This window comes from Uloborus diversus, chromosome 5, assembly GCF_026930045.1.
Source record: "Uloborus diversus isolate 005 chromosome 5, Udiv.v.3.1, whole genome shotgun sequence".
NCBI classification, from domain to species: Eukaryota; Metazoa; Arthropoda; class Arachnida; order Araneae; family Uloboridae; genus Uloborus; species Uloborus diversus.
In genome coordinates, this window is record NC_072735.1 from 96,105,525 (window position 1) to 96,234,128 (window position 128,604).

The 128,604-nt window shown below is 32.2% G+C and overlaps 2 protein-coding genes across 2 annotated transcripts in view; one reads left to right on the forward strand and one right to left on the reverse strand.

Annotated features, from left to right (window-relative positions):
* Positions 1-41,982: 41,982 nt before the first annotated feature.
* On the reverse strand, positions 41,983-106,328 carry LOC129222867 (splicing factor 3A subunit 1-like). The gene is made up of 21 exons (XM_054857426.1): positions 106,158-106,328; positions 104,492-104,530; positions 104,267-104,395; positions 104,136-104,170; positions 89,435-89,553; positions 85,316-85,475; positions 83,598-83,660; positions 66,427-66,517; positions 66,267-66,338; positions 66,110-66,186; positions 65,701-65,781; positions 65,464-65,617; positions 63,383-63,481; positions 61,749-61,829; positions 61,568-61,659; positions 57,959-58,101; positions 54,478-54,872; positions 53,512-53,738; positions 45,273-45,374; positions 44,108-44,179; positions 41,983-42,328 (listed from the first exon to the last, which is right to left on the reverse strand). Exons 1-21 carry the CDS (start codon positions 106,276-106,278, stop codon positions 42,227-42,229), a joined length of 2,454 nt encoding a protein of 817 aa, XP_054713401.1. The 5' UTR covers positions 106,279-106,328; the 3' UTR covers positions 41,983-42,226.
* Positions 106,329-116,733: 10,405 nt separating this feature from the next.
* Positions 116,734-128,604, forward strand: part of LOC129222841 (U4/U6 small nuclear ribonucleoprotein Prp3-like) — a 149,089-nt gene continuing 137,218 nt past the window's right edge. The window contains exon 1 of the mRNA XM_054857392.1: positions 116,734-116,828. The gene's annotated coding sequence lies outside the window, so the exon portion shown is untranslated. The remainder of the gene's footprint in view (positions 116,829-128,604) is intronic.

A 128,604-nucleotide genomic window follows, 5' to 3' on the forward strand; every position in this document is an offset into this window, starting at 1 on the left:
CGTTGGAGGTTAGAGAGAGATCATTAGTCTCTTAACTGGTAATTTGACGGACGTAACTGCAAACTTTGTTTACATTTCACGCATTTTACTTGCCGGGTTTGTTCGAGTGGCGGATTTGAATTGTATGAATATGTAATTTTGAATATGTAATTTTGTGGAGTGGCTACTTTTGCGATATGTCATTTTTTTTTGAAAAGCTCGCAAAGCGGATCCAATTTGCGTCTGAATTGTTCCTTGTTATTAAAAAGGTATAGAGATGCAAAATTTCAAAAAATTTTAAAACCAAGGAAAAAAAAGTTTTTTCCTGGTAAAAATGATTTTTTACGAATTAAAATGAAGTTTAATAGATATCTTTTCATACAAACTTGATAATTCATAAATATTTGAAAATATACGGTGTGTAAATTTTTTTCCTTACTATGCACAAAACTTTTACTATTTAAAGAGCCCTTCTGTTTTCTATTAGATTTAATTTGCCAAATATAATCCAAATCAGTGAAATCATCATTAAGTAGTTAATTTTGTGTAGGGTATCATTCTAATAATTATCAAATCAATTTTAAACAGGATGTTGTTGTTTTTTTCTTTTATGAAATATTTGTTATATGCATTTTCATACTCGTGTACACTGTAAAGCTTGTCTATAACTATACTGTTGGGACTTAAAATTAATTGTTATAGACAAGTTATTGTCTCTAACAATTTTAAAACACATCTGTTAAAAAATAGTGTATATAAAAAATGTATGATGAAAGTTAAACAAGGATTGTACTCATTACTGCAAACACACTGCGGGCAAATTATGGAAACAGATTAACTGAAACAGAGCAAACTAGGTTACACCAAAAACATATAGGGCAAGGGAGGGGAATTTTTTTGAACTAAACTGGTCTGATTACTCATTTAAGTGTGCAAATAGTGCAGATCTAATAATCAGTAAATAATGTAGATTTAAAGCACTAAGTACAGTACCAGACTAACTGGGATCAAAGGCAAGCCGGATAATCAAAAATCCAGATAATCAGGGTTGAATGAATAATAAGAAGATCCTTAATTAAGCAGACTTACCGTACTTTATAAGGAAAACCATATTTTGCAGCTAAATTACATAGAATTGTATAAAAGACATTATAAAAGATATATCAAAAACAAAAAAAAAGTCAGTGAAATTTTGTAGCAGATTGCGGAAAATCCCCCAAAAAGTAAACATTTTAAATCCCCTGATTACAGGAAAATCCTCAAAACAAAAACAAGAATTTTACCTATTCATATTCAAGAACAAAAATGGCAACAAATGTTTCATCTCAATGATTTTCTTCACGCTATACATTTTAATAAAAGCATTGTTGCAGAAAGTTGAGATGAAGCACTGAATAATAATTTCTTTGGAGAAAAGCCTTCGAAAATAGGGATTTTATGTCTAAATCTAAGTGTCATAATTAATAGTTTTTAATTGCTATCTCCGCTAATTATATGAGTTACAGTACATAAAAACACCCCTCCATCAGGGGTCTGGCCAGAGGATATTTGGGTCCGTTAACGGACCCTTCACAAAAATCCGATCAACCAAAACGGACCTTTCACAAAATCCCGATCAAACAAAACGGACCTTTCACAAAATCCCGATCAAACAAAATGGACCCTTCACAAAGTTCTGATAAACAAGATCGGATCTGTCAAATTGTTTATTGAAAGAGCAAATCTGAAAGCAAAATAACGCATATTTCTATGTATAAACCGATAATTTTTGGAACCTTTTTTTAAGTCAAATTAAAGGGATCAGCTTATACAAAATCGGCTAATTTTGAAAAAAAAAAAAAAAAAACGGCACTCTTGGGATGCTCCTGCAAGCGATAAATAATTGCTACTGCCAAATAAATATAATGGTTGTTTGTTTTATCACAGCTAATTAGCAGCGGTGTTTTTGTAAACTTTTCTGAAAAGGCATTGGTAAGCACTTTTCTCCACTCATGATTTAATAAACAATAATAATATATATATGCGAAATGAACTTAGAACTGCAAAGGGATAGTAAGGGAGAGGAAAAAATATGATCGCTTCAGATAGTGTTACCAACTTCAAAATTATCACCAGTTAGCGTCTGGCGTTGAACCTTTATAATGACTTGATTAGAAAATATTCTCATCATTTTGCCAGCTTGTTAATATTTGCGTTTTTATGGTGCGGTGCGGTGCGATGTTTAATTTTTATTTTGGGAGAAAATTATATGGACTTTGATTTTTCGATGCTAATAAGGATGATTAACTTTAAATAAACTCTTTTAATTACCGTTTTTTTTCCTTTAGATATCTACATTTTGAAAAATGCAATCTTTTAACATCCGATATGAGAATCATATTTTGTTCTTTTTTCAAGCTAACTTCGCTTTATTAGGATTCAAATAAATGAAAAGTCTCTTTATTTCTGTTAGAGCTCTCATTTCAAGTTTTTAAAGCAAAATTCCATTTTCTGTTATGAGTCAAAAATTAAAATGCTAAATAGATGGTTCATTTTATTTTATTTTTTGGGTCAACTGTGTCCACAGATATTAATGATATGTTTATCATAGGACTCTAAAATGCAATTTTAAAATAATTTTCTCAAAAATATTTCTTTTACAAGCCGTTTTTATACTTTTGATGCCTTCACTTTGAGAATTGCGATCTCTTTGCATCCGCTATGGGAATCCGATTTTTCGAATTTTTAATGATTATTACGCTTTGTTAAGAGGTAAACAATTGAAATATCTTTTTATTTTTGTTAAAATCACGGAATTTATAAGTTTTGAACGAAATTCTGTGATTTTTAAGAGTGTCTTGGGTCAAAAAGTTGAATGCTGAACCCTATTCTGAATTTTATTTTATTTATTTATATTTTTGTTACAATTATTTTAAGTACTGTACAGAAATATATCTAGTATAATTTAACATAATGTAGAATGGTAGATAAATATTGATACTTGAAAGAGCGATGCCCCCCCCCCCCCTCACCGCCAAATATCAGAAAAAAAATCCAGAATGATTTTCTCGACGTAGAAGAGGAAAACACTCAACTTTAAGTTTAAGTTTAATTAATGCAGTTTGTGCCACCTCTAAATTCTAAAATTTCGTTTTAATAAAAATAATTTTTTTTTTGCGAAATTTTTTGATTTTTTTCAAAATTAATTCATTTTTCACAAAATTAATTCATTTTTCACAAACTCAATTCATTTTTCACAAAATTAATTCATTTTTCACAAAATTAATTCATTTTTCACAAAATTATTTGATTTTTCACAAAAAACGGACCCTGTGAAAAATCCTGGACAGACCCCTGTCCATATCAAGTGCATCACAATATATATTGAATTTTATTTATGTACTAGTGGTACCCGCACGGCTTTGCCCATAGTAGAAAATTTAAAGGTCATTTGGTTCGTCTGTATATTTACAAATATTGGATGATGATTTTCTCGCCAATTTGCTTTTTTCATTTGCTTGCCCATGCTATGGTTCCACGCTATGATAATTTCGTCATTTACTCATCCACGTTGTGATAATTTGCTCGGTAAAATTTTCTTAAAATTGGAATAGAAAAAGAATAAAATTAAATTTACGAAAAATCGCTTCGAGGTGCACACCCCCATGCTACAAACTAATAATGTACCAAATTTTCATGAAAATTAGTCGAATGGTCTAGGCGCTATGCTCGCCACAGAGATCCTGACAGAAATCCAGACAGAGATTTTCAGGTTTATTATTAGTAAAGATTATTATTTTTAAATTTGATCCAAGTAGTTTGAATTTTATGTAATACATGAAAGTATAATAATAATTTAATAATAGGTTATTTAGTCACATTTTGCAGTTTTAAGCTTTTGTAACTAATGTAAAACAAAAATTAGAAACATATACAAAATAGGCAAGAGCTTTTTTTTTTTTTTTAATTTTTACTATTGGAGTAAGGAGCATTGTTATGCTATTAAAGATTTTAACAAATGATAATCTTGATATACTTGAACAATCACATTCAATTGATTAATTCCATATTACATATTACCTTTGTAAAGTATATTTGTGGCAGAAGAGATGCAAGTGGACTTTTTTAATTTCGAGAAAAACACATCTGAAATTCAGATCCCAATTTGGCTTTCATTGAATTTTTTTTTTTTAATCATGCTTTATATCAGAATCTACTAGTACTATCCCTAGTACCAGTGCAAAGACGAGGTTCTCCTGCCATTTGTACAGGTCTTGAAATTAAAAAAATTTCTCACTTACATCTCTTTGCTTTTCACTGCCTCATTTATACTTTATGTATATACAAGTAGAACTTAAAAAATGATCTGTTTGTTAAAAAGAATTTAGAAAATATATAATCAATTTGAAACTCAACCATCAAATTTGAACACCAGTGTTTTGAGGTTTTGGTTAACTATAGTAGTCTTTGAAAACATTCAAAATGTTAATAAACCTAGTTTTTTTCATGCTTCATTTTATCCGCATATTTTAAATCTAATATTATGATGTTCTTCCAACAAGTGAAGAGAAAAAGTGCTCTGACAAGGAGATGGAAAGTGCTTCACAACTTTTCTTTCCCTGGTACTCCTGCTCCTATGTAAGCTTGCTTGTTGAGTAGACCATTTGCAATCCCCAATCCCCTTTCTGCTGACTGTCAGCCTTTTATATTTAATGAATGAAAAAGGTTTAGTCTTGAAAATATTTTTAAAATAGGTTTGTAATGCATTTTTAAGACATTGCATTGCTTTTATAGAGGTGAAATGAATAATTAAAGCTTTTAGTCTTTAAAAAATTCAGATTTAAATCCAATGAATCCAATTTATTTATTAAAATTATTCTTAAGAATCAAAATTATTACAAATTCAAATTATTCATAAACATTTCAGTAATTCAAAACTTCAAATTTTAAGTCACTCGATATTGAGATTTACTGAATTTTTACATGACTTTCTAACAATTTCAATAGTTTTCTCGAAACCTTCACATGTCCATTAGCTATAGCGACTTGCAATAATGTATTCCCTTGACTATTACGAGTGCTTGTTATAGCTAAAAGGTTATCCTGATTTACTACCCGTAGCTTGTTTATAATTTCAACATTACCTTTCTCTGCATCTTCAAACAAGTCTTCAACTAACTTCAGGAGGTTAACAATTTCCTGATCTCTGGAAAGATCAATAGGTGTTCTGCCTTCCTTATTCTCAATGTTATAGATTGCACCATATTTTAATAAAGACTGAACAATTTTTGAGTATCCATTTATAGATGCAACATGTATGGCTGTATTACCCCCGGAAGTAGTTTTAGCATTAACAAAGTAATTTAATTTGCTACGACTGATATGTTGTAACAAAACCTTCACAATTTCTATATAACCTTTGGAAGCAGCAGTGTGTAATGGTGTATTGCCTTTATTGGTAACTTGAGTAATATCAGCTCCGTTTTTCAGCAATATGTTTACCATACTCAAGTGTCCATTGTTGGCAGCATAATGTAATGAAGTTCTGCCATCATTATCTTTGACATTGACATCAAGTCCACTTTTTAATAGATGCTCAACAGTTTGTATATCACCTTCACTCGCAGCAATATTTATATTTTTCTGATTATACAGGATATTCTTCAATTCTTCTCTACCCTCAATCTTGAACATAAAATTGAGCATTTCTGTCTTTTTTATAATATCCAAAACACTTTGATGACTTGGTCCAAAAACAGCTTTTATCTGATCAAAACATTCTCTATATGCTTTAAGTGCACTAATCCATTTGCCTTGAGCAAAAAATACATTTGCTGTGTTATATTCAGTACTCAACGTATCAGGATGATTTGACCCCAATGCAGATTTCTGGAGATTAAAAACTTCTTGAAAAGTTTTCAAAGATTCATGATATTTCTTTTGACTGAAAAGTACTCCCCCAATGTTATGTAATGTTCTCAAGGTATCTGCATGATTAATACCTAAAATCTTCTTCTTCTTTTCAAAAACTTCTTTATAGATTTTCAGTGCCTCTTCATATTCACCCTTACTAGACAGTACCATTGCTATGTTATTTTGAGCACGTACAGTGACTGGATCATTTGCACCTAACACTTCTTTTTTTCTCTCAAAAAATGTTCTATTGATACTTAACGCTTCTTCATAATTTCCTTGCTTATCTAATACCAATGCCATGTGAAACTGGGTTTCTAAAGTATCTGAATGATTTAGCCCTAATATTTCACTCTGCTTCTGGTAAACTTCTTGAAAAATATTTAAAGCTTCTTCATCATTTCCCTGTCTGTGCCGTATTAAAGCAATTGTACTTCTTGTATCTAAAGTATTCTTATCATTAAATCCCAGTATTTCTTTCTGTTTCAGAAAAATTTCTTCAGATAAATTTAAAGCTTCTTGGTAAACTCCTTGTGCATACAATGTTCTAGCTATGTATGTCTGAATGTCTAAAGTTCCAGGATTATCTTCTCCTAAAATTTCTTTTCGTCTTTCAAATGCACTTTTAAAAATATTTAAAGCCTTTTGGTAATTTCCTTGATTTAAGAGTACTATAGCTGCAATAATCTGTTCAGATATGCCACTTTGAAATATATGTTTCAACTGCTCAACTTTTGAAAATTTGCTATGTATTGCAACAACTACTAATGTTTTGCTCTCCCTATTACGAGCATTCATCACTGCTTTGATTGTATCTACATCCTTTATCTGATTTAAGTCATTAATAACTTGAGTATTACCTTCTTTAACTTTTTTAAATGACACTTTAATTAGCTTAAATAAATTAGTTATATCTCTATCCACAGCAAGGTCTGATGGTATTTTACCACTGTCAGAAGCAGCATTATATATTGCACCATGAGAGAGGAGAGCTTTTACAGTTTTTAAACGTGAGAACTTAACAGCATAATGAGTAGGAGTAAATCCCTTGCAACCAACAGTGTTAGGATTGGCTTTATTCTGTAATAAAGTCTTGACAATTTTATCATAGCCTTTCCGTGCAGCATAATGTAACGCTGTTTCACCATCCATGTTTTTTGCATTGACAAATGCTCCAGCTCTAATTTCATTTTTAACCTCTGAAGTACTATTACATTTTACAGATTCAAATAATTTTTCAGTTGATGCTAATAAAATGATAACATCTTTATTGTAAGTCATTTCTATTGGTCTTCTATTAAATAGGTCAACAGCATTATAAAAAGCACCGTTTTTTAACAAAACTTCAATAATATCCTTGTAACTAAAGAAAACGGCAAAATGTATAGGGCTTAAACCACTAGTATTTTTGGCATTAACATTGGCACCTCGTGCTATCAAGTATTTCACAACTTCTAAACAACCCTTTATTGCAGCATAATGCAGTAATGTCTGATTATCATTACCAAGTTCATTAACACTTAAACCTTTATTAAGGAAAAAATCTACAGTCTCTATATAACCTTCTCTGGCAGCAATATGTATAGGTTTTGAGCCAGAGGCATTTTTAGCATTAACATTAGAACCTTCATCTACTAGATATTTTACCATTTCTAAGCTACTTCCCTGTGAAGCAATGTGCAATACTGTCCAACCTCCATTGCCTTGAGCATTCATATCTACTTTTTCATGTTGCTGTAACATTTTAACTATTTGCAAATGACCATATGAAACTGCTAATTCAAAAGGTGTTCTGTTCTCATTGTCTTTTTTGATTTTTGCTCCATATTTTAACAGAATGTCAACAACACTTTTATGGCCAGATCCTGCAGCTCTATGAAGTGGCGCACATTCAATGTTTACAGCATTAACATCAGCTCCGTTCATCAGCAAAAGTTTAACAATTTCTACATGACCTTCTGCTGCTGCAAGATGTAATGGTGTTGTTTTTTCAATATCTACAGCATCAACATGAGCTCCTTCAGTTATTAAGGCATTAACTATTTCTTTGTGACCTCTTGAAGCAGCAAAATGCAATAAAGTTAAGTTTTTATCAAATTTCATATTAATGCAAGCTTTGTTTTTCAACAAAATTTCTACAATATCTTTAAAACCTGCAATAACTGCTAGTTCTATAGGTTTGTTACCAATTGCATTAACATCAGCTCCATTTGAAACAAGAATTTCAACAATTTCTTTCATGTTACATTTAATAGCGCAGAGCAATGGTGTTAGATTGCTACTGTTGACGTTTACATCAGCTCCATTGGCAACCAGAATCTCAACAATTTCTTTATAGCCTGCTTCAGCAGCTACATGTAATGGTGTACTATCTGCAATACCTTTTGCATCAACTTCAGCTTCGTTCTCCAGTAAAAGAGAAACGGCATCTTTGTGGCCTTCTACAACAGCTGCATGTAGTGGTGTAAGACCATTATTAGCTTTAGTATTTACATCAGCTTTATTTTTTATTAGGGAAACAATAGCATCTCCATGGCCCTTTAGAGCAGCTAATTGTAATGGTGTCATGCCATCACTGTTTCTAGCATTGACTTCAGCTTTATTTTTTATCAGGAGATCAATGACATCTTTACTACCATTCTGGGCAGCTGCATGTAGTGCTGTTCTACCATTTATGTCTTTCGCATTAACTTCAACTTTATTTCTAACAAGTAAATCAATGATATTTTTGTGTCCTTTCAGAGCTGCAATATGTAAAGGTGTAAGATCATTAAAAGCTCTGGAATTAATATCTGCCCCATTTTTTATTAGAAGTTCAGCAATGTCTTGATGACCTCTTTCTGCTGCAATGAATAATGGTGTAGAATTAATTTTATCTTTTGCATGAATGTTAACACCATGTTCAAGGAGAAGAATAGATATTCCCAGGTTACCACTCTTTGCTGCAACATGCAATGGAGTCATACCTGTAACAGTGCAAACTCCAGCATTGGCCTTATTTTCCAGTAAAATTTTAACAATTTCCTCTTGTCCATATTTTGCTGCATAGTGTAAAGGTGTATTATTGCAGGTTTTGTCAACAGCATCGACATTAGCTCCATGTTTCAATAAAACTTTAGTTATCTTTTCATGACCACTTTCCACTGCATAATGTAATGAGGTACAACCATTTATGACAGTAGCACTAACATTAGCCCCTTTCAGAATTAAAGCATCTACTATTTCCAAGTGGCCATTAAATGCTGCAGCATGTAATGCTGTCCAATCTCTGTCATTTCTAGCATTGACATCTGCCTCATTTTGAAGTAAGAAATTAACTAACTCGAGGTTACCTCTTTCTGCAGCTTCATGTAATGGAGTAAAGCCACCTGTAGCCTCGTTAATACTGACACTTGCATCTTTTTGCAGAAGAATCTTAGCAACATTAAGATGATGATTTATAATTGCATAATATACAGGCGAAAGACCCCTTAAATCATGAGCAATAGTATTTGCTCCATTTTGCAATAAAACTTCAACAGTATCGATGTGACCGTTTTTCGCGGCTATGTGTAGTGGTGTTTTGCAATAATTATCTAAATCATCGACATGTAAACCCACTTTTTGCACAAAAAATGTCACAATATTTTTTCTTCCATATGCAGCAGCAACATGCAATGGGCTTTGACCCGTAATGTCCTTAACATTTGCATCTAAATTTTGTTCAAGAACAAATTTTATAGTTTCAAGACTAGATCCTTTAGCAGCAAAATGTAATGCTGTTGATAAGTTTATACTACGAGCATTGATGTCTGCTCCATTTTTGAGATAAAATTTCAAAAGTTTAAGGTTTCCTTCTTCCAATGCCATAAACATTTTTCCTTGATTAATAATAGTAATAAGGCCTTGATCATATTTATCTTTCAACTTGGAAGGATCATTTCTTACCAGCTTGCCAACTTTTTTCTTACTTTTCATTATATTTATTGAAGCAAGTTTTTTAGCATTTAAGATAACTGCTATTGAGGAATTGGATAACAATAAATCAACCAAAGTATTATCATGTGCTAAGTGATTACGCAAACATTTTCCAGTTAGTAAAGGAGTGTTATCGTCTAGAAAAAGTAGATTGTTTTCTAGAAACTTTTTTGAGCTATCCAAAATTGACATTATATCTAGAACTAGCATTTCTACTACTGCTTGTAATTTCTTATTACTTTTATAGGAAGTGAGTTTTTCAATACATTTATCACTTAATGCATTATTCCTTAAAATACCTTTCAGTTCAGATATCTTCAGTGACAGCTGGTTGTCATATTTGTTTCCTGTTGTATTGCAAGCATTCCTTTGTTTATGTATAGGAATGAAAGAACCTTTTTCATTTAACTTTTCCCTTAATTCCTCAATCCATTTGATTTCATCTGTTCCAAATTCAACAGTTACAAAAATCTTTAAAATTATTTTTTTTACTTTGTCAAAATTGTCTACATCTTGTGTTCTTAATTTAACACTATCAGAAATTTTCTTTAATAGAGCAGAAATTTCTTTAAGACTGTGAGATTCTGTTTTATGAATGTTTTCCAATGCTTTATTAGCGTGGAATTTCAGTCCTGTAACATAATTGTGATCAATAACGGTATCATTAAAGCCAAAACATAAACTCTTTAATAATGCAAATCCTGTCATATAATCGGTGCTAATATTTTCTGATTGATTTTTTATGCTATTAATTATATTATTCATCTCATTAAATAACTTTTGCTCACAAATTGTCTTTTCAGTTATAGCATTATTTAGTTCCGCAATGAGCTTTTCAAGATTTTCATGTTCCATTGTTACAAAATTTGTTGGGATTACTCTGTCTAATTCAGTATTACTAAGTGCTTCAGTCACTTCTTTTATCCCTTCTAAATTCTCACTATTAACAATTTTTTTAAATAACACTTTAATTGTTTTAATTTTGTTCTCATAAAGAATATTAGTAATCACATCACCAACTTTCTTAGTGTCATTTTGAACACCAATAAAAAAATTAACATCTGTATTTTCTTCAATCTCTGTTCTCTTAGAGAGTGAATTAGCGTGTGATAGAGAATTACGTAAATCTGAAACAACTTCTCTTGTATTCTTTGGCAATGACAGTAGAAGAAGCTCACTTGTAGTGCTAGATAATTTAGGAGACTCTAGAGTGTTTTTTAAATATTCACCAATAACTTGCAAAACTCTTGTAATAATTATCTGTCCTTCTTTTCCTTTGGGATTAGCTGATGACGCCAACTTTATGTAATCATTTATTTTTTCTAAGGAATAAATATCTCTAATTTGTTGATAATCATTATACAATTCTTCAAACGGAGGGTAATTGCTAATGATTTTTGAAACAACTGCCTTACGTTTTAGTTTTGGAAGATCATTAAGTTTACCAATGTCCAAACCTTCTAAAGTGTCCTTTTCATTTTCAAGCTCCTTTGAAAAATTTCCTAAGTGCTTTAATATCTTGTCTTTATTTAAAGTAATCTGGTAAAATAGATTTATTTCTTGCAGCTTTGTGAAAGAAAAAATAAAACTAACTAAGCAAAACTCCATTTCTTCCCAAGGCAGTCTAATGTAGGTGGATTTACACTGCCTCTTTAATATATGAATATTTTGTGCAATAAACTTTGCAATGAATAAAAACTTTTCATCTACTTTTTCTGTGTTAGAGTATTCTACTTTTAACACGTTGATTTTTTGAAGTACTATATCAATTCGTTCTCTGATGTAATTAAAATAATCCTTCCCAATCTGATCTTGTCTAGAATCATCAGAAAAAAACCGGAGGTTAATTAGCTTATTTTCAACAGATATTTCCATCTCTTCTGACAGTGGTACATTCTTTAGTTTTAATTCCTCGTAAGCACGTGAGAGGATTTCATCTAGTTCCCTGAAATTAAAATCAAAATAACCGCCAGGCCATTTATTCATGAGTATATCCAGAAGCTCAACATTGCCAGAACGTATAGCATAGTAGAATGCATTATGGCATGCTTCATCCTCATTATCTGGCAATGCTGTAGTTCCTTTGATGTCAACTGATAAGTTACTGAGAATTTTATTATTGCTGTCAAGTATATACTCTAAACATTTTAGCCTATTATGTTTACTAGCTAAGATAACTAAGTTAGTACTATTAACAGGATTGTTAGTATTATCATAATAGTCTCTTAAAGTTCCTTGATCTTCTGTATCACTAATGTAATTAATAAATTTGTTTAGTTTTTTTAAATAATCAATATTACCTTTTGATACAGCTTCGTGAAGTTCAGCTAAAATCAGAACATAAAGTTCCTTAGATCTTTCTTTTCTGCAATAGTGTTTTTTATATTCTGTAATAAACTCTTCAGGTGTGTAAGAGCGTGATAGAAAGAGTTTATCTTCTTGATAAGAATTGGTTTTATTTTCAGATACAGGCATAATCCTTCTCTGACACAGCAATATTAGAATGGCAAAATTAATTTAATTGCATAAATTAAATGATCAGTTTTCATGGATAAAATATTCTGGTAAACATTTATGTAATGTTCTAGGATTGCATTATGAGTACTCACAATGTTCCGTTTCAGGCACGAAAAACAGGAAGGTTTTAATACTGTTTTGAAACACCAATAAAATAATTCGGTAAATAATTCAACAGAAACTGCACTGATGATCACCCAACGTTCACCAAAACATTCAACTAAGAGAACCGCGTACTAATGGCGCTTAGTTTCGATTTCGAATTGGTGCGAGAACTAGTCGGAGGAAAGATGAGTTGATTCACTACTGATTCAGTTCGCAAAAAGGAAAACTACAGAAACAATAAGAGATCTCAAGAAAAGGTACGGTATTTTTGAGTAAAAAACTAGGTAGAGAAAGAAGATAAAAAGCTAATTAATCAGCAGCCAAAAAAGAATTCATTTAAAGTTGGAATTTTGTTTCAAATGTTAACTTCAACTGCTACTAACGGTAGTTGGCAAAACCAAACCAAAACTTGTCGCTTTTTTTTGCAAGGCCGTGGACTCTAGTACGGTGATGGTATAACACATTTACTTTAGTGATGTTCCGGATATCCGTATCCGCGGATATCCGAGGGAAAATAAAGATTTGTATCCGTATCCGTTACTTTTTTTACGGATCTCAAACGGATCATTTCTATTCATCATTAATATATCATTTCAGAAGCCAATCTGTACTCCCCCCCCCCCTTTGTTGCAAAAAGGAAGGGGAAATAAGTTTTAACAGTATATCAGTGTGTCTTTTGGTGGCATCGTAGCTCCTAAACAGATGAACCGATTTTGGTAGTTCATTTTTCGTTCAAAAGTTTACTTGATCTAAAGTGTTCTTAGCTTGGCCTCGCTTTTGTAGAACTTTAATTACCGGAGATATTAATCAAAACCGATCTAACGTTTTCACAATTATGGTAGTAAAAATTTACTCGTACATTAAAAATGTTGGCCTAATTGAGAGAACGAAGTTTTCTGCTTCTGATATTTATTTGAAACTTCCAACTTATTATTCATTAGGAGCTATAACCTTGTTAAGTAAATTTTAAATGCAATTCTAAGTCTTTATACGCGTGATTGGTAGCGATTTCATAGTCGGAAGATAAGGAGAAAAAGCTCAATGATTTAAAATTTTTACTTGCTGTCAGTTCATATTTGTTAACAAATGCTGAACCGCGAAATTCATCTTAATATGAGCTCGGTTCTCTGGCACATGTTTTGTTTTTTTAATTTTTAATTTAATATTAGTTTTTGTTATTGATTAGTGGTTTCTGTTATTCTTCATTTTTGTTTTTCACGGCATCCTTCAAAAAAAGTGAGACTAAATTCTCTATTTACTGTTTGTAAAGGTGTTCCCGACTCTGTATTTCGTCGGTCGGAGAAGTTCGGTGGAATGGGTCAGCGCTGCGTTTATGCTGAAATAAAATGGGAAAAATTATTTCTAGCCTGTCCAGTAGCAGCTTTACACTCTTGCTCCTGTATCCTACATCTACCGAGTAAGCTGGAAATAATTTTTCACATTCCATCCAAGCATTAATGCAGCGCTGACCCATTCCTTCCAACTCTCCCTCAATTTTAACGGAATTTTTTTTAAAGAGTAAATCATATTCTTGAATATATTTTTGCCGCAGTTGACATTTTTTGAAGAAACTGCCGTTATTCTGACGGGAATACCTTCCGTAACAAATTTTACATTTGGATAATTGAATTGGGTTAAAAAAAAAATTGAGATCCGTATCCGTATCCGCGGATCTTGACACTAATGATCCGTATCCGCGGATCTACTTTTTTAACGATCCGGCACATCACTAGTATATACAGTGGCTCCCAAAAGTCTTCGTACACCTACGACTTTCAACGAAATAGGCCCCAATCCATTGGTTAGAATTAATATTTCGGAATAGGTATTTAAGTATAAGATCTATGATCAACTTTTAACAAAACTACATGAAAAGTTTTTAAAAAATATTAAAACTTGATTTTTTAAAAATCAAAAACCAAAAAGTACCGGTAATTTTATCTCACAAAAGTCTTCGTACACTTTATAAAATGTCTATATATTATTAAATAATCTAACTTTTGATTAAGTTATTAATTAGTAGAATATCATACGGTATTCATAGCACCTTTTAAACGTCTGGGAATAGATTTCATTCTTTTTCTTTATTTTTTATTTATTTTTATTTTTTTTTGCGTAATTTCTGAGTAAGTGTTCAACCGCACTTCGAGTCTCACTGTTTCTACCTCTGTTTTCGTTTTAAAGCCCAATTTTCGTAATCTAGCTTCCAGATATCTCTAAACACGTTACATTAAGTTAAATCTGGAGATTGAGAGGGTACTTACTAAACTTAAGGAAACTTTTCGAAGCACTAGACGCAAACGTTGAAAACCGTGTGCTTCTTATCGTTATCTTGATAAAAAACAAAGTTGTTTCCAATAACCAAATTTGTGGCTAAGAGTTCAAAATTGGTTTTTAAAATATTTAAAGGAACAGCATGATTCATTATTTCATCAAAAAATTACAAACTACCAATTCCTGATGCTGATATGCACCCTCACTCTAGAACACCTCCACCGTCCTGATAAACTGATCCAAATAAGTTCTTAAGATTAAGTTCCTAATTGTTTCTTCCACTTACAGTTATACAACAATTTAACCAAAAATGTTAAATTAATGTTTATCTGTAAGTAAGACATGATTCTAAAACAATTTTAGCTTAATTATCATTGGTTTTGCGACGAAAAGCGTAAGCTTTCTGTTTTAAGCACGACCAAGAAAATTTCTGCGGGAAGAGGTCCCATTTATTCCAGCTAATCGGAGAACTTGACAAACAATTTTAGATGAAAATTAAATGTAAAATGTTTCATTTAACTCTTCAGAAACTTTTACAGCACTCAAATGTGTATTTTTCATAATTTTTTTTAACTTTAAATCTCCGATCACGTTTCGTCAACTTTGCCGGTTGACCTTTTCTTACCTTGTTTTCGGTCCGTTTCCTTTCTTTAAATTATTTTATCAAGCACTTTACTATACAAACAAATAAATTAACTAATTTAGAGACATTTTAAACCAATTTACCACTACTATGGGGAAAAAATTCAAATTTTGAATGGTGTTTGCTGTTTTTTACGAATACCAGCCTTTTTACAGTAATAAGCACAATATTAAGGAATAAATAAACAAAAAATTAAAGCCAAATGACTTATAAGGGTCAACACAATGCAAAAATATTAATAAAATGACATATGATAATTTTAATCATGAATTTCTTCGAAAATATTTGAGTGTACGATGACTTTTGTGGCGTGTTTTTTCTCTGTTTCTTCGTTTTCTGACCCATTTCGAAAAAACGATCCGTCAATATTTTGAAAAAACCAATGGGTTGTATTTAGAATGACATAGGAATGATCTGAAAAAATATTGGACTTCATATTCGAATTCGGTTTTGAGTTATTTTGGTTTTACTAAAAAATTTCAAAGTGTACGAACACTTTTGGGAGCCATTGTATGCGTCTATTTGTGGCATTGTAGCTCCTAAACAGATAAATCGATTTTGATAGGTCTTCTCTTTTCGTTCAAAAGATGACTTGAAAGAAAGTGTGCTTAGATTAGCCTCGTTTTTGTAGAACTTTAATTATCGGAGTGCCGGAGATATTAATTAAAAGCCGCTTTAAACGTTTTTCACAATTATGGTAGTAAAAACTTACCCGTACGTTAAAAATATTGGAGCTAATTGAGAGAAAGAAGTTTTCTGCGTCATAGGCGGATTTAGGACTAAGTTCCTGGGGGGCAGGATCTTTTTTGAGCAACATTTTTAATTGTCCCCCCCTCCCATGTTTTTGTCTGTTTTCCTGTGATGAATAAGGCCATTCTTTACCTTTTCTTTTGTGTGTCGTTTTCATTAATGTGTGTTTTCATGCTGTCCTTTTTGAATTGACCTTAAGAGGGGTGACTGGTATAAAGAGTGATGCAGGGCTCCCTTTTAAGTTGGATATAGAATATCTCCAATTTTAGGGGGTCCGGGGATCCTCCCCCGGAGGATATTTTGTAAAATGGACATAAAACTCTGCATTTTGAAGCCTTATAAGGGTTAATTGGATAGACGAAAATCCCAGGAAAATACAGACAATTTTTTTTAAAAAAAGTTTTATGATTTAAATGTGCTTTGTGATGTAAGTTAATACTTTAAAAGAAATGGTGTACAGATTTAGAAAATTAGTAACATGAGAGTAACATACTACTTATTTGAACAATTCCTAGTTTATACACTTGATAAGAAATAAAATTGAAGCACACTTTGCTCAGGAGTTTCAAAGACTTGTCTAATTATTTTCAAGGTTTGGTTGGTTAGATCGGGTGTTGTGGCACAAGAGCCCTAGTAGGTTATACTACGGCAATTCTTTTCAAGGATTTTAGAACATTTATTAATTTAAGGCATTTCATTTGCACTTTCCAGTCTCTGAAATTGAGTACTAGGTTATACAGTTGTACAGTATTGTTCAAACTTAGTAAAAAAAAAAACAGCTATTTTAAGTTTAAAAGAAAAAATAAACTACAGAATTCTCATTACAATAATCTTTTTTGAAATTATAAGCAGTGCAGGAAACGAAAAGGAATGGAGGTAGTGTATCATTTTTTTTTCTGGGCTAAACAGATTAACAATATGCAGTAGAAGTAAGATAAAAGCAATCAATACAAAAGAACTTCCAAAATACTGCATTTGGGATTAAATAAATAGCAAGATATGAAACATGTGAGTCAGAAAAATTTATTTCAAGCAATATGTTGCAAACATAAGAACCATGATTTTTACTTTTTTGGTGCAGGATGTAGCAAGGAGCTGAATTTGACATATTTTGGCATTCCTCCCCCTACCATTTGTTGGAAATTTTAAAATTTAAGGTTTGCAGCCACACGTTTCCAAATATTCAAGGCTTTCAAGCTCTTGAAAATGAAATTAGTTTTTTCAAGAACTTTCCATTTTTTAAGGAGCGAATGATGCATTTTTTTGCGAGTTACGGGCCCACTTCAAAGTAGTGGCCCTAAGCTACAACTTTACTTACTAACTCCCCCTACCATTTATTGGAAATTTTAAAATTTAAGCTTTGTAGCCACACGTTTCCAAATATTCAAGGCTTTCAAGCTCTTGAAAATGAAATTAGTTTTTTCAAGAACTTTCCATTTTTTAAGGAGCGAATGATGCATTTTTTTTTTTTTTTTTGCGAGTTACGGGCCCACTTCAAAGTAGTGGCCCTAAGCTATAACTTGTTTATCTTATAGGCAAATCCTTCCCTGTATGTAATTTACTCTTACCTGCAGATTTTTGTAATTTTTACGAGAATTCATCAGTTTTTACGGTTAAAGGATTTTTACAATTTTACCAATCTGAACGTGTGAATTCAGAAGGTTCTTCAAAATCTTTCGTCTGTAACAACACAAAATATTTAGTTTTTGAAATCACGCAAATTGAAAATAAACATTCTGAAAAGAAAGAAAACAAATTATAACAAGATCATTCTGTTAGCGCAAATGGGTTAGGAGGGTTTTCTTTGTTTTAGGTTCTAATTTGTAAAAATAATCGTCATCTATTATAAGTGTTGCAGCTGAATGCATAGCTCGTTTAGCCTATATTTCCATTTATATACTTGCCCAAATGGTTTTCAGTCAAATAGTGAATTTAGACATATTTTCAGCACCCCAGTGACAGCTGTACTATTTGTTTTTAATGTTCTTTTTTTATTTTTATTTCTCCCATCAGAAAAGGACATTCGCTAATCTCTTCATTTTCATTGAAGTATTCAAAAAAAAAAAATTTTTTTTTTTGGTCTTAAGATTTTGGAAGATGTAACTCTCTAACTCTGGCGCCGTCATGCATCGCACGATCTCGCACATAGGGACGGCGCTGCCCAGCCCATAATGGGGTGTTAAAAGGAAATGAATTATGGGAAGTCTAAAGATAGCTTTATTTCCTTTCCAATATTTTCTATTGCAAGCAGAAAAATCCTTCATTTCTTAATTGACAAAAATTAATACAAAGTTTGGGATTTATTTGAAAGTTTTTTATAAATGGAATCAATCAAAGTTGGCGGATAGTCTCTATCAATTGCACACAGCTTTAAGATAATTAAGTTCCACTTTGAGAAGTTCCGACGAAGAACAAATATTAATTGCGCGATAAACAAAAGAATTGAAAGCAGAATATTTTTGATTTGTAGGATGAGACGATAGTCTATGAGGAGGTAAAGAAACAGCAAAAGGTTTGCGATAAACAGTAGTTTCAAAACCAATTTCAGTACGAGAAACAAGTACATCAAGAAATGAAATGCAATTATTCCGTTCTTTCTCACAAGAAAACTGAATATGAGGATCAATGGAGTTTAAAATAGATAAAACCTCATCACTCTCAAACTGATTCTGGTTCATTAGAACAAAACAATCATCAACATACCGAACATAAAATTGAAACTGCAGTTTTTGGAACAACTTAACCTCAAAATAATGCATGTAAATATCACTAAGAATGGGGCTAAGTGGGTTTCCCATAGCCAGACCATCTAACATAATATAAAATTTCCCATTAAAAACAAAAGAACATTGAGGATTTAATTTTCCTTACCCGTACTTGTCTTAAGCAATGTTCTTTTGTTTTTAATGGGAAATTTTATATTATGTTAGATGGTCTGGCTATGGGAAACCCATTTAGCCCCATTCTTAGTGATATTTACATGCATTATTTTGAGGTTAAGTTGTTCCAAAAACTGCAGTTTCAATTTTATGTTCGGTATGTTGATGATTGTTTTGTTCTAATGAACCAGAATCAGTTTGAGAGTGATGAGGTTTTATCTATTTTAAACTCCATTGATCCTCATATTCAGTTTTCTTGTGAGAAAGAACGGAATAATTGCATTTAATTTCTTGATGTACTTGTTTCTCGTACTGAAATTGGTTTTGAAACTACTGTTTATCGCAAACCTTTTGCTGTTTCTTTACCTCCTCATAGACTATCGTCTCATCCTCCAAATCAAAAATATTCTGCTTTCAATTCTTTTGTTTATCGCGCAATTAATATTTGTTCTTCGTCGAAACTTCTCAAAGTGGAACTTAATTATCTTAAAGCTGTGGCAATTGATAGAGACTATCCGCCAACTTTGATTGATTCCATTTATAAAAAACTTTCAAATAAATCCCAAACTAATGTTCTTAACCAAACCTTCATCAGAAAGAATTTGGTTGTTTTGCCATTCTTTCCATCTGTAAGCTATCAGGTTGCTAAGATTCTAAAACGTTTCCAATTCCAGGTGGTGTTCTCTCCTATTAATAAACTTTCATTCTCTTCTCTTAAAGATCCTATTCACCCTCTTAATTGTTGTGGAATTTATAGAATTAATTGTAGTTGTAAACTTGCCTATATTGGACAGACTCGGCGTGCTTTAAAAATTCGCTTGAAAGAGCATCAAAATTATGTGAAAAAACAACAATTAAATAAGTCTAGTATTGCTCAACACTGTTGGGATTCGAATCCCTCTTTTGATTTTAACTCTTATCAGATTATCCAAAAATGCCCCAATTCATCAGATCTTGACTTTTGGGAATCCTTTCATATTTTGAGGAATAGTTCTAACTTAGTTAACGATCTTAGTGCAGTTCCATATTTTTCTAACATTTGGCTCCCATATCTTTAATACTGTCCTTTCCCCATTCCCCCCCCCCTTTTTTCCCCATTCATTTTTATTGATCTTCCTTTGTTTATTTTTACCTTTTTGTCTTGATTGACACTCCCGCCCCCCCCCCCCAATTTTCTTCTATTTATCTTTATTTTTCCTTTTTTCGAATATATTTTGTTTCTGTTTATTTTATTTCATGGTTTTCCATTCAGCTTTTCCTTTCTTGCGGTTCACGGTTACTGACAATTTCTTTTCTTTTTGTTTAAGCATCGGCTTAATCTTTGTCCAATTGAAATCTTTCTGGGTTCGCACCTAAGAGAAAGCTCTTAGCCTTTGCTTGCATTCCTATTGGTTCCTGATCGGTCTATAACTTTGTCATTGGTGTTTGGCTAATCCGCTGTTTTTATCTTTTAAGCTGCATGCTTATCTGCTCTTGGCTTTTGTCGGATGTCTTTTCATCCATAAGCTCATTATTTTTTGCATTGAAAAAGGCGTTCCCTGCAACGCCGAAACACGTGTCTGCTGTAATTTACAAATTTGTGCTTCTTCTAACGTTGTTTTGTCTTACTTTAATGTGCAGATTAGCTTATTTTTCGTTTAATTTCAATAATTAACGAAGGAATTAGTTTGGAAACCATGACAACATTGAACTTACTCGGACTTCGCGGAAAACTGCATCTCGCGTTTCAAATTTCAATCCTTTTGCATCTTGTAAATATTTTGATGTTTTTGACAGTAGGAAGTTATTTTGACATATGCTACTTTAGCTTAGCTTATTTTTCGTTTAATTTCAATAATTAACAAAGGAATTAGTTTGGAAACCATGACAACATTGAACTTACTCGGACTTCGCGGAAAACTGCATCTCGCGTTTCAAATTTCAATCCTTTTGCATCTTGTAAATATTTTGATGTTTTTGACATGAGAAAGTTATTTTGACATGTACTACTTTAAATTAGCTTATTTTTCGTTTAATTTTAATAATTAACGAAGGAATTAGTTTGGAAACCATGACAACATTGAACTTACTCGGACTTCGCGGGGCTTCTCGCGTTTCAAATTTCAATCCTTTTGCATCTTGTAAATATTTTGATGTTTTTGACAGGAGAAAGTTATTTTGACATGTACTACTTTAGATTAGCTTATTTTTCGTTTGATTTCAATAATTAACGAAGTAATTACTTTGGAAACCATGGCAACATTGAACTTACTCGGAAAATAACTTTTAGTGTTTGAAATTTCAATCTTTTTGCATCATGAAAATATTAAAATATTTTTCATAATCGAATGTTTTTCTCCCAAATGATACCTTAGATTAGCATGTTTTATGTTTAATTTAGTAGAAAATAAATACATTTATTTTATGGGAAACATGCCAAAATCGAACTTGGTTCGTGAAAATTTGCTTATCTGAGCTTTCAATTGTTTTGCATCTAATAAATATTTTTATATTTTTGTCAGTTTGAAGTTTTGACATATTACATTAGATTAACTCGTTTAAATTTTTATTTAAGTAACTATAAAATTAATATTTCTTTTTTTGTTTTTAATTCAAATTTCTAGTTTTGCAAATTTAGTTTTAGTTATTATTAGCTTATTTTTGGCTATTACTGTTTTCTTTATGGTGGGGGATATTAAATGCAAACAATTGAGTGCATAACATTTTAACTTAGGATTTGTATTTGAAACAAAGTTGAATTATAAAATTTTAAAAAGTTGATTTATAAAATTTTATAAAGATGAATTTATGTACATCATTTCATTGTCATGCTAAGAGGGGAATTTGTCCCCCCCCCATAAAAGTTCAAAGCACTCATGGCCGTGAAATCATGGAAGTTTTTTTTTTATCTAAGCTTTATGATTCTTGAAAATATACTTTGAATATTGCAAAACTAAGCCTCATGTTATCTGCTTCTCTTTGTGATTAAGCATTTCAGATATTTTTAGGAAAACTTTCAATACAGTAGATCTTTTATCAAAATGTCTCTTGTAGATAAAGCAGTTTGTTTTTCCATACATTTTCTATTACTTTCTGTTATTTATATGTTAGCATTAAATGAAATCTGCATGCAATATTTATGGTGCAAATTTAGGGTAGTGCCTTGAAAAATATTTTTTTACTCTTGAAAAGTGCTTAAATTTTTTTCTCCCTAAAAGGTATGAACCCTGTGATAAGAGATTAAATTTAAAATTCAAGTATAAAATAATTTTAATATAAACTCAGTTGTAACTTTGTTGAAAATCACAACAATATTTTTTAGGTTTCAGTATGAGTCATGGGGAAGTGCCAATTTCTCAGCAAATGGTTAGATGAAACTGATGAAGATGGGAACAAAATTAGAGACTGGGGAGAACAGCAAAAGAATAACGTTTTTTGTTTGGTGTATGACAGATTAATATTGGTTGAAAAGGGATACAATGCAATTAAGAAGCATTATAAGACAGAAAAACATAAAAATAATTTTAAACTAAATAAAGATGAAGCGCAGCTTCATCTATCCTTCAGTGAGACTACCAGCATCCCTGGTTCAAGTCAAAATGTATCATTATGCCTATTTAGTTCTAAAGAGGCTGCCTTAAGTGCTGAACTAAATGCCCCCCCCCCCCTCCCATCCAAATATTTGTAAATAATATTATTCAATGGATAAAAAAGATCAGTTTCACAGGTGATAAAGGAATTGTATCATTATTACAGTTAACGAATTATCTTCATGAATTTAGCCAGCTGGCAAATAATTTGCCTTTTGGTGCTTCCCAGGGTTTAATTATGAGTGGTCCTCCCAAGGTCCTCTTTTTGATCCTAACTGGTCCTCTTTAGTCCCCTTTTTGATTGAAAACGGTCCTCTTTTACCCTTTTTTGAAGATAAAATTTGTTGGGAGCCCTGACAGTGGCCAAATTGAAACAAAATTAAAAAAAAAAAATCGCCGAATTTGTCGCCAAGTTGGAGACAAAACATGGCAACCAAAAGACTGGCGATACATCGAATATCGCGAAGTATCCGACAACTTATAACACCACTTGAGTTTACATCGAAATTAACAATGATCGCCCCCCCCCCCAAAAAAAGAGGCAAAAGACCCCTTTAGAAACACCCGAATTCAACCAAAAGGGGAGGTGCACAACTAGACCCCACTAGGAGTCTACGTACCAAATTTCTAGGACATACTGTTCTTGACTTATGCCACATATGTACGTACATACAGTCGTCACGAGAAAACTCGTTGTAATTAATCCGGGAATCGTCAAAATGGATATTTCGCGTGTCTATACGTTCTTAGGCACTTATCCACGTGTGGTCGAGTCGAAAGGGAAAAAAAAAAAAAAAAAAAAAAAACTCAACATTCATTCGGGGGTGAGCAAAATGGGAATTAAGGTCGATTTTTGAGCGAAAATTTTTTTGCGAATGCAATACTTCCTTTTTACTTTCTTCTATATCTAATATATAGAAGAAAGTATTGGATTCGTGCAAATTTTCGAATTTCGAAGGATTCGAACGTTTTGAGGTGTGCTGAGTCCATTTCGACCATTTTTGGAAAATGTCTGTGTGTGTCCGTGTGTGTGTCACGTCTGTGTGTGACCAGTTTTTTGTGGCCGCTCTATACAGCAAAAACTACCGCATGAAATCGAACGAAAATTGGTACACATATGTGCCCCTATGTAAACTTGTGCCCATTGGTTTTCGGCGCGAATTCCTCGAAGGGGGGTGGAGCAATGGGACGTTTCTGGAGTTATGCGTGACTGCTATTACCCAAGAAGTAACTGGCGGACTCAAACAAAATTTGGTCCATATGTTGCTCTTAACAGGAGTAGGTGGTGATTCAATTTGGGTGTCAATAGCTCAAACGGGGGGTGAGTTATAGAACGTTTTTTGTCGTCAATTGTGACTGCTGTATCTCAAGAAATAACGAACAGAATCAAACAAGTAGCCCTTAGAGGGATAAGAGCTGATTTAATTTTGGTGTCAAGAGCTAAAAAGGGGAATGACACAATCGAACGTTCTTTTTTTCCATTGTGAGTTCCGCATCTCCAGAAGGAATGCAACGTTTTGGATGAAATTTGGAATAAATGTGAATCCATATGTAAACAGGCGTTGGTTCAAGTTTGGCGCCAATCGCTCCAAGAGATGGTGATTTTTTTTTTTTTGTTTTTGTTTTGTGAAAAATAGCTTTATTAATGCAACAATAGGAAAGATAAATTGCAATAAACTGTCGTCTGCGTATATCTCGTGATTTTAATTGTATGGAAACATAGATTAATAATAAGAGTAGACCGAGCTATGGCAACCCTTTTGCTGCTCATAAACCAAACCATGTGACTGGTGGATATCCTAGCAACAGCGTGTGTTAATCGTAGCAGACGATCAATGCCAGCGCGAAATAAAATAAATAGAATTTATGGAACACGGAAGAATGATCTTTTATGGAGTCCGATTTGTAAATTTGTTATTCTAAGTCGTAAATATTTTGTTAATATAGTGAGTTTTTCGTTTAGATAGTATTGTGCATTTTCTTTAGTCAATTTCAATAACTCTCTAAGCAATAACAGATGCAAGCGACCAAGAAGAATCAGCAAACGGTAAGATTTTTACCTACAGTTTCAATTTAAGATACCGATTAGTACATTTTTGCGTTAACGCAAAACGTTTACGCCATTTCGTTCACGCCAACGCTGACAGCTCCAAATGAAATAAAAGTTACCGAAAACTGTTCAAAAACTATTACTAATGTCAAAATAATGCATAACTAAAAGAAAAACAGTTCAATCTCTGCACCTGGAAGTTTTTTTTAATGAAAACACATTGTCGTAAAATACATGTCGAGTGCCAAACTGTAGATAATGCTGCCATCTAGCAACCATGCTGCCAAAGTCTTCGCCAAGCCCTTCTACTAGTCACATGATACATCTATGAACCAATTTTCTTCATCAGCAAGAATGAGAAAGCTCGGTCTACTCTTATTATTAGTCTATGTATGGAAATGATCGGAAACATTATCTCACAATGATTTAAAATTTTTAACTGTTGCCACCTTATGTTTGTTAACAAATAAAATATTTGTTATTAATTCAAGCGAGTCTTTTAAAATTAACTTTCAATTTTCGCTCTTTGCTTTGATTTTGCGATAATTCAGACATTGGGATGGTCGTCAAGTTTTTGCATGTGTAATTTTGTTTTTGTTGGGCATATTGCTTCCTCGTCAAGCATGGAGAGGGTTCAGAATTATAAGAAAGATTTAGAAGAAAGTTTCGTGATGACCACAACATACTAGTTTGTAAAAGGAAGTAAAAAAGCTTGTAGCACAAAAAGTAAATAACTTATTTAATAAAAATGAAAAATATTTACGTTACGTTAAATTGCACAAATTGCAGGTTACAGCAAATGTTTCGACATTACAAGCAGGGGCGCCGACTTTGGGGGTGCCGCAGTAATATGCTAATTTTGTGTGTTAAAGCGTTGTTGATTACCATTTAATTTTGAGATTTTTTTGGAATAGATCTACTGATAAATCTAATAATTCTTTTGGCTTTGTTACTAGCAATGCTGCACTGTTGACTAAACTGGAAATACTAATTCATTAAGTCAAACAATATCCAAGAACATTTTTTACCTGACTAATGACCGATGAATAGAGTACATTCCTAACCCAAAGTAAAACTTACTGTCCTATTCCTAAAGCAGCTAATTTGCTCAGACGAGCAACAAACGGTACCTTATCAAAAGTTTTTGAATTCTAATCATCAGATTACCGCAATTACAGGGGTCGAGGTTGGTATTAAAAATAATTAGGACACTTCTGATTAAATATTAAGACAACAAATGTCAAGAGCTTTATGAAACAAACATTATTTTGAACATTTGCTTTGTTTTTGTTAACTTTGTTACGAACTGCATGCCCCCCCCCCTCCCTTTTTATGAAAGGAATATTGTCAGAGATTTTTAAGTTTTTCTTATCACGGATGTGCCAGCTGCTTCAAAAGACCGCCAAATGGACTTTTCTGTGCCAAAAGTACAATTTTGCGTTGAATGTTGCAGTTCCTTCGATATATTTGGCAGTTTTTGAAAACTATAATTAAGTCATTCAGAGATTGTTTTTACGGTTTTTTGATTTGGTCCCAAATTTTTGCGCATTTCTAAATCCGATTGCATCTGCTTTTTAAAAACTCGATCGTTTTAATTTTTTAAGTGATTATGTTCCTTTGACTTGAAACATTTTGTGTTGATCATTATTTTCAACCTTTCTTATCTTTTGTTTTCAGAATATAAGTACTTGTAAGTTCGTCTTCTTGTCGCGCCCACTCGAAAATATCAATCCATTTGCATCCAAATTGATGTAAACAAAAGCCATCTGTAAATATTAATATTGCTCACCAGTTTTTAATCTTGGGTTTCTTTCTGTTTTAGGACAGAATATTGATCTTCAATTTTGGTTGGCGCACTTAAGATAGCAAAAAATTGGGAACTCTAATGCTCTGGTAATGAATATGCAAACATTTCAAGTTTCTTAGATTCAGGCACTTTCTCCATATTCTTAGTCTGTCTTAAAATTTATATTTATATTTCTTTTCTCACATTTTTAATATTTTTTTCATGTATATTTTCAAATTCCTTTTCTCATGACATCATTTCTCAAAACCATTTTCTTTTTTTCGTAAGTTCATTATTAATTTTGTGATTAAATATCAAACAACTACGGTATTACTCCGCATTATCTGGCATGCCGGAAAAAAGCGAGGTTGACCAACCATCATGCTGGGAAATTCAAATTTTCCGGCATGTCGGATAATTCGAGGTTTATTTTGCAACAAAACAAAAGTAAATTTCCCATTCAATTCGACCTGTCAGAAAGCTAACCACTGTAAGGGGGAAAAAAAAATATGTCCCAAAAGTAACCTTCTTTCAAAAAAAAAGTGTATTGCATATAATATGTGCTTGTTATTTATGGTAAGTCATTATTAATGGATTTAATTATATGTCAATAAAGTAATCAATTCAGAAGCAATCATCATTGCTGCGATTTTTTCATAATTTTTTTAAAGAAATTGTTTTAGGCTCCTTTTAGAGAGGTAAGTTCAATTTTTATTTAATTCTTTAGCACTGGTTTAGGGCAGTAGCTTACTGCTTGAATGTTTACTTAGTTTTAATTTAATTTTCATAAAATTATTTGTTATCTTACTACTATTATATATGCGAAAGTTTGTCTGTATGGATGTATGGATGTTTGTTACTCTTTCACGCAAAAACTACTGAACGGATTTTGATGAAACTTTACAATAATATAGCTTATGCATCAGAATAACACATAGGGTAGTTTTCGTCCCTTTATGGGGGGCAAAACCCCCCTTAGGGGAGCAATAAAATACAATTTTCGTATAAATTCTCTAATATAGGGATGGAAAAATACTTGCACATATTTACATTATATGTCCACCGAAAGCTCTGATTTTTCTGCTGAAGATGGCACTTATTCGAAATTTCTAAGTAGAATAAAAAACGAGTTATGAGCTTTTAAGTTCCATGTTCGAAGGCTTTCCTAAACTCAATACAGTATTTAGTGTATCATCTCAACTCCCTGTCGATAGCGACTATTGTTGAACTGTTGACTACATAGACTAATAATAAGAGTAGACCGAGCTTTTTCATTCTTGTTGATGAAGAAAGTTGATTCATAGATGTATCACGTGACTAGTGGAAGGGCTTGGCGAAGACTTTGGCAGCATGGTTGCTAGATGGCAGCATTATCTATAGTTTGACACTCGACATGTATTTTAAGACAATGTGTTTTCATTAAAAAAAAATTTCCAAGTGCAGAGATTGAACTATTTTTTTTAGTTATGCATTATTTTGACACTAGTAATAGTTTTTGGTCACAGTTTTCAGTAACTTTTGTTTCATTCGGAACTACTACGTCAGCGTTGGCGTAAACGTAATGGCGTAAACGTTTTGCGTTAACGCAAAAATGTACTAATCGGTATCTTGAATTGAAATTGTGGGTAAAAATCTTACCGTTTGCCGATTCTTTTTGGGCGCTTGAATATTTAATTGCTTAGAGAGTTATTGAAATTGACTAAAGAAAATGCACAATACTATCTAAACGAAAAACTCACTATATTAACAAAATATTTACAACTTTGAATAACAAATTTACAAATCGGACTCCATAAAAGATCATTCTTCCGTGTTCCATCAATTTTATTTATTTTATTTCGATCGTCTGCTACGATCAACGCCCGCTGTTGCTAGGATATCCACCAGTCACATGGTTTGGTTTATGAGCAGCAAAAGGGTTGCCATAGCTCGGTCTATTCTTATTATTAGTCTATGGTTGACTATCTTTGCTTTTCGTGACTGTTCAAGGCTTTTCTCAAGTCAAATCTTGAAGTAAGATTTTTGCACAAGATTGGCAAGATTTTTTCAATGTCGCTGTTTTTGAAGCCGAAGACTACGTCATAATGTTTCTCAGTTTTCACCATGTAAACAAAATATCGCCAATCAAAGAATCTTTAAAAAACTTTTTTTACTGTGTTAAATAATACAGCAACTAAATTAGGCAAATCCATAAACAGTACAAAAACTTCCATTAATTTTTCCTTTTTGCACAATTTCAAACAATCGCCAAATTTTGCTACTTATTTTGGAAACATTTCGAATGAAACTCTTTAGCGCCATTTTATGGTGACCAAAAGTATCTCAGCACCTGGCGATAATATCTTTGTAACGAAAATTAATATATCATTTTTACAAAGTAAGGAAAGAAGGAGGGAGCATCATCGAAGATATCCCAAAACGATTCCCGCAAATTCGGTAAAATCGCACCAAGAGCCCACAATGATTGAAATTTCCCAAAATAACTAAAGCAAGTATAAGGGGATAACGAGCAACGTCAATAGCAATACAGAGAAGGTTTTAGACTCCATGTTAAAAAAAAAGTATCAACAGATTAATCTTTTTAAACCTGAGAAGAATAATTTCATGTTTTGGAAATTTGTATATGCTTAAATATAGTGCTTTCGTTTCTAAATCAATACTATTTTGTTCTTTATACTTATTGCTATTTTACTTTTATGGGTAAGGAAGAAACTCTACTTTTAATCATGTCAAAAAAATGTGTTTTAAATTCTTTCACTTAAACCAGAAAAAAAAAAAGCAAGTAACAATTTTTCTCATAATTATTACTGACCCAGGCAACGCCGGGTATTTTTGCTAGTTAAACAATATTTTTCTTGTTAACATACCAAATGACATTAAACTGTTTATTAATACTAATAAGATATGCACAGAACTCCATTAATTTTTTTTCCTAACCTTGATTTTTCCGGCATGCCGGAAAGGACCAGGCAAGTGTTATTGAAAATCTGGTGAACCCCGAATTTTGCGGCATGCCGGATAATCTATATATATAAAAATGGAGTTTGGTAAATTTGTTCCCTAAGATCTCAGAAACTACCCGGCAGATTTGGCTGAAACTTTCACCGTTTGTTCTTTTTGGTACTGGGGAGGTTTGTAGACCAGTTCGAAAAAAATCCGATTGGTAGTTCCTTTTTTATTCTAATTTGTCCAAATTTTCGTATAAATGCCCCAATATGACGGTGAAAAAATACGTGCACATATTAAAATTATGCGTCCATCGAAAGCGCTTATTTTTCTGCTGAAGATGGCATCTGTTAGAAAGTTCTAAGCTGTATGAAAAACGAGTTATGACCTTTTTTTGTTCCATGTTCGAAGGCTTTCCTCAACCCAATTCATTATTTAGTGTATCATCTCAACTCCCAGTTCATAGTTAGAATTGTTGAATTGTTTTTGTGTTTCGTCTGACTGTTTGAGGCTTTTCTCAAGTCAAATCTTAAAGTAACGTTTTTTCCCCAAGATTGGCTAGTGCCGTATAATACGGTAAACGTATTATTGTTGCCTTTGTTTGATCTTCAGATTTGTTAATCAAGTAGTTCAGTATATAAACATATATGCCACAATAGTAAGAAGAAGAATAACAGTAATAAGGTCAATTATAAGTAAATAACTTATACATACCAAAAAAAAAGATTAATTAATAGCTCTTTAAACTCACTTATAACTTGTTGAAGTAAAGTTTTTAAATTTTACCATTCCTTTTTGCTTTAAAAAAAAAAAAAAAAACTTTTTGAATATGTTTTTGAGTTACATGTAATTGCATATCTTTTGTCGTTTACATGTATATATGAACATAAAAGCAAACAAATTTTAAAAATAGCACTAATATTATGAAAGCACTATAACTTAAATGTGCACTAAAGCAGTGATGTATAAGTCACAGATGTTTCGTGTGTGAAATATATCAGGATTCGAAAATTATATTATCCAAGAGAGCATTTTCCCGCTGCTGATTGCTCCAATGAGCGTTTTCTCCCTTATAAGATCTCAATTTGTTAATTATGCTTAGTGTTACTGATGTTCTGGGCTCTCTGTCGAATGTCTTTGCACTTTTCTTACGGCTTTGCCTTCTCATGATGGTTTGTTTATTTACATGGGCCTAACCCGTGCTATGACGATTATTAAGTATTGGACTGTACAGTTTAATATTATAAAATCTATCTATGAATTTCCTATCTGAGACCAGGTAAAAGAGGTATCCTCTCTACTCCTAATGCGCGCCATCCGAATGAAGAATGAAGTCCGGGGCATGTAAAAATTCCGCGATCAGTAATGAATCTATTACCCTTACATGAACTTTTTTGTACTATTTAAACTTTTTTTTATGTTTTATATTGAAATAATTCTCGATTCAAATACAAAAACTTTTAACTTAGTTTTTTGTCTGATTAATGCTATATGAATGACTAATTCAAATATTTTTGTTATAATACAATAAAAAAACTGAGCATGTAAAAATTTTATTCAGGTATGTATTTTTTAGACAAACACATCAAATTTTAAAGATTTTTCCAGCCCTGAAATATACATAGTTGCTCCAAATTTGCGATTTTACTGCTCCAAATTTGCAATTTTACTGCTCCAAATTCGCCATTTTACTACTCCAAGCACACCATTTTCCTGCTCCCAAGATTGCTCCAAAAACGAGTTTTGGTCGGTACATCCGTTATCATAAAATACAGTGAAACTTCAATAAGTCGAACTTCGATGAGCCAAAGTGAATCTTTATTCCCGTCCAACTGAATGGAAAATTAATGTTAATTATTTTCGTTAACCAAATTTTATTTCATGACCCTTGTTATATTTTCTTTGCTAACATAATTTTATAAGACAAATTCTGTTTTCCCCCTCAAATAGTATGAAAAAAAGAAAAGCATCTGGACGAAGTGAACCTAATAAATAAATGACATAAATTTAGAAATTGAGTGAAACTTTTTTACAAGAAAATGAACATTCAATCAGAGATTTTATGGATTTTGTTGTAGTTGACGAAATTTAGGTCACAGATACCCAACTGATGAACATATTTTATCATGCATAGGTAAAAATAATGAAAACGTTTCTGGTGTTGAAGAAAAGGGAGAATTTGAGCAACAGGTAAAATTACCTTCTATTAGAAGAGCAGAGGTATTGGACAATTTCATATATTCGCGTCCGAATGTTCCCAACTCCTTGCTTACCGTTTTTTAAAAGATAAAATATCTTTTTATATATACTAGGGTTCTTTGCACCCTACTTGCTGGTGATTCCCCCCCCCCCCCCCCCCGAAGATTGCTTCGCAAACTATTTGATTCGCAAAGATTTAAATCATCAGTTAAAAAGAATCAGATTAAAAATGCGTTACGAGTTCCTTTATTTAGGAACAAAAAACACCCCTTTCCCGGGTTTTAAACTAACTTGTTCTAACTTGCAGAGCTATAAATAAGAAGGGGCTCCTGAGCATTGCAAAACTAAACGACAGTTTTGTGCTTTTGAAAAGTCTCTTTCAAATTCGTGGTCTCTAGTAATATATTTTGTTCTTTAGCTAAGGGCTTGAATTGAGTTGAGCCTAGGATTTTCCGTTGAAATAGAAACCCTTATATATGAATTACACCGCCAGCTTAGTCATTTCATCCAAGGACTGCAGTTTTGTGCTTATTAGCATTCATCAGCACGGAATATAAAGTGCCTGAGCTGTTTTAATCCATAGAGAAAGTTAGAACAAGCTTTATTTGATGCAAAAAAAAAAAAAAAAACTTGCGAACGACATAGAATGTTAAGGGGTGTGGGAAATCTTTCATCCCTTTAATACGTAATTCATCTGAAATTTTAGCTTAAAAAATCAATTATAAAAAAACTAATTCGAAATTTAAAATAAAAACCCCTAGGGCTCAAAGTAATTTTGCTCCATATTTCAAGGCTGTTGTGCTATGGAATCTCCTGGCCCGCCAAAGACTTCTTTTCAATTTCTTTGAAGCTACTTTTTTTCAATATATAGAGATAAGTAAAAACTCATATTTCAGCATGAAAACTTAATTTGTTTTCCATCCCTACAAACTTTTGAATTCATATAATAATTTTATTACTTGTTCATAAAGTCAAGTACATATTTAAAACTACTTGATACATTATTATACTAATTTTATCTCATATTATAAATTTGATGAGTTTCAGTGGTAGTGTTTTATTTTATTCTATATTATTTGTTTTCTATGAGCCGAATTTTTAATAAGTTGAATTTTTTTTTCGCTTTCCCTGCAATTTCGACTTATCAATGTTTCATTGTACAGGCACATTGCAAAATTTCCCTTTCCCCCTTTTCAAGGTTTAAGTGAACAATTTTCTCTTCTCAAATAAAAATGTCATACATGAACACTTGGATGTAGATTAAGAATAACAATCACCAGTTTTGAACTCCATTTGCTGTGTCTTCCATCTCCTGTGCAATTCAAACTTGATGAAACATCATCATAGGCGCAGAAATCTTCCTAGGGGTAGAAATCTATTTCTGTTCTTAAGAGAAAAAAAAATTCCCTTACAGGGTTCGTACGCTCCTTCAAAACTCCTTCATTTAGGAAATTTTTTTGAAGGGCCCTTCAAATTCCTTCATTTTGGTTTGAACTCCTTCAAAACTCCTTGTGTTTTAGTTCAAGACTCCACACCCTTGACAGTAACTTAAAACACTTCGATCGACAACTTAACTTCATCACAAGGGTGAAGGCATAGAGAAAGCAGTTGAAGAGCAATTTAAAGACATTGAACTCTCCAAATCTCAGAGAGAATCAAGAAAATATTTCCAACTCATTAATAATATCAGGAAAGATTTCAATGCGAAAGTGTTCACCTGCAAAAAAAAAAAAAAAAAAGAACGGCGAACTTGCCTGTGGAATACCAGAGGTACTTGAGCGCTGGAGAGAACACTTTAAAGACCTCCTTGATGGCAGTGACAACCTAAGACTATACAATCATTGCACCCATGAATCTGTGAATGCAACTGCTGATGAGACCAACCTTCCCAGTATTTCTGAGATTGAACTGGCGATCAAAAGATTGAACAATAACCGTTCAGCTGGTCCAGCGGAATTAAAGCAGAGCTTTTGAAGTTCAGCTAGGTGCTATCCATGAAATCATTTGTAGAGCATGGAAATTGGAAGTATTGCCCAATGATTGGAACAATGGATCTATTTGCCCTATTTTAAAAAAGGGGGACAAATTTGAATGTGCCAACTATAGAGGAATCACTCTACTTAATACTGCTTTTAAAATTTTCTCCAATGTGCTTTACACTAGGCTGCTACCACACGTGGAGAAAGTTATTGGAACATATCAATGTGGTTTCCAAAGAGGAAAATCCACTACCAATCAAATTCATGCCCTAAGACAAATCATTGAGAAAACAAAAGAATTTAATATCAGTACATCCCACCTTTTTATCGATTACAAGGCTGCATATGACAGCATTAGAAGAGACAGGCTCTTCGCTGCCATGGAAGAGCTCGGGATCTCATTAAAGCTTGTTAACCTTACGAGAGCAACCCTTAGAAGAGTCAAATGCCATGTGAAGATGCAGAATGAATACTCTGAGCCCTTCTACACCGACAGGGGCTTGAGGCAAGGGGATTCTCTTGCATGTATCCTTTTCAACCTTGCCCTTGAGAAAGTCATTAGATCTTCTGGTATCAACACTCGAGGCACTATTTTTCAAAGATCAGTACAGATTCTTGCATATGCCGATGACATCGACATAATTGAAAGATCCAAAAGAGCTTTCACAGATGCTTTCATCGCTATTGAGGCTGCTTCTAAAGAAATGGGCCTTAGCATTAATGCTGACAAAACCAAATATATGGAAATAAACCATAAATCATTTGATTCTACCCCATTCCTTGTTAATGGCTACTCATTTGAATCCGTTGAGGAGTTTAAATATCTTGGAAGTGTCATCACTAGAAACAATGATATTAGCGTTGAAATCAATTGCCGCCTAACTATGGCAAACAAATGCTACTTTGGTTTGAAAAGCCAATTAAAAAGTAAACTTCTTCGCCAAAGTACAAAAATAAACATATACAAGACCCTGTTAAGACCAGTCCTAACTTATGGAAGTGAATGTTGGGCTTTAACTAAAGCAGAAGAGAGATTGATGGTTTTTGAAAGGAAAATTTTAAGAAGAATTTTTGGTGCTGCCCAGGAAAATAACAGATGGCGCACTCTCTATATTTTTGAGATATATAAAAAATTCTATAAACAGCCAGATATTATCCACTTTATTAAAGCCAATCGCATCAGATGGCTGGGGCACCTTTTTAGACTAGGTAGTAGGGACCAAACCCATAAAGTCACCTTCACAATTCCAGATGGTGCGCGCAAGAGGGGACGTCCACCAACCAGATGGCTCGATTGTGCCGAAAAAGACTTAAAAATTGTTGGCCTCAGTGGATGGAGGAAATCTGTTTCTGACAGGGCGGGATGAAGGAAACTGATTGAGACGGTCTTGGCCTGCCCTAGGCTATAGTGCCGAAGAAGAAGAAGAAGATTAAGAATAACAATCACCAGTTTTGAACCCCATTTGCTGTGTCTTCCATCTCCTGTGCAATTCAAACTTGATGAAACATCATCATAGGCGCAGAAATCTTCCTAGGGGCAGAAATCATGGGTGCAAGGGTTTGGTAATGTGTTCAAGACGGAAAATATTTTCAGCCCCCCACCTCAAGCATGCGTGCTTAAGGAAAAATTTATGTGTGTAAATGTCGTAGATTTTAACAATGCCAGTTTTGGAATCTGATTTCAGTTTTAAGCTTTTGACTTTTCTAACAACACGAACTTAGTTTAGATTGTAATATTTAAGCGTTTTGATATTGTAATTCCAAAAACCTAAAAGCTGCCAATAACGGGGACTCTTGGGGGGTTTTCTCCAGAATTTTTTTCAAATTGAAGTCCAAAAAACGCAATAGTAGGCCATTTCGATAAAGTTCAGGGAAAGGAGGGGTTCAGGGACTCTCTAACATCACTTTTTTTCAAACTGATTGCCTCAAAATCACAATATTAGGCTACCTTCAAAAATATTAGAGAGGGGGGGGGGGCGCTCTGGACTCTCCTCGAAATTGAAGTTTAAAAACGAAATTGTACTCCATCTTTCATAACGTTTATACGCTTTTTGAATGCATTATCGAAGGGATGGAGTTCAGGAACTCTCCTTCGGCAATATTTCGAAATTGAAGTTCCAAAAACGAAATTTTAGACGATGTTGGATAGGGCTAAAAGTGTTCGGGCTCCCCGCCGTTAGTGTTTTGCCAATCGCAAACATTTTTATTGCAGCAATAAAATCGCTTGGGACATAAGATTTTTCACTTTTGCAACATAAATCAATAGTGCCAATTTAACCAGAAAAGAAGGAAAGGTGGGGAAGGGTATGGGCGACTAATGATAATAAACTGGCACCATTCCCCCATAGTCTTCATTTGGAAATAAATTATTTCGTAAGATAGCAGGTGGTGAAATTAGCCATAAAAAAACCCCACTTCAGTGAAGTAGATACATTTTTTAAACGAGATATACTTTCCAATCTTCATTAATTTAAAAAAAATCAATAGGGGGACTGAATCCTCACCCCAGGGAGGGCCGCCGACTCACATCCCTCTTAAATCACTCAAATATAGCCTAAAGTGGCATTTTAAATATTTCAGCTTCGAAAAATTTTCGGAAGAGAACTCTCGAACCCCTTCTTCTGAATTTACCACAAATATCCTAAATTTGAGTTTTAAGAGGCTTCAGTTTCTAATACTTTTTTTTCTCTAGGAACAGTACACACCTTACATATATGCATGACTTATGACCGCCTAAAAGTTTTAATATTTTAATTTCGGAAACTTTTTGAAAGAAGCTTCCAACTCCCTTCCCCCTTAAGTTATTTAAAGATATCCCAAAACAGAGCTCTTAAAATTTCAGAAACAGAAAATATTTCGGACTGGGCGGCGGAATACCCCCCCCCCCTCTCTTTGTGTTTATTAAAGCAGTATAAGTTTGTGTTTAAAATTTATTTTTCTATTGAAAGAGCAACTCCCCTCCCTACATTAAAGACAACCCGAAGTTTTAATACTTCAATTTCGAAAATGTTCCGAGAAAGACCCCTGAATTCCCTAATTCCTAACTCACTCAAAAATAGCCAAATTAACAGTTTAATACTTCAGCATGGAGAAATTTTCAGGGAAGAACCCCCCCCCCCCCGGAACTTCTTCCCCTAAGTTCACTAAATTTGACTTAAATTTGCGATTTCCCCTATTCATCACCGAAGTTTAAAAAATTTAAATTCTAAAACTTATTGAGAGAAGGCCTTCGAATTCCTTCCTTAGTCCCCAAAGATAACCTAAAACTGAGTTCTGAATACTTCAGCTTCGAATTTTTTTCGGGGAAGGGAATCCCCGAATCCCAAGACGGTCTAAAGTTGCGCTTTTAAGACTCCAGCTTCGGAATTTCACCTAAACAGAGCCCCCTCCCCCTTGACATTGCCAAAGACAGCCTTAAAGTTTTAAGACTTCAATTACAAACACTTTTCGGGAGAGGGTCCCAAATTCCCTTTCTCCTATGAAACAAGTATAGCCTCAAACAGTTTTTAATACATCAGCTACAAAACATTTTCCGTTTAGAACACCAAAACCATCTCAGCAATTCACCAAAGATTGCCTAAATTAGTGTTTTTAAGACTCCAATTGCCGATTTTTTTTTTAAAACCTCCCCACACCATTAAAGACAGCCTCAACATTTTTGACTTTTAAATTTTTAAGAGTTTGCAGTGGGAAAATCCCGAACCACTCCTAGTTTCAAAAACGACTTTCAATTCAGTTTTTCGATATTTTATTCTGGATCCCTTGAGTAGCCACCCCTAATTTGCGGACTCACTCTCTTTGCAAGAGCAGAGTTTTTTCGCAAATTCGTGTTGCCGTTATTTTTCTCGTTTCCTTTTCTTTCTCTCGCCCCCCCCTCCCCTCATATTTCCATTCTAGCGAGTGTTAGATTGGAAGACATTAGAATTTAGCGATTCTTCAAGTCCAAGAATATTTTACCAGAAACATGTTGAAAATGCAGGAACAGTTGCCCATCGGTGTTTCAAAACAAGCTCAAAAATTTCCCCCGAGTCTTTCCAATATTCCCATTTTCACTAAAATCTTTAAAGTCCCTGATAGTTCCCGTTTTGCCTGGTGTGTGGACGCGCTATGTTGTGGCGTAAACATTTCACCCGTCAGCAATCACTCGTAATCGAGGGTTTAGATTCAACTCTAAGACATTTTTTGAAAAAAAAAAACAAAAAACGAAAGGATGATCGAAAATGGAAAGAGAAAAGGCTAAATTTTCAAATAGAGACGATTAATTAGATAAATCAGGGAGAATAATGAGCAACTTTGCGGTCTGCAATGCAGTGAGTTGGAAATAATGGAGCGAGTTTAAAAGTCACTCCTTCCAAAAGCACGTTGCAAACAAAACAAGCCCATGGTTGAAAATCAAGAGTGTCGATGTAAATTCGTAGTTATGGAACGGTTCAGTAATTAAAGCATATTTTTTAAACACTCAATTTTTCTTTTTTAAGTAAAAACTGAAGGAAAGTCATCGAATTTCTTTCCGTCCCGACCTCCGTCTCGGAAATTTTCTCCAGGACGGAAATCCGTCCTGAGACGGAAGGTCTTGCACCCATAGTAGAAATCTATTTCTATTCTTAAGAGAAAAAAAAATCCCTTACAGGGTTCGTACGCTCCTTCAAAGCTCCTCCAATACTCCTTCATTTAGGAAATTTTTTTGAAGGGCCCTTCAAACTCCTTCAAAACTCCTTCTGTTTTAGTTCAAGATTCCATACCCTTGACAGTAACTTAAAACACTTCGATCGACAACTTAACTTCATCACAAGGGTGAAGGTATAAGGGCTACTTTAATGTAGTAATTCCGTGTATTTATTTATTGATTTATTTTTATTATAAATATGTGATTTACAAATTGATCGTTGAAGTTATAAAAGTTGAAGGCGAAAATATCATTAGATGACTAAGACATTTCATAAATAAAGTAAACCATCCTTAAATGGTGCTTGGCTCTGCTTTTCTTTTCACCACGCTCTCAGCTGCAAGAGTCAGTTTGTCTAATTATTATTTCAATATTTAAAAATACATGAGCAGAAGTACTATATTAAGTGAATGTGTTAAAAAAACAATTGTTTAGCAAATCGCAGTTATGATATTGTAAAATGGGTCATCCACATGTGATGTCATGCCTTGAGAGGAAGATGGGTTCATGAAATTGTGACAAGGAATAGAGAGATGGTGACAAAAAGTAGCATCACGCAGTTATTGTAACAATACGAGCTGCGTCGCCCGTTTGCACGATCTACCTCGAAAATAAAGTTATATCAAGTGACGCATGTTCACCAATCAGGCTTGAAAAAAAAAAAAAAAAAAAACGTAAAATTTTGCGGCAGATTGCGGGAAAATAATCAAAAAGATTTTAAATCCCTCGATTAAAGGAAAAGCTTCAAAATGAAAACTAGAATTTTTTTTATTCATATTCGAGAAAAAAAATGGCAACAGATCTTTCTTCTCAATGATTTTCTTCACGCTACAAATTTATAATAAATGCATTGTTGTGGAAAGTTGAGTTGAAGCACTAAATAATAATTTAACTGGAGAAAAGCCTTCGAAAATTAAGAATTTTATGTAGAAATCTAGGCATCATAATTAATAGTTTTTAATTAATATCTCCTAATTATTATCGTGGGATTATGTTAAATAGCCAAACATAAAGTCGGGGAAATTATAAATCTATCGATAGTGGTTCGATGGTCAGTTTACTTTCGTTCAGGAGAAGTAACTTGGACATAGATGATTACATAGATACATATGTTCAGTTTTTAATTATATAAGATGTTTATAAAAAATATTACATGGAACAAGAGCAGAAGTAAGATGAAGTGTGACACTTTGTGACAAGAAGGAAGAGGGTGAAATATTTGAAAAAAAAAAAGTGCAACATCATTTGATGACAGCCCTTTAGTACTCCTTCAAAATCTCATTTTCTCCTTCGAAACTCCTCCAGAACTGCTTCATTTTATTTCTGAATTTGAGTACGAACCCTGCCTTAAAATCTTACACATGCTTACTTTATTTAGACCGCTTTCCGATAAAAACTAATAATGTAAAAATAAAGCTAAGAAACAAATGATACAAAAATAAATAAAACAAGTTCATTTAATAAATATTTGGAAAAAAAAAAAAATGTTGCCGATCTCATCCCCCAAATAATTTTGGGCAATACATTTTACAATTTGAATTGCGAAATTTGTCACTGAATAGATATTTTCAAAAATATCTTTATTCTTTTTAAACTTATGTACACACACTTTACTACTTTTGCTTTTCAAATTATTTTCCTTCCCCATTTTTCTTTTTTTTTTGTTTTGGATAGTATATGTAGCAACAGCTCTCATATGCCAATACTTTTCTCCACGTCATTCATTTTGCTACAGTGTCATGAAATTACAATCCTGTTGTCATAAAGAATCTTGTATGAAGTTGTCATTAATAATAATAAAGTGGCTTATTTGAAGATTCAGTAAACTGCATATGATGCATTTAGATGCTGGTTAAAAATTCATGGATTTAACTCTTATAGGTGCAGTTTCTTGGCAGACAAATTAATTTTACCACTTATAACTGCACAAGGACAATATCTGTACAATTTCAGTTAAACTTTCTCTTTCTGCAAAAAATGAGGTGTAAAATAACAAAAATTTTAGGATATTGAAAACAAAGTTAAAATTTTACTAATTTTAGGACACTTCAAAAAAATGTAGGTATTTTAGGATAATAAGGACAACTCCTATCCCTGCAATTGGACACAACTCCCAATTAACTGAATAAGAAAATTAATACACATAACTGAAATACATACACATAACTATGCCTTTTGGTGTTCCTAGTCGTAAAAACATACATAAAGTTAAAATTCAAACAAAATAATTACATTAGCACACTTTTTTTATAAAGTCAAATATTTTTTTTGTTTTATTTGTGGCTATGGGAAAAAGTAGTCACTTTTCTCTCTTTTTGCCAGCTGTTATGCTAGAGTTTTTTCTTAAATGAAAATGTTGTTTTGAGGGATGTAGCCAGATAAGTGGAAACCTACAAAGCTGAAACATTAATACATGGCACCAGAACTCAAGATAATGGGAGGTTCTAGGCCGAAGTTTTTTGGAGCCCACTGTGGCCAAACCTTACAATTTTAGCCATTTGCTTCAGCAATTTTAGCGCCCCTAAAAAGCAGATGCACTATGCCTCTGCCTAGTTATACGAGGCTTTGTCCGTAAAATAAGTTCCACGGGCTGCCACTGGCGCTAGGATCGTTTCTATGCGCGGCCAGGCAACAGAGGCAGGTTGTTTGGTTCCCCCACTCCAATCCCTCACCAAGCCAGCGTCGCTGCGACGTTTAGTCTTGGCTCAGCAGCCGTCAGCGATGGAGCTTCCTCTTGTGCCTCCCGCCAGCTGCGAGTTGCGGTCTGTTATTCATTTCCTGTCCGCTAAGAAGAAACTGGCGAAGGTAATTCACGAAGAACTTTGTCAAGTGTATGGAGAAGAGTGTATGAGCTCCGGGATGGTGCTCAGATGGGTCAGGGACTTTAAAAATGGCCGAACAGAAGTCCACGACGAAGCCCGTGCGGGGTGGCCATCGGTTTCAGACGCCAAACAATTGCCAAAGTCAACGCGGCAATGCTTGAAGATCGACAGATTACAGTTCAGGAGCTGTGCGAAAAGATTCCGGAGGTCAGTAAAACCACAATTGACAAGATTTTGACTGAACATTTAGGCTATTCAAAGGTCTGCGCAAGATGGGTACCAAAAATGCTCACTGCATGGGAAATGGTGTCTCACCCACCCTACAGCCCAGACTTAGCACCAAGTGACTTCCATTTCTTCCCCGAGTTGAAGAAAGACCTTGGTGGAACCGAATTCCAGACAGATGAAGAGGTACAAAACGCGGTTGTTAGTTTTCTACATGGACAGGCGGCAGAGTTCTATGACTCTGGTTTGAAGAAGTGGGTGCCTCGAATGCAGAAGTGCATAGAACGCAACGGCGATTATGCAGAAAAATAAAAGAAAGACTGAACTTTCCAAAAATGTACTTTTCTTTGCAATTAAACCAGTTTTTTGATGTGAAAAAAATTCGTGGAACTTATTTTACGGATACGCCTCGTACTATTCAGTAATCAATCTTCACATTGAACTTCAATAATCATTGGGGGAAAAATCGTATGCAATAACTGGATGTATTTCTGTGATTGTGGACATTCAGGATTGGGGACATCAGGAGTTGATTTCTTTAGTGGAGACCAAACATAAAAACTGGTCAAGACTTCTAGAAGCTTAACATCAAAAATAGAAAAAGAATTAAATTTATTTTAGAAAGTGAAGTTAATTTCATTGCCTATTTCAGAAACAGAATGCCATTTTTTGCCTTAAATGAGCTATTAAAGAATGACACACAATGGAAACTTATGTATCAGTTATTTTTATTTTGTTTGCAAAGTACAATTAAATGCAAAATATAAATTTAATATATTTAAAATCAACAAGCATTTCCTTTAGTAAAGAAACCAAACGAAAAAAGTCTAAATTTCAGTAATTCATAGCAAAATTGTTTTGAATTATTTATATTATGAAAGAATACTGAAAGACAAAATAGCAAAAGCAATCATTGTAGATTAAAAAAAAAAAAAAAAAAAAAAAAAAAAAAAAACTGTATGCAGCAGTTTTTATTATTTCACTATCTTTATTTTTTACGGCCACCTCTCTCTTTCACTTGCAAAGACACAATCGAGTTTGGTGATATGTTGTAATATGCTAAGGAATTTGAGTCCTTAATGAACATGCCCTGAAATAAAAGAAAATTGTATACCTTTTAGTTACTTTCATAAAGTAAGTAAATATTACACAAATAAACATTACATATTTAAGAAAAATTATTAGAAAATCACGACAACATGTATAGTAACCACAGAGTAACTAGCAAAATGGTTAAAGTTTAAAATTATTTAATTAGCTCCTTCGCACAAAGGGGAAACATCAAGACTGATTACATAAAATTTCTGTAATTTGTAAAATCTGTAAATGTAAAACATATGTTTTCTATGATAACTTCGCAGAGAAAACACAGCTTGCTAAGCAATCTTAATAAAACACTAAACAGATTTTTTTGTGGGAAATTTTAACTAAATTAAACAATTACATATCACTTCAGATTATAAATTAGAAACAATAAAATGGTAAAATTTTCTGGAACAGGAGGTCTAAAACAAAGACATAAAAATCAGATTACAAATAAAAATTTTATTTCAACACAAACTGCTTATTTCGGACAATCGGTATTATTTGGTGTATGAGATAATGTTTGTGTTATCTGTATTGGCAACAGCGAATGTGTTAATATGATTCAGTGAAGAACTGTATGGTTATTGTATTGGTCATGTGTAATCTCCCCCCCCCCCCCCAACGTATAACATGCCTCAAATTGAAACAGAAGGCTTTTTTAAAAAATCAAATAACAAAGATGCTTCCGTTTGGCAGTTGATTCAGTTTTTTTATTTAATTGGTGTCTTAGGCGTTTTTTAAGTTCTGTATGGATTTGTAGCAGGTGATGTGGTCTTGGAGAATAATATGCATTGTCAAAGGTTTACTTGGTTTGGTAATATTAAAAGTGCTAATTAATATTGCTTTTTTATGAGCAAATAATGCAATTTAGGCTTTTTATACTTTTAAAACCCATTCTGTTATTGCCAATTTAGGCTTAACTCCTAGTTTAGTCAGAAATCGGATATTTCAAATCTTCCTTGTGTTTAAATCTTAAGACATAATTCAAGGTTGAAATTGAAAAACAATTTTTTTATTTATGCAAGAAATCACTACGGTTTGACAGTCTATTCGTTTATATTCTGCATTAAAGCTAGAATTAATTACTCAGGCCTTCCGCAAATGTGTACTGTGCAAGATGGCAATCTCAAGAATTGATAAAAATCTTGAGACAGCAATGTATTTAAATATTTATTCAAATTTCTAGACTGAATACTTAAAAACTGCTTTAAAGTGCATCACTCGAGATTTCAAACTACTTATATACCAAATTTCAAGTCTGTAAGTGCTATAGATTTGTCTGAATATAGTACAGACAGATAGATACACAGGCAAATATTTTGGGATTACATTACAAGGAGCACTTTTTTTTAAATGTTACTCATACAATATGTTTCTGAAGAAGGAAAATGTTATCTTCTTAAATGGTCATATTTTAGATAGCATTTTGCTAGTATTTCATATAAATTATACTGTTATAAAATTGGATAAACTTTTTTTTTCCCATTACATTTTTACAGTAAATTTGAGGAATTAATTTTGCTCTATGAAAAGTAAAAACAGCAAAGTAGCAGTTTGGTACAATGTTTAAATAAAGATTCAGATTAAAATGATTTTTGAAAAACACAGGCTTTTCATCAACTCCCCCCCCCCCCCCCAAAAAAAAAACCTGGGTATTTGATCAAAAACTCAGGTAGGCTGGGCTTTTTCAAAAAAAAAAAATATTCTGGGTTTTCTCAAACCCTGGCATAAGTACATAAATACATGCACAAAAGCAAACAAAAATGTAAACAAATGAACATACCTCAAGTTGTAGTTTTTGTTTCCCAGGTGGCATAGCGAGAGATTCGTGAATTTTTGCTTTAATCACAGAAACCTATGTAGATGACAAATTATGAATTAATGAATGCACAAACCATGAATAAATGAAATTAGAAATCCATTTTTGAGTTAACTTGTACATCCTTGTCTAACACTTAAATGCACACACTGTTATATTCATATTAGCTAACTGTGAAAACTTTAACGTAGCACTACACTTCTACAACAGCAATCAAGTGATTTAACATATTTGAAAGCTTGGAAAGATAAATTACTCCAAACTAACAATTATAAAATTTTAAACTGTAGTAGCAGAACATGAAAATGTTAAAATACATTTTAAGTAGAAAGTGTTGCAGTCAAGAAAAGGTCATAGCCTTCAACAAAAAATACTATAATTTGACTTTAAAAAATATAAATAGTCTTATAAAGAACCATTGATGAGGTACTTAATCTTAAATACTGCATTCTAGTTAACTAGTTTATGTGAAATAAAGAGCAGTTGTGGGTAAATATATATTTGATGAACTTCACTTAATATTTAAATAATTCTTCTTTAATTACTTAGCATTGATATCCAGGAAAAGAAGAAAATAGTAAAAGTAGTAGAAGAAATTAGTAAAGAATGTTGGTATAGGTAACTGCTAAACAATAAATGGAAGCAAATAGACTTTTAAGTTAGGCCACACAGAAATTTATTTTTATATCTAAAACTTGTGCACTTAATTAAAAGTTACTTGTAACGAAATTTTTGAAACAATTTTTTGTGTCTCAAGAATAAATTTCTACTTGATTGCTCATCATTAGGATAGATACTAATACAGTATCTTATCTTTCGATTATTGGCACCACTAGTACTGAATAAAAAGTATCGATATTTACTCATAACAATGGAATAGTATCAGAATGTCCCTAGTGCCAAGGTGGGAAATTTTACACTTGTTTTAAAAAATAATACAGGTTTAATAAAGTAAATACTATATAAACTTATGGTATTCAAAATTATTCCTAGCAGTATTGGACAAACATAATATAGGTCTTTGCAAATTATGGAATATTTTTCATTTCCTTAGTGTAACAATTATTTCTCTTCCACAAACATGTTTCTTGTGAAAGAGAAAACTGAGCACAAAATGGTAAAAACTCACAGCATCAGTCAATGGCAAAGTGAATGCTAAAACTTGGCCATTCAGCTTCCACTCTGGTTTTTCAGCAATAGATGGTACTTGTACTCTGAAAGTAACTGGCGTCTACAGGTAGAGAGGAAAAAATGTATAAGGAATTAAAGATATAAAAGACACATGTTAAGATTACAATAGAAAGTAATAAAAATATATATAGTAAACCCTCTTAACCTGGACTCCATTAAATGAGACTTTGCTTAATTTGGACTACCACTTAGATGCAAGGGGAAGAGGGAGAGGTACATGTGAACATGATATGTTTTACTAAGATAACTTCAAGCAAAAAATCTTGAAAAATTCTCAAGTCATTGCAGAACCAGTGTACTTCTTGGTCAAACTTTTAGAGCAAATAAGACATTTTACATTTGTGTGGTAGAAACTTCTTTGTTTGAGCAGGTGTTGTACCCAGGGGCATATACAAACTACCATTTTAGGGGGAGGGATCATGCAAAAAAGGATCCCCCCCCCAAGTAAACCTGGGGTTTTCGTGCGAAAAATTTCTGAAACTGCATGGGTGTCAATAAAAAACACCTAATCGGCTAGGAATGCGGCACCTAATATGGCATAAACATTACTAATTAATTTTATAAACAATTAAAAGAAACAGTATTTCAATTATTTAATTTTTACAATAAATAAATTGAAATAACTTCTGGAATCATTTATACATTTTATTCATAAAGTGTTCGAACACGATGCAAACAGATAATATGGTCGAGATATTAAGGGGGGGGGGGCAAGACCCCCCCTGTATCCGCCACTTGGTTGTATGTAATTTTATTGCTGTCTTTTATTCATTAAAACATATTTTAAACTAACTGTTTAGCTAAACTTAATTCTTGCAAACTACAGGCTGAGGACTGCTGATGGCCTTTGAAAAAAGTGAGAAAGGTGATAAATTTGAAAACAAAGGTGACTAAAAGGTGATAAAAAAGTAACTAAAAGGTGACCAAAAGCAATTTGTTATGAACTCAAAAAACAGAAAAGAAATATCCCTTTTTACTGACTTTTACCAAAATAGCCTATATGCTTTTTGTAAAGATTTCTTCAGTTTCACTTTCAATAGATGTTTTAATTTTTTCCATTTTCTTAGTCATCCGACTTTTGTCGGATGTCTTTTCATTCATAAGCTCATTATCTTTTTGCATTGAAAAAGGCGTTCCCTGTAACGCCGAAAGACGTGTCTGCTGTAATTGGCAAATTTGTGCTTTTTTTAACGTTGTTTTCTTTACTTTACTGTTCAGCACAAAGGTATTTACTTATTACAATATTTTATTGTTCGTTGCAGTTCTTTTTTGTCTTTGCCATTGGTAGTTTCATCAAAGCTCAAAGTATAATAGGATAAACATGCTTCTTTTAACATACATTCCCGAAAATAAGGAGCAAGTCCATCTGTAGAAGGGATAGAAAGACTGGTTCTGCTCATGGGGTGCAATTGCAAGCGATTAAAAAAATTCCCTGATTTCCGGTAGCATAGCTATTTTTCTTAAACAAGGTGGGAGGGGGCATATTTAAGGCTATTTTTTTAATTAGTTTACTGTTAAAGCTATATTCAGATACTTTTCAAAGATTTATTTAAAAAAAAAATCCTAAGACGCGCTTCAAGAAAGGTGAGAAAGGTGACAAAAGTTGCAAAAGGTGACTAAAAGTAACCAAATTTTCAAAAGGTGACTAAAAGTAACCAAATTTTCAAAAGGTGACTAAAGGTGAGAAAGGTGACTGACTCCTCGGCCTGAAACTATTATATGAACACAAAAGTAAATTTATGATAGTATTTTTTTTTTTTAATTTAAGACTTCTTTCTTTTTTGCAAGCTTGTTAAAAGGTAGATAACGGGGTACTTGTGAACACAACATCCAAGAGCACATTGATAATATTTTTCGAAAAGTAAAGGCATGAAAAAAATGGTTCACCCCCAATGAGTCCTTTTCCCCCAACATGCCGTATAAACAAAAAATGAGTTAACGCAATAATGAAATTTTGTAGAGCTGTGATATTCCCAAATTTGCAACACTTACATGCAGAGCTCAGTATGATTTGTGATAAAAACAGATTATTTGTGAACACTGAAGTGTTCAGGTAAAGGGCAATAACTGCAAATTTTTCATTTTTTTTGCATTTTTGTCATCTATTGTATGTTAGCTTTATTGTAGAAGCTTGCTTACTTGGTTTCTGCTGAAAAAAGGTGTGAAAAAATCGTTTAATTCCAAAATTTCCCTACAGTTAATATTGAATCCGACATACATTTCTTCAAACATCTCGAAAACTCATTTCTGCAGATACTGCCGTTTACCTGCACACGGCAGAACAATCCCAACTGATTTGTTCCCATGCGAAAATTGAGATGAGGCTCATTAAATCTCCGATATTTCTCTAAATTTTAAAGATATGCAACTGGAATTCCTTTTGTAAGTAACCAAATTCATTTGGTTTCAAAATGAGAAGTTTATCTTTCATCAATGCACAGTGAAAAATTAATTGCTTTTAATGTTCATAATTGGTCTCTTATTCCTTGAGAAATTTATAAAAATGTCAATTTTTGCAAGTTTATTGAAATTAATGAGAATAGTGTAGATGATTTGGGTATAAATAACACACAAGTAGAAGTTGGTCAACTTAATATTTTAACATGTTATATCTTACTACTATTATATATGCGAAAGTTTGTCTGTATGGATGTATGGATGTTTGTTACTCTTTCACGCAAAAACTATTGAATGGATTTTGATGAAACTTTACAATAATATAGCTTATGCATCAGAATAACACATAGGGTAGTTTTCGTCCCATTATAGGAGGCAAAACCCCCTTAGGGGGGCAATAAAACACAATTTTCGTATGAATTCTCTAATATGGGGATGAAAAAATACTTGCACATATTAACATTATATGTCCATCGAAAGCTTTGATTTTTCTGCTGAAGATGGCACCTGTTCGAAATTTCTAAGTAGAATAAAAAACGAGTTATGAGCTTTTTAGTTCCATGTTCGAAGGCTTTCCTTAACTCAATACAATATTTAGTGTATCATCTCAACTCCCTGTCGATAACGACTATTGTTGTATTGTTGACTATCTTTGCTTTTCGTGACTGTTCAAGGCTTTTCTCAAGTCAAATCTTGAAGTAAGATTTTTGAACAAGATTGGCAAATAATACATGGATTTGGCTGATTTTTTTCCATTTTAATGCAACTTTGAGGCAATTAATGGTTTTTTTTATTTATTTGTATTGACTGGGTATTTAATTGATCAGCTGGAATCTAGTCAAACTTTTTTTTGTGGAATCATTTCAATAGCTAAGGCATTTGGCATTTTTTTTCAACTGTTGCTGTTTTTGAAGCTAAAGACTATGCAATACTGTTTCTCGGTTTTCACCATGTAACCAAATATCGCCATTTCTTTAATATTTCTATCTTTAAATTTGTTAACACGTAAAATAATTCGCCAACTAATTCGCAAATTCATAAACAGCGCAAAAACTTCCATTACTTTGTCTTTGCACACAATTTCAAACAATTGCCAAATTTTTACTGTTTATTGGAAACATTTCGGGTAGCATCATTGTTGACCCTATTTTTGGACGATTTCTACGGTAAGAAGTTACACATTATAGAATAATTTAGATTGCTGGTGTAGCGCTGGATATTATGTATTTGATGGAGATCGGGATTACAAGGGAACTGTTTCACTTTATTTAAGAATAGTTGACCTCACTCGAATTGGATTTTTTGGGAATTACCTAAACTGACTTCTTTACAACTCCTGAACGTTTTCGTGATTTATTTTTTGTGATTTTTGGGTTTCTTCTCAGTTTTGCCAATATTTCATTTACTCCCTTTCCAGCTAATTTTCAGTTTTAATCATACCTTTTGATACCTTTAAGGGAGCAGGCAATTTGAAACGTCGACGAAATTAGAGACAAACAATGTTTTGGTAACTATTTGACCTCTGCCTGTAATGACCAATAACTTGAATCAATTGAAAAAAAAACTACATCAACGTGAGCGAAGTCGCGGGCAAAAGCTAGTTGATCTATAAATTTTATCTTTTCATGCTAAAAACAAAAGAACATTAGTTAGTTACAAATATTGGATATTATTTCTTACTATTATTTGTTATCATTAAAGTCATTACAAAAGTTGTTTTCATAACGCGAACCAACGTATCTGCTAAAATACGGAGGGTAGAAAATTAAGCTGTTGGTTTAATTTCTTGATGAGATCCGTAGAAAAGTGAACCAACATGCCCTGACTTCTCCCTCATATTTCCAGTCCATTAAGGAGCCGGTAGCAGAAACTGCAAGACGTGCACCGCAGATTTTTCAGTGGCCTGCAGATAATTTTATGTCGCCATTATTTGGTCATTCACAAAATCAAAGTTGATAAAATGCTCAAGTGCCAAAGTTTTAAGAAACAAAGCAGAATTTTATCTTTCATTTAACTGCAAACTAATGAAAATAACTCACAGCACAAATCGTTTTTTTTATTTATTTTTTAAACTAATTTTCTTGGGAAATGAAAAATTTAAAATTTTACTTTATCCTCAGTGCTTTGGACGCAAAAGCGCTAAAAACTTTTCAACTAAAAGGTAGTTTCATGAGGATCTTTAATTTTAAATTTTTTGCAACAAATTCAGAAATTCATATCTTAATTTTCAGCATAGCCGCCATGTTTGGTCATTCCCGAGATGTTAGTACGCAAGACTATTTAGCCTACGTTTTAATGAATGAATTGGATGCTTATTGTAGGGTTGCCATTGGCGACTAAAAAGGCGAATTTTGCGACTATTTCTTACCTTAGGCGACTATGGCGACTTTTTTGGCAAAAAACAGGCCAAAAACGACTATTTTTAAAAAAACGGCGTCTTTTTGCAATAAAAAGCGACTATTTTTTCATATTTCATGAAATTTATTGAAAAAGAATTTGGAAGAACGATTTTGAGCCAACCAGTTGCATTCTAACACACTATGGAGATTGCATCATACAGTTTTCAGCCAATAGCGTTTTGCCGCGGCGAACGCGTCGATCTACTGAGGTAGAATTCAAATGCAAAAAGGGGGGGGGGTAGAAAGTCTGAGCTAAAAGAATCTTCTTTTGAACTTTCCCTTTATTCACTGTTATTTTGTTCCAGTTAAACTATTTTTAGATTGTTTTCTGTTAGTCCAAGGATTGCAGTTGTTTCTTGTGTGTTTACCAAGGATCAAGGATTGTAAAGTGTTAAAAGATATTATTTACTTTACATTATAACAGGGATAGATCGCCGGTTTTTGTCTTGGTTTTTAAAGACTTTTTTCCCGATTTTTCTCGGAAATTTTAAAATTTTCAAATCAATCAAATTTTTAAGTTAAACTATCATTTTTTTTCTTTTTTAAGGATAAAATTACTTTAATATGCCTCCCACCATCCTACCCGAAAAAAAATCGTAAGTTCTGCGAAACCAAAACTAAAAACATGATGCACATTGTGATTTTTTTCCCCTAAAGCTCAATTTTCGTTTTCTGTAATAAAATTGCATTATTAATAATGATCTCCAGTGCTTTGACTTAAGTTATCCTAATTTGTACGGCAAAAAACTAAAGCCGTTCTTGTTTGTTAACATTCTAGTGTTGAACACGTGCTTCGCCGAAAATTGCATGCCGTGATCGAAATTGAAATCTTTTAGCATCCGGTTAGAGTTTGAACTATTTTAAAAGATCTTAGATATTTTAAATTTTGCAATCTTAGGGCAATTTATTTTGGTTTTTATTTCAATAATTTCTTAATTTTTTTTAAATCTTTGCTCTTAAGTTGTTATTAGTTACGTATTTTCCTAAAAATACGAAAATTAAAACTAGCAAACTTCCTTACTTTTATGTCCAAAATAAATATTTTCAAAGCTACTTGAACTTAATTTTCCTGTTTTTTGAAGTTCAAATAGAAATGAAAATATAGAGAACAAACACTCAAGCGTCGAACACGTGCTTCGCCGAAAATTGCATGCCGTGTTCGAAATTTAAATCTTTTAGCATCCGGTTAGTGTTTGAACTATTTTAAAAGGTCTTAGATATTTTAAATTATGCAATCTTAGGGCAATTTATTTTGGTTTTTATTTCAATAATTTCTTAATTTTTTTAAAACTTTGTTCTTAAGTTGTTATTAGTTACGTATTTTCGTACAAAAACGAAATTTTAAGCTAGCAAACTTGTTTATCTTCAAATTTATTCCCAAAATAAATATTTTCAAAGCTACTCTAATTTAATTTTCTTGTTTTTTCAAGTTCACATAGAAATGAACGTAACTAAAAATTGAACTCTAGGAGAAATTCATATGAAAATGAAAATTTGACTCCGTTTAGCTGGAAACTGCTTCAAGTGATCACTAATAGCATTAAAATATAAAATGTAAAAAAAATGAAATGAAAATTGATTTAACAATTAACAACAGTCATAAATTTACTTGAATGTTCATGTATTGGTTTGCAATAATTAAGTTTAGCTTATTAGGTAATTTAAAATGTGTTTTCACATGTAGAAGTCTGATAACATCACGTCAGCATCTGCCAAAACAAAAAAAACTGTCACTACAGGAACATAAACTGGGTCCTTGCCCTAAAAGTTAGGCTAAGAAGTAGAACTGGCCCTGCCATTATTTAAGAATTTTTTAAGATGTTTTGCTTGACGTTGTCATGGTGCCATGTTCACATGTGCCCCCCTCCCCTATACTATAGTTTGTTGTTTACTTTGCTTATTTCAAAAGCCATTTTACCTATTACATTAATTACTTTCCCTATATAGCTATTGCTTAATTATTACATTTAAATAGTAGTATGAAAAAACTGTCTCATTTTAGTTCACAGTTCTTAATTTTAAAAAAAGACTAGACTTTGAAGTACACAAATCAACGATCAGCATTGAAAAAAAAAAAAAAATCAACATAAATTAAGTTTTGATTTTTTTCTTTTTTTGCATTTACTATAAATAGCTATGTTTTAAGATTTTCTGTTGTGTGATTTTGTTACACTAAGTATTTTTTGAATTTGTAAATAGTTAAAAGATATTGGAAAAAGCAACTAAATGGGTGAAAAAAGCAACTTAATCATGGTGCTCAGGAGACTATTTAGGCGACTTTTTTTTACAATTTAGGCTACTAAAGCAACTATTTTGAAGCAAAATTTGGATGGCAACCCTATTATTGCAATGCAAACTGTTGAAAATAATGCAAAATATACCATTTTTTCCAGATTATTCTTAATTATTGTCATTAAAAATGTAAAATTTTATCTTTAGATTATCTTATCTTCATTGCTTTAGAGGCTAATGTTCTAAAAACTGACTATTTCAGCTTTTTTTTTTTTTTTTAAGGATTTTGAATTTATTACTACTATTACTAAAAATATTTATAATCATGAATTTTATGAGCAGAAGCCATGTTTGATCATTCGCAAGATGGAAATAGAGGAGACTTGCCTAAGTTTCCAAAAATAGAATTGGATCTTTACCTCAACACTAATTATTGAAGATAACATAAAATGCACAATAAATCATATTTTTTTAACATTTATTTTCATGAAAACTAAATTATTATCTGCATAATTGTATTTGATCCTCATTGCTTTGAAGGCTTTGCTATAAACTAAAACATTCATCTAAAATGCAATTTCCTGCCAACTTCTCATTTACTAATTTATTTATTTATTCATTTTCTGAAAATTTTTTTTTTCAAAAACCTATTTTAACTTAAATTTTTCATGCTTGAATAAATGTATTGAATAATTATTTGAATTATCTGATTGTGAATTGAATAATCAGAGTTCTATTTATTTTTATGAAAGTAGTGAAAACTGCCCCCCCCCCCCCCCCCCCCCCCCCCCCCCCCCCCCCCGCCCTTTATACTTCAAAACTCAGAGACAGTGGTGGCCACTAAGTTTTTTTGGGCCACACCTGCTGAAAAATTTTTGAGTCTTGACCTTTGCATGGGACTAGTGTATTTTATGAAAACTTAAAAATAAAACAAATAATAAATGCTGCAGATTATTTTCAACTGCCCAAAATAGTGTCGCAGACTGGTTAGAAAGTTTATGCAACTGGGACTAAGGATTGTTTTTGTTTAAAATTGCAATTTTATTCAATTTGATCACAAATTTATATACATTTTATACAGTAAAAGCTTGAATAAAAAAAGGATATTAAATGCTGAATAGCATTAAATAAAATCCACAAGTTATTTACCTTATTTTTCTTAAGGAATTCTTCTTCTGGTATTAAGCTATCTTCAGTCTTCTGTTTCTTCGGGGCAGGTTCATCTTCAGAGGCAGCATTTACAGAAGTTTTACCGGGAGCAATCATTGGTGGTCTATCAGGCAATATTTGAGGAGGTGGAGCTACTGGATGCATTGGAGGCACAAATGCAGCACCAGGAGGTCCTATAACAGGTGGCATTGGTGGCCTTGGCATTGCTATCCATTAAAAAATGAAACATATACAGCACAAAAAAGATTTTACAAATATAGTTATAAATCTGCTATATTTGAAGAAAGAATAGAAGCAGTTTTTACTTTGAAAAGCAGTAGAAAAACTGAAGATTTTACAATTAAAAACAGTAGATTTAACATTGAGGAAGAGATTTTTGTCTTTCCAAGACAATAAGCACATATAACAGAATAAAAAAAAAAATAAAAAACTTTATCAATTGAAAATAAGTGAGTTAGGCTCTATATACACAAGCAGCTGATGAAGTACGGTAACTTTTGTTAATCTTCCACTTTTAATGCATTGCGAACAAAACAAAAATGGATATGTTTATATATTATATAAAAGACGCTTAAGACTTTCGTAAAGATTTTTTTTTTTTTAAAGAAAAACAAATTTTCAAACACTGAAAAGAATTTTCCACAGCTATTTTTGCAGGAGTTCTGGGAAGAGAATGCAAAAGATTATACTTTGTACCTGGCAGCTAGCATTTTTCTGATAAAATTTTTAAGAGCAAACATTTTTTTTTATGAATTCTAAATACTAGTCTTAAATTTACATCAAAATGACGAGACACATCATGAAATACAGCATTTAAAAAACTTAATTTTTACACCAAAATTTAATTTAAAAAAAACCCTGCTTTATTGTATAATTTTACTTCCATACCTAGTAAGCATAAATTAAACTCATGAATTTAATGGGGGGAAAAGCAGAAAGTCTTACCCAAAAGATGAGAAGGAGGTGGTCCAGGGGGAGGTAAAGGGGCTATAATCAGTCCCTGTGGAGGTGGCATCATTGGCCGTGGTGGCAATATAGTAGAAACAGGTGGAATAGGTATTGGAGGCAATGGTGGTAATGGTGGGCGTTGAGGCATTACAGAAGTTGTTGTAGAAGGGGTAGAAGTTGGTGTCATTGGTGATGGTTGTGATTTAGACAAAGTTGTTGGTGTTGTCAAATTTGATGTAGCAGTTGCAGTTGTAGTAGCAGCTGTAGTTGCTGCAGTAACATTAGAAGCAGGAACAGTTATTAATTTCATAGGAGCTGCAGAAGAAATAGCAGATGTTACTGCTGCATCCTGTGGTTTAGAAGGCCCTATTCTTTCTTTTTCTTCATCTGGACTGCAAAAAAGTAGAAAAATTTTCAAGCATTTAAAAACTGCTTTCAAAAAGGTACAATAAAATTTATTCAACATGAATAACAATTTAATGATATTCTCAGGAAAAATACATGGCTAAGTTTAGCAATGTGTTACTAATTCCTCACTGTGTCAAAATTATTTCATGATCGACCATACTGTCACTCAGTTTTTAAAATGCAGATTCTTAGAAAAAATACTAATATATTTCTGGAGAAACATTGATGTTTTTAATTCAATTCTCTTAATAATTGCCTAAATTTAATGTTTCAATTCTTGACTGTCTATGGAAAGTGCAAATCACTTTGTAATTAATTCAATCAGTTAAATAACTTAAATGCTTATTTTGCAGGGTGCAAAGAAACAGACCATAAAAAGCCCTTTTTATCTAGTGCTGTAATATCATTGCAATGTCTGATGGAGAATAATTGAATGTATAATGAGTTTTAAAGACAACAAAGAACAAACAGCAAAAAGATTATGCCATTTGAATACAACAAGTATTTTACATCATTTGAAAGGTACAGGTATTGAATCAACTATAAACAAGGCTCAATATTTAGTGCCTAATATCATTCCTAAATATTCAGTTTATTAAAGGAAACTTTAAAATAAGTGCTTCTTAAATTGCATTCTATCGAGACTCAAGTTTTGCAAAACTTACACTTTTTTGAAAATTCAAATTACACTTTGTATCTAGTTACTAGTTACTTAAAAAATTAATAGTAATTAGATACTAGTAATTAGTTAGTCAAAAACCAATAGAAAAAAGTTTGTAAATAAATATTTTTTGAATGAATAGGAGAGAAAATAATAAAACAAATTGTAAATTGAAAACTCATTCATAGTCAAGGTAAGGCCTTTGAATATGTCAGTAGAAGAATACAAACACTTTAAAGAAAGGACATTTCATTCATTCTTACAACAGAAATTTAAATTAATGTTGTTATTGGAATGTTGGTACAGTATTTGCCACAAAAGGTGCTTGACCATTTGCAATGTGTATTAAAAGAGGTTCTCAATTTTTGTGTAAAATAACTAATAAATACTGTATTAGATGAATAAAACCGGGCATGATATTTAAATTTTTGTCCATAAAGCTTAATACAGTCAGACCGCGATTTAACAGAATTCATTGGGATCAAAACTTTTTTACGTTAAATTGAGGTTATTTGTAATATCGGGGTCTTTTACTTTATTCAGAATTATACTAGTGTCCACACACTAGTTAATTTGAAATTTTGTTGTACTGAATAACAGATTTTGACAATTTTTTTGATACTCGATTCGAAATAGTTTTCTTTCCACTTTATGAAGAGAAGGTTTCATTTACAACTCGCTGCATGACATATGTTTTTACAGTTTCCATATTGCTTTCTGGCACAGAATGGTTATTCATTGGTTGCCCACTCGCCAGTCAAACATTGCTGCTTCGAAGAAAAGTCTTTTTCTTTGCTTTGCACAAGATGAATACATCATTTGGAAAACAATCCAATATTTTCAAACTCAAATTAACAAAAGAATTTTTTTGCCTGTTGAAATAATTATTTTCAAAAATTAAAATAATTATTAATTTAAAATAATTAACAAATTATAATTTGGTAAATAGGGGTTTTTGCCTTGATTTTAGTAGGATAAAAAGAATAAATCGCGAAATTAGTTAAATCGAAGTTTGGTAAAACGGGGTCCGACTGTATTAATTATATCTATGACAATAAAATAAGAAGGAGAAGGTGGTGTACCTTAGATTTATTTCTTTTTATTATTAAACTTTATATTTAGACAATAAAATGTTAAAACAATTTTCCCTAAAAACAATATGTCTTTCACATCTAATTTTTTTTTGTTTTTCGGAATTTTAATTGAAGTATTTCAATACATAATTATTGAAAGTTGAAAACAGTATCAAGCTACATCACCGGGGTTGAACCTTGTTCTCAGTGGTAGTGTATACTGGACCAGTTTTGAAAAATCCTAAATCATGCAGACATTGGTTTCTTTTTAAATCCTACTTCGCAATGTGAATTGAACATGATATTTAAAATATAGAAGAAAAAAAAAATATTGAAAATCTATATAACTATAAACTAAACTTACTAATGCAAGGATGTTAGGCATTTCCTCGCTTCGGAGCAACAGCAAGATAGCTTAGTGTTATTTCTGGGATTAGATATCTTACTGTTGCTTGCAGGCGACAATTTATTTTTTTTAAATATCAAAGTTATAAAATAAAATATACCATATTATGGACACCATGCTAAACTAATGAAAGTGAAAAATCGTGTTTTTCAAATTTGATGTTTGCTGTAGTACTCAAAATGGGTTACTAGTTATAACTACTTCAAATGATAATTTTTTTACTCTTAAAATTGTTTATAAAAATTAAAACATTGAAAATAACAATATGCGTCGGGTGAAAAATAAATTATATTCAGTGTTTTGGCTCTCCTGAAAAGTGCCAATATTTATTCTTTAGTTTAGAATGGTACAGACAATATTTTGCAAAAAAAATAAATAAATAAATAAAAACCTTGCATTGATTTCTTAATTCAGCATGCAGACATACAAAGACAATTTGAATCATTTAAAATAGTTGATAAATTACAAAATTGTCCTTGATATTTTGAAAAGAAAAATAATTTGGAATAAAAATGGGATCTCCAACATTTTCTTTCGTCTTGTAAGTAAAGCAGCTGCATTATATTCTTAAGGACCTTGACTATCCACAAACTAGAATATATGACTGCATTTATTGGCACATAATAAGTGACACAAGAAAAAGAAGACAACAAATACAGAAAAAGCTTTTTAAAATTCAATGACTTGAGAAAAAAACTGAAGCTAAAAATTTGAATATTAATTTGAACAGTGTAGTGCCTAAAAGACCATGCTCTTTTTCATTTCATCTAACTAAAATCAAGGAGATAGTAAGAATTTTGCAAAGAGGAAGGGGTAACAGAATTTTGATGGTTATTATAAGATTTCTAATCAAAAGTATAAGAATTTCAATATAACTTTTGTACAATACATTATTATTGTTACAACTTATTACCAACAGAAAATACTCACAGTAAACCTTTAATTTTGTGAATTTGTTGAATCTGTTCTTCAATTGTGATGTTTGCTCTTGCAGCACGAGTTGCTGCTTCCATGCTAGCAGTATGACCATCCCAAGTTACTTTTTCAGGACGTTTTTTTTCTTCTTCACCAATCTACAATAAACCCATAAAACATTACCAACATTTAACCACCAAAACATTTGTATTATTATGATATTAAATGCCCACTTTTATAATCAATCATGTCAATATAGAAAATTTCTTGAAGAACAATATAGTAGGACAATACATCACAATGATTTAATACTTTCAAGAAATTTTCACAGAATATTGAAACAAATTAGTGAAAATAACAAAAATAGAACTTCAAAATGTAGTTAATATTAAGGGTTACATTCGTCAACTTAGAAAATTTGTTAAAAGTATACAACCAAAAATTCTGATCAGTTGCAAAGGATACATTTAAATTGTGTTTTGTTCTCAAAAATTCAGATTTGCTGTTTTGATAGTCTCATTCTTAAGCAAACGAAAGTGACTCTTTTATAAAACTTAATTATGTATTTGTAATAAACCAATGAAAATATGAGGTATGGTATCTAACCTCTGCAATACTTGATAAGGTGCAAAAGGTAATTTTAGAACAATCAAGTAATATAGCCACACAACAGCAGACCAATCTTTCATCCAAAAAATGCTGAACACTTGCCAAGTTAGTTCAAAACTAGAGCCTACATTATATGCAACAGCAGATACTATATTAGACTTCTTGTGACATTACGTGCATATAAATGCAAAAAATCAAAAAAATTAAAATAAATTACAGAGTCTTTCACTTTTTCAGACTTTTGTTTAAAAAACTTTAAAGAAAGATTGCAATTAAATATTTTGTTCAACCTTGGCAACAAGGATTTTTTGAGTTGCAAATCAATAACGCCTTTTTTGTAAAGTTATTTAAATTTTCATGTATCAGTAACGCATAAAGCAGTAAAGTATGTATACATATAAAAAAAAGTTGATTTTGGATCATGGATACAATTTGAATACAGATGAAAATGTTATTTGTGAAGAAAGAAAAAGTTAAGACAGAATTCAATAACATTTTAGGGAAAAGCAAACCCTAGGGTAGCAAGGGTAAGACCATGTGTTTTCCGACTGGTATTTCAAGGCAAGGAGCCCAGTTAAATACTACCTAATAACATATATAAGTTGAAAATATATTTTCAGCTTTAGAAATAATGTTAAATGACAAATGGCAATCTAACCGGAGAGAGCCTTGAAGGGATTTATTTCAATGAAAGTAACTAACATCCACACTAGTGTAAATAATTTCTTTAATACATATTTATTACTTTATCAGCATATTGCAAAAATAGAAAGGTCAAGTTTTTTTCTACGCACATATGAGACAGTGAGAAGCAAAGGATGCAAGTGGAAATTTTCTAGTTTTGAGTAAAATGTGTTAAAAGATGACATCCTAGATAGGTTTTCATTGAATTTTTTTTCTAAATCATGCTGTATAGCAGCAACTACCATGGCTACTAGTACCATCTCTTCCCCCAAGACAGAGGAGAGGTTCACCTACCATGTGTACTGGTTATCTCCAAATTTTTAATTTTGCCACTTACATCCCTTTGTTTCCCACTGCCTCATATGACACTTGTTTATGTAACTAATGTCACTAACTTTATATAATTAAAAGCACAACAAGTGTATTATGTTTCAATCTTTAGAGGAAAATTTTATTAATGACTTTGATACATAAACAAGAGTATATTGATTCATCAAAAATATTAATTTTGGGAAAGCAATATATCATGGCTCTAAAATTCTAATACCACCAAGCCCCTACTGTCAATATTCAGTGATGTAAAAAAATCTTAACACCGATTTTTAAAGTTTTCGTTTCAAAATAAAAAAGTAAATATAAAATGCAAAAATAAATAAATAAAATAATAAGAGGGGGGGGGGGGTAGTAATAAGACTTCTTTGTGCAGCAAAAACAAAATGTAAAAGTTTTATGCATGTTTTATACATATTGGGTTGTTCGGAAAGTAATTTCGTTTTTTCCCGTCAGAGGACTTAATTACGTTATTTCGAAACCAACCTCACACTTAAGCCGCATAACCATTATATGTCTTGAGAGCTGATATTGCAAGGCTTGTGTGTGAAAAAGTTCTATTAATTCTACGCAGTAGTTTTTGGTTGGTGCCCTTTTAAATATGGAGAGCAATAAGCAGCATTTTCGTCATATTTTACTTTTTTACTTCAGAAAAGGTAAAAATGCTGTCCAAGCGAGAAAAAAATTGACGGATGTGTATGGAGAAGGCGTGTTAACAGTACGCCAGTGCCAGAACTGGTTTGCAAAATTTCGATCCGGCAATTTTGATGTCGAAGATGCACCACGGTCTGGAAGGCCGGTCGAAGATGACAAAGATGCGATAAAGGCATTAGTTGATGCAAATCGGCGAATAACCACACGAGAGATCGGTGAGAGATTAAATTTGTCGAATTCGACTGTTTATGGCCATTTGAAAGGCATGGGCTTAACCTCGAAGCTCGATGTGTGGGTGCCCCATGTCCTTACGGAGCCTCACACAAGTTTGGTCACTCGCCAAAAACTTTTACAGCTTGAATGGGACGTACTGCAACATCCACCATGTTCTCCAGATCTGGCGCCTTCCGACTACTATTTGTTCCGGTCCCTGCAAAATTTTTTGGATGGCAAAACCTTTACCTCAAATGAAGATGTCAAAAACCACCTGAACCAGTTTTTTGCCAGCAAGGACCAAAACTTTTATGAGAGGGGAATTATGTTACTGCCAGAAAGATGGCAAAAGGTGTTGGACCAGAATGGCCAATATATAATTTAATAAAATATTTATTCATTATACGAAAACTGTCTTTCATGTTCCCCAAAAAAAACGAAATGACTTTCCGAACAACCCAATACAACAAAATACGTTTCACAAACATACGTTTAACATAAAAAATTGGGAAACACAGAAATATATAGCAGTGCAGACTTGCACTTTGCATTTTACTTCAAATCCGTTAGCACAAAATTCTTTTAACACATAAAAATATTTCACTCTCCTTAGTTTTGCGCTAAAATGTTTTGAGTGTAAATACATAAACCTAGGTAACTACAGGTAACCTAAGTATGTTGTTTTTTCCTTCAAATGAATTTTTTAAAAATGCAATTCTGAAGGTTTCATAAAAAAACCTTGAGAAAAATCACAAACATTTTCATTTCAAGTTAAAAAAAAAAAAAGTAAACATTGTATAATTATTTTAAAAGTTTAGGAAAGTTTACTAGTCATATTATTTTAAATTTCTAAATGCATTAAACTTGCTTTTTATGAGCTGAATTATAAAATCTGTACATATTTTTTGCAATACACAATGCCATTAAAACCCTTAATTTAGGAAACTTTAAATGAAATGTTATAACGAATCACTTAAAAATAGTAATGAAACTATATATGAAATTTTAAGTATTCAAGTAAACATTGATTAGTTATTAAACAATTATATTACTTAAGAGCATTTTAATATTATCTTGCTTACTGATCAAAAAGATTAAAATTAAAATCAACCTTAAAATAAACAAATGTAATACCTTTTTACCAATAGCTGTTTCCTCAACACCAGAACCAAAAATATCAGTACGTCTTTCAGCAAATTGTTTCAAACTACTTTCAATGGAAGTTCCTGTTAAATAATAACAAGAATAATAAAAACTTAATGAAAAAGTTAGAGGAGGATAAATTAAGTATTGAATATTAATATATTAACATTACCATGAGCAAAAACTTCTTCTTGTGTTATTTTTTCTTGTACAGCTCTATCTCTCTGTTCAACCCATCGAGGATCCAATAATCCTAAAGTAGAAAAAGACATCTAAAATCAAAGCAGCAATTGGAATTATACTTTAATATTTTTTTCAAATATTTAATTTATTTTTGGAAACTATAAGTTCTTATTTTCCTAAATAATTAAGAAAAAGAGAGAAAGCAACATTTACACCATTCTGTGGGAATGAAAGACATACAACTCAAGTTTTGACACCTAACTTCTATTATTACAAATTTAATCATTTCTGAAAAACAATAATTTCAATTTTTAAACACATTGAACAAATTTATTACAATGTTGCATTTTTGATGAAATTGATAGTAAAATTAGTAGTAATAGTAAACAGAGTTCACATTGTTCTTTAAAGCACAGTGGAATGACCTCTTCCTTTTACTATTCACCATTGTTTAAATTTATTCCAGGCATTTTTTTTTATAAATCAATTTATCAATTGTGCTGAAATTTTAAGTCAAACTATAATAACCACAAAACCCAAACCAGAATATTTCAGTCTTTCCTTCTCTTAAAAGATTCAGAGCATCAACTTTTCCTTTTTTTTAAAATAGAAAATTTTAAGTATTATTTGACATGAAGGCCTCCCTCTAATGAAATTAATTCTATATGTTTGTAATTTGACTTAAAGATACCATATTCATTGCTTGAAGTACATTTATATTTATTCTCCCATGGTTATTTCCAGTTGTGAAGTCTTCAACTTCATGTTGAATTTTATATTTCTGCAGCTCACTTTGATTTTTATAATTCCAATGTCTAAAATTTGCGTGTACCAGTAGAAGAAAAGATCATCCCTTCCAATTTTTGCAAAAAGCCAGTCTTGAGGATTGGCAGGACATTCATCCATAAGTTTCCATTTTTGTATACACTTATTGACTGACTCTATTTTACTATTCAATTCAGTGACAATGTCAGCTGTCATGTGTGCTTTTATCAGAAATGTGTCAACACTTAAAACAAATTTTAGCTTTTACCATCTTCTTATGATCAGTGGTGCATTGGTTTCACTTCCACTCAAATTGGTACATGTAAAACAGGGAGCTGATCTTCAGAATTCTCTGCACCATAGAAATTATCAGTTTTAAATAGGAGTTTTTGAAGGAATAGGATAATGAAAGCCTGTTTTACCTATCTGTCACCCCAGATGCTTAGATGGTATCTGTCAAGTTGCCAAACAAACTCGATAGATGTCATCCAAATGATGTTTGAGCACATTTAAAAGTTATTTATAGTAAAATATTCTAGGGGGGAAATGTTACAAATGGTGGTAATTCAAATAGAGATTTGATATTTTTTTTACGTTACTTGACAATCTAACCAAGATTACATAATGCAGATATTTTCCCTCTTATGCAGTTAAAATATTAAAATTTAATAACAAATTAAAAAAAATAATGAAAAGCACTAAGATAGAATTTATCATTTAATAAGAAAAGAGACAGTTCTTAAAATTCTGCAGCTAAGTGTTTTAAGTCACAATTATATTTATATCCATCAATATCAACAGCAATCTTTTAAGTTCAAAAGGTAGAAAGAAAGAAAAAATATATAAATCTTTTCATACCAATTCTCATATGTTCCTGCATTTTGTCTGCTGGGATTTTTTCACCGGTTATTGGAGAGATCAAGAAGTGTTCCGTAACAGGCGTAGCTGGCTTTAGAACTGAAAGGAAATAAATAATTAACTAAGCAAATAAATAAATCCTTTATGTTATAGTAATATACTAAATATATAAGTATACATTATACATAGTATTACTCCTTTTTTTGTAAGATAACATACAGTAAAACTTTCAGACCTTAAAATTGATGCACTGTAGGGTTAAAAATAAATAAAAAATAAAAACCCACCAAAATTTGCAAAATATACAACTATAATGCATTTTTTGATAAATTTAAAAATGTTTTTAGGAGTCACTAGCAAATAAAAACAAGTAAGCAATGCATGATGGCACATAATTAATTCATGCAATGGTGGTTTCTCTCTGCAATGAATTATGTGGTATACGGATGGAAACTACAAGAAGCTCTGGCTTATTTTGTGCCCATGCCAGTGATTTTTGCATGTTTTTAAACCAGTACACATTCTGAAAGCAAAAAATAAAACTGGTAGGGTCTGTCAGCGAAATTCGGGTACGAAAATGACCCATTTTGACTTTCTTGTAATAAATTTACTATAAAACTTTTTCCCTTCTCTTATTTCAGCATAATATTATGACTTACTAGAATATGTTTCAACAAACTCCATGCTTATAGAGTCATTTGCATAAAAATGACAAACATAAGTTTCACTTAATGGACGGGGGAATTCAGGTAATGTAATGGTTATGGTTAGAGAGCAAAGCATGGTTTTAATAGCTATCTTACTCAATTCATCAAGTTTAGGTTGAATGTAGGTATAATAGAAATAATGAAATAGTATAAATAACAATTTTTATGAGTACTAAGACAACTGAAAATTATGCACAAGAAGCACAAAGCAACTATTTATTGAAAATAAGTAGTTTCTTGTGACAGAACACTTACAAATTTGAAAAACCTTCCATTTTAATCAGGGAAAGTCATCAATAGTATCTTCTATATCAGAAGTTCTCAAACTTTTAGACATTGTGACCACCTTTTCAAACTAAGTATTTTGGCCACCCCCCATAAGTTTTAACTCTATCTAACCCCCCCCCCCCTAAAACAATAACTAAAAACTACACATATGGCTAAGTTTTATCCTTAGAAACACAAGTAAATAGTAAAATAAATATGACTTTTGTCTCTTGAATTATTTTATAATAAGACACAATAGTATACAATACTGATTCTATAATCTTGAAGTAGCTTTATGACAATTATTGACCTTGCGCTCTTTCAAGTTCTATCATTGCACCCAGTGCGAAAAACACAGCAATGAATTAATTGTCTTTAAACTTTCCTTCCACATCTTGCAACCCCCCTCGGGGTCGTGACCCACCATTTGAGAACCCCTGTTTTATATAAATCTGTTTAATGTTATAATTGTTTTGGGAAAACATATCATTCACTTTCACCTTTAACTTAACTAACCTGATAACTTTCTGGATTCTGAGAATCTTGAGCAATTATTTGCTCCCTATATTCCTTTACCTCTCCTTTTTTTTTCTGACAGTAAACAGATATTCATGATTCTAAATGGTTTGTGGATTGCAAAGAGAGGTCATCTTTTTCTTTCAAGTTTTGTGCTTTTGAATCGACAAATCTTAGCAATTTTAGTGGCTCTTTGGCTAGTGGTTTTTGTTTACTTTGAAAAGAAAACATTTTCAATATTAGTGTTGACAACACATTTTTAGCACAGATAATCTTAGGTAATGATGATGCACATAAATAGGTATTTTTGAAATTCTATAAAAAATGATTATTTTTCATTTTAACAAATCAAATGCAATGCATACCCAAATTACCCTATGTTTTTAAATCATTAATTACATAAAAACTATTACAGATAAATATTTCAACTCAATGAAAAATTAAAGTAAACATAGGTAATGTGTAACATTGATGTACTATTTGAAAGGAATTAGTTTACCTTGAAATTGCCATCTTTAGGAGACTAAACTTATTTTTTATCAATTTCAATAGCAGTTTTCTAGGAATAATTTTTCAAACAAAAAATATTACCTTTGGGGTTATAATCTTTACGAATAACCACTTGATCAGGCTGAGGTGGAAGAGGTGGAGGCAATGGAGGAGCTTCTTTTGGAGGTAAAGGAGGTGGACTGGCTCTGTGGTCTTCTTCATCTTCATCAGATGATGACGAACTATCTTCTCCAGGCTGTAGTACATCCATAAATTACATTTTAAAGAACTTCACTTTTATTAATCACTTAAAACAGAATTCTCAATTTTAAAACATACCTTTGATGCATTTGTTTTGTCAGTAATCTCTTTATCACTGCTTTCTTCATCAGATTCAACTTCCATTTCAACATCCTCAACCTAAAAATTACATATATATATATATATATATATATATATATATATATATATATATATATATATATATATATATATATATATATATATATATATATATATATATATATATATATGCATATATACCGAACATAAAGTTATCATTTAAAGTCAAAATACCGAAAATTATGACTAAATCTAAAAATATTTTACAAAATGCAAATACCAGGGTTCACAATTTGGTAAGGCCATAAACAATTAAAAAAGAAAAATACAGTGGCCATGATTCAGTTATGAATGAGCTATATCAACAACATACTAAGAAATTTATAGTGCATAAATTACAAATTACCCCTTGTTCTTCGATTCTTTGCTGGTGTAACACTCTGCTTCCAACTTCATCAGGATTAGTAGGAGGAGGAAACATCCCTGCAAAACATATTCAAAACTTGTTCACATAAAATTACTTTTGGGGTTTAAGAAAATTTGAAAATAAAAAAATACCTTACCTTGCTCATTAGGCTGGTAATCCACTGTTTCAACCACAACAAAATCATGCCAGTCAATTTGAGCATACTGGACTAGAAAGAGAGAAAGAATGTTTCGGAACTCCATTGTTTGTTCCCTACATATCAGCTCTGTAATTAATAAAAGTACATTAAAACATACCTCTCTCTCGTTCAGCTTCTTCTTCTTCACGTCTTTTGATTGCTTCTTGTTGCCTAGTCCATTCAACTCTATAACGTACTTGCTCTAATACCTAAACCAATATTTTAAAAAAAAAGGAATTTTAATCAAGAATATATATATACTTTTGGAGTCAAATCAAAACATTTGGTCACAGAATGCAACTAATGATAACTTATATTTGGCACTGAGGTAAACCAATGTTTAATTTCATAATAAAAATAAAGTGCTACTATTTAAAAACCAATTTCTTCTGGAAAAATTGATTTTTTACAAATTAAAATGTGGTTTAGTTGTTATATTTTCTTAGAAAACATTTAAAAAATATATTAAAAAACATGTATGCAATCCATATTATTTTTTCTTTTCAATTGAAGTATACAACAAACTTTTAAGTATGTACCTTATGAGCGTTGCTGCCAACATAAATTTTTGAAAGGGTGAGGCTTCTTTATTTATATTCACATTGAATAATTTGTCCCCACTTATATCTATGGAAATTTCTTCATAGAATAAGCAATGCCCAAGATTCAACAACAAATCACTCAGCACGATGATTGCATATCTATCAAGCTCTAATAAGCTACTTCTCTATTTAGGCAAACCCTGAAGAAAATACTTTCTTAGAGGATGTAACAGATACAGCATTTCTAATACATAGTAACACTAGCTGCATCACCTGGCTTTGCACAGTCTACCTCGAAAATAAAAGTTATGTCAAGTGATGTGTGTTCAACAATTAGGCTCAAATAATAGAAAAAAAAATCTTTAATTTCCTATCAAAATCATGATTCTTAAATAACGTCAACTGCAATTCTAAAAGTTCCAAATAAATTAAATGCAATCCTCCTTTAAAACAACTAAAAGCCTTGATTATCTTCTGCTGGCAGTAGAAAAAAAAATATATATATAAAATGGTCATGAAATAATCAAAAAGGGAAATTTTTCACCTTAATGCAAAAGCAAGAATTTTATTTGTCCACAGTGGAGAAAAAAAAATGGCATCAGATCTTTTTTCTCAATAACGATAAATTTCTGATTTAATTTTGATGTTCCATTAGGCTTAAAAATGCCTATAACTTTTTTCCGTGGTGATTTTACACAGACTTCGTTTTTTTGAAATTCAAAGAAAGTAAATATACTTCAGGGGTATTAATCGCGGACTTTTGAAGGAGACTAAATTCAGGACAATGTGATAATCATTTTGGGAAGAAATAGCCATTTAATGCTATTTTCGGGTCATAAAATTAAAACTGTTGGGTACTTTTTTCGCATTAAAACCTCCTATGTTCTTTTTCGGGTGACCAAGTACCTCTCTACCAAATTTGGTCAAGATCTGACGTAAACTGTGGATTTGTATAGGAAACATATTGTTACCTCAGGGCAACACTAAGACATCTAATCCCAGGAATAACCCTAAAATATCCTACTGTTGCTCTGAGGCAACAATATATGCACATATATTATTTGTTTCATTTACACAGATTAGAGAGCTATCTGCTGCTAAAATAACATGTCGGAATACTTTCCCCCAAAATCATTAAATTGTTTTTGGAAATTTTCTTCCACTGATGAAAATTTTACAAACCTAGAATGAATTTTTCACAAAAAGTTGACAACATATACTCCAAGTTTTTTCCACAGTTATTGCCTTTCCAAATGGATGGTGGAGTCTACATATGTTGTAACTCACAACATTGAATGATCACACTTTTTTGTCCATTAATGTAGTTTAGACTCACTTACATTTGGCTCACCTGATTTAAATATTAGTAAAGGGTATCCATGAGAGATCCATCACTAAAGCAATTTTAAAGGTTAGTAGAGGATTGGATGGAAAGATTTTGTGATCTATTTAGTGATGTAAAATACCCGGGTATTTATTTTTAGGGGTAAATACCCAGGGTATATAACCGGGTATTTATTTCAAAAATTTATATTTAACTAAAATACTTTTTTGTATGTATTCCGCTTCATATGTATAACCAACCATATACAAAACAATAAATTTTTGCCCAAAAATTGTATTTTGATCAGATATTTAAAGAATTATTGTGTGAAACAACTTAACAATCTAATATGATATTCACTTTACATGTGTTGGATATGTCTAATTTCAGGTATAAAAAGCCATTCTCCAAAATTAAAAAGTTTAACTGGTTACAAAAAAAAAAAAAAAAACGAGCTGATGTGTGCATCACATGACTTCCTTTTACTCCAATTTAGTGTAATTTCCCCATTATTGGCAATTTTAATGTCATTCAATTGTTTACTCTCTAAATATCACCAACAGTGGCCAAATAAAAATCAAATTTAAAATAAAAAAATAATTGCCAAATTTGTCGCCAAGTTGGCGACAAAACTTGGTGACCTAAAGACTGGCGATATATTGCCAAGTGTCCGACAAATTATAACACCACTTGAGTTTACATCGAAATTAACAATGATTTCCCCCTAAAAAGGGGCAAAAGACCCCCTTAGAAACATCCGAATGCAACCAAAATTGAAGGTGCACAACTAGGACCCACTAGGAGTCTACATACCAAATTTCAACTTTGTAGGACATACCGTTTTTGAGTTATGCGAGATACATACACATACGCACATACATTATGATGTCACGAAAAAACTCGTTGTAATTAACTCGGGGGTTGTCAAATGGATATTTCGAGTGCCTGTAGGTTCCAAGGCATATATCCACATGTGGTCAGGTTGAAAAAAAAACTTAGCATTCATTCAGGGGTGAGAAAAATGGAAATTAATGCCGATTTTTGAGTGAAAATTTTTTCGCGAATACAATACTTCCTTTTTTGTAAAAGGAAGTAAAAAGCAAACATCTATTTTTTAAGGTCATAGTCTTTTATAACTCAGTGATATAACCCAGTGATTTATTATATATATATATATATATATATATATATATATATATATATATATATATATATATATATATATATATATACTTATTAAGAAACATTAACATAACCTGCATTTTAAACCTGGACAATTCAAACAATTTAACCTAAATTGAATCAAGCTTCACTACTCAGTTCAACAGGTGCCACAAGCAGCACTTTGATACTGGTAGTCAATAACTTTAACAGCAAATAAAATTTAATAGCAATGTAAAATTGAAAAAAAAAAACAACGTAAAATTGAATTAAGAACCCAAAACACCCAATGTATTTTGACGTCTCATCAGGGGGCTACTCCCTGAGGGTAGGGAAAAACCATGAGATGTTTCATGAGTGCTGCAGGAGAAATACCTAAAAAACAGCACTAGTACCCTGACATCACACAAGTCAAACAAAGGGGATAATGAAAGTCAAATATATAAGCATGACAGAAATGAAATAATTAAAACATTCCCAAACAAAAAATACAAACATCACAGTTATTAATTAGAACAAATTCAAACAGCAAGAAACAACAACTGAGCTCAATTGCAAGAGGGAAAGCCTGGGAAGAACATAAGCATGGAACAAACAAAAAGACCTACTTCTACTCTTTCATATGCTTGTAAATGAGATTTTTGTTGAGATGAACTGGATATTTACATATCCAGTTTATCTCAACCAAAATCAAGGAATAGTTCAGTTTTTTTGATAAGATATTATTAAGCCTTTAATTAAAAAAATTACATTATGTAAATTGTTGTATTTTTAATCTTTCATTTTACAGTTTATGTTTTAAAAAGAAAATCATCACCTTTTGATCCCACCTAAATTTTTTTTGCAAAATGCACAATTACTAGGGGATTTACTCTGCCTTGAAATAAATACCCCAAATTTTTTTTACCTGCCTACCCTACATCACTAATTGCGTGTATTAAAAAGTCTGAATAAATTTTCATCATGAAGTACCGGGGAGCAAATGCAAATAAGCAAGGCAACAGAAAACAATATTTATTTATTTTTTTTTTGCTTATTAATGTGAAAACTGTTTCTATATTTGCCACATTATCACTTAAACAGCAATAAAATAAATAAATAAGATCAGTCTTAATAACTTATCAGTTTATTCTTCCAAACATCCCTCATGCTTCTTTTTTTTCCCATTTTGGACATGACTAACCAAAATTTTCATTTTAAAATCCTGAAGTTCATCATTGAATTGCTGCAATTATGACATTGAAAAGAAAGATTCTTTGGCTTACGATATGTTTCTTTCATAATCTCATCAAGTCTTTCAATACAAAATATTATAAACTGTAATACATATGTATGTATAAATTTTATCAATTATTTCATATTTAGATTTAAAAAAAAAATCCCATTCACTTTCTGTATTTTTTTGTAAAATAACCAGTTTTTGGGGTATCTACCCAGGCCTTGGGTAAATACCCAAAAAATATTTACCTACCCGCTGGGTATTTAGCCAATCCCAGGGATAGAAGTGACATTTGCCAACAAAAATATAGGAAAAATATAGGAATTTTCGGAAAAAAATATAGGAATTCAATGGAAAATATAGGAGTTTTCTGAAAAACAATATAGGAATTTTTCGAAATAATATAGGAACATTTTGAAAAAAAAAAAAGGATATACAGGAATTTTTATAACAAGGCTAGCCAGTATGACATTTTTTTTTTCAAAATGCAACATTACTATTCGATTAAAAACATGTAATAACACTCCTACCTGACATAAGTGCAATACATACGCATAAATATGTCTAAAAATACACACAAAATCAATTTTACAAAAAGAAAAATGGGCGTAAAACTTTAATTTGTACTAAATAACATATTAAGGCGTTCTTTAAAAATAAAAAAATTAGACGACATTTTTCGAAGGTATACACAAATCTTTCTTAAAATAATTGTATTACTAATCTAATTCTTGACTGTCTGTTGTTGGTGTCGATAATCACTCTATACATAAGTTTCTCACTGAAGATTCTTTCTAGTTTTACAAGTTCAAAATAATTAAAAAAAAACATAAATGAATGGTTTCTTTTGAAAACAGCAGCAACAGTAACAATACTTAAAATGTGCAATGAATTAAGTTTTAACAAAAAGACTACTACAAATGCCTTCTACTTTCAAATGCCTTTATTATAAAATCAGTTTATTTGAATCCAAATTAAGAACCTTCACATAATCAAGTTTTGGAATTTTTAAAACATATTTTCACAAGCAAAACACATGTTACATTGAAGTTAGAGCCTTTTGCGCAATTAAATTTTTGCATTGCATTTTGTACATGACTATTCTCGGATTCCTACTCTCATTCAAGAAAAGAATTCAAATACTTATTTACTATGTTGTAAATCTTGTGACAGCTCTTGAGCAGTGTTCCCTGCTAAGCAGTTTATGATAGCAGTTGTTTCCGTCCGAGCACAACCGTACTTTCTTTGCTACCTACAAGCCCGGGAACATATTTTTAATGAAAATTTTGCATGATCCGATACTGCCATGGGAAAGCTGCGCTCCAGAATGAAATTTGTGAATAAAAGTTCTGTTTTAATTATGTTATCACTTGACGATGCAGTAAAAGCCGAACTTAAAGTTTTATAAGTTGTTAAAACATGCAATTTATCTTTCCATGTGCTATGCTGAAATCAAAGTTACATGTCACACAGTAATATCAGGGGTCAATCCAGGTTTTATTTTTTGAGTCCCCATTTTGTGAAAAAAAATATTTCTGAATTTTCTTTATTTTTGTGAAAAAGAAATTATTGTGAATTTCCTTTTCTTTTCCGGAAAAAACATTTTTAGGTAAAAATTAAAATTACTTGATGATTTGTAAGTTAAAATTTAAACGTATACGATTCTTTTTCTCAGAAAAATCTCTGATATGATACTTTTTGAGCATTTTTTTTTCTGAAAATCCTGACTTTTCAACACCAAATTCGATCATAGTTGAAATCCACGATTTCCCATGACTTTCAAGGGCACCCAGAAAAATATATATTTGATTTAGAAGTATTTGGTCACAGGGTTCACATACCCTTTAGGGAGAAAAAAAATTCAAGCACTTCTAAAAATATTGCATGCAGGTTTCCCTTAATGCAAACATATAAATAGGTAATAATATAAAAAAAGGAAAACAAAATATCCTTTTCTACAACAAGAGACCTTTGATAAGAAAAAGATCTACTGCGTCGAAGGGTTTTCTGCAAATGTCTGAAAAGCTCGGTCATAAAGAGGAGCAGTTCCCATGAGGTTTAATTTTGCAATCTTCACATTCAAAGAAGTATAATTTATAAAATCTGCAAGTCAAAAATTAAAAAAAAAAAAAAAAAAAACACCTTTTAGGAATGCTTTTAACTTTTCTGGGAAGAAACCAATACACCTAAATTCAATGGAACAGCTAGACAGGAGATTGTTTCCAACATTGATAGTGGTTTATACACATATAAGGGCGGTTAGGATCAAAAAAACCACCCAGAAGGTAATTTCCGGTGGTACTATTAAGTTCAAAAGTACAATACGTCCGTTAATTATTTATAAGTATTCAAAGTATAAATCAATTATTCGTATGCATGTATTAGTTGTTCAGGAGTTAAAGCATTTCAACTGTCCTCAAGTAACTTTAAAAATTAGTCAGAAAGAAAACATTTAATGAAAGTCTCCAATCCAGTCTCCGTACCTCAAAATTCGCAAAAGCTGCTTAAGAAGTGATAAATATTCTGAATGTAATTTTGAGCCTGCTTTTACTGAAAACTTGTAATAGTCAATAAATGTACAAGTTCAGATTCACAGAGCCATATTTCCTAACTGAAAAGATTCACAAGAAGTTGACATACATAATGACAAAAAGTTTTTTTTATGAATTATTGTTGAAATTAGAATTTAAATTTAAAGAAGGGATATTATTCAGGTATGATTGCAATTTCATAAAAAAATAACCTGCAAGTTTCAAAGAGCTAATCCGGAGGGGGGATACTTTTTAAAACTAAGACGCCTTTTACTTAAATATACATGTGTACAACAATTACTTTTGATATACATACAATTTATTTCTTATGTTAAAATAATTTATGAAGTCAAAATATTATACAGATAAATACCAGGCCCAGTGCCTGTTGATAACCAGCAACAGGCAGCTAGGCTAGTCAATTTATTGGACCCCAATGAAGATCAATGACCCTCCTTAAGCTATCTACCCCTTTACTGATTACAGCCTATTCTGGTAAGCTCTTCTAAGTGTCCACAACCCAACAAAAGTAGTAATTTTGAACATTTGAGGTAAAGAGGGAAAATTGGAAGTAGGTAGGTGAAAGCATAACAAACACTACTGGATTTCCAGTGAAAAATCAAAACACAATTACCCCTGTTATGTACCTTAATTATTTTAACAGACATAAAGAAAATGATGTTCTTATAAATTCAGCTTTACAAAATTGTATAGCTCAACTTTATCTTTAAAATACAAACTTTAAGTTAAAATGTTAGGTGCTCAGTGCATTAAATTTAAAATTTTTTCAAAAAATCTGTAATAACCAAGAATTAGCTAATGATAAATAAAAATTAAAATTGCAAAATTAAATAAGTATATATGTAATTAAACAAAACAAAAGTAATTAGTTTTTTAGTTATTAAAAAAAAATAGTATAAAACAAGCTAATCTGATGTAGCATGTGTCAAAATAATTTTTAACTGCAAAAAGAAAATATTTACAAGATGCTGAAGGGTTGAAACCTCAAACAAGGGAAGCGAATTTTTGTGACTTAAGTTCAATTTTGGCATGTTTCTCATAAAATAAATTCATTTATTTTTTACTAAAATTAAACATAAAATATGCTAATCTAAGGTAGCATATATATGAAAATTACATCTGATTAGCCAAAATGTTTAAATATTTGCAAGATGCAAAAAGATTTTAAATTTCAAACATGAGAAGCAATTTTCTGTAAATTCTGAGTAAGTTCAATGTTGGCATGTTTTCCATAAAATAAATTTATTAATTTTTTACTAAAAATAAACATAAAATATGCTAATCTGAGGTAGCATATGCGAAAATAACATTCGATTCGCCAAAATATTTAAATATTAGCAGGAGGCAAAAAGCATTGAAATTTCAAAAAAAAAAAAAAAAAAAAAAAAATCCTCAAAATCCGGGTAAGTTCAATGTTGTTATGGTTTCCAAAATAATTCCTGTTTTAGACATCGAAATAAATTAAAAAATAAACTAACCTGAGGTATCATATGTCAAAATAGCATCCAATTGGGAAAAAAAAAAATCAAAATATTTACAAGATGCAAAAGGATTGAAATCCCAAACACAGAAGCAATTTTTCGCGATGTTGCAAATAGAACGCATATTCAAAAAATTGCAGTAGTAAAATACTTTCTTAAAAGTTTTAAGCACAATCAAATGATTTTTGAAAGAATTTAAGCACTAAGAAACTTTTTCGAAGTTTTAAAGCTTTTTCAATGTTTTCAAGTAAATAAAAGAATGAACTTTTTTTTTCAAGCACTTCCAGCTGAAATATTAGTGACTAATTCCACCTTGGTATAAAATAAACCAGACCTAAAAATCTTAGTAGCCACCACTGTCACCAAGTTTTTAAGTACAAAAAGTGAAAGAAGGGGGGGGGGGGGATTCAATTTTTACTACTTTCAGAAAAAAAAATAAATAGAACCTTGCACTTGTTTACAAAAAACATGCTTTTTGGAAAATGTAAGTTTCAATAGGTTTTTGAATTATTTCAAAATAAATAAATGAGAAGTCGGCAAGAAACTGCATTTTAGATGAAATAGTTTTTTTAAGTTCACAGCAAAATCTCCAAAACAATGAGGATCAAATGCAATTGAGCAAATAAAATTTCACTTTTCAAAAAACTAATTAATTAAAAGAAAAAAAACATGATTTATGACACCACTATGTTAGTTTCAATAGTTTGCTTTGAGATAAGCATCTAAAATTCTGTTTATGGAAATTTAGGCATTTAACAGTCTTGTATACTTCGATCTTGAGAATGACCATACATGGCGACTACGCGAAAAATTTACGGTAATAGATTTTTGAATTTGATGCATAAAAGTAATTGTAAGTAATTAAAAATTGCAATTCAAATGAAATAGTCATTTTTCAGCACATTTAGGTCTAAAGCGATGAAGATAAAATAATATTCTGAAGGTAAAATTTTAAAGATAAAAATTTGGATTTTTCAAGAAAACAATTGTTATCCATAAAAGTAAAAGAAATTCTGGCACATTTAGCAGTATTTTCAATTCGGAACTCCAGCGCTCGAATACGCTACCTTGCGGTGATTTATAAAACTGCGTCTGCACCTAAAACATTGCCACGTTGCGCATCACGTGTGTCTGTTGACGTAAACACAGGCAGTTTGTTCTGAGTATTTATTAACGCAATCGATGTGTCTTAGTTTGCTTTCAGCTACAGAAATTAATTCGTCCCTTAGTAGTATTCTCGAGCTTCTCAAAATAATGTTAGTTTTTCTTATTTCTTTCAAAAAAGTATTAAATGGTGGAAGCGTAAACAAGAAAAGTCTGGATTAACAAAATTGGATAACGTAATACCAGGTAAAATTTTTTATTGTTTTGTATGAATTTGTAAGAATATGAGTTTTTTTTAATCTTAAATTAATTTAACTAATCATATTTTACAGCAGCATTTAGTTGGAATGGACAGTATGCAAAATATTTTCTTGAATTTATTATCGTAGAACAAAATGAAAAATGTTTAACCGAGAAAGAATTTACTTTATTCCTTTTATTCTCAGCTGAAAGGTTTCGCCAAATTTGTTTAGGGTTATAGTAGTTTTAGTATTGTGCAAGCAAAGTAGCCTTGGCGAGTTTTCGCATTTTTAGTTAAACCATTTTTAATTTTTATCATGAGTGGAATAAAATGATAGTAAGATTACAGAATTCGATAAGCAAAAAGAAATAATGGTCAATCAACTGAAAAGAAAACTACCACCATATATAAACTGTGAGTACACATTTTATTTATTTTGTTCTGAGTGAATTTGAATCAGTTTTTCAATTCGATGGAAAAAAAAACGAACTTAACAACATTGACTGGACACTTTTCCTTAACCTAATTCCACATAAATGATTTAAATAACCTTTGTTACTACAGTATCCTACTGAAATAGACAGTATGCAAATAAATTTTCTTGAAAATATTTATCGCAGAACAGATTGAAAAATCCAGAAAGAACGTTAAGAATTTGAACAATAAAAAATAAAAGTTCGCCAAAAATCTGTTTATAGGCTTATGGTTTTAAAATTATGTGAAAGAATAATGTATCTTGACAAGATTTCGCATATCAGGTAAATCATTTCCATGACGAATGAATTAAATGCATGATTTCTTTGGATATCCAATCATATAGTCATAGAAATAAATTATCTAGTGTTAAACGTTACTCTTGACAGTCTGCCACGTATGTGCACTATGTGACAAAAATGTCAACAAATGCTGGAAATGTCACGAAACTGAACTTAATATGTACTAATGTATAGAAAAAACGGTACAAAATGAAAATGCCGTTCGAAGTGAACCAAAAATTTATGAATTCCGAATTCAACATCGTGAAAATGGCTGCTTCAGAACAACTTACTGTGTGTTCTGCATTAATTGTTTACTTTCGTAATACTTTTTGGTTTCTAATCTCTTTCTATATGGGTCAGAATAACCAAAAGACTTTGAAAAATCTTTTCAAATGAATAAAGCGAAAAAATCATACATACGAACAAAAATCACAACACTTTTAGTATTTTCTTCGTTACCACATGCGTTTGTTTTAGTTTTCAATTCCGCCATTAGACAGTGACTGCAGTGCCCCCTATAGTTCGTTGGAGTTGCGAATAGTTTTCATAGCAATTAACTTCCAATTCCGTTTTTGAAAACTTAGGCACTTAAAAGTCTTGTCTACTTCCATCTAGGGAATGACCAAAAATGGCGACTATACCGATCCAGATTTCAACTACTAGTATATAAAAAAATTAAAAAAAAATCCTCATAAAACAACAATTTAGTGGAAATGCTATAGTTTTAGGCACATTAGGGACCAAAGCAATGAGGATAAGATGAAATTTTAAATATTAAGTTTTTCATTTCTCTAGAAAACATTAAAATAATAATTTAAAAAAAAAAGATTTGCAGCACATTTTGCGTTATTTTCATTAGTTTGCAGTAAATAAATATCCAATTGTGCTTTGTTCTTATAAACTTAGACACTTAAGCATCTTGTCTGACTCCATCGCGAGAATGACCAAATATGGCGACTAAGTTTCACTGGTCCGGAGGTACGGTTTGCTTTCCGGTTGAACAAAAAATGATCGTTCCTGATTGACCCTGTTTCTTGTTTCGTATATTTATTTTATGATGTGAAATTTTGTGAATGAGCTGCTTTTGAGATGTAGAAATTTGGGAATGGGGCCGCTTTTACGATGCGGAATTCTGTGAACGGGCCGCAAAGCGTACCCAATTTGGGTCTGGATTGACCCCAAAGTATTCATGTTTTTTTGACTTCCTCGATTCCTTTAAAATCGGGAACAGCTTTGCGTATTCTTTTTCGAAAACAAACTTGGTTGTGCGGTCTCTTCGGAGGCATTATTATTGCAACGAACGTTTAGTTAACACACGAACCTACATTCCGCACAATCGAAACCATAACAATCGAAATTGAGCTTACTCCACGAAGTTCCGTTAAAAAAAAAGAAAAGAAAAATGGCGCGTGTGGAGACTTGAAACACGTTCGGATAAATCTGCAACGGTCTACCTCTGACGTCATAAGAATGGGTGGAGCTACGTAACCTTCTGACGTCACATCATTTCTTTTGCTAGTTGATTTTCGCGTTTGATAATTTTTCCTTTTCGCTTTTCGATCTTAATTTTTTATATATTTATTTCCCTTTTTTATCTTTATTTCCTTTTTGTTATTGTTATGAAACAGAAAGGGAGTTTATTTTTTAAAGCGATAACGGTTTTACTTCATAATTAATTAAAATATGATTTGTTTTTAAGATATAAATTTGGCGTTCTAAAAGATATGATTATTTTATTTGAAAAATGGCAGGGGGGAAGGAAGCATCAAGATTAGTTTTTCAAGTTATTTACCAAAATATGTTTTATTTTAGCTATTTAAGGGAAACATTTTGTGGGGAAAAAAAGATTTTAAGTTTCTGTAAAATAAAACGGTATACAAAAAAAGAATGTAAAAAAAGTACGCATTTTTCTGTTAAGAAATAATTTAATCCCTTTGAGCCGTGAAATAACAGGAAATATCTAACGTTTATTAGCACAAATAAATAGATTGTTGAATACACGTGTTTCGCGGTTTCCAGGAACCCCTTTTTCAATTCAAATTTGTGAACTTTTGGATGTAAAGACATCCGGTAAAAGTCTGTTTATTTGTACTAAAAAACATTGGTTATTTCTTGCTAATATTATTATTAAAGTTAAAAAAAGGGGTTGGCGATTGTCAAAATAAGTTTATCAAGTTACTCAACCACTATATTTTCATTTTAGCTATTAAATGAAATTTAATTGCTAAATGGGATAATTTAATAGCTAAGTTTATGGGGAACAATAGGTTTTAAGAGTCCGTGAAATAAAACGGCTGACAAAAAAAAACAATGAAAATGGAAGAGCAGGATGGGGGGGGGGGGCAATATCGTTATACAAAATCCAATTTTTTTCTAATGAGGAATAAGAGGAAACAGAGGTATGAATTAAAACGAAAAATACACATTACTGAAGTTTAGTGCATTTGTGCTCAGCATCCTAACTCTTTAAATGACTGCTTTTGACAAAGTTTCATTTATTTATTTATTTTTTTTTTTGTATTGTTTTATGGAATAAACTAGGATGACTTGAATAAGAGTCCCCTGCTCGTTTCGCTAAGCCGCAGACCCGGGTTCTATGCCAAGGTTGGGCACGGTCAACTCGACCTTTCGTTTCTTCAGTCGGTCAATAAAACGAGTACCAAGCGTGCTTGGAATCTAAACACTAAGGGCTCCGCGTTCGACTGACCGGAACATCTGATTTTAGCACCCCAGTGCCAAATGTTAGTCCATATGTTTTGTTGATTTTTATTTCAAGGATATAAAGCTAGCAATACGTTTTTAAAATGAATAAACTCGCAAATATAGGATCGAATTAAAAAAGTTTAAAATTTCGGGGGAGGGGGAACGAAATGAAAAGGAAGTGTAACTTTTTTTCTCTAGCAAATACTTGGTAATATGTTAATAGCAGATTAAAGTAGCAGAAATAGTAGCAGTAATAGTCAACATGTTAAATAACACTAGCCTGCATTCCAGGGACCCCCGTCAAGGGCGCAAGTGGGGGCAGTGGGGGCTCAAGAACCCCCCGCCCTTAGATATTGAAACCTCTTTGCTTTTAATACTTTTTTCTTTGCAAAAATGTAAAAACATTTCTTCTCTAGCCATCAATGAATAATTTATTAAAAATGTCACACTTCAATACGTCTAATCTGCACTGAAATCAGTTTCTATGGGGAAATATCCTGATAAACCATAAAGAAAATATCTGACCCCCCCCCCCCCTTAAAATTATGCATTTGGGCGCCCATGTCCCCGTACCTACCGCTTACACATGGTTTCATTGGTCAGATGGGACCCTGAAAACAGTTAAGTTTCTTTTTCCAGACCAGGAGCCGGGCAATCCCTGATCCAGCACCCTCGGAGATATCGATTTGGAATGGAAACTTGGAGGTCTTCGTGATCCCGACTGTTTAAACGTGATGTGAACCTGTCACCATTAGCGTACACGGAGGATCTCCGACCAGCTGCATCGAACCCGCGACCCTGCAGTTGCGAATCCAACGCCCTACCGATCAAACGAATACGGCCACATGTTAAGAACATGCAAAGGTCGCTGTATCATTTACCTGGGGACCCTACTCAATGGGCTTCTTTTTCCTACTAATGGATTTTACCGCAACGCTGTAATTTGAATTCTTGACGCCAAAATTCAAATGAACGCCTGGGGCTGGATACTGGATGTTATGTGTTAGATGTTGCGTGCTGGATACTGTTTTCGCTTAAAAAAGATGTGTGAAAGCGAAAAGGTCATTAATAAATAATTTGATTTCGAGGTGCATGGACGCTACTTCGTCCATGGGAAGGAACATGCTAGCGGAGGCCCGTGGACCAGAGGACATGGGTGCCACCAATGAAGAAGATGGACACGCTCATGGAGGCCCGTGCAACAGAGAAATTTGCATTATAAGCATAGAAAAATGAAATCAAAGGAAATCAACTATTGTCAAGTAAAAACAATAAACAACCGCGATTGCGAAAACATATTTATATAAGCTTTTTTATTTTAAATTTTTTTTAATTCAGCAATTGCGAATTGCTTATTGTTCTCATTTGACCGTTTTAGCCGTCCGTCCGTCCTTTAATTTTATTTTTGCCACCACCGGTGGATTTTTCTGGGGACTCCACCTTGGCCACCCCCCCCCCATACTGCTACACGCACACGCACGCCTGTACACACGCACACGCACGCCTGCACACACACACGCACGCCTGCACACACACACACACGCCTGCACACACACACACACACACACGCCTGCACACACACACACGCCTGCACACACACACACACGCCTGCACACACACTCACACACCTACATATACACGCCTGCACACAACTACATGCCTGCAGATAGACTTACACGCACACGCCTACATACACACACACACACAAACTCGTGATTGCGAAAGACATAGTCAAAATTAAAATTAATTTTTATTTATTGATTTTCCAATTTTTAAAAAATTATGTGTACAATTATTTATTTATTCAATTTATATTAAAGCGACTTCTGAGACGTATTTCTATTTAATTATTCAGTTCAAAAGTTTTTTCTGATCACAGTATTTCTGCAGTTTTGTATTTGCCCTTTGCTTAAAATGCAGTTATTTTTGCTTTCTTTCTTATTTAGTATTAATAATCATTAAAAACATGCTTAAAATATTTTCTAAGTATTAAAAAGTTTTTGTTTTTAAATTTTTTCAACTTTATTTTTTTAAGTCGACGGGGGGCTGGGGGAGGGGGGCACTTTCTTGCCAATTCAGGTAAACATAAGCGATGGAATATTACTAATCGTGATGTATTTTGCAGTTCTTTAAGATATTTTGTAATTTTTCAATATGTTTGAGATTTTTTGCCTCCAACTCATGTGATTCCTATTCCGGGCTGAGTGCTAAAAAGCACGAAACTGCAGTCCTCTGATGGAATAACTGAGCTGGCGGTGTATTTTAATTAGTGATTTATGTTTAAACTTCTTATAAATAACTAGTAAAAAAATTAATATAAAAAATGTCTTTTGAAAATTGATTTTTTTTTTCAAAAGCTGTGAGAGAAATCCTCCTTGCACCCCCCCCCCTCCTTGCCGGCACCCATGAGCACATCTCTTATTTCCTGTGGAAATAATTAGGTGTCACATCATTGTCGTATCATTAAAATTACAAAAGTATAAGAAAAAGAAGGAAAAGAATGAGTAAAAAAAAAAAGCGAGAATAAAACAACGTAAATCCGCTTATTTCAGACCGGCTGAAAAAAACGTAGCTCCACCCATTCCGATGACATCAGAAGGCAACGTAGCTGTGACGTCAGTGGTAGACCGTTGCAGATTTATCCGAACCATAGACTAATAATACGAGTAGACCGAGCTTTCTCATTCTTGCTGATAAAGAAAACTGGTTCATAGATGTATCATGTGACTAGTGGAAGGGCTTGGCGAAGACTTTGGCAGCATGGTTGCTAGATGGCAGCATTATCTATAGTTTGGCACTCGACATGTATTTTAAGACAATGTGTTTTCATTAAAAAAAACTTCCAGGTGCAGAGATTGAACTGTTTTTCTTTGAGTTATGCATTGTTTTGACATTAGTACTAGTTTTTGATCAGTTTTCGGTAACTTTTATTTCATTTGGAGCTGTCAGCGTTGGCGTGAACGAAATGGCGTAAACGTTTTGCGTTAACGCAAAAATGTACTAATCGGTATCTTAAATTGAAACTGTAGGTAAAAATCTTACCGTTTGCTGATTCTTCTTGGTCTCTTGCATCTTTTATTGCTTAGAGAGTTATTGAAATTGACTAAAGAAAACGCACAATACTATCTAAACGAAAAACTCACTATATTAACAAAATATTTACAACTTAGAATAACAAATTTATAAATCGGACTCCATAAAAGATAATTCTTCCGTGTTCCATCAATTCTATTTATTTTATTTCGCGCTGGCGTTGATCGTCTGCTACGATTAACGCCCGCTGTTGCTAGGATATCCACCAGTCACATGGTTTGGTTTATGAGCAGCAAAAGGGGTTGCCATAGCTTGGTCTACTCTTATTATTAGTCTATGATCCGAACGTCTTGAAACGGTAGTTAGCCGGCGAGTCCTTCCTAGAACGATGTCGTCAAAATCTACACAGCGCATGCGCTCATCACGATCGCACAAGTTTAACGAAGACTCGGGACTTGCGCAAGAGCTGAATGTGCGCAGAATTGAACTGCGCAGTCGAAAGTTTCGCGCTCCGCTCGGGAAGAAACACGGAAGGAAAGATAAAATGGCGCCTGCGCGGGGCTCGCGGAAAAGGCTGTAGCTAAAAGTCGGGGGAAAAGGAAAAAAAAAAATAGGAAGCGGAAACTGAAAATATAGGAAAATATAGGAATTATAGGAACTTTTTCAGAAATATAGGAAAATATAGGAATATAGGAACGCTGCGATGCCTGCAATCCACGTCACTAGACCAATTACATGTACTTGCAACTTTTAGTAACTTGTTGACACGCTGTGCACACTTGATAGTATAATGTAATAACTAATTGCTCTCAAATCTGATTTATAAAGAGAAGTTAAATAGGATCATTGTGAGTCAGAATACAGTGACTAATTGCTATAGAAGCTGAAATTTATGTGCTCCCTTGGTAAACATAAGAAGAATGTTTTTAATATCCTAATGATGAAAACAGCATCATCTTTCTCCCTTTATATTCTAGGACAAAATTAGATTAAAATGTAGAATTCAATGTCCAGAGTTGTGTGGAGTCTCAATAAGAGAAAGGATATAAATCTCAAAAGAAATTTCAAAGTTTTCAAAAAGATTACACATTAATAAATAAATGACAATGTACCGTGAACAATAAGCAACATAAATTACAAGCAGTAAACTAAGGATTTTAAGCATACTTACAACTTTGGCAGAATCCGATTCTTTCCGTAGTTTACTCATCAAGTCCTTAGGAGGAATTAAAATCTAGAAAACAATTTTTGTCTTTAAATAAGAAATGAAGCTTAAAAGACAGGTTTAGACAAAGAAACCTAAATTTGAAGCTTTAAAGCATCACATATATTTATTCAATTTTCCGTTTCGTTCATAGGTATCCTGTCCGCAGGAAAGACAATTCTAATTGGGATGGTTGAAAGGTGGGATGATTGTTATCTATACCTCTTTGTGTTACTGGCATGAGCCTGTTTGGAAATGGGTTTCAGTTAACAGGAACATAGATGGGAAAATGTAATGTTTCACTACATTGGAAGCATACAAACAAAATTTTTTACACTAAATGTTATTTAAAAGATATTTTACCACAATTTTTACTATATTAAAAAAAAATTCCATTAGTTCACGGCTGAAGATATAAAAATAAAAATTTCACAACAAGGTTTCAAAAAAAAAAAAAAAAAAATCAGTACAGTTTTGCATAAGTTTCAGACAAAAACTATGAAAACTTTTTTAATTTCTATCGATATTATAAAAGTTTACGTAATTAAGAGAAATTCAGCAAGGTGAAGTGATTATTTTTATTTTTCACAGTTAATTTGGAAGAGGAAGAATAAAATAGGAAATTATACTTTTCCATTGTAAGTGCTTTTGTATATGACCAAAAGTATATAATTATTTATATTATGCTCTATCTTTTAAAATCCTAAACTGAGTGAATTATAACCAACCTACTATGGCAATAGGCTAATGTTGCTTAAAGCTCCCATTTTTCATATGGCTTAACTTACAGAATATTTTCAAACTCAAGAAAATAAATTTCAAGGTACAATGAAACCTCCTTTAATGGACATTTTTGTGAGTTCCAGTTCCTTAATATAGGTCACTCTAAATAGCGGACACTCCAAATAACTACTTATTTGAATAAAAAATGTTTCTTTTTGAATGTTTTGACAAAACTTTCAAAAAGCTAATCATGTACAGTATTTTAAAAAATTCTATTTGTCATACTCAGATTTGGATTTGCAACTTTGCTCTTCTCCTATTCTATTTGTTTCCCTGCTTACATTTGTTTTGAGATATTTTCCTCACTGCAGTTGTTTGGTAAATTTAGCCTTGTGTATAGCTTTTCCAAAATTGAGTGGATTTAGATTAATGGGAAAATACAAGTTGAAATAGTATCTGGAAGGACTGGTATTAAAAGGAATTGGTAAATGGAAAATGTGGATCCTCCTTGAATGTCACAAGTTTATTCCGAGAGGCGCAATTGAACCATTTATTTTTTCGGAAAATGATGAGAAAAGAGCAACAGTGAAATGGCAAAATGTGTTAAATAAATATTTTAGTTATTTAAATTAGTTCCTACGATGCGAACATTACCTTAATTGTATGCGAGAAGCAAGACAAAATGATTAGCTACACTTGGAAAATGAAATAATACGTAATTAAGATGGGGGGGGGGGTCTTTTAGAGCATGATGGTAATAGTACTCTTTTTATTCTAACTGTAGTAGTTCATGTTAAATTGATTGCCATAAGCTCAAAAAGTACAAGTCTTTAAAGTAATCCTCAGTAATAGCAGGCATCCTATTAAATAATGGACAAAATTTCCAGTCCTGTGACTGTTCGCTATTTGGAGGTACTACTGTATCTCAAGTCAGAGGAAAATTAGGAGAAACATTTACTTACCTTGGTATATTGTTCCAACAACTTAGTAAAGTAATTAAATAAACTATGTTGAGGTCTCAAAAAATCAAACTGATAATTTCTTTGCTCTCTATTCATAAGATTGGTCAAAAATTGACGGCCATTTCTAGCAACAAACTGTGCCGTTAACTTGACAATATCCCTGAAAAACGAAAAAATAATTAAAAAAAAATTAGTTTAAATTTAAGAAACATTTCAAGTAAAAATATGTGTCCAATTAATGACCTTTAAAATGGATGTTCAACATTTGACTCTGCTAGATACTTTATTACATATTTATCTATTAGGCTTCCACCTGCCTTAGATAGTACAGACGAGCACTAAACGCTGCTCGCAGAAAATGCTCTAAATTTGCAGACAGTTTTGACATTATTCAAACAAAGTTTTTTATTGAGTGACATCTATTGCTCACCAATTAAGAGGATCCTGCAGATAAGACTCAAAAGGAAGTAAGTATAATTTTGAAAAACATGCTTGAGTTGCTTAGTGGCACTCCACTTGCATATAACATTTTTTTTGGCAGCAATACAAACTTAGGAGGCACAGTATTTTTTTTTTTTTTTTTGCAGAAAATTCTAAAGAAATTGTTTGAGTCTGCAGACAGTTTAGCATATTACCTAGATATGGTCTTGACTGATGTCAGGTGACACTGATTGAAAAAAAAAAAAAAGCAATGAGCATCAGCGACCAAATGTTACTAGGGAAAAACATTACCCAATCAGCCAAACACTTTATGGCTGTTGCTTCTAAATACCAGTGAAACTTAATACATTGGCTAAAGTTTCTGTGAAGCTTTCAAATTACTTTCTTATCAAAAATGAAGTTAGTTATTTGATAATCCTACACAGATACTAAGAATGTCGATAAATTTCATTTTTGCTCTTCTTGTCATACAACATTTTTTTGCACTGAAAATAGGATTTTTACAGTCAAATGTGACATTGCGATTATCAAACTAAAAATTTTAGTTGCAAAATCGGACAGACGACCGCTAATTTTGAGTCTTGGGGAAAGGGACTTGTTCAAAGTCATCCAAGTTTTGAGTCTTGTTCAAAGTAAGATGGATTATTTTCATAACATATAATTGGTACTACTACAAATTTCTTCATTCAAAAATAAAATGTCTTTTCAAAAGTAAAAATGATCTGAATGCAATCTACAATTTCAAAAATAATTTCTTGCAGAAATAAAGGACATGGTGTGTGAATAATTTTGCAATAAAAATATAAATAACACATAGCATACATATACAGTGCAGTGCCACCAATCCGCCGACCTGAAATCCGCCAACATCCAAAATCTGCATTGATTTTTCCCAAAACTTAATTTTGGCGAAAAACAATTTTTGCGAATGCAAATCTGCAATTTTGTCACCAATAACCCGCTGCAAATGAATTTCGTCACATTACGCTCTCAATCACTGAATAAAAAGATGATCCCAACACAAAAACAATCATTAGCAAAATAGTTTTAGTTACTTTACATTTGGCGCAATGACTGAAAGATGTAAGCTCTAAGTCTCTCCTCTCAGATACATGTTTTCTTAGGCTGGTTCCAAAGCGCTAGTTTTCGGCTTAAAAATATAATTTTCTCAAACATATTGTGGTGAAAAAATATTACGCTTTTTGGAGTGTTCTATAGTCAGAATTTGGGGACTCCTAATGCTGTACAATATTCAAAAGAAACTTAAGCTCAAACAGTACAAAAATTTGAAACAATCCTCAATCTCAGAAATGTTTTCAAAGTGTAAATAGCCAGTATCAATTGCAAATATGTATATTAAATAATGTAAATAACTGTAAGTATATTATTTTCATTTATTGTTTTTATTTTTTTGAATATAAAGGTACGTCTTCCTTAATGACCTGAAATCCACAAAATCTAAAATCCGCACAACCACTTCGCCTAACTTGTGCGGGTTTTTGATCATCCACTGTATTATCTAATTATTCTTGCTTTTATTATTAACAATAATTTCAATTCATCACATTACATACAATTGAAAAACTAAAATTATACCTTACATCTAAAATGTGTTGTTGTTGAAAGAATCACTTTTGAAAAAACTTTACTTATATAGGAAAAATATTTTTAAAGAAAATTAAAACAAAGTGTACTATTTATATTTAATGCAACTACTAACAACCATGATTATTTAAATTTTTTAATAGCTTTTGTTTTGTCTTTTCCTACATTTCATCTTTTGCATGTTAAATATTGTTATTACCTAAATCCAAAAGAGTTTGTGAAGCTTCCGTTTTTTACATACATTTACATTTAAGGCAATTTTTGATTCTTTGATTGCCCACATGAATCATAGACTGAGCAGAATCAATTTTTTTAATTATTATTATTTTACCTTTTTAGAACGTACAAGAACCTGCTCTTTTACCAATGATTTTTTAGTGTCTTTTTCAGATCTAATAAGCAAGTTTGTACAATAAAGCTGAAGTCCAATAAATTTAATTTTCAAATATGGAGCAAGTTTATTCAGTTTTTTTTGGAACAAATACCTACATTAAAAAAGGTTAAATGAACCAGTTCTTTTCGTATAAAATCTTTCCCACATATAGTTGCTAGTTACAATTAATTGACAAAATGTCAAATATAGATCACTGAAGCTCCCTTTTAATATAATTTTTAAATACTGTCAAAAAATCTACTTTAAACAGACTATGATTATTTAAGAGCCAGCAGTTTCCAAAATCTTCTTTTATATATATATAAGTATCTGCCATTTTTAAGTTGTCTTGAATTATCTTTTATCAAGCCTTTACATAAAGTGACATATATTATTATACAAGTGACCTATAGTATCTAAAATTATCATTTTTTGAAAATATATAGGACAAAATACGGGAAGATGGAAATATAGTTGCAAAAATGTAGGAAATATGACACTTTTGATGACTTTTTTTTGAAAATATGTAGGATATGTAGGACAACTTCTATGCAACTTTTCTACTCTGTGCTAAAATTTATTTCCAAAGTTTTTTTTTCTATTCTTTCTGCTCCACCCTAATGAGTATTGCTCATTAGTTGTAACTGCTGCAATAAAAAAAGAAAAAGAGGGAGGGGGGAACTGCAATGGTTATGAGAATTTTCAAAGTTGTCGGCCTAATTTAAAAATTGCATCTAGGAATATTTATACAGTTGTCTGAATTTTTTTAATTCCAGAAGCCAGAGTTGGAATAAGTTACATAAGAACATGAGCTGAAATGATGCTAGACACATGTAAATGATCAGTTAGAATGATTCATTCTTACAACTTGTCTTTCGTTTTAGTTTACTTATTGTTGTGTCATCTTGAATTTGTACAAAGAAACTTTTCATCTTGTCTTTAAAAAAAAAAATCTTTTAAGCTCTTTTGGCAATTCTTTCATTTCAGATGGGACTTTTTGCACATAAACTTGTAAAATTGAACATTTTTAATACGCCTGCAACAATTTGTGCTGCGCATTTGGAAATTACTCTGAAAGAAGCACATAAATTAGTTTTTTGAAACAAATGAAAATGCTACGTAAAGAACAAATTCAAGGTCAGAAATGTGCAATTTTAGTACTGTTATTTGTGAATGGTTCGTTTTTGAGATCACAATTTTTGTGAAGGGTTCCTTTTGAATTGCTGGCTTTTTAAAAATTGATTACTTCCTTTCTCAATAACAATTCACGTTAAAAGGGGGGGCGGGGGGGGGGGAATTTGGTATTTTTATTTGAAAGAAATTCTAGGAAAAATGGTAGTCAAGCAGTTATCTAATTGGGGTTCTTTGGCATTTTATGGTAAATGCTAACGAAGGCTCAGTGGCAGATTAGCAATTTCAAAAGTGCTTAGCAATGCATTATTGGGGCTCCCTTTGTTTATCATGGACTTTTGTAAAAAATTTATCATAAGCATATTAAAAAAAAAAACCTATGGGGCCCCTATGGTCATGATTTGACACAATTGCGATATGGTAAATCCACTATTTGTAAAACTTTATTGAAATTTAAAACCTAATGAACTTTAAGTTCATATCAAGATAGAAACATAGAGGGAAATAGCTAATATATAGTTGTGTAAGAACTTTTAAGCATATCATTAGTATTTAAAATTAATACTTACAAATCAAAAGCTGAAATAGATGGAGGATCAACTATGAATTCAAATTCTGGTGGTGGTTCTTTAGGGACGATTTGCACCTCAGTCAATTTTAAAATGTCTGGCTTTTTAACAGCATCAGGCTGAACAAGCATAAAATTTAGTATTGAAAAAGTACTTCATTTTGTATTAAATTAGATAAAATCATCAAATGCATCAAATAACAAAAAATTTTATCCACAAAAATGAAATGAAAATTATGAAAAGATTAAGCAATACACAATGACTTAGAAAATAAGTTTGGCAACAAGCATATGAAAATTGGAATTTCATAAAACAACTGGGAAACATAAGATTTAACTATTGTAGAAGCTGACAGGGTAAGAGCCAGCAAAAGGAATTTCATAAATAATTATGCTCATAAATGGATAAAATTATTTTGAATTTTGAATCAAAGAGAGCAAGAAATAAATGGATACTCTGTGCAAATTAAAAAAAAAAAAAAAAAAAAAAATAAAAAATAAATAAAATAAATAAATAAAAAAAAAGAAATACTGCCCCCCCCCCCCTACAACTTCAATCATGCATGTTTTTCCCTTTGGAATCAAAAAAAAAAAAAAAAAGACAGAAAAACCATATTTTCAAATGGAAAATGAGAGTGGAAAACTTTCCCCTATGTGAGGGAGACAAAACAAGGAGGGGGGGGGGGGCGAAAAGCATGGTTGCCAAAACTAGATGAGAACTCATGGGTGTTTCTTTTTTTATCGCAGCAGGGTTGATAAAACAACTTCCATGCTGTTTCCAAGGGCACCCATATAGGGGGTAAGTGGGGGCTCAAGCCCCCCTTACAAATTAGAACTTCTTTGCTTTTAGTACTTCATTCTTTGCAAAAATGTAAAACATTTCTTCTCCAGCCATGAATAAGTTATTAAAAATGACTAATTCTAATGACTCTTATCTGTCCTGAAATCAGTTTCCATAGCAGGATATGTTCCCCAGAACACAACCTGCTAAACCATGGGGGAAATATCTGAGCCCCCCCCCTATAATTTTGCATATGGGCACCCATGGCAGTTTCACAAAAAACTTGTAGTGGGGGGGGGGGGTTCTGGAACAATTGTGTCCAGGAGTTTTTACAGCAAAAACTTTTGGAATATCCGTTGTAAAGGAAAAGGATTCAAAACGATCATTTTTTTTTCAATAAAACATTATTATGAAATTATTTCTTTAAAAGAGTGTTGGGTACTTTGCAAATAGTGATTATTTTTGAATGGTTTATGAGCCGCTAAGTTCATCAGTCGAAAAATTAAACTGATCAGCCAGATTGATACTAACAGACAGATTTTTTAAACTTTATTTATAACTTAGAAAATAATCTTCAAATTATGTCAAATATAAGTTTTTTAACAGTTGAAGTCAATTTTGAAAAAGAAAATATACCTTTTACTCAAAAAACTAGTATTTTGTGGCCATCATGAAACTTTGTTCAACATCTATATTATGAATTCTTGGATCTATCATATAAACGCTCATGCAATTGCTACTACATAATACTGCTACAGTGAAACCTGCGTATAACGATACTGTCTATAACAGCGGTTCCCAAACTTTTTAGACCTTGGAACCCTTAGTGATTTGCTTTTACTAAAAGGAACCCCATTTTTATTTGTAGGTGAAAGACAAAATGTTAACTATCTAGGAGTCAAATGATATAAAAAAAAAGAAAAAAAAGATCATCATTCGATATCTTTCTTCTGCATAGACCAAACTATTGTTTGCGTGAGAATTTACTTATTTTGACATATTAAAATGTTTTAAGTTGCAATGAACAAACCTTAACTTTTTTGGAAACCATCTGTTCATCTGTTTGTGTTTAATATGCATTTGACTGATTTCTTGAGGGCGATCATACTCAAAACGTAATGCATGGAATTAAAAGAAACTTGGTATAAACGCGCATCTCCATGTGAGCTGGTGTTGATTAGTTTTGGGACTAATGTCTTCAAGATTAAGGATAAAACAAACAATTTCCACCTTTATCGTGACTGCTGTCTATAAAACAATAACACAAGGATTCGCATAAGAATTGTTACATATACGTACCTTAATGGGATAGGTGCAGATAATTTTTTTCTACCAATCATTTCAACGGGGTGAAACAACAGAATGATTTTACTGTCAAGCATTACTATCTTGGAAAATAATACAGGAATTCACACAAAAACTAAAACACAAGGAGACCTCAACTGAAACATGTATGGATTTGTCTTTGATTTTTGCACCTATTGCTCAAGCGAAGGACTTTAAATGCTTTTGTCGTCCACCATGATAACATTCTTTTCATTATTCAGTGTCTGTGTAATATGCATTATTAGAACTGTAGCAAGATTATACATAGTTATGGATAGACAAGATAGTAGGACTAGTAGATAGTTGGATAGTAGATAGACAGTTAGACAAGAACCGTGGGATCTATTCAACTTGATGGCTGTGATGATATATAAATTTGAAATTCCTCCAAGACAGCAAATTGCACAAACCTGACTGATATAAATTGTGAAGTTCAAAGGGCCCTGAAGGAAACACAAAAATGCTCATGGTAAATGTTTTATACAAGTCTGTGAGACATATAGGGGACCAAATATGCATTTACAGGCCCCAAAACATACAAATCCGGCATTGGTTCTCTGAACCGATCACAGAGGTAGTTTTACCAGTTTCTTAGGGACCACAAAGACAGTTTTTTTAATGCATGACCGGGGTAAGCAACATCAGCCCACTATCCCCAAAGGTATTGATTTGGGAAGACTTTGACCACAACTGAAATTAACGCTCCTTAATCGAATTAGTTTACATAGTGTATCTTCTCCCGTTGTCAGTATCGAACCTGTGATCCTTTAGCCGCAAACTCAATACAATGAGCTCGACCCGTATCCACAGCATTCTATTTAACTATGTACCCAAAGCAACCTTTAAAAAAACTATCAGGCAGTATGAATAAATACTACCTTTAATTTGAACTAAGACCCTATTTACGAAAGCATAATTTCTCCATTAAATTGTTGCTACAGTTTTATTACTGTTCCTGCGGCAAATTACATCAACATGTAGAATGAAATTAAGGCATTGTAAAACTGATAATAGCTATAAATTTTTGCTTTATGTCGAAATGTTCAGTACGTATAGCAGGAGCAGAATGAAAGAACTAAATTTGAGTTTTGGGTACGCATGGGCTGGAAAACTTGTTTTGCATTGATAAACTGTTACGAGCGGAAGAAGTTTTGAGATGCAGCTTTGTTACCCAATAACGGTATTCATTTTCAACATCAAATCAAAATTTATTGAGTGAAACAGAATCAGAAAATTGGTTTCCAGCAGATGAACTCTGAAGTGCAATTATGATTCAGACATGGGCATGGGCAGTGTCATAAGTTTTTCAAATGAATAATAATGGTTTTTACTATCACGAAATATGCAGCTGCACTACGTTTTCTTCAGAGATTGTTTCTGGCAGAAATTCCCTTTATGAGCACAAAATGTTCTATGTTCCTTTTAGGCAGGATACACAAAAATTCAGCTTTCTTTTAAAAGCTGTTATTTTATCTCTCACAACAAATGTGGCTACTGTTTTCCTTTGAGTGAAAATAGTTCAGTTCACCAAAAAAGTTGACAAAATATTTATCAGCCGTTGAAAACAGCTGAAAATACTGATGCCTTTTTGCTACAGTTGAAAAACCCTCATTTCATGTGGAAGTTCATAAAACTTTTTAAAAATTTTTGTTTTGTATATTCAGCATATTTCATAAGGACAAGGAGTGAATTTTACTGCCTACCCATGTCTAACATAAGTTTTCTAAATAGTCTTGGCTGGAGAAAATGAATTTTGACAAAATAAGCTATTTCTGAAGCTTCATCAAGAACTTTCCTATAGTCAAATGGTATTTACTTGATTATGATTGGCGATGGAAATCACTGTGAGGATTACTACTTCAATCAAGAGCGACATTTTAGATACTTGATAGTGATTATTTCATTTTTCTTGAAAATAGGGGAAAATAAATTTATGCAACAGCTAACTCGAGGAACACACTTTGGGAAACGCTGGTTTATAACAATAAACCTGTCTATAACGATATTTTTATTGGTCCAGCATAGTGATGTAAAATACCCGGGTATTTATTTTTAGGGGTAAATACCCAGGGTATATACCCGGGTAAATACCCGGGTATTTATTTCAAAAATTTATATTCAACTAAAATACTTTTCTGTATATATTCCATTATGTATATATACAACCAACCATAAACAAAACAATAAATTTTTGCCCAAAAATTGTATTTTGATCACATATTTAAAGAATTATTGTGTGAAACAGCTTAGCAATCTAATATGATATTCACATTAAATGTGTTGGATACGCCTAATCAATGTTGATAGCCAAATTTCAGATATAAAAAGCCATTCTACAAAAAGAAAAAAGCTTAACTGGTTACAAAAAAAGCAAACATCAATTTTTTAAGGTCCTAGTCTTTTATAACCCAATAATATGTCCCTGCATGACACCAAAATGTAACGAAATGTCGCTCAATTTATTATTACTATTTATTTACCTATATCTTATGCAGAAATTTCCTCCAAACTTAGTTCAATTGTTCAGGTGTATTCTGTATCACACACATATATATGTATATATATACACACACATAATATACATAAACATTTAAAATTTTTAATCTTTTATTTTAGGGTTTATGTTTAAAAAAGAAAATAGTCGCCTTTTAATACTACCTAAAAAAAATTTGAAAAATGAGCAATTACTAGGGGATTTACCCTGCCTTCGGATAAATACCCAAAAAAATATTTACCTTCCCACCCTACAGGGGAGCAAATGCAAATGAGCAAGGCAACAGAAAAGAAAATTTTTGCTTTTTTTTTTGCTTATTAATGTGAAAATTGTTTCTATATTTTCCATGTTATCACTTAAATATCAATAAAATAAATAACACCACAGTGTCTTAATAACTTCTCAGTTTATTCTTTCAAACATCCCTCATGCTTCCTTTTTTTTCTTTTTGGATATGACTAACCTAGATTGTGATTTTGAAATCCTGAAGTTCATAATGAATTGCTTATACTTCTCCAATTATGGCATTGAAAAGAAAGATTCTTTGGTTCACGATATGTTTCTTTCATGATTTCATCAAGTCTTTCAATAAAAAAAAATATAAACTGTGTAATACATATGTATATATCAGTTTCACCAATTATTTCATATTTAGACTTAAAAAAAAAATTCTCATTCACTTTTTTGCATTTTTTGTAAAATACCCAAATTTTGGGTATTTACCCAGGCCTTGGGTAAATACCTGGGTAAATACCCAAAAAATATTTACCTACCCGCTGGGTATTTACCCGATCCACATCACTAGTCCAGCAAAATGTCAGCATGAATAATCGACCTGGCCATAACGACAACCTGTCTATAACAATATTTTTTTAGGCCCTAACAGTATCGCTCTAAACAGGTTTTACTGTATTTGCAAAAGCAGGAAGAGTTTAATAATTGGGAAATTGGTAATCTTTAGAAGTCAGACAGATGCCAGACACACATTTTTTTCCCATTTTAAACATTTCCTTCCAATTTCAAAATTTTCGATATTCAATTAGTTCATTTACTTTTGACTAGGGATGTGCTAATAAACAAATTGACCAATTACCGATTAATCAACTGCTGATATTTGGTTGATAAATTGGCAGGGTCAATTAATGATCATGATTTTTAATAATAAAATTTCTCCCTTACTTTTTTCATCCAAAACAATATTTCAAAATTTTATTCAATTTCTACGTGCAATTTTCACTTTATTGTTAATAAAGCTACATTGTTATTAGACATGAAAATTCAAATATTTAGTTAGATGCCTGCATTTAGCATCTAACTAAAAGTTAGCACTTTTAACTTAGTAGCTATACTTTTTTTGTTATTGCTAACCATGTAGTCAAAGACTTTTATTCTTTATTGAAAGTATAAGGCTAAAAAAATATATATTGGTCTTACCCTCCTATTTGGCTCAATTTATGTAAAAAAAAATTACTGCAAAGTTTGAGCTCATAATCTTAAGTTTTAGAGGTAGAAATTTTGTGACAATCGAGTACATTCATCTTTTGAATTGCACCAGAATTTACTGAATAGCATCATTTTTAATGTTGAGGCCAGGTAGAATCAACTGTCATTTCAATAAAAAGAGTTGTATTGTAGAGCTGACAAAATTGAAGGCCACACATATACTAACAACCTGGGGTTCTGCGGAACACGAATTAAGAAATGGCGAGTTAAAATTAACAACATTAACATTACTTCAACCATTGATTTTTATTTTTAGAAAAAAAATCCTTAAAACATGTACAGTAAAATCCCTCTAATGCGGACACTTAACGGGACAATTTTTTTTGTTCACAGGACAGGGGAATGTTATTTGCATTGGAACCGGGAAATTAAAAATTGTCCACATAAGAGGGGTGTCCGTTAGGAGGGGTTTTACTGTACATGAAATTCTCCCAAATCAAACAATATGCGAAATAATGAAACAAAGTTAAAGATTATTTAATGCAGGAGAAATTCATATGAACCAGCAAGAAATAGTTCATGTCCTGACAGGGCAAGAAAAATCTTTAAAATTTTACATGCCCTGCCAGGCATGTTTGTCTAAAAGATGCATGCCCAAATTTTTACATGTGGAGTTTTCCTTATTGCATTAGACCTCAAGGTTCAGAAAATTTTCAAGTGGCCAATGGCCACTAGGCTCAAAAAGCTTGGTGGCCACCAGTTTTACCGGGTTTCGAAAACAGCGCTGTAGTACAAGAATGGGGGTGGAGGATGGGGAGATTTCGATTTGTATTTTTTGAAACAAATATTATGAAAGTGATGCTAAAGGAATGCTAACAAGAAATATAAATTATATTAATCATGGAAATATAACAGGCACAGGGTGAAGGTTGGGAGCTCCTGAAGCAAATGGTTCATTCCACCCATTTTAAAGTTTTATAAGAAAAAAAAATCATTAAGCCAAAAATAAAGTAGTGTACACAGTACTATGGTCCAACAGTGAAAAAAAAAATTTAGGCATAAAAATATTTAACTACAAACCTCCTCCAGTAATATACAATTTGGTATTTAACAAGAATATATTTCCAAAAAAAAAAAATCATTCTTTTTGCATTATTTGAACTAAGAGTATGACCAAACATGGCGACTACGTTCCATACGCAGCGCTGCCATGTTAGGATGACTATGATGGGAAAACAATCAAAGGACTGGCTATTTGGCTTATATTTTAATCGGATGCGATTGAAGATTAAAAAATTACAACTGTTATTCGAATAAATATAAACTAGCCCCGTTGTTTAAACGATTTTCAATGGAACGTATTCCTAATCGATCGCGAGTATTACCGTCCACATCACAGCAGAAATATAAGATATAATTTGTAGAAATATATTTTTTTTCTTCCTTTTTTAATGATGTTGGATTTATAATGAAATGCAGAATTTATGGGAAAACATGGAACTTTGACTATGGCAAAGGAATGATAAAACGGGATGCAGGGGGCTTGTGCAGTCAAAAACAAGTTGAATTTTTAAGTTTTAAATTAATTAATTTTTTTCCCTATTTTGACGATTTTCAGAATAAAGGCTGTTTGAGTTAATTGGGAATCGAATAGGATCGGAACGACCTTCGAGGATTTATGTAAAAAACATACATAATAGTGTGTTTTTTTAAAGAGCCAAAATTTGCATAATAATATTTTCATACTTTCAGAACAAGATTTAAAGCAAAACATAAAACTTTTTTAGAAAAAGAATTTGAAAAAAGTACAGGGTTCATACATTTTTGGCTAAAAAAAATTCCCTTACTTTTCCAGGTTATTTTTTTAGAAAATTCCAGGTTACTCGCTTCACTCAAAATTAAATTTAAGTAACAATATTTTCAAAATAGTCAAAATTGTTCAAAGTAGCAATGTGTAAGAACTGAAACCTTTCCACATGTAAAAAAAAAACTTGGATTTTTTTAAAAAAAATTCTGTCACAAATTTAAAAAAAAAAGACATTTTGTTAAAAATTGTTTTCATTTGTTTACTATTTGTTAAAAACAATGTACTTTCAACTTATTTTAACGTTTCTTTGATGCCACATGTCATGCATATTAGCATTTTGCTGTAATCAGCAGCAATCTTTCTTCGCTTGGTTTACGATTCTTTTTATTTTCCTATTACAGTAAACTCCCGATTATCCGCGGCATTGGGTGGCACAAGTGCCGCGGATAATAAAAATCGCGGATAACCGCAAAAAGACTAAAATGGGGGACAAATCAGGTAAAAATTGTCCTATCTCAAATTCTTAACTGTATTGATGCATAACACTTTCTGCAAACAGTGAAAATATATATAGAGTACAGTACAAATGTTTTGTATTTTTGCACAACCGAACTTAACATCAATAACAAACACGTGTATGTACGATGAAGAACGCACAATAATAATAATAATAATAATAATAATAATAATAATAAAATAAAATTAAATCAATCAATCAATCAAGCAAAAACAACTGAGTGTAAATTTACAATTTTTCAAAAAAAAAAAAAAAAAACAGCCACTGGTATTCGCTTTTTACTGCGAAAATACATGTTTGTGATTGTTGATTGATTCGCGGATAATCCGCCCCGCGGATAAACCGCTCGCGGATAATCGGGAGTCTACTGTAGTATGTAACACAAAACATATTGAGCAAAGTACAAAGCTATTTTTCAGTATAAATATGATTAACTTGTTGCATCGATGGGCATACCATATAATGCATTCTAACAAAAGTCAACATCCGTCGATCACAAGCCAATGCCAATAATCAGTTTTTTTTTTTTTTGCATATAAAGGATGCTTGCATTAATTTTTTTTTTGCACACTTACTTTCAGTAGACATTGCTTTCAATAGACATTGAGATAAACATCTAATTATGTTTTTGTAAATTTTTGTCTACTTCTATCTCGCAAACGACCAAATATGGTGATTAAGTAAAAAATTTAAGATAATGAGTAGATTTTTGAATTTGTAGCATAAAAGTAGTTATAAATATTAATTTATCCTTATAAAACTACAATTATAAGACAAAATAGTCAGTTTTAAGCTCATAAGCGTCTAAATCAATTAGAATAAAAAAAAAGGTTCTGGAGATAAAATTTCGCATTTTTCCAGAAAATAATTACGAATTACCCAAAAAAAAAAGGGCACATTTTGTGTTGTTATCAATAGTTTGCATTGCAATAAATATCCAATGCCATTTTCGGAAACTTAGGCACTTAAAAAGTTTTGTGTACTGCTATCTTTGGTATGACCAAATATGGCGGCTACGACAAAAATTAAGTAATAATTTTTTTAATTTGTAGCATGAAAACAATTTAAAAACTAGCATGTTGTGGCCATCACGAAACTTTCTTCTATATTTTTCTTTTTTTTTTCTGATCCCTCCCCATGCTTGACGAGGAAGCAATATTCCCAACAAAAACAAAATTACACATGCAAAAACTTGACGACCATCCCAATGTCTGAATTATTGCAAAAGCAAAGAGCGAAAATTGAAAGTTATTTTGAAAGCCTTGCTTCAATGAATTACAAATATTTTATTTGTTAACAAACATAAGATGGCAACAGTTAAAAATTTTAAATCATTGAGATAATATTTCCGATCATTTCCATACAATTAAAATCACGAGCTGAACGCAGACGAGAATCTATTACGATTTATCTTTCTTATTGTTGCATTAATAAAACTATTTTTATTCGCTAAAAAATAATGATAATAAAAATAAATCAGCACCTCTTGGCGCGATTGGCGCCGAAATTGAACCAAAGCCTGTTTACATATGGATTCACATATATTCCAAATTTCAACCAGAACGTAGCATTACTTCTTGAGATAGGGCACTCACAATGGAAAAAAAGAACGGGCGATTGCGCTACCCCCCCTTTTTAGCTGTTGACACCAAAATTAAATCAGCTCTTATACCCACTAAGGACTACTTGCCGATAAATTTTTCTTTCATTCCGTTCATTATTTCTTGAGATATAGCAGTCACAATTGACGACAAAAAACGTTCTATAGCTCAACCCCCGTTTGAGTTATTGACACCAAAATTGAATCAGCACCTGTTCCTGTTAATGGCAACATAAGGACCAAATTTTGTTTGATTCCGCCAATTACTTCCTGAGGAATAGCAAGCACGCGTAACTCAAAAAACGTCCCATTGCTCCACCCCCCTTGGAGGAATTCGCGCCAAAAACCAATGGGCACAAGTTCACATAGGGGCACATATGTGTACCAAATTTCGTTTGATTTCATGCGGTAGTTTTTGCTGTAGAGCGGCCACAAAAAACTGGTCACACACAGACGTGACACACACACATACACACATACATACACACACACAGACAGACAGACATTTTCCAAAAATAGTCGAAATGGACTCAGCACACTTCAAAACGTTCGAATCCGTCAAAATTCGAAATTCGAAAATTTGCACGAATCCAATACTTTCTTCTATATATTAGATATAGAAGAAAGTAATAATAAATCTTCATGAAACTACACTTCAGTTGAAAAGTTTTTAGCATGTTTGCGTCCAAGGCAATGAGGATAAGATTAAGTTTTAAGAACAAAAATTTTCATTTCTCAAGAAAATTACATATTTAAGAAAATAAAATTAAAAAAAAAAAAAGTTGCAGCACATTTTGCGTTGTTTTCATTAGTTTACAGTTAAAGAAAACATCCAATTCTGCTTTGTTTTTGGAATCTTAGGCATTTAAGCATCGTGTCTACTCAGTGGCGTACCAAGACAGATGGGGGCCTGGGGCGCTACTCGAAATGGGGGCCTACCTGGTATTAAAACTGAAGTTTCCCAAACTATGTGTATGTACCATATATTACAGTAATTATTTTAAGTGGTACATTTTTACATATTTCAGTAGTGTTGGTTTGATTTCGGACACTATTGTAAATACCACAGTAAAACATATGGTTTTAAGTAAAATTTAGTAAATACTATTTTTTTAATAAAATTGTGCTTTGTAAGAAAATATCAAAAACGGAAAAAGGTCCTAAAATTATATTGTATGTTAAAAATTTATTGCATCTGAACGTCCAAGTACAGTGAACAGAAACATTTAGGCATTCCAGATTTAATTAATTTTAGGATAAAAATTGGCTTTTACAGAAAAAAAAACCTTTACTATTCCTTTGAGTAAGACACACCAGGGAACTATTTACCTGATAAAATCACCTAATCTCAGAGAAAAATATTTTTAAAACATGCTTACCTAAATAAGGATGAAATATGTTCTTCAGACAAAAAAACTCGGGTGTGACCCTATACTTGCATGGCGCGTTTGATTGAAGTGGAGAAAACGCTCCGCGCGGCTTCGCTGGTAGAATTAAAAATATTTAATGTTCGACAGAAATTAAGACAAAAAAAAATTTGCGTATGCATGGGTTTAACTAATCCAATTTCTAAAGCGAAGAGCGTAATTTCCCCCCGATTATCGGACAAAGGGCTAGAAACTATTTCTTTTGCTTGGCCGCAGCTCATTTCTCCATAGTCAAGTAAGCTTGCAATCGAGTATAGAATGGATGGGAGGAGGTATTATGCAGTCAAGGTCAAAAGTCCCGAAGGATTGACCAATTAAACAGTTTTACGCTGTCGAAAGGGGCATAGCAAAAAGGAAGTCCCCTTTGCTTGAGTCAGAAGGGGTCCGATTTGTTCTTAGAAGTTACAGTTTCGGGCAGGAGACGAAACTTAAAACCACAGAAGTGCAGCTTGTAAAAGAAAAATTTATCTGACTGATTTTTCCAACGCCACAAAGGATAGACAACTTCTCATTTAGGAATAAATTTTCTTGGTTATATGTTTGAATTTGGTTTCAAAAATAGTGTATGAATTAAGACTAGACCATCGTAGTCTTAATACACAAAACAAAACATAAAACAGATATTTTAGCTGTATACTGTAATGATCAAAAATTATAAACGTGCATCTGTTATGCATTAGTTTTTTTTATAAATTGTTTGAAAAAAAATGCATAATACTTTGCTGAAAGCACTTAACAAAATAAAAGCAAATGATTTTTATAGGTTTAGTTAATTTAAAAATTTGAGCCCCCATTAAATTCATGGCCCAAGCGCTCATGTGCCTTTGTACACTAGGACGGGTCACTATGAAAAAAAGTCATATTTAACAAAATTTATGATATATATGTGCAACTCGCATAACTGATTAATATTTCGAATCATGATGTATATGACAGATCTACTGGAAAAAATAAGATACAATTTCGGGGCTTATGTCAAAGCGGGGCCTGTGGGACATAATTTGCCCTCTCTTTGTTTAGGCAAGAGTCACTGAGAAAATATTCATTATACATAAAAGTCAACTTTTTATTTATCTAAACCATGACATAAGGCACGTCTGGCGAAAAAGAAAACGAATTGAAATTTTGGGGCCTATGTCAAAGCGGGGCCTGGGTATCATAAACCCTCCATTGATCCCGAAGAGGTATTGTTTGTATCCCTGAACAAATATTTGGTCTTTAAAAAAATTATGATTTATTAAGACAACTTGTTTAAGCATTCAAACTAAGATATGCGACAATATTGGTGAAAACCAAAAATTGAAATTCGGGGGCCTGTGTCAAAGCGGGGCCTGGGGCGGACCGCCCCCTCTGCCCCCCCTTCGGTACGCCACTGTGTCTACTTCCATCTTATGAATGACCAAACATGGCGACTACGTTTCATTCGTAGCTGAAAAGACTTTTCGATTAAAAAACGATTTTCTCAATTGACCCTACCATCCGCAGGCTTGTGCTTTAGAAGAAGGAAAATGTTCTTCTCCCGTTAAATTTGTGCATAATTCCTGTTCACCCTAGGAAATTTTTTCTTTGGAACTATTGAGGGGAAAAAATGGCGTCCGTGGAAGTTTTTTTTTTGGTTCGCCTTTTTTATTTTATTGCCAGTGTCATTTTGCCTCAAAACTTTTTATATATTTTTTTTTCAGGAAACATCGATAAAAACGATGATTAGAACTCAAGGTACAAAATTCCATGGGAAAAAAATTTTTTGGGGCAAAATTTGAAATTTTCCTGACTTTTCCCAGACAATTCCAGGTTTTCTTGGAGCGTACGAACCCTGTAATTTAATAACCATATTTTCCTGTGCATTATCGGCGGGCGGCCTATAATCTACAGGTTCTAAAATGGGCTTGAAGAAAAAAGAAAGCTTCGTATAATCCCAGGTGTATAATACGATGTAAAAAAAATTAAGTTTGAATTTAATATACCATTTGAGCAACTAAACTAAAAACGTGAAAAGGTAATTACTTTGAAGGCATAATCACAATTTATCTAAAATATAATGACTTCTTCTTGAAATCATGATTATTGTACGCTAATTACTTGAAAAACAGAGTCAAGACAAAGGAGCAAACGCTCTGATCTTGTGCAAATGGCTTCCTAATTCACTGTATTTTTGCTTATTTTACATTGCCTGAATCGCGTAAGAGGAACATTCAAGCAACGTAAAATAACCAACATTCAGGCAGGCAGTGAGAAAGGACATGCAAGCTTTGTAAAATAAACAACATTCAGTCAGAGTACGGTCTCTATCGGTGAATCCTTATTGTACTGATGCATCTATGGTGTGGAATTCTTTTCTTAGGATGTAAAATAAAAATAACCCCCCAAAAAAGTTGGCGACTGTAGAGATTTTTTGGGGTCGCCAATTTTGAAAACTGAGTCGCCACGTGGCGAGTGGCGAACGTAAATCTTGACCTTTATATTGCATATCAATAAAAGCATTTGAATTTGTCTTGCAGCATTAATCAGTCGAATTATTTTTGTATGAATCATAAAAAAAATAATTTGAATAAATAGTACATAATAAGCCATCATTAAATTTAACAAAATTTAAATTATAATAACAGGAAGGACTGCAAACTGGAAACAGCAAACCATCTTAGCAGTAGGGCTTGAAATAAATTTTGAGCTCCGAGTAAGGATATAGTAATTTTTCAATAAAATACGAAAGAATCAAGTTTTAGGAGCTGGGCATGTAAGGGTAAAAGATTCATGCCAGATCGGAAATTTTACATGCCCCGGGCATGTTGGGCAGTATAACTTTCGAGCACTGATCCTGACAATCCTGAAATACTTTTTTTTTTCTTGCATTACAATTTAAAAGTACCCAGATTTAATTCTTCATCATAGTGTTACGTGAATGTACGCTGTGAAGATTAATTTCAATGTTTCATTCAGTTTTATATAAATTTTGTATTGCTTGGCTTTGTTTTAGGCAGTACCCGTTCATGCCACATATTACTTATGTTGCAGAAAATTACACTCATTCATCATTATTAAATTTATTCATCTTGGTTTCTTGTTCAAAGAATATTTAAAGATTTAAAAATTACGAAAAAGTATTAAAAAATATTTTCCTGCCAATTAATCGGCAAAATATGGACAATTATATAGAGTTGCAAAGCTGTCGATTATAGCTGATTAATCGGCACCTCCCTAATTTGACTTTTTTTTCATAGAGATTTTTTTTAAAGAAGCATTCAGCCTACTTTTCTTTTTTCTTTTATTTAATTTCTACCATAAAAGTGCATAAGAAGCAAAAAATTACCTTTGAAGGTGCAGGAGGAGCACTTGCATCAGGCGCTGTAAAAATATGAAAAACAGTTTAATTAATCCTCTTACAACAAAATTAGGTACCTAGTAAGATTTAGTTATTTTTTTCATTAAAAAGCTACATACTTCCTTTTCCTTCTTTGAACTCCTTGACCTTGTGTTGGTAATACGCATTATAGGGATCTCCCAAATTAAGAAAGTTGAACTTTTTGTTATTGATTTCATTTTGACGAATTTTGGCTTCAAACTCAGGTCCTGAAAAAAAAAAAAAAAAAAAAAAACAATCAAATTCCTTTCGCTGTCTCAGCATGTATTAAAAACAATATTTTAGGGGAGTAAATTCTGCTTTACCATTTCTTGCAACAAAGCTTGCAGTCTTGTCCACAATATCTAAAGTTTGTTAAGTATAAATGTGTCAATATAATAATTTAAACTAGGAATGGACAATTAAGTTGATTTGAAAAAAGTTAATATTGTTTTAGGAATGGATAATCTAACACATAAAACTTTGAAATACAACTTACAATACAGTGGAACCTCGATTTTAGGTTTTCTGTGGGGCATGATAAAAAATGTTCCAAGCAGAAAAACGTAAAATCGGGGCTGCTTTGAAAATCTAAGCGTATTGTTAAAAAAATGACTTTATGCAGTATTAGTAAAAAGATGTGATTTGTACTTGTCTTTCGCTTTTAGATAAAATTTCATTAACAGCACACTCTGTACTACTACAATTTTTAATAGGCATGAAATTAGGTATCTTGATACATACAGTAAAGAGAGTGTTCAAAAAATTGGGGTAATTCGGGATCACATTACCTTGGATTATCCGAAAAATTATCCTTTATCGATTGAAATTTTTTCAGTTGGAGCATATAAGGATGTGCACCTTTTACTTTCTCATAATGAAGAGGATATAGTCTTCATGGAAAAAAATTTATCGCTGTTTACATTGCAGCATAGGTTTCCATTTCCATTACCCCAAAACAAGAAAATTTTGAAATTTGAATATTTTGAAATGATGGGCATAAGTAGTAGAGGTGACAGAGGTAATTCTAGAAAAGATTAGCGACAGCTGACAGTACAATTGAACTAAAATTTAGACACATAAAATAACTTACTATACATAGAAGATTACATTTTATGACCACAGATTTCCGACTTCAAGAACATTTGGATTTTGATGGGCACGGGCAGTCATGTCCCTATACAACACACCAGCAATGGGTGACTTTTGGGGATTTGACAAGACTGAATATGCAAGACCTTATGGTTTGGCTTTCAAGACACTATATATTTTGCAAAGGCTCCCTCCTTCTCATGTTTGTTTGATCAGAAATGAGAGATTCTATTTCCGATCTTGTCAAAACCGACTCTAAAAGACCTTGTACAATAACAATAGTTTAACTTTCCCAGAAACCTCCTCAATCAATGGGATGGAGAGGAATTAAGTGGGCAGGTTTCACCCGATCATTAACATGGTATTTTGGTCGAAGACATGATGGTCTCACTCTCTGGTCTCACTTCAACATTCCTAGAGACTGCAGACGGCACTCACGCTTTTTCAGTGAACACATCAAATTCCTCCAAAAGGGGGTGAAAGTTTCCGGGCGTCATTGGTGCAGTGCTGATCAGGTCTCCTTCAATTATATACTCAAGTGATTCCAGTTCTTGAGATTTTAAGCTGCCTGAATTCATTTCTGGACTTTTTGGAGATTTTTGGTGCCATGGAGATGGTGCAGCTAGGTTACACCATCTGGGGCTAGTAAGAACACATCAGACAAAAAAAGTAGGTAGTCTAAACTCTACAGTTTACTGTGATTGGTTATTGGTCAAGTTTAGAAGTATGAAAAGAGGAATTAGTAAAACTTACAAAAAAGAAGGGGTGGGTATTAACGTTTATTGGTAAGAATGCGTTTGTAAAATGAGAGTTCCATCAATATAGCAAAAACCGGCATGAAAATTACAAATCAGAAATGATCAAAAGTTACAACACGGGTAAAAAGAATGAAAAGGATACTCCTCAGTTCTGGAGGAGGATAAATAATGCCGATGGTTGGCTTAGTAGGTGCACTTTCTGGTGTACTTTCATTTTGATTTTCGTTTACGACATCCGTTTCTACAATAGGAACAGGAGCCATTTTACCGAAAAAAATTTTTTTCACGCCATCAATAAAAACATGTCATGCAACAGCGGAATTGTACTGATGCCAAATCAGATTTCTAAAATGATCTTTTTTAAATGGAGGCTTTAAACTGTGAGGACGTCATCACATCAGCGCTGGCTCTGAACAAATTTTAAGACATTTACCTAAATTACTTTCGCTTGAAAAAATCAAGTTTGAAACAGTTGAAATAGTGAAAAACTTTTATAGATCTGCAATCGTTTGCTTTTAAAACGAACATTCTTTTTCGTTGACATCTGGCAACGTTCCTACTTCACGTCCAAAAAATTGACCGTCCGTTAAATACAGCTAAATCCAGCCGCCATATTTGAAAAAGGTTGCTAGATTTGTTTGTTTATCGCCCTATTTGGCAATAAGCAAAATGAAGCAATTCTTTTGATACAATCGTTACGGATCAAGTTAAGTTACTTCATTAATGGTGTACAGTTAAGAAAAAAAAAACATTTAACAAAAACAATTTTTTATTTTTAATGATTTAAATATATTAGTTTATAATTGAACTTAAGAACCATTCCTAAATTGTGTTTTATTCATCCAATTCGTTTTAATTAATTTAAAAATACAAACAAACAGTTACACAGTTTAAATGCAGTTACTTGTTTTATTATAACTTCACCGTGAAATTTGTTTATATGTTAGTTGATTAATATACTTATGGTAGAGTCATATAGGGTCATAAATTTTTCACACAGGGACTCTAATAACTCATTGGAGCTATCTGTAGAAAGTCCCCCCCCCCCAAAAAAAAAAAGAGACACCATAAATGAAAGAAAAAAGACTCCTTTAAATACTCCTCAACCCCCCGAAAAAAAATCAACGGCAAAGTTTGTTCCATGATCTGCAGGGGTGCCCTTTCCTTCAAGAGTGTGATACCCCTCCCCTCCCCCCAAGAACGAAACCCAAAATACCTGTAAAGAAAATTTTAATGACCGCGCAGTTCTGTCCCATGACCCCCCCCCCCCAAACACATACAACCATGCCCGTCATATGGGTGATCAGGGATTCAATTGCCCTTTCCCCCTGGATTTTTGAAATGTTTCTGAAATTGGGCATTTTTGCACGAATTTGGTGGTTTTTTTTTTTTTTTTAAATTAAATGCATTGCGCACAATCTGACTGATTCGAGCACTTATAATGTAAGTTTCTAGAATGGAGGAGGGGACATTATCCCCCTCCCTCCATTCAGAAAATTTGAAATGTCGGGCCTTTGGGACAAAAGACTCATTGCTACAAACCTACATAAATGCTTACATAATAAAATGCTCGAATCAGTCAGAGCATGCATAAATCAAGGGCGATCCAACTTCTGCTTTTAGAGGGAGTTATTCAGAAAAGGGGGGAGGGGTCGTGTCACATATTGCTCTTCTTGAGCTCCAATGGGGGGGGGGGGTACCCGTCCCCATCTGGAGCCGTACCTTAATAAAATTTGCAATGGATAGCAAATTTGCGTATTCTATACTTTGTTTAATATAAATTTCTCATTTCAGTACGAAGATAAATTTTTTGTTTTAATCAGATCAGTTTTTTTTTTGGTGCATTTATTTCTTTGTTTTTTCGCAGCCCAATGCAAATGAAATGCTAGAAAAAATTTTCGTTAGTAAACTCCTAAAATCCCATAGTTAAAAAAAAAAAGAAAAAAAAATCGCAAAACAAAATTTTGAACAGGCATTCGTTTACAGGACCAATCTGTGGGCTCAAGGCCAAATTGCAACTGTTATTCCCTCCCCCGCCCTCCTCCTCGACTGCCTGCATACATAGACATTTGTACGTGTAATTTCACGGAGTAACTAAGAAAATATTTCCATTTTAAATTAGTAATAAAAAAGAAAGCTTCGATTATTATGAAAGGGCGTTTATTAAATACCTTCAGTAAAGCATTAACATTTTTTCTGGTGGCTGGGCAGCTTAATTTTAAATATAGTCAAATTTTGCCCAATATTTACTAACGAAAATAATTTCAGGTATATAAATTAGTATCAAAGTCTCAAAAATCATATTCATCATACCAACATAAAGGTAGTGTTTGTTGAAAAAATTTCATCATTCTCTTCAAATTTTCCAACTTTCTGGTTTTGTCTCCACTTATTTAACAGATGCTCTTAACATGTGAAATCTACATTTTTAAATTAAAATGTAGCTTTTTTTCTTTTTCATATATTCAAAACTAGGGAATAGAAACGCGGACCATCGTTTTCCGAAAAGTTTCACTTTTGGTTTCGATTCTATCCCATAGCGCAGGTGTGCCCAAACTTTTTCGATTCGCGGCAGCCTTAGAAGAAACATAGGCGTCGGAAGCGGGGGAGCTGGGGGAGCTTGAGCTCCCTCTATAATATTTCAGACCGGCTCAGCTCCCCCAGAAAAATTCTAACCGTATAGCTCTTTGCAGTACATTGTCTATCTCAAACCTGATTTCAAAAATGAGATCTACCTTTTTTAGGAATTTCCACATAATAACCAACAAAGAAAGGGGAGAGATGAAGTGGTCAGTACATTTGTGTTTCCCTCTTTTCAAACCTCTCGATTCCCGGAAGAAAAAGAAAAGTATTGAAGACAAGTTATCTACATATGGGTGTTTTCCGCCCTCTCCACTTTGAGCTTGTCTTTCGCAAGTGTATTACACATTACACTGTAGCTCAGTTTAATGTTCATGCCATTTGTATCTCACACTTCCACTAAAAAGAGATAATCGTGAGCCAGTTTTGTATTTAAATATGAAGGTGCTCCAGACACGTATCAAAAAGAAGGTTTCTAAGGTAAACAACATCTGACCTTCCGGACGCTATCTAAAGAATCTCCGGCGAATCCTTTTAAATTCGTTGATTAAAACAAACTTGCAAAATATGAAACAAAAGTTAAATTAAAATACTGAGTGGTCATATAATATTTTTGTTTATAGTAATCATCAAAAAAAAAAAAAAAAAAAAGAAAGAAAGAAAGAAAAGGAAAGAAAGGAAAAAAAAAAAACAATGCAGAGGAATAAAAGAAAAAAAGTTCAATTTACAAACAAATTTATTTAGCATTTTTATCCATCGTTTCTTTCTCTTTTTTATTTTTTTTCATTTCTTCATAAAAAGTTCAGCCCCGATCAAAGAAAATTCTTTAGCGAGTTCTCAAAAGTTTAGCAATGTAGTTATTGAACAAAAAATAGTTCTAAACTAATTTTCGAGGGATTATGATCGTATGTTTCGGGTGTTAAATTCCACGTTTTGATCAAAAGATACGATCACCTACCTCCTAAATTATTAAAAAGCGTTGCAATGTTCGTTTTTGGAGATCAATATCCTGAAAATTCGCGGAAGAGAGCCCATGACTGAACACCTTGCCCTCCACAATAAGATAGATTATATAATATTCCGTTCAATTTCAAAACATTGCTATGCCTCTAACTAGACACGTACCGAGTAGCACTTTGGCCGAGTACCGAGTACTCGGCCTTTCATTACTCGGCCGAGTACCGAGTTACCAAGTACTTGGCCTTTCACTACTCGGCCAAGTTACCAAGTACCAATTATGTTTTAAGAAGAACCACGGACACACATATGTAATGAATTTTGAACTTATTGGAATAGTTGTATAGACCTTGTCCATATAACAGTTCTTAAAATTAAATTCCTGCTGAAATTTAATTACGCATTATTTGAAAAATTTTGTTTTTGTCAAAAATTTTACAAAAAAATTATTTTTAAAATTAAAAATAAATAAATAAAAGGTATAATTAATCAAGTTGGAATTAAAACAAAGTATACCAATCTATTATAGTTCTAGTCCGCCAAACATAAATAATTTTTAAAAGCAAATAAAACAAATGTGCAGGAACACTGCAGACACGTATTTCTGCATTACAAGGAACGTCTTTTTCAGCGCATAAAATGTGAGCTAAAGAATGTAAAGACATTCGACAGAAGAATCCGACTTTTGGCGGATGCCTTTAAATCCACGAGCTCACATTTTGTGCATTGAAAAAGGAATTCCTTGTAATGCCAAAACACGTGTCTGCACTGTGCTTTTAACATTGTTTTATTTCCATTTATTTTTTAAGCAAAGGTATTTTTATATTTCTTATAACTAATTTTTGTTTGTAGCAAAAATCCATTTTTAATATAAAAATTCCATACTTTCTACTATTACTTTTCTGCACAATTTTTAATAAATAAGTTTTATTAACTTTGGGAACATTAAAATAAAGACTAATTCCATTGAAGCATTACAGACTTCATTATTCTCAAAATTTAAATTTGACTTGTAAATGATTGCAGAAAATTATATATGCTTGCGCTTTTTTATAAATTTTAATATCTGTCTTGGACAATATTCAATTTTTTGCAACTACTCGGTATTGGCCGAGTATCTGATCAAAATTGGGCCGAGTACCGAGTGCTCGGCAAATTGGCCGAGTAGTTACCGAGTACTCGGTGCGTCTCTACCTCTAACATTAACAAATATGATCTATCTCGAATAATTTTCGGAGAGCGACACCCGAAACTCCTCTATGATATCAAAAAAGAAGGATGAAAATTCAGTTTTTAAAACTACAATTTCTAAAACTTTAAGGGGAAGGAATCTTTTACAATAACCTCATTGAGGAACGCTCTCTAAGACTTCAATTTCTAAAAAATTCCAGAGAGCCCTAGAACTTCCCCCTTTACCTGACATCATTGAAGACCGTCTTCAATTGCGTTTTTGGAACTTCAATTTTGAAATATTGGGAAAGAGATGTAAATCGATTGAGGACAATCCTTGAGTCATATCATTTTCCCTAACGTCATAAATATGGTCCGAATTCGCGCTTTAAAGACATAAATTCCGAAAAATTTCCAGGGAGGGCATTTGAACATTTTCTCCCCTTAACATTACCAAAGACCGTCTAAACTACGTTTTTAGAACTAAGATTTCGGAAATTTTCCGGGACTGAAGCTCCAGGACCCCCCTATTGATGTGTGCTCATCTTCGAGAACTGACCGACCCCCTTCCAAAAAAACCAGAAGTTTTATCACCTCATTCTCTCCATATACTATTGAGGCGGTGAGAAGCAAGAGGATGTAAGTAGCAAAATTAAAAATTTGGAGATAACCAGTACAAATAGTAGAGAAACCTTTCCTCTGTCTTGGGGTGAGAGATAATACTAGTAGCGCTGGTTGGTGCTGCTGTACAGCATGATTTAGAAAAAATATTAATGAACTCTTACCTGAGACGTTATCTTTAAACGCATTTTACTCAAAACTTGAAGATATCCACTTACATCCCTTTATTTCTCACTGCCTCAATTTATATATTAGATATGATTGAAAACATTACTGGGAAATGGAGAGGAAGACGAAAGGATCGACAATCATTTCAAATAAGAATTTTTTTTCAAGTGCTCCCCCCCCCCTTCCCCGCCAAAAAAAAAAAATCTGGTGGCGCTACTGCTTCTGTCCCTTGCATCCCTATCTTGAGCCCCAGCTCCCCCTACGTTTATATACTTCCTACGCCTCTGAGAAGAAATATAATTTTTCGAGGCATCCCAGTCTTTATTGATCATATATGTGTACGAATGTTACCGTGGGCACTTCGTGGCATCCTTTCGCGGATTAATCGGTAAAAATCGGCAGAAAAAAATTGTTAAAGTGGCCGCTGACCGATATGCTAATGCATTGTCGCATCTCTACTCCGCACCAGGAAAAAAAATGACGTTGATATTCCATTTAAATTCTTGAGTCACTAGAAAAAATAAATAAATAAATAAATAAAAACTTATATTTAAAATTTTTTTCTCTCCATAAGGGAGAAAATGAATAAAATACACGACATATAAATCCCCAAAATGGGGGAGGAAACCGATAAAATATTTGTTAACTAATTAGTCTCTTTCATTTCTATTTAACTATATTATACTTTATCCTTTATTTTGCGGCCTCTTGACAGAATGTACTACACCGATCCCTTCCATTTTGGTGGAACTTAGAAATATCAATCATGAATTTTAATCTCTCTTTGATATTTTCAATTTGGCCCAGGTTCCATAGCTGTGGTACGCCCTTTGTTAGCACAGCCATAAAAATATATTACTTTTTTCAATTTTTCAGAAAATTTGAAGTGATAAACAAATGTTACACAACAGTTTTTAATTTTAATCTATACATTGTCTTTATCAATAAAAGTATTAATTTGAAATTAAACCTTGCCAATGTTTGGAAAATAAACAAAATCTGGAAAACTAAGAAATTACAACAGAGAAAGCGAAAATGAGTGAGCTCTATTTACAATTCGTGTATTGATTTAAAAAAGGGAAGAGCATATCCTCTCTAATATATAAATAAGCATGTCCTTGATGAACATTGCCTGACTGAGACAATTTCTCCCACTCATCAATTAGTCAGAAACTAATGCTTAGTTTCTCTAATAATATTTCATTATACCTTTTATTAGTGTTCATTTTCAAAAGAGAAACATATCCTCTATAATATATAAATATACAAACAATAGATAAACTGTACGTCTGAGACAATTTCTTCTACTCATATTTAATCAAACATAACTGAACTGCTACATTAGCAACCAGACTTCACCTGATTAAAATGGCCCCTCCCCTTTCAGGCTTCTTCTTTATAGCAAAAATAAAGTTTATAAATTGATGTAACTTTATCACACTTGTAAGATATCACACAGAAGTAGCAAATTTGAGGGTTTGCAAAAATATAACTATTTAGTCGAAAAAACTAAATATACAGACACATAGACTTGGATAGAAGAATTTTATTTATAGCTACAAAAAATATAGGCACCATTTCAAAATATGTAATCTTTACTTCGTGATTAATGAAACAGAAATTTGATACATGGTTATAAACAAAACTCTTTTAATAAAGCTGATTTAACCTTGCTAAGCAGGTGGTGCAGTTGATGCCATTATTTTTTTCAAAAGCATCTTTACTTTTAACATGAAGCCTTAGGATAACCATATAGCAGTACAAAATTCTTCGGTTTTCCCTTTGGCCCAGATCAGGGATTATGTGGGTTAATGACATCAGCTTTGATTACTAGACTACATGGAATGCAGCTGAGTCCCTGACCCTAGAGGCACCCTTGGGTAAGATATCAGGACATGAAAAAAATAGCAATGAGGTATCAAGGAAAAGGGATTACTTATGATGATGACTCACTGAGCAAAGCATGGGATGTTCAAAGAAGCTCCCACACCTGGAGTAAAATTGCTTTATACATTTCTATAAAGGTTGTGTAAAGTGAGAGAGAGAGGTTTTTAAAGAAGTGATATGAGAAAAAAAAAAAAAAAACCTTTATTTATAAAAAACACACACACACACACATACAAAAAAAGTTTAGTTATGCCAGTCATTGGAAATTAAGGGGTTCAATGACACTAATTCCCCACACTTTTGGTTATACTTCATTATGTTTAGTGAAAATATATAATACATTCAAATCTCAGACTGGTTCAAACTTCAAGTTATGGGAAGTTGCCAAAGCCCCTCAAGGAATATTTGAGATATTGAGAGTTGATTGTATAACACAAATAAAAAAAATTGTGTTCCGGAATTTATTCCAGACGATTGAAGACCTCAGTGATCGTTAGTGGTGACCAGGGCTTGCTAATTATATCCATGGTTAAAGTACAAGTTCCCATGCCAAACTGATACTTTTGGGACTGCTGGATCAGGGGTTGCTTGGCTCCTGGTCTGAATCAAAAAACCAGAACTGTCTTCAAGGCCTCATCCAACCGGTTAATCTCCATGTTGTAGTAAGTATGGGGACCCTGGAATGTTGAGAGAGAGAGAGAATCCCATTCTTCAGTTGATTCAGTAGCTACTCTTCAGGCTCGGAAAAAACCGAAAAGCACAAGCAGAGTTAATGGCAGCAAATGAAGCCAATTCCCTCTACAATGTGCCATTCAGTCGGGAATTTCCAGCCTCTGCAACTGGACACCTGAAATAGTTCTTGGACTCTGGGAAGAAAAAACAATTTAATTTAAAAGCAACAATATTATACAATGCTAATGGACACAATACTGTTTTTCATCCTATTCAGAAAAATAATATATTTTATTTCTCAACATGTTTGTAATTAAAATATTTCGACAATAGGTACAATAGTAAAATAGCTGTTATCAATAGCTTATTTGCTATTACTTTTTTTGTCATCTATTACACCAAGGTGTAACCATGTATTATATAAAAAATTTACTTAGCTATGATTGCTTCATAATAGAGATTATATCAAGAATAGAAGCAAGACACAGTCATACGAAAGATTATTAAAAGAATTAAATGCATTGCCTGTGTATTACAAGAAAATTCTCTAAATATAGTATGGCACAAAACCAATTCAAGTTGAGAATCAAGTTTTATAACAGTCTGGGAGTAACCCAAGTTTCCAATTACACAGATTAACAATAGAGAATAGCATAAGAAAGTAACAATTTTAAAGATCAAACATACCCACATTTCAGTTGATTCAGTAATTACTCTTCAAGCTCGGAAAAAACCGAAAAGCATAAGCAGAGGAAACGGCAGCAAATGAAACCAATTCCCTCTACTATGTGCCATTCAGTCAGGAATTTTCAGCCTCTGCAACTGGACACCAGAAACAGTTTTTAGACTCTGGGGAGGAAAAACTTAATTTAAAATTTGAATGCAACACTATAACAATGCTAATGGAATGGCATACAATAGTTCTAAATAGGTATTCATCCTATTCAGAAAATAATTAGTATATTTTGCTTCTCGACATGTTATTAATTAAAATATTCTTCAACAGGTACAATAGTAAACTAGCTGTTATCAATAGCTTATTCTCTTTAACTCTTTTTTTGTTGTCTATTACACTAAGGTGTGACCATCTATTATAAAAAAAAATACTTCAGCTATGATTGCTTCATAATATTACATCAAGAATAGAAGTAAGACAAATTCATAAAAAGTATTATTCAAGAATTGAATGCACGACCTGCTTATTACAGGAAAATTCTCAAATTATAGTATGATACAAAACCAATTCAAGTTGAGGATCAAGTTTCATAACAGCCTAGGAATAATTACACAGATAAACAATATAGAATAGTTTCAAAAAGTAGAACTGTAATAAATTAAAATAGATTGAACATCTTTCTGCGAATGGAGAAAAAATCTCAAGAATAAAAACAAATATCAAGCAGTTAAAATCCTCAACATATAAGCACTTTAACCTGGAGCGTTTGTTGCTGCTCACAGCTACTGCACCCCACATGATACTTTGATTTAAATACTTCAGTATTTATCCTTAAGCATGTGACAATATCTGGAACTGGCAAGAAAATCAAATCTGCATGTTATTTTTCTGAAAGTCATGAAGCAATTCAGCAATAAAAGCATGATTGACAGATCTTTTAAAGGATGATGAGTGAATTATTTAATTTGAGATTTCCGTTACACAGAATTCTATTAAATAGCAGAAGCTAGAAGGAAAAAAAATGATTGTTTGATAACTGTTTTATAATTCAAAGAAGTAAGAATCTGCATCAGATGAATATACTCCTGTTTAAAAACATAATTTGGTCAATAGGTACCTGCATTTTGAAAAAGAAAAATGCATAAATTATTTTTCTTCTAGGAAATACCATATTTTGCTCCTGTCTGTAACTTTGCAATTTTACTCAAATGAAACATACACTATATAGGAAGCTAAAAATAATAACTATTGCAGAAATAGTTATTAGTTAACAGAGAAATCACATTTCGTCTAACGAGCAAAGTATTAAGTCCATAGCAAGAAATTATTGAAATCAAATCCTAATTTACTTCATATCCGTAATAACGACGTTCATCATTGAGCGAAACCGTTTTGTAAGATACTATTGAGATGCATTTCTTTAGAAATTAGTTGATTTAATATGAAATCTACACTGAATTACAAGTCGTTATCTAAGTTTACTTATGCTTCATTTAAAATATGAATAAAATTGTACCATTGTTTGTTTCCTTTATGAATCAAAGCAAAATCCTCTTTGTTCTCATGTTCACGAGCGCCAAACCATTACGAGATCACTTTGAAGAAAGAGAAATACATAAATTAATCATATCATCTCAATAGCTCAATATTAAATACATTGTAACATGTTATTGACATCAAATCACATTTATGACATGTAAGATCGAGCGAAACCATTTTGCAAGACATTAGGCAGTTTTTGAATAAATATTCGTTGAAATAACAAATGAAACTTGCAACATTACTAATTTCAAGAGTTAATTTGTGTTTTTGTGAAACATAAAATCAAATTAATCATTAAAACGTACCTCACAATCACCTAAATCCTCAGGCCCCCTCGTGTATCTACCGTTTGTTCGCGCGCCAAACCATTGCGTCGCCAAATGTCAAGGTTGCCGTAAATTTCCCTGTAAAAATCGCCAGGATTTAGCTGTAATTAATGTCCGCCAAAAAATTGCCTTTTCGGTTTGTGAAATTGTTATAAATTTAATATTGTAATGTTCAGATAATTTTTAATTGTTTATTTGCTTTCCTTCCATTTGAGTAAGTTGATTGCAAACGTAATCTTGTTCAATTTAACATCAAAAGTTTCAGTTATTTTTACGCAACTATGTTATTTTGTTTCGATGGAGTTTTTCAAGTTTAAAGGATTTTGTTTTGTATATGTTCTCTCACGTTGAAATAATCATTATTTAACTGATTTTACTAAAAAAGACTTGAAGTTTTTTTTTATAAATTAAAAATTTTCCTGCTAGTTTACAAATATTCTTCGGCAGCGAAATTTGGAAAAACCAGTACCTAATATACCACAATATGATAATCTTCGTTATATTTTCACTGGGAATGTAAAATCCAGAAATTTCTAAAATTCAGAAAGTTTACAATCTCAAGCACACCGAATTTAAGATAGTATACTGAATATCTTAGGAGACCATTTATATTCCCCCCCCCCCCCCAAGATGAGACAGTCAACAATTTTTGGCAAAAACCGGTGAATTAAAAAAAGTCACATACTTTTTACAGTTTGTGATTATTATAGAAAAGAAAAGAATACATAAAAAAAAAGAATTCATGTAGTGCTGGATTTTTCAATACGAAAATTAGCTTCAGTACATTTGGTGCTGATTTTAAATTGGAATAACATTTTTGGTGGTGTCTCATAAATTAACTTTTACAATCAACATTGCTTTCAGAACTGATATTTGCAATAGTGCTTTTTGGCTATTCCTCTAATTTTTTATGAGAAAAAATACCTCCCCCCCAAGAATTTGGGTTTGTCAGTCCTTTTTTTAGAGGGAGTGGCAATTGCTTTTGCTCGAGGAGTGTTTTATGTGAAGACAAATTTCTTTTTGCTTAAGTGTTTTTGAGAATTATGACCTTTGAGAAATTTAACCCGTTCGGGACGAACGACGTGTCTTTGCATCAGCGCTAGGTGGTTCTTCAGAGACGAAAAACGCTTCCATGCGTTACGGTAAGTAGTATATGCAGCCGTCCTAACGACGCTGTATTGCGGTTTGGATTTGGAACAAAATGTTTACTATTAGATGGCGTTACTTATCCATGTTCATGTTCCGTTCAAATGACTGATCTAATACATTAGTATTTCTCTGTTTGATGTCAGAATGGGGTCTGTCAAGTGTCTGATTTATTGGATTTTGTGAAAAAAAAATATAAACATACAGTGGCTCCCAAAAGTGTTCGTACACCTACGACTTTAAATGAAATTGGCAATTATCTATTGGTTAGAATTAATATTTCATAATAGGTATTTTATTATAAGATCTATGTTCTATTTTTAACAAAACTACTTGAAACTTTTTAATAAAACATTAAAACATAATTTTTTAAAAATCAAAAACCAAAAAGTGCTCACAAAAGTCTTCGTACACTTTGAAAAAATGTCAAAAAATTGGTAAATAATCTAACTTTTTACAAAGTTATTATTTAGTAGAATATCATGCAGTATCAACAGCAGCTTTTAAACATCTGGGAATAGATTTCATTGTTTTTCTTTCTTTTTTTGTGCAATTTCCGAGTAAGTGTTCAACCGCACTTAGAGTCTTACTGTTTCTAGTTCGCTTTTCGTTTCAATGGTGTATTTTCGTAATCTAGCTACCAGATATCTCCAAAAATATGTTCCATTAAGTTTAAATCTAGCGATTGAGGACATATTTCTAAGCTTAAGGACAATTTTTGAGGCACCAAAATCAAACGTGTGCTTCTTATTGTTATTTTGATAAAAAACAAAGTTGTTTCCGATTACCAAATTTTGGGCTAATAGTTTAAAATTATTTTTTAAAATATTTAAATGAACAGCATAATTTATTATTGCATCAAAACATTCCAAATTTCCAAGTCCTGATGCTGTTATGCACCCTCACACTAAAAAACCTTCACCGTCCTGATTAACTGATCCAACTCGGTTCTTAAGATTAAATTCCTCATTTTTTCTTCTCTTGACAATTATACAACAATTTAACTGAAAATATTAAATTTATTTTCATCTATAAGTAAGACGTTCCAAAACGTTTTGAGCTTATTTATCATTGATTTTACGACGGAAAGTGTAAGCTTACTGTTTTCGCAGGAACAAGAAAATTTCTGCGGGAAGAGATCCCCTTTAATCCAGCTAATCAGAGAACTTGGCGAACAATTTTATATGAAAACTAAACGTAAAATGTTTCATTCAAATCTGTAGAAACTTTTTCAGCACTCAAATGTGTATTTTTCATAATTTTTTTAACTGTAAACCTTCGATCACGCTTTGTTAACTTTGCCAGTTGACCTTTTCTTACCTTGTTTTCGATCCGATTCTTTTCTTTAAAGCATTTCATTAAGCACTTAATTTAGTGACATTTCAAACCAATTTATGGCTACTGTGAGGGAAAAAAAAAAACAAATTTCGAATCATGTTTGTTGTTTTCTACGCATACCTGCCATTTTAAAATAATAAGCAGAGTATTAGGGAGTAAATGAACAAAAAATTAAAGGCAAATGACTTTACAGTGTCATTACAATGCAAAAACAATGAAAAAACCACATATGATAATTTTAATCACAAATTTATTCGAAAATATTTCAGTGTACGATGATTTTTGTGCCGTATTTTTTCTGTCTCTCCATTTTTTGACAAATTTCAAAAATAAAATCTGGCAATATTTTGAAAAAAACTGCTGGGTTTTATTCAGAATGGCATAGAAATGATGTGAAAAAAAAAAAAAGGACTTCATATTCGAATTCAGTTTTGTGTTATTTTGGTTTTACTGGAAAATTTCAAGGTGTACGAACACTTTTGGGAGCCACTGTATGCTCGCAAGTGAGAAGAGAAACGTATACTCATTTTGATGTGAGTCTTTCTAGTTTCAGTTCCATTTATAATGGGATTAGAGGGGAGATATTCTATCAAGGGGTTTTACTTTTATGTTCATTTGGTAGTCATAGTGAACACGTTATCTTTCCGAGGAGGAAATATCTTAATTTATGACTGATCCATCTATGGATCTTTTGGGTCACATTGAAGCAACTGTAAATTATTTTTGTTGGAGTTCTTCATACAGTAGTTACTTTCAAAAATCATACGCAGAAAAAGAAGGCAAAGAACTTAAACGGAGATGTGTAATTTGCTCAAAGCAGAATAAAAGACGTAACAATACGTATGAGTGTAAAATGCTCAATGCGCATTTATCTCTGCTTTGAAATTTGTCATGCGGCTTTAAAATATTGTTACAATATTCTTCAAGTATTTCATAATATTAAGCGCAAATATTTTTCCTGTTTTGTAGAAAATATATTGTTTAATTTTGGTACTTTTAGTTATTGTAAAAAACAATATATGTTGCATTTTTATTGTTAAATATCAATTATTTTCATCCACTTTTTTGTTATGATTGAAATTTTGATATATTTTATCATATACTAGCAAAAATACCGGGCGTTGCCTGAGTTAGCAATAATTATCAGAAACAACATTTATCAGTTAATACTTATTTTGTTTTACATAGAGTCGTACCTTCTTTGTATGTCTATTGAAGAACAAACTGTTTTAAAAAATGTAGCCACGCGCCCGCGATCCCCTTAAACTTGCTTTAGTTATTTTGGAAAATTTCAATTATTGTGGGTTCTTGATGCGATTTAAAATACTAAAAAATTTGCGGAAATCGTTTTGGGATACCTTGAATAAGGCTCCCCCTCCTTACTTTGTAAAATGGTATGTTATTAATTTTTGTTAAAGAGATATTGTCGCCATATGCTAAAATACTTTTGGTCACCATAAAATGGCGCTAAACAATTTCATCCGTAATGTTTACAAAATAAGTAGTAAAATTTGGCGTTGGTTTGAATTTGTGCACAAAGTCACATTAATGGAAGTTTTTGTGCTGTTTATGGATTTGCCTAATTTAGTTGCTGGATTATTTTACAGTAAAAAAAGTTTTTAAAGATTCTTTGATTGGCGATATTTTGTTTACATTCTGAAAGCTGACAAACATTATTACATAGTCTTTGGCTTCAAAAACCGCGACAGTTGAAAAAACTGCCAAATGCATCCGCTACTGAAATCTTTCTACATAAATTTTGGCGAGGTTTCTGCTGTTAGATTGGATAATGATTAAGTGTCCAATCAGCACAAATAATTATAAAAAAAACCCAGTAATTACAATTGAAGTTCCATTTAAATGGAAAATAATCAGCCAAATCTAGTTATTATTAGCCAATCTTGAGGAAAACACTTTACTTTAAGATTTGACTTGAGAAAAGCCTCAAACAGTCAGACGAAACACAAAAATATTCAACAATTCTAGCTTTGAACTGAGAGTTGAGATGATACACTAAAAAATGAATTGTATTGAGGAAAGCCTTCGAACATGGAACAAAAAAAGCCCATAACTCGTTTTTCATACAACTTAGAACTTTCTTACAGATGCCATCTTCAGCAGAAAAATAAGCGTTTTCGATGGACACATAATTTTAATATGTGCACGTATTTTTTAATCGTCATATTGGGGCATTTATGTGAAAATTTGGACAAATTAGAATAAAAAAGGAACTATCAATTGGATTTTTATCGTATTGGTCTACAAACCTCCCCAGTACCAAAAAGAACAAACGGTGAAAGTTTCAGCCAAATCTGCCGATTAGTTTCTGAGATCTTAGGGAACAAATTTACCAAAGTCCACTTTTATATATATATATAGATTAAAAAATGGTTTCATTTCTGCTTAAAGTATACATTTTATCCATTATCATGTTTGCGTACTTTCCGAAATTGCATAATAGACTTAACTGGAGAAATTGCTCCGGCCTGTGCGCACAGTCCGCGTGTAATATCCATTGATATATATCTGCGAACTCTGTCAAAGGCAAACCAAAATCACATTTTTAGGACGATTTCCTTGATAGGGTTCCAAATCCCACCCTTTCCCTTAATGTTATGAGATGAAGCCTAGTAGGATTTTAATTTCAAAAAATTTTCAGGGGAAAGTCTTTGAACCTCGCCTTTTTCTTACATCGCTAAAAAAGCTGTCTAAAGTTACATTTTAAGAACTTCGATTTCTAAATATTTCAGGGAAATGCTCTGAATCCCATCCTTTCGCTTAACGTCATCAGAGATGGCCAACTGAGTTTTTACCCCCTTTTACCTAACATCTTTATGGTCTAACATTGCGGTTTTGGAAATTCAGTTCCAAAAAGTTATACTGGGAAAAAGTCTCTATACCTTATTACCAAAGATGACAAAATGCTATTTTTAACACTTTCGAGACATTTCCATGGGAAATTCCCCAAATCTCCCCTCTCCAACATCACCAAAGATCGTCTGGAGTTTCATTTTGTTACTTTAGTTTTGAAAATTCCAATTTTGAAAAATCCGTATTCATTTCCCTCATATCATCACAGATGGAATACAGTTACGTTTTAAATAACTTCACTTCCGAAAATTTTTAGGATATCAACCCTTTACTTAATATAATTGAACATGGCAAACTGCATTTTTAAAACTACAATTTCAAAAAAAAAAAAAAAAAAAGTAGAACATATGTAAACTGACATTTTCAAGGAATAAAAATCTGATCTTTTTTTTATGGGGGGGGGTGGCTTAGGAACAATATGATCAAGCTCTTAAGATATTTTTAGAGAAAGTGTGATGAAATTGGTATTAAATCGAAGTTTCCCTTATTATAGAAAATGCAAAGGGGCACTTTTTAATGGTTCATTTATTTTTTTATTTAGGAACCAAAACTAAAAATTATAAAAAAAGCAAAAGTGTCAAAATTTTCAAATCATAGTTATTTTTTTTTTAAAATTTGTATGTATGTTTACGAAACATTATTTAGCACAAGCAGTAACTTTTAGTTTCAATGTATTCATTGTTTAGATATTAGTAAACCAATTGTTTTACTTAAGCAATCCATACTTTCTTAATGAAATATTTACCAAATGTTTGTAACATCTCAAAATACTTTTTGCTACATAATGTAAGTCTAATTTATTTCCAAGTGTTTCTTCAGAGAAAATTATTGTGTACACAATTCATCGAAATCTTAAAGTGACGTGAGTTAAGCTGTTCTTGCATCAATTATCATTCACATGCTTTCAAAACCCAAATGCGGATCCAGAAAATGTTCAAGGAGGGGGCGATTGTTTTTCACTCTTTACTCTTTGGAACTTCAATTTCTAAAAATTTTCAAAGCAGTGCATTGAACCCCTCGTTCACCTATCCCTAATATCATCTATCGTCTAAAATTGAGATTTCGGAACTTCAATTTTGAAAATATTCCTGTGGAAAGTTCCTGTCTCTATCCCCAGAGTAATAAGAGATGTGCATTTTAAAGACTTCAATTCCTGAAGAGTTCCTGGAAAAAGTCCCCTTTCTTCTAACACCATCGAACATTATGTAAAATTACGGTTTTGAAACTTCAGTATTGAAAATATACATGAAGAAACATTGCCTGACTCTCGGCTCAAGGAGGGGGCGATCGCCCCCCATCGCCCCTCCCTTGTATCCGTCCTTGTCAAAACCAGCCTTAACAAAATGTTTTTATTTTTTTGCTGTCGCTAAAAATCCTATGGCTTTTAGTTTTTTTCTTGCCCCCCTCCCCCCCAGTCCCAATCGCCACCTATGGTTGAACATAAGCTTAGTGTTACAATTATTTAGTCGGATACTTTTCCATAAGAGGTCCCACCACCAGGGTTCAAAAATATCAAAAATATCCGATATTTTGATATATATCCGATATTTTCATTCACAGCACAAACCTAAGTCTTTAAAATAGCAATTGCATCCTCAAATCACTCTTTAATTATTGTTATTACAATCTATAGACTTAAAATTAAAGTTTCTTTCATTTATATCTAATATTTCATTTTGCGCAGATTTTTATCAATTTTAATAGAGTTCATTTAACATTAGCTGTTTTACTCATCTTTTTTTTTTTCTGCTAGCTACTTTTACACAATTCAGTGTTCGCGCTCAACTATCCGTAACCTGGGTCCCAGGGACCCATTAATGAAATAGATTTGGGTCCTTTGGTGGAAAAAATGAGTCCCTTAAATTTTAAACAGAAAATCTTAGTGTAAATGAATAATATAAAAATATTTATACTGGGGGGGGGGAGGCATGAAATAAAATAAATTGGTTATTTTTGCCCTACGTTTTTGTGATTTTATCATTGTAAAATTATTTTCAAATAATACACTTGCAAGACTTAGTTATGTGAGAAACTATTTGGTCAGTTACAATGAGATTAACTCAAAATTTACTTTAAAAATGGGTTTTACCATAAAATATAAAACAAGTGCCTCTGATTGATCAAGCAAAAAGCACTCCCTTAACCTTTGTTTTCCTGGAAATTTTTCTTAGCGAAAAAAGCAAACAGACCCCCCCCCCTTCCCAATTATCATTGGCAATTAGATAATAATAATAATAAATCGCAAGCGAATGAACCCAACGCAAAAATCGCGATCGCAAAAACGAAACATTTTCTCATATGAGTGTGAAAATTGCTCATTTGCAATCTTAAATCAGTATATTTGACTTTATTTTGACACGTTCAAAATATCTGTTTTGGTTTTTGTTCTATTTTTAAAATCGCGCCATTTTCAAAATGGCGCGATCGATTAATACCCGACTTTTGCAAGTCCAAATAAAAATAACCTATTAGAAAAAGAACAAGGTTAAGGTGCTTTTGTATAAAATTCAAGTATTCATAAGCAATTTAACAAGAGAAATGTAAAGTTCCGAACTCTTTGTGTTTAGCGCGATCTGGAAAATGTTCGCCATTTTTTTTCTCCCCTCTTTTTATTGGGGATGCGAAGTGATGATTTTCAAAAGTAATTCTGGTTACATGAATGCCAAATTGCAATATTTTTACTGTACAATTGTCTTGTATTAATCCTGAAGATTGCATTGAAAACCTCTTTTATTTTTAGTCTTCGTTTCTGTTTTTAGGAATTTCCTCAAGATAAAAGTTGAGGGAAAGCTTATTCTTAGAATACAGTACAATGGGCTACTTGTGAACTTGCTCCCTGAGCTCTGCCCAGGAGGTCACTGTAAGCTCCAGTCTTATCACTGAAATCCCATTGACTGGTCCACAATTGGGGTGTGTTTGAATAGCTGATAAACAGATAGGGTCATTTTAGTCCTTTCCTGTTGATTCTCCTGGTCATTTTGAAGCTTAAAAGCATTTACTAAATAGATCTTTAGCATTTTCTCCCTTTTTTTTCTGGTTCTTATCTTTTGGGTTTTCTGGGTCCCTGGGACCCGATTTTTCGCGGAAGTTGCGTCCCTTTCCCGCGAATTTGCGTAAAAAACCCGCTATAGCGCGTAAACGCGAACCCTGCAATTATATCATTCTGAAATAAATAATATGCATCAGATGGTGCACAGTCATAAGACATTTTCTTTTTTTCTGACCAAAGTTTATTATTCAATCAGGCACTTTTAATATGAATTAAAATTGTTTCATTACTAATAATTGTATGAATATAAAATTAAAAATAAATATATATATTTGTTACATTGTAGAGGTGTAGACTAGTATTTTTCTTTGGTAGCCAGTGGCTACCAACACCAAAACCTTTGGTAGCAACTTCAAATTTTTGGTAGCCAAACATACACCCACACATATATATATATATATATATATATATATATATATATATATATATATATATATATATATATATATATATATATATATATATATATATATACAGAAAAGCACCGTTTATACATTTCTCTTTGGTATGTTTTTTGAATTGGTCCCAGCAGAATCCAATACATTTTAATGCATACCTATTGTACGTTTTCCCCCTTATACACTTTTTTCATACAGTCCCTTCAAAAACGTATAAACTCTGCTTCACTGTACATATATTTTATATATCTATGTATTAAAAATCTTAGCACAATAAAAATCAGTACCAATGAAGATTGGTAAGTATTTTCCTTCTCTCATTGAAGAAATCTGAGAATGATTTGGATTGAAATAGGATGGAGGAACACATTAAGTTAAAAATCTAATATTTGTTTGACCTACTGGTTTCGCTTTTCATGGAATCCCCCTAGCCAACATATTTGCAAATTTAAATTTGTAGGACCAAATTTTAAAATTCAAAACCACATAATAAAAACAAACTAGAAAAATATTTGTAGTTTGCGAACAAATGGTTATTTTAAAAGTCTGAATTAGTATTGAACTAATAATAAAGTAGCTATCCACTACTCTAGAAATCTGCCTATCAACATACGACATTTAGTATCGTTTATAGAAATAATACATTTCAAATTCAACAGCAAAAAAAAAAAAAAATGTTTAGATTTAATATTTTAGGATAAAATTAAATTGATTAAAATAAAGCCTGTAAAAATAAATATATAAACAGGATTTATTACTTTTTAGTTATTAAAACATAACTTTGAATTATCAAAACTTCTGAAGTATTTAAAAAATGCAAAAAGATTAGCAAAACTGGTGTGCAATGTCGGCACGTTTCCTGAAAATAATTGCATTTATTATTTATTAAAATAAAACTTAAAATAAGCTGACAACTTCCGACTGCCAAAAAAAAATTAAAATATGTTGTTACAAGATGCAAAAGGAAATCTAAAGCACAAGATGCAATTATCCTCAAAGTGCGATTCCAAAGTTAGCATGGCTCCAAAAATAAATTCTTTTATTAAAATGGAACATGAAACAAGCTAATCTAAGGTAGCACACATCAAAATAACTTTTGCTTATCAAAAATATGAAGACAATTGTACAAGATGCAAAAAGATTGAAAATTCAACCACGAGGTGCAGCTCCCCGCGAAGTGCGCTTACAAAAGAAGCAGGGCTTCAAAAATAAATTCTTTTATAAAAATAGAACATAAAACAACTAATATAAGATTGCATTTGTCTAAATAACTTTCGTCTGTCAAAAATATTAAGATATGTATAAGATGCAAAAGGATTTAAAACTCAACCACGTGGTTATAGTTATCCGCGAAGTACGATTGCAAAGAAAGCACGATTCCAAAAATAAATCAAGTCTTTAAAATAAGCATAAAAATAAGCTAATTTAAGGCAGCCTGTGCCAAAATAACTTCCGATTATCAAAAATATTAAAATCTGTACAAGATCCAAAGGGATTGAAAACTCAACCACGAGGTGCAATTCCCCGCAAAGTACGATTACAAAGGAAGCGTGGCTTCAAAAATTAATTCTTTTATTAAAATGGAACATAGACCAAGCTAATCTAAGGTAGTATACGTCAAAATAACTTTCATTTGTCAAAAATATTAAGAAATGAACAAGATGCAAAACTATTGAAAACTCAACCACGAGGTGCAGTTCCCCGCGAAGTACGATTACAAAGGAAGCATAGATCCAAAAATAAATCCATTCATTAAAATCAAACACGAAATAAGCTAATTAAATTTAGCCTGCGCAAAATAACTTCAGATTTTAAAAAATATTTTTAATATTTACAAGGTGTAAAAGGATTGAAATCTAAATCACGAAGTGCAATTTTTCGCACGAAGTACGATTTCCAATTTAATATGGCTCCCTAAATAAAAAGTCATGAAAATTAAACATTAAATAAGCTAATTTAACGCTGCATCTGTCAGAATATTTTCAAATTGAAAAAAAAATACATTAAAATATTCGCAAGATGTAAAAGGAACAAGGGAAGCAGATTTTCGCGAAGCAAGTCGTGAAAAGTTTCATGACACCGGTGTAAGTCGGCCACTTTAAAGTAATTTGGTACTTCTAAAAATTGATTTTTAAATCGATAGCATATTATACAGCAAAAAAATATTGTATTTGGTGCCATGTTTAGTTTGTTACACACGTTACAGTAATCTTTCCAAAAAAAAATTTTTTTTTCTATAATAATGAAAAATAAACTGACTTGATGCTGGTTGTCTTCGTTTTGAAGAACTGAAATAAAGTCTTGGAAGATGTATCCAATTTTATTCTCTTTGAGCTACCTCTACTCGTCATTTTCAACCTTTTAAAAAGTCATCAGAATTAGCTACGCCGCCGTATTTACGTTTCCCCTCCTCAGGCACTGCAGATGCTGCGGTGTTGACCTTGATTGGGTTCGGGGATCATGTCTGCTGGACCGCAGGGGGGGGTTCAGTTTTCACCCTCCCCCCTCCCGATCAATGCTCTAAGCCCCGAACGCAGTGTAGGTGTAGGAAACGGGAAGTGGTCAACGAATCAGCGAGGAGAGGGGCAACATTTCAACTTTTCTTGAAGGTCAGTAAGTGACCTCGCGTCTAGACGAGTGACTACCACAGCATGAAAAACTGGATCTGAAAGCACAGTGCAATCGATAACTTCAACTTGGGGGGATTTTTTTTCCCCTTTGGTCACCAGGTGGCGATCGGCGCTGAAATCTTTGGTAGCCATTGAAGATTTTTGGTCGCCAATTGGCGAGTGGCGACCGCTACTCTGCACCTCTATTACATTGATGATGCATTTAATACATTATAAAAATATAGTACATAACCTTTTAGTTTTTCTCTTTTATATAATGAATGAACAATATTACTTTGATTAATATATAGGTACTTATTTGGTCATTAATAGTACAGTAATTTTAATTCAATTTTTAGCCTTCACAATGTCTATATCAAAGGAAGAATTGAAACCGCAAGTGGACAGAATTGTACAAAAGTTCTTGGGTTTTAATGAACCGTCTTTGGTGTCTGTGGCTGTTCGTTGTGTAGTGAAAGGCTATGATGTGCGCAAAACTAGAGGTATTTGAAATGTTAATGTATTTTGCTATTCTTGATGTTTCGTGCAAGTGTTATGTATGTTTTGAATCATTTTTAT

What these genes read in the sequence shown, in the direction of transcription:
- LOC129222867 (XM_054857426.1), bottom strand. Translation starts at nt 106,278, where the DNA reads ATGGCTCCTGTTCCTATTGTAGAAACGGATGTCGTAAACGAAAATCAA. An exon ending in ACAAAACAAATGCATCAAAG is followed by an intron (nt 65,618 to 65,700) that starts GTATGTTTTAAA and finishes GATGTACTACAG; the next exon opens with CCTGGAGAAGATAGTTCGTC. An exon ending in AAACAGCTATTGGTAAAAAG is followed by an intron (nt 58,102 to 61,567) that starts GTATTACATTTG and finishes GGTTTATTGTAG; the next exon opens with ATTGGTGAAGAAGAAAAAAA.